The sequence below is a fragment of the Lepidochelys kempii genome, chromosome 5 (genome assembly GCF_965140265.1).
Source record: "Lepidochelys kempii isolate rLepKem1 chromosome 5, rLepKem1.hap2, whole genome shotgun sequence".
NCBI lineage: Eukaryota > Metazoa > Chordata > Testudines > Cheloniidae > Lepidochelys > Lepidochelys kempii.
In genome coordinates this window covers 93,238,551-93,382,729 of record NC_133260.1, presented here as the reverse complement: position 1 = coordinate 93,382,729, position 144,179 = coordinate 93,238,551, and the positions used below count along the sequence as shown (strand labels likewise).

At 40.1% G+C, this 144,179-nt stretch overlaps 1 long non-coding RNA gene across 2 annotated transcripts; it reads right to left on the bottom strand.

Moving 5' to 3' along the window:
* Positions 1 to 45,843: 45,843 nt before the first annotated feature.
* Positions 45,844 to 119,370, bottom strand: LOC140911636 (uncharacterized). Of its 2 annotated transcripts, XR_012159059.1 has the most exons (8): positions 119,305 to 119,370; positions 77,345 to 77,430; positions 63,775 to 63,864; positions 60,574 to 60,643; positions 59,524 to 59,590; positions 47,572 to 47,876; positions 46,822 to 46,885; positions 45,844 to 45,913 (listed from the first exon to the last, which is right to left on the bottom strand). It is a non-coding gene; the product is annotated as an uncharacterized lncRNA (long non-coding RNA). The 2 variants fall into 2 exon arrangements; XR_012159060.1 differs by lacking the exons at positions 77,345 to 77,430; positions 119,305 to 119,370 and adding an exon at positions 117,642 to 117,817.
* Positions 119,371 to 144,179: the final 24,809 nt, after the last annotated feature.

Here is a 144,179-nt window from a genome sequence, read left to right as displayed (position 1 = left end):
CCATAATATTCAAAGGAGGGTCTCTGGAGCCAAGAAAGTAAAATGTTAGTGGTATACAGAGAACAGAAATTTTGTTTGGTGAAGGAATTTGATATTTCAAAATTTGGCTTTGTTTTGAATTAGAACAAACCCTGAAATTTTCAAAATTGTGAAGGAAAATTCTGATTTATTATTTTTTCCCAGATTAATCAAAACTCACTTCAACAAAATTGAAATGCGTTTTTGATTTTTACTTTAACTTTTATATTATAATATATAATTTTTAAAAATTAGAAACGTAAAGGTTTTTCAAAAAAAAAAAAAAAAAACCCAAACACCAAAACATTTTGCTTTGACAATGTCCAAACAAGGTATTTTGATGTTTGTTTTTTCCAAAATGAAATTGATGCAATTTTGTGAATTATTTCAATTTTAATGGAACTACATTTTCTAACAGAAAATGGTTGTCAAAATTTTTCAGAGCAGCTTCATAGAACATGAATGAAGCAGTGAATGTTTCTCCACAGACACTTGTGATCAATACTGAGTCAATCCACTGGTGATAAGTAGGTGACATACAGGTAAAGTACTCCCTACCCCCAAACAATGTGCATCAGAAAATCCCTCTCTTCAAAGATAACTAGATTTTGCTGAATTGGTTTAACCCATTTCTAGTGCTCCATTAACTTAATACACAAGGGATCCATTCGAATATCACATATTTGTATAAGTGACTTCATTTTATGGTTTATTTGTTTTTTTAAAAAGAATAAAAATCTCAGATGAATTATTGAAGTCTTCTTGGATGAAAGTGCTTGGCGTTGGAATCCAGGTTCCATTTGTGACGTTTAGACTGGGAAATGTATCCTTAAAAATGTTTATAAATTTCCTATTAGTTTTGTGTATTGATAACAGGACTACTCTCACCCAATAAAAGGCATGATCTTCACATACAAATAGGGTGAGCTACAGTGTAACAAAGATTTCTGACTTTGCAATGGAATAAAAATAGTTTCTTGGATGAAACAACCACGTTATAAGCAGGCTGAGGGACACCTACTTTCAGCCATCATAATCTTTGCAGAAAGATTTATTACACAGGGTTTTATTACACACCCATTTTTCGGAGGAATAAATTACAAGCTTATATTACTGTGTTAATATTGTGGGCAACCATTGGTGCTGTTTCCCTCAGCAATGCCTTTCATACAGTGCCAACTGAGCATTAGGTGGGAATGTTGGCAAAGGGATTTTAATGTCTCAGCTAGAGGTCAATGCCACCTACTAAGACTCCAGCATTTACCTAGTAATGGATTGTATAGTCAGCACTTGGTTTGAGCCCAGCTCTTGAGGGAATTGAATATACAGTCTTCTGAATGAAAGCAGGTGCTATCAAAAAAGCCATATTGATATTCAGCATGCATCCTATAATAACTATGGAGCATATCCATGACCTCATCTTACCAACTTGGCTTGTTTACCAGTGGCTTTCAGGTGCTGTTAATGTTCCATCATTGACTTAGTATAATTTATATACTGAGAGAGACAAGGTAAGTGAGGTAATACCTTTTATTAGACCAACTTCTGTTAGTGGAAGGAACAAGCTTTCAAGCTTCACAGAGCTCTTCTTCAGGTCTAGGGAAGGTAACCAGTGTCTCTAAGTTAAGTACAAGTTGAGATACATTGTTAAGAATAAGGGGTTCACACTTAAAATGATGTAGGCAAGTAAGGGTTAGCAAGCAGTAGGGTGTGTTACAAATTGTTGTAATGAACCATAAAACCAGTGTATCTATTTAGTCCATGGATTTTAGTGTTTAGCAGAATTAATAATTCAAGTTCCCGAGTTTGCTTTCTGAAGGTTTGGTGCAGGTTTCCTTTGAGAATGAGGACTGAGGGGTCAGATATGGAGTGATTGCTTTGGGAAGTGTTTGTCCAGGGGTGATTTGGTATTTGTCTTAATTTTCTGTGAGAGTTCCTTCACCCACATAGTTGTTGTTGGGATATTTGATGCACTGGATGTGGCACACCACATTGTGTGACAGGCATGCATAGGACCATGGACACTGAAAGATGTTGTTGTAAGGGTTATTGATCATCATAGCAGTGGAGATAGCTCTACAGGTTGTGTCTCTTTTGCTATGGCAGAGGCTTGTGCCACTTTGAGTTGGTGTGTCCTGGTCTGTGGGGAGCAAGCCTGCCTGCCTGCCATCCCCCCCCCCCGCCCCACTCACATCTATATATCCTGGGACAAGCATGGCTACAACATTGCAAATAGTTTATATACTGACACTCTATTATTAATACTGTGTGGTGCGCATTGTGCTCAGTAAGTGTACAACTTTTTCTCTTCTATTTTCTACAGCTGGCAAGAATTTGTAACTGTGATCAAACAATCCAGCAGTTTGGAAATCTTAGATGTTTACAGTATCCAATCAAAGTTAATATGCATTTCAGGTCATTCTAGAAATAATGGGTAATTCCAGTTCTCTGTGGGGTTCATTGCTCTTGAATGTTTAAATTTGATATTCACTTACCTTTTCTAGAGTTTCCTGACACACACACCCAACCACTGTTCACAGATTTGGTGGTGAGCTCCTCTTTTTAAATGCCAAGAGGTGGACTGAAAAAATAGCACAAGGTTTGGATTCTGTCCAGAAACCACAAGATAATTTTAGGCTCTGAACATGATCCCAGTTGTTAGACAATTTGGCTTTTGTGAAGGAACATGCCATTAGATATTATCTTGTTTTCTTCATTTGTGACCGAGATAGTCAATGAATCCTGCTCTTGGTAAATAAAATTCAAAGTCCTGGATGTTGGAAAAATGGCCATTTATTGACAGAAAAAACAAACAAACCACAAACCAAACAAAAACAAACCACCACCAACAGTCCATTAGATGAACTTCAGCAAACACAAGGTCTCTCAAACATACCACTCAATTCAGGAGAAAAAAACCTTTCCTGCAACGTTTGAGGTGAGGCCAGCTAATTCGCTCATCTTCCTAAACATTCCCTTCAACTATAACCAAGTTCACCTACCCTCATGAGATACTGTTCCCTTCTCAGCAGCATGTGCACCCAGAGACTCCTTTGGACAATAAAATTCCCCTCACATCCAGCATTTAAAAATAAATTAAAAACAAAACAACACACAAAACACAAAGGTCCTGCCCAAATTCTTCCTTTTCTCCCTGCATATGAAGGGGGAACACCCATGTACCCAAGGGGCCTCCATTTTCCCCAATACCCTTTTTGTTTTCAAAAGAAACTGAATGGAAGTTGCTTCACCTCCATATTCTAGGAGCTGTAAAGGGACAATACAATCCCAGTCATAGATAAGGTCAGCCTGAGGACTGCTCCTAGTGGAACCCTCGTGGCTGGGGCCCCTATTGGCCTTGTAGCAGACAGAAACTAGCTAGAAACTGTACTGCCTCCTCTCACCGCACCTGCCAACTACACTACCAGGGTTCCTGTGAGGAAGCCAGCTCTGCACCTATTGGAGAAGTCTTCAATGTCAGGGATATTCCTCAAGGGAACTACAAGGCCTTCACAGCCACCTTACACTAGCACAGCTGGCATTAACTGGCTGCAAAGCACTGAAGAATTCAGCCCAGAGACAGCAGAGTTCCATGACCCTGCCTTAACCAAGCCCCTGAAGAACTTATCCAGCGTTGCCAACTCTTTTCGGTTTTAGCCCCTGCTGGAGCTGGTCTGGCAATGAGGATGCAAGAGGTCCCAGACATTGTATGATTTTCATCACTGACCAGGGGAAACCCACCTTTGAATTGCCTGACTTCCCTGCTTTGGCTGCTCTTTCCAAAGACACAGCTTTCCCCTCCCCCGAATCAGGAGTAGAGAGGATTTTTTGGTATGAGATGGGCAAGAAAGAGCAGCCAATACTATTTTCAGAAGAGAGGAGGGGAGAAGGTCTCCTCCTGGCCTTTCAGGTATGATGAGCATCTCACCCTATCACACTCACCCTGCACATGTTGCACTACATGATGCAATATGCACACAGCTGAAAAAAGAGGTATTTAAAGGAAGAGGAATCTCTTGCCAACTTCAGGCAAAGTTTTGGATTCAGATCTTATACAAGATAATGATTTTACTGTTACCTAGCTCTTACTCTTGTATTCTTCATTAATATCCTCTCACACTTGAAGCATTAGGCAATATACTCTATTATTTTTCCAGATATTCACATTGGGCAGGATTTGGTTTATTAAGCACTAGTCCATTTTGGGGCCACACAAAGGTGTGCCACACAGAAGGAGCACACTGAGGTAGGTACTGTGGCTTGCACACAGTATAATGTACACCAAAGAGGTTCCTGGTTCACAGAAGGAGCATTACTGCTGGTATGCTCCTGAAGAGCATCCTAGGAACTTTCCTCTTTGTGGCCTTTTATCTCCACTGACTGGGGTGAAGGAGGCAGTGGAGATGGCTAGTGTAGAGCCCAAGGACTGTGACTGTGCTCAGTCCCTGTGCATGATGAACAAAAAAGGGGAGGAAGCAGGGCTCACAGGTGCTCGAAGTAAAACAAGTGAACTGAAAACAAAAAAAGTTTTTCTATGAACTGCTGTGAACCAAAACAGCCAAGCTTTGGTTATTCCACGTCTAATCAGAATAAACTGTAGTAAACGATGGTCTTATTCTCACTCTGAAACTTAAACAGTGCCTTCACTGGAAAAAACAAGGTGAGTTTTACATTGTTACGATAGCTATCGTAACAAAGTCCTAATGCGCAGGTAGTTTAGATCTTCATGTTGCTATTCAAGGTCAAGGTAGGCTGATACTGACCCAAAAGCCTTAAGGAGTCCCAAAGGTAAGGGTTCTCTTACTGCACATGATGTCACAATAAGTAAACAGCACTAGGAAGATTGTTTCCATTTTAATCTTTCAGCAAGGAGCATGCTGCAACAGAAAGAGAACAGCATCTTCCTTGCTAGAAAACTAGGCTTCTGTCTCACTTTCCTAACAAGACTTCCCTCAATGCCATTGCATTTACTTTCTTTGCATAGAAAAGCTAAACAGTGAGCACATCAGTGCATAAGCCCTTCAACCATTGAGATATTGAATTCTGATCTTTAATAAACCAACACTGATTTACTTCACTGCTTCTGTTTGCTTAGTTAAGCTCCATTGGCATAAGAAAAGGCACACATAATTTAATCAGATTGCTTTTTTCATTTGATTTTTATTAATGCAGCAAGCAGGCACTGAGCACTGTGAATTCTCTTCTCACCAGTAGAATGCCCCTTCCCCCAGCCCCAGAATGGAAGTTTGAAACTACAACAAAAAACAGCAATAAAAGTACAGCAATTTATATAGAGATGATGTGTTTTGATTCTATGGGACAGGCGGTTTCCAATCTTGCATTAAAAAGATGCTTTGTAGAATTGAGAGAGCTGTGATAAACATACCATTCTATTCTTCTTAGCCAAACAATCCATCAGAGTCCAGGACATCTATCCAGCTACTCGTGATTTTTAGTGCCCAGCCAATCCTGCTGTTCTTAGTCTTCTCCTACAATCTAGATAAAAACAGTCCTGCTCAGCTGTCCCAATCGGAGATTTGCAGTCTTATTTTTTCTGATTCATGTTTCTCAACAGTACTTACCAAGACTTTCCCATTGACTTGAGGGTCTAATCTTTAAAAAAGACACACGTACTTTGTCTCTCTCTCTCTGACAATGTTTTTAAGAGGAACCAGGTTAAACGGGAGTTGAAGCTTGTGAGGATACTTTTGCTCTCTTCCCACTCCAACCTCTGAAGATATTTGTACTATATTAGAGGGAAAATTGAGACAAGGCCTGGACATTTTCTTGACTGAATCAGTTCTGCCTACCTTTCTTCCGACTGAATGAGAATAGCTTGTTTATCCTGGCAGTTACGTTATAGTACCTCTTTTCTGCCATGTCACAGTGTGTTCTGTTTTGGCATACTGGAGGCTGACTCATCACTTTGTAACATTCATAATCATACATGTGATGTATCAGGCTTGGAAGTTACTGCATGAATGTATTTAATCAGAATTGTATGTTGCCTGCCCAACTTCAGTGCTACTCAGCATCTCCAGCCACCGCATTTTCTTCAAGTCCTATATTTCCCCAAGGGACCATGCAAACTTCCAGTGTAATTGTCAAAATGATATTTCCTAAATGATGTGAGATTTTCCCTGAAGGGGAAAATCTGGATAAGAGCTGGTAAGGGGAGAAGAGAATACCATAGAATTCCCTTGGCAGTGCCCTCTTTGGAGAACAGGTTTGAGAGCAGTAGGGGGAAGGGATGGCAAAATATTTGGGAGGTTGAATCTCCTTCCAACCCTGTGGATTTTGGGGATTTCCTTTCTCACAAAGCCAGGAAACTTCCTGCAGGGAGAGTTGCTATTCCACTGCTTCCCACCCCCACCAAGCAACTCCTGAGCCTAGAGTTAGGCACAGACATGTTTCTACTGGCTTCAGAATACGTGAGCAAACTCAAGGCCCTCTCAATGGGTCCAATCCCACTATCATTTTGAAACCAAAGGGAGTTTTGGTTGTGTAGAACTGCAGGACTAGATGTTTCCTCTTCTCTTGGTATGATGCAATTTTTGATGTTGGACCTGCGCACGTTTTGCTTCTAAACATATCCAGTCATTTGGACTGCTGGCCTCTTTCCATGACAGTTCTCTATCCAAGTTTCAAATCTATGATTTGAAATAGAAGTCTCAATGTACTCCTGACATCTAGGTTGAAATTTTCAAAATGGGCTCAGCACTGGACTGAGTCCATAATTAGTTATGTGACCCCCGAGCTCTAGCACTCTTACTTTGGCCTGTCTGTAATGATCTTTTGGTCTTATGTTTAGATTGCAAACTCTGGGGCACAGGTCATCTTTTTGTTTTAGGTTTGTACAGCACCTAGCACAACAGGGATCTTGGTCCATGACTAGGGCTCCTAGGTGCTATGGTCATAATAAAATAAATATATACAATAGAGTATGCTTTTCAGTTGTGGGAGTTTTATTATGGACTTCAAGGGGGCAGAGTTAGGCCAACGTAGTGTGCTTTTGTAAATACTATCTCTGTGCACATTGCCTTGTGGTACTGAAAGACTGGATTACATTTATAGATACATATATTTCAACAAAGTATATTCAGAGCAGCAGCACAAAAACTACATCCAAAATGTTCAGCTTTGGATGCCAGAAATTATGTAATTAAAACTGGCCTGATATGCTGAGCACATAGTGATCCCAGTGATGACTTAAAGGTAGTGAGTTCACACGGCATTGTTAGGTGGCAATGACTCAACACTATGGATTAATAAGAAGTTACAGGTCTGGAGGGCTCCAAAGGACACAGATAATGCCTGGAATATAAAATGTCCCCATGTATTTATACCATACTTCATCTTAATTGCTCTCAAGGTTCTTCAACATCCTACTTCAGTAAACATAAACATGCATTTAAATATGTATTCAAAGGCAGACCTGCACAGACTCCAGAGATATTGAATACCATCATAGAAAAAAAAAATTCAACTGAGACAAATTGCTTTAAGGGGACAACTAAACGAAAAAAACAAGTTGTTTGCAGTGTTGTTGTGGCCACGTTGGTCCTTGGATAGGAGAGACACAAGGTAGGTGAGGTAATATCTTTTATTGAATCAACTTCTATAGGTAGAAGGGCAAATTTTTGAGCTTCTGAAGAGGAGTTCTGTGAAGCTCAAAAGCTTGTCCCTTCCCCCAAAAGAAGTTGGTCCAATAAAAGATATTATCTCATTTACCTCTCTCTCTTGCTCTCTCAAAACAAACAAACAAAAAAACCCAAACAAAATAAACCCCCACCCACGCACAAAACAACCAAGGACATTGACAATGAAGAGAATAACTAATGTTAATTAGTCTCCATTCCCGGATTTGAAGTATATGCATAATATACAGGGATATTCTGTCATGCACTGATGTGAGACCTATGAGATACCTATGCACAAAGGGAGAGGTGGGTGGGTTCTATTTTACATTTAAAAATGCAATTTCTTGGGTTTTAAACCTATAAAAGCAGCATTCATGATCTCATTTAAATTACAATTCTTTAGAGTTTAATTCTACATGAAACCCAGCAACAAAAGAAAGACTCACAAAAGCTATTTTGCAGAAGGCTGAAAAGTTAATAGAACTGCAGAAATACCCATTGCATACTACTATATGGACCAAAATTTAAAAATGGTATGGGATGCCCTGAGTAAGCATAGGCCTGTTAGTTTGACATAGATCTTGGGCAAGATAATGGAGCAGCTGATTCCAGACTCTGTTAAAAAAGAGCTAAAGAGGGATAATGTAATTAATGCCAATCAAAATGAATTTATGGAAAAATAGGTCAAACTAACTTGATTTTTAAAATAAAATTACAAGGTTGGTTGATAAAAGCAATAGTGTTGGATTTCTGCTTGGACTTCTTTAAGGTGTTTGACTTGGTACCTAATGAAGTTTTGATTAAAAAACACTAGTAGGATATAAAATTAACATGGCACATATTAAATTGATTAAAAGCTGGCTAACTGCTGTGTCTCAGAATGTAATTGTAAATGGGGAATCATCATTGAGCAGGTTTGCTTCCAGTAGGGTTGGTTCCAGGTTCTATGTTAGTTAATATTTTTTATCAGTGACCTAGAAGAAAACAAAATCCTCATGGATAAAGTTTACAGATGGCAGAAAAACTGGAGGAGTGATAAACAATGCTATCAGAGATCTGTCCTCTTCAATCTGGATCACTTGGTTAGCTGAGCGCAAGCAAGCAACATGCATTTTAATATGGCTGAATATAAATGTATACATCTAGGAACAAAGAATGCATGCCATACTTAATGATGGGGGAATCCATCCCTGTAAGCTGTGACTCAAAAATATTTGGGGTTGTGGTGGATTGTGATGGGGTATATAATCCCTAGAACAGAGGGGGTTAAGAAGCAACTCTGGGCTAAGGAGACTCCACCCTTCTGCCCAAGCCAAGCGTGCTCCAAGTTGGAGCAGGGTTTAAAACCCAGCCAGGCAGCTCAGTCAGGGGCTGGCAAGCCAGGAAGGAGGGTGTGCCCTGGGAGCTCCAGGCGAGGATATGGGCTGAGCCCACACCAAGCCAGAGAGCAGAGGAGCCAGAGCACCCAGCAACCGTGACCAGGGCTGAAATCCTGGAAAGAGACGTTCTCCAGAGATGGGCGGCAGCTGGATGGAGTGCAGACCAAGGTAGGAAGTGACCCAGGGAAACTGACTTCAGGCTGACAACAGATGAGCAGCTGAACCAGCCTCCCAAGGCCCTGGGTTGGAACCAAGTCAAGTGGAAGGGCCTGGGTTCTCCTCCCCTCCCCCGGCACCGTACCCGTTGCTGTCATAAGAACTGGATTCACTAGGCGGAGTTACCGTCCCCTAAACCACACCTGTTAAGAGTGACTAATATCATAGGCACTAATCATTAGGCAGGAGACCACCCACCAGATCACATGAATATTCAACTGAACATGAGTTCCCAGTGCAACCCTGTGGCCAAAAGAGCCAATGCAGTGCTGGGATTCATGAATGGGAATATCAAGTAGAGCAGAGAGGTTATTTTACCTCTATATTTGACACTGTATTCCAGCGGGGTTGCACCAGTGTCCAGTTCTGGTGTCCACAATTCAAGAAGAATACTAATAAATTGGAGATGGTTCAGAGAAGAACCACAAGAATAACAAAAGGATTAAAAAACCTTGCCTCAGATTGAGCTCCTTGAGTCTGTCACTATATTTAGCTTAACAAACAGAATGTTAAGGGGTCACTTGATTACGGTCTATAAGTACCTGCATGTGGAATAAATATTTGATAATGGGCTCTTCAGAGAAAGATATAAACACAAATGACTGGAAGGTGAAGATATGCCTTATTTCTGGTCTGAATTTGTCTAAGTGTTTAACAGTGAGTAATTAACCATCATTATACCAAGGGTCATGGTGGGTTTTGAGATGGTAGTCTCCCCATTGTGCCAAAATATATATTAGGGGTATGGAACAGCTTCCCTATGAGGAGAGATTAAAAAGACTGGGACTTTTCAGCTTGGAAAAGAGGCTACTAAGGAGGGCTATGATAGAGGTCTATAAAATCATGACTGGTGCAGAGAAAGTTAATAAGGAAGTATTATTTATTCCTTCTCATAACACAAAAACTAGGGGTCACCAAATGAAGTTAATAGGCAGCAGGTTTAAAACAAACAAGAGGAAGTATTTCTTCACACAACACATAGTCAACATGTGTTAACTCTTTGCCAGATGATGTTGTGAAGGCCAAGACTATAACAGGGTTCAAAGAGAACTAGATAAATTCATGAAGGATAGATCCATCAATGGCTATTAGCCAGGATGGGCAGGGATGGTGTCCCTAAACTTTTGTTTGCCAGAAGCTGGGAATGGGCAACAGGGGGTAGATCACTTGATGATTACCTGTTTCTGTTCTTTGCCTCTGAAGCACCTGGCTTTGGCTACTGTCAGAAGACAGGATACTGGGCTAGATGGACCTTTGGTCTGACCCAGTATGGCCGTTCTTATGTTCTCCATCACTGGCAATTTAAAAAAGTCAAACTGGAAGTTTTTCTATAAAAGATCTGCTCTAGAATTATTTTGGGGAAGTCCTATGGCCTGTGTTATACAGGAGCTAAGACTACATGATCACAAATGGTCCCTTCTGGCCTTGGAATCTATGACTATATATAATCAAACGTACGGAAATTTTTTAAAAAATACCCTATTGTTCTGTTTGCATGGACACAAAAGCTACATTCAAACCAGAAGATTGTTCTGAGAAGCATTTTTATAGAATGCTACCTTCAAAAAAGAAAAAAAAAACCTGTCACAAAAGTAGGAAATGTTATCCGTCACAGCATACATACTGTCACTGCCCTTCTGATTGTGTATCTCTGGTTTGCCTGCTTTACATGAAATATAAGGGGCATTCATATTCAAAAAGCTTGTGCCAGAGGATCTCCGTCCCATTTAATAGTCAAATCACTCACTGTTCACACTGTATGACAAATTGTATTACTAACTTTAGATATTCCAAAGAAGTGTATTCAGGATAAGTATTCTGCACAGTGTGATTCACTGAGGCAGGCTATATAAATCCTCTTAGCACTTCACATTTATTTGATGGAGACTTTGATTGGAATACATGTGACACCAACAGAAGCATTTCAACCAAGTTTGGTTGGTATTTGAATGGAAAAGAGAGATGCAGGAACTGTTATGCCTCCAGTACTATTCATCTGCATCTTAGAAGCAATTCTTCCAGCAATGACTTATCCTTGGCTCACAAAGATACTTTAAAAGACCACAATATTTATGTTTGAAGTGTTTCATGATGCACCAACTAGCGTGTACTTGCCAGAAAACTTCCCTGTGGGGAAGCATTATAATGTGTTATATATAGGAAGGTATGGAAGATGGTATTGTTTTTTCTATGAACCACTAATTTAAAATCAGTAGCTTCTGTGCTAGTCTTCTGGGGAGAGGTAGTGCTCAGAGGCTACTCCGTTCAAGATGGAGGATCTTAGAGGGAAAAATATCCACTAAATTTTTCTTGCCCACGAAGATTTCATGTTCTCCCTTTCCCCTCTTCCCACCCCAAACCTAACATAAAAGGAAAAAGCTAATAAAGCGCATGCTTTGCCCATCATGAATTGAAAACATAAGAAGATATTCTTGGGTCTCCCCTCAAGAGCTTTATCCCATCCCACCTGAACCCCCTGCACATTATCCAGTTGAAACAGGGAGCGTGTGTGGGTGTATATATTAACAACTTGTTTTTTGGTTCCCTGCCCCAAGTTACCTTTTAAATGTCTTCATTCCAGATATAACCATATTTCATTTTGTAATTCACTTAGGGCAGGTCTACATTAAAATGCTGCATCAGCGCCGCTGCACCAGTGTCACACTTTGACATGAAATGAAGACACTCCACGCCGATGGTAGAGAGTTCTCCCATCGGCGTAGTTAATCCACCTCCCCGAGAGATGGCAGCTATGTCAACAGGAGAAGCTATGTCAACAGGAGAACCAACATAGCACTATCTACACCAGGGGCTAGACCAGTATAACTAGGTTGCTCAGAGGTGTGGATTTTTCACACCTCTGAGTGACGTAGTTATACCGATGTAAGTCTAGTGTAGACCAGACTTTATTCTATAGGGACAACACTATCCCTAGTCTTCATTCCATTGAGATATGATATGTTGGATCATACCTTTTTAAAAACATGTTTGTGCAGCTCCCTAATTCCTAGGTTGGAAGGGGCTGAGCGCCTTTGACTCCCACTAAAGTCAATAAGAGTTGAAGGTATTCACAGCAGCCTACAGATGGTGCTAATCACCTGATAGGTTCAGGCCCTCCTGAGCACTATGGGTGAAATCCTAGCTGCACTAAACTCAATTGCAAAACTCCCATTGTCATTAATGCAGCCAGAGTTTCACCCTATCACTCTTTCATAGGGTATTACTAGACATCAGGAGCAGCCATTTTGTTTATTATGGAACTGTATTTTTTATTTTCAAAAACAGATTTTAATCTCACCCTTAATTTATTGTAGAAGAGTTAATGATCAAATATTATTTATATTGCAGCATCATTTCATGACCCCAGCTGACATTAGGGCAACCACTATGCTAAGCACCGCACAGACACACAGAGAGGGACTGTCCCAGTCCCAGAAAGCTTACAATATCAATAGGTAAGACAGTCAAAGGTGGGAGAGAAAATGAGGTAGAATCACTCGTCCAAGTTTGCAGAGTGGTAACACCAGGTCTCATGATTTTCAATTACCCTATCCACTACACCTAGCAGATTAAATATAGTTACTTGATTAAGAACATGAACATCGATCTTACTTTTAAGCCTTTGCTATATAATATAAATATAATAAATTATATTTCATGTTTTGTTCTTGCTCTCCTTGAATTTTCTGCAGCTTCCATTAATAGCCAACATTCAGTTTAAAAACTGAAAATATTTAATTAGTTTAGCTCCTTATGCGGATTATAAATAAGCAGCTATGACAAGATCTCTATCAAGCATTCTTAAAACTACAATACCCACCTGCTGAAGTGAAGAAACAGATTGACAGAGCCAGAAGAGTACCCAGAAGTCACCTATTACAGGACAGGCCCAACAAAGAAAATAACAGAACGCCACTAGCCATCACCTTCAGCCCCCAAATAAAACCTCTCCTTCGCATCGTCAAGGATCTACAACCTATCCTGAAGGACGACCCATCACTCTCACAGATCTTGGGAGACAGGCCAGTCCTTGCTTACAGACAGCCCCCCAGCCTGAAGCAAATGCTCACCAGCAACCACACACCACACAACAGAACCACTAACCCAGGAACCTATCCTTGCAACAAAGCCCGTTGCCAACTGTGCCCACATATCTATTCAGGGGACACCATGATAGGGCCTAATCACATCAGCCACACTATCAGAGGCTCGTTCACCTGCACATCTACCAATGTGATATAAGCCATCATGTGCCAGCAATGCCCCTCTGCCATATACATTGGTCAAACCGGACAGTCTCTACGTAAAAGAATAAATGGACACAAATCAGACGTCAAGAATTATAAGATTCAAAAACCAGTCGGAGAACACGTCAATCTCTCTGGTCACTCGATTAGACCTAAAAGTGGCAATTCTTCAACAAAAAGACTTCAAAAATAGACTCCAATGAGAGACTGCTGAATTGGAATTAATTTGCAAAGGGGATACAATTAACTTAGGCTTGAATAGAGTCTGGGAGTGGATGGGTCATAACACAATGTAAAACTATTTCCCCATGTTTATTTCCCCCTCTCCACCCGCCACTGTTCTTCGGACGTTCTTGTCAACTGTTGGAAATGGCCCACCTTGATCATCACTACAAAAGGTTCTCCCCCCCACCCCCGCTCTCCTGCTGGTAATAGCTCATCTTACCTGATCACTCTCCTTACAGTGTGTACAATAACACCCATTTTTTCATGTTCTGTGTATATATAAATCTCCTCATGTATTTTCCATTGAATGCATCCGATGAAGTGAGCTGTAGCTCATGAAAGCTTATGCTCAAATAAATTGTTAGTCTCTAAAGGTGCCACAAGTACTCCTTTTCTTTTTGTGAATATAGACTAACAAGGCTGCTACTCTGAAACCAGCTATGACCTAGAATTCACACTGGTTCCATGTTTTAAAAATGTCTAATGTCCTACTGGATTCTTTACTCTACTGTATCCTTAATGCTCTACCTGAACTAACAAGATCTCTCCCTTGTATTCTTGTGGAAACTGTAAACTGAGGTCTGCCAGTCCATCTGTGTGTTTGCCTGCTTTGGTAGAAGAGTCGTCATGACACCTATTTTACTTCATATAATTATTTAATCCATGAAGGAAGCAGGAGAGCAAGAAAGCAGAGTAGTTTAAATGTGGTCTTCCTCATCTACATCATCATCACTGAATGGGTCTCATGATGGGGAAAATATAGGTTCAATTCTTCCATCATGGAGTAGGTCCTCAAGGAATCAATTCTGAAGCACTTAGAGGAGAGGAAAGTGATCAGGAACAGTCAGCATGGATTCACCAAGGGTAAGTCATGCCTGACTAATCTAATTGCCTTCTATGTCAAGATAACTGGCTCTGTGGATGAGGGAAAAGCAGTGAATGTGTTGTTCCTTGACTTTAGCAAAGCTTTTGACACAGTCTCCCACAGTATCCTTGCCAGCAAGTTAAAGGAGGATGGGCTGGATGAATGGACTATAAAGGTGGATAGAAAGTCAGGCTCAACGGGTAGTGATCAATGGCTCAATGTCTATTTGGCAGCCGGTATCAAGCGGAGTGCCCCAAGGGTCAGTCCTGGGGCTGATATTGTTCAATATCTTCATTAATGATCTGGAGGATGGTATGGATTGCACCCTCTGCAAGTTTGCAGATGACACTAAACTGGGAGGAGAGGTAGATACACTGGAGGGTAGGGATAGGATACAGAGGGACCTAGACAAATTAGAGGATTGGGCCAAAAGAAATCTGATGAGGTTCAAGGAGGACAAGTGCAGAGTCCTGCACTTAGGACGGAAGAATCCCATGCACCGTTACACACTAGGGACTGAATGGCTAGGCAGCAGTTCTGCAAAAAAGGACCTAGGGGTTTCAGTGGATGAGAAGCTGGATATGAGTCAACAGCGTGCCATTGTTGTCAAGAAGGCCAATGGCATTTTGGGAATGTATAAGTAGGGGCATTGCCAGCAGATCGAGGGACGTGATCGTTCCCCTCTATTCGACATTGGTGAGGCCTCATCTGGAGTACTGTGTCCAGTTTTGGGCCCCACACTACAAGGAGGATGTGGAAAAATTGGAAAAACATCCAGCAGAGGGCAACAAAAATGATTAGGGGACTGGAACACATGACTTATGAGGAGAGGCTGAGGGAACTGGGATTGTTTAGTCTGCAGAAGAGAAGAATGAGGGGGGATTTGAGAGCTGCTTTCAACTACCTGAAAGGGGGTTCCAAAGAGGATGGATCTAGACTGTTCTCATTGGTAGCAGATGACAGAACGAGGAGTAATGGTCTCAAGTTGCAGTGGGGGAGGTTTAGGTTGGATATTAGGAAAAACTTTTTCACGAGGAGGGTGATGAAACACTGCAATGCGTTACCTAGGGAGGTGGTGGAATCTCCTTCCTTAGATATTTTTAAGGTCAGGCTTGATAAAGCCCTGGCTAGGATGATTTAGTTGGGGATTGGTCCTGCTTCGAGCAGGGGGTTGGACTAGATAACCTCCTGAGGTCCCTTCCAACCCTGATATTCTATGATTCAGTCCACAGTACACTTGAGCAAATAAATGCAAGTTACACCAAAAATTATGCTAATTTATGAGCAAAGGGATAGGGAACATAATAAGGCTGTACATATATCCTGATCCTTTTAAGAAAACCGTAGAAAATGTTGCCATGACCTTCCAAAAGGTGGTGTGGTTGGGGCCATTAGTCTTGTTATAATTTATTATATCTTACAGGTAGAGCAGGATTTTTAAAAATATATATATATATCAAAACTAGGAACTCAGTTTAACAATTTCCACCCCCACATCCATTTTCCGACTAGCTGTTCACCTGGGAAACAGAACAGAATTCACATTATCCACTCATCTAACAAATTCTTGCTGCCTATCTACCTGTTTCTACTGATAGCTCCAACTGCCACCAACACACATCTGTACAACGCACAATAGTGATATTTCATATTGAGAAGATTGCTGTGATAACCACCAATCTGTTGAGTCTTCAGGGGCTGTATATGTTTGTGCTTTTCCACATTTAAGAAAATATTGCTTGCACTTCCTGATGCAAGACCCCTATTCTCACTGAAACCACACCTACCAGCGACTGATTGTTGCTCACATTGCAGATTCATGTGGATTCGATGGGAGAATAGGATGAAATTTATACTTTTGTAGTACATTCTTAGAGCACCTTTTCCCATGATTTTTATTTTATTTTATTTTATTTATTTCAATGGGAAATGAAGTCAAATATACTTTAACTATAAAAGAAACTGCATTGCATGTTTGGTTTTGGATTGAGAATCTAATCTCTTCTCCTCCCTTCTCTTCACAAATGATATGCAGTTCTGGGGCCTGATCCAGCACATGATCTGAATTCCCAGTGACCTCAGCGGGAGCTATGCGTGGAGAGAGCAGACGGATGGCGCCTTCAGTTTAAGAAAGAAGATTCAATGAACATGTCACTGCACACCATTTTGCAGTGTGAATATTTACATGCAAGCCAGATATATTACATACCTTGATGGTAATTACATATGAAGTCTGCAGGTCCAAGACAGAACCGCTTCATGGAAGCTCACTTGGAAGTTTAAAATATCCCCATTATCTATGGAATAAGGACTAATCTTTTACAGAAAGCACATGGAATACTAAAATTGCCACAACTATTTATTAAGGGGGGAATCACCAAAATCTGAGAATATACTGAATCTGATTTAGGGAAGGACAAGGTGTACTTTAATAGTTGTACTGAGGATTCTGTTGAGATACTGGCTGATGTTAAAGGTATATGTTACAAAATGCAGCATATGAGACAGCTATAGAAGGTGGGTGGGGTCAAATGGAAAGATTTCAAGGAAAATGGAAACTTCTTTCAGGTAAAGTCGAACAAAGTGATCTTCACCAGCAACTGCTCTCTCCAAGGTCCCTCTCTATCAACTACTCTTCCTTTCCATCATTGCTAACTCCCTTCAGAATCTCAAGTGTATTGATCATTCTGATTTCTCAGCTTCCCTTTTCAGCTTTCCCCTCCTGTGTGAGTGTCCTTCCCCTCATAGATTCCACAGTTTCTATTTATAACTTCACTCCTACATGGAGTTTCTTTGAAGTTGTGTGCCTTCAATATGATTCTCCTCTTTGGTACTGTACTCCCAAAATCTCTACCACGCTAAAACTATTCTTCTCCTTCCTTCATGGGACACCTACTGCCTTTCACCATCGCCACCCTTTCTCTACTTTGGCTTCTCCCCTTAAACTCGCTACTCCATCGCCTTCCATTTCCTCAAGATTTCGTGGAATATTTCAAAACAAAAATCAACACTATCCAACACAAGCTCTTCTTCAGCACCTCTCTCCTCCCCTTCTCCTTTTACAGGCTTCTCCTCCTTTATTGAATGAGCCTGTCTTCCTCCAACCTCACCCCATCTAGGGTTTCATTCCATGCTCATCACCACTGTATCCGAGTGCCTATCCTCTCAACCCAATACCCCACCCTGATGTCTAGCTCCCTTTAGTATTTTCTTCTGTTTTTCTCCCCAAGTGAATGGCCATGCTATTCCACCTTTTATTTCTCATTCTTATCCTTATCTTCTCTTCCCCTGCAAGCACTTTCCTCTCTAAATTTTTATTTTCACCTTTCTAAAAATCCCTCTCTCCTCTCCACCTGGCTTGTCTAACTTCCATCATCTCCTTTCTCCTCTTCAGCCTCCTGCAACCAGGCTTTCACCCTCTCCTCACCAGTGAAAATACTTTCACTAATGACATTTTAGCAAGTCTGTAAATAATTCAGGTACCATGTTAATAATGCACAGCAAAGGAAGAAATAAATTAAGAGGTACAGGACAAAAATTTTCAGCAGAGATCTGAAATGAGATTGAAAGGTACAATAACTTTTCTGCACTAGATGATCTCCAGAGAAAAAGACTCATATGCCAATAATAGTGCAATTGTCTGATGAGGAAAGGGGGGCCTGGTGCTAAATAAACAGAGGGGAATAGAAAACAGAGGTTCATGAGGTAGTCTGAAGTCAATCCACAGAGAAAGATCTTAAAACCATTTTTAAAACTAGATAAATGAATGGGGAGTAACTGTAAATTTCAAGAATGGAGGATGGTTATGCTTCATTATACTTGTGACAAGACAGACAAGCAAGCAGTGTTCTGTGTGTGCCTTGAGGATTTCCTACTTTTAAGACAGTACTTCTCTCAAATAGAGTACACACTTGTATTAACACTAATAATTCTATGCTTGCATCCGTACAAGATGAGGCAACACTGCCTAGTCAATGCAATGGTCAGAACTTTGTATGGATCTATTGTGATTCTGCCTTTGAAAGGATGCTGATGAAATTGCAACACAGTACGTGGACTGCTTTTCATAGTGCATGGGATTTGCAGCCTCTTTGTCATAACTTCCAGAAAATTTCTTTGATCCATTCTGTTCTGAAGGCAGGATGGCCTTAAACCAGTTGATCCAGCAACTTTTCAATGTTCTCATTACAAAAGACAGCTGCATTTTCCAGTCACACAGTGGAACCTGAGAGCTGTGTTCGTGGGAGCAGAGTGCTGAAGAAAATACAGATTATATTCATCCCCAAATAAAACAGGAACTAGAGTGCTCTACATCATCAGTCAATTCCAGCTCTGGATAATAGGAAGAGAGAGACATTCCTTTCACTTTTGCAATTAGCAAGAATATTATGCATAGCAACAATGTGATTTATGATGTTTGAGCTAGAGGTCCATTATTTCCATGCACATATGAAGAATTCTTTAAATGCTACATCTTGCTCAGACAGATAGATTTGTGAGGAAATCTGTGATTTCACTTTAGGTTTTCTCCTGAGGAAATGGCAATGCTGTGTCACATGTGAACTTACCAAATGTGAGAGAAGATTATTTAATTTCTTTGAGGAGTCAGCTGGTTTGTTTGGAAAACAGACTTTGCTCCAGAAACTTTAAAAGGCTTAATCAAGCTTACTCTTTTTAAGGGGGCTGGATGGTGGGGGGGGAGTCTGCTTGAGTCCCCAGTCACAATCCCAGGATCCTTACTCCAGTACCATTGAATGCTTCTAGAGGAAGAGCATATCCCAACCTGCAAGCCATGCTTTTCTTACTGTGGTCCACTTTTGGCCCATTTAGTCCCTACGTGGATGCTGGACAACCACTCTCCTGTAACTTGAATCTATGATGGGAAAGCAACTGTTGTAACTTCTCTCTCTTGCCCTCCAAAATACATTTTGATAGTATAAGCCCTAGCCTCTGCCTATATACAGTTCTGAAGCTTCTGTTTCTCCTACCAGCAGCCGCATGTTTTTATCCTGGGGAGAGATGTTCTATAATCTCGTGTGTTGTCCTTGTGCTTTATGATCCCTTGTGCTGTCATTTAAAAAAAAACAAAAAACCCAGCGGCATCCCCAAACTATAGTTCATGGGCTTGAAGTGCAACAACCATCGTAAGATTATTGGGAGAAACCAGACAACATTACTGCAGATAAGCATAACAATAACACTAAGTGAAAATTTAACAATCCACTCTTGAAATAAAGCCCATCAGCTCTGGGGCAGTTTTTAGAAGCTGAGTATAATACCAGAAAAGTTTATTCCGCCTAAATCTCTCTCTAAGAATAATTTCTTAGGCACAGCTTCTGCCTACGGGTTATTCCCACACACAAAAAAACAAAACAAAAACAAAAACATTGCATCTTGCCAACATTGCAGCCCCTACCACTCCTCCCCAAATGAGTCCGCATAAAAAGCCCTGAAACCTATACACAAACCTGGAGTGAGTTTCTGGTTCATTAATTACAACCAAATCCAGATTAGTTTTGAATGAATTCAGACTATATTTTTCATGTTTTGTATAGCTCTTCTGCCTTCTTAGAAGGCTTTGCAGGCAAAGAGTTTTAAAAGTGTTAAAACTATCTTGTTTTAAATTTTTTTCCATGCATACACTTTTTTCTTAAGCACTGTTCATCTTATCTGGTTCTTTTTTTAAAAAGGCAAATAATTAAGAAGAATCTCAATTTTTAGACAGACAATTTTATCTTGTAAAACTGTAATTTCACATCAGCGGTAAAGCTACACTTTTACTGATACATGCATCAACTTAAGGGACATCAATAAGAGTAAAGCAGGATTTCATGGTAACAACTTTTCCACTCAACTCTTCCGGGTAGCACTTTATACTGAAAAGTTTGATTTCAGCACTAGAACATAATTAGCGTATCCTTGTTTTGTGACAAGTGTTTGCTACTGAAGCTTGAAAATAACCTCCTAACCTCTGAGAAGTGTTCCTTGGATGCCAGATCTGAATTTTGAAAAAGTTGACTTTATGTTAAATTACATTGAATGGCACACATCAGCTAAAATCTAAACTGTGAAAAACAACTAAATATCAGTTTACTGACAGATTTCAGTACTGCAATCAAGACAAATCTGACTTTTCAACATACTACTTTATAACCAAAATGACCTTCCACAGGGAGATATGTAGCAGATCTACTCAGCCTCTATGTTCAACTCTGTATTATCACCACATCATCATATCCTCTACTTGTCACCATGTCATCTGAATGGGAGCAACCCACAGTTCTAGCATCATTCATTAAATAAAATTAATGACAGGCAAAACTCAAAGGGTTTGATGCAAATCAGGCAAGCATGTGTGACAATACCTGCCTTTTATTGGTATATGCATCAGCTTGAAACAGTTCAGATTCTTATCCTGAAATCCAAGTCTTTTGAACTAACCTCACATTCCCCTGGAAGTTTCTAGGTGAGCCAATTGCCCATATCTGCACCACAGTTAGCTTCTTCCTTCTTTCCCAGGCTCTAGTCACCACCTTCCATTGAAGATCTGTGGGGCTTATCAGTTCAATTAGTCATCTTTGCTGAATGGGCTTAACACTGTTCTGTCAGCCAGGCTCTCTGATAGGGCCCAGGCTGCTAAATGACTTGACACAGTCAGGGCTGGCCTTACCATCAGACGAACTGAGGCGGCCAGCTCAGGTGCCAGACTGTGGGGGGCAGAGAGGGACACTAGGACCCAGAGAGTAAAAAAATTGTGTCTGCTGCTGGTGCATATGTATTCTCTCTGCTCTAGATGCACAGAGATGGTGGAGTGCTGTGCTGGAGGAAGGAGGGCACAAGAGACATAACAGGCAGGCAGGAGAAAAGGTGAGAGGGAATAACAGAAAGCAGCAGGAGCTGCAGGGAGAGAGGAAGAGGAGGAGCCTCTTATGTACCTCTCTAGCACCCCCAGGAGCCTGGACTGATTGACACCAACTTCTCAGGGAGCTTCCTGTTTCCTGCTGCTTCCCTGAACCCACTTGAGGAGAACAGAGAGTCAACTGAAGTAGTAGGAGCTAGTTAGGCCCTTAAGACACCGATATCTTCCCTCACTCAGGCCCTGCTACCAGCCTGCTTATTTGTCCCTTTCAACTGAGTGTCGAGAGCCACTATTGCTGGGACAGAACAGCAGTCATGAGTGAAAGAAGAAAATGCCCCTCTGGGGCAACATTCAGAAAAAGAAAAAGCAAAGGAAGCTTTTCTATCTAAGTAGGAAGGAGCTCTCCTGAGATACATAGACACAAATGTTCACAGTGAGCCTTCTGGCCCCAGTGAAGATGTGAGTGGTGAGGAGATGCCTGATCTTCCAGTTAGTCAGAGTGCAGGTGACCTGACAGCTACTGCAGCATCCACATCTCCATCCCAAATGGATGTAACATGTGCCTCCACCATGCTCTTCAGGAATGTGCAAGGAACAGCTGCTGCTGAGTTTAGTTCCTTAAGTCTAGATGATCCAGGACTGTGGACCCATTTGAGCAGTAGCCGGAGGGACTTCCTTGTACTGCATGGGCCACAGCAAGTGAAAAACTTCATGTTCCCCAAAGACAATGAAAATAGAAGTTTTCATCCAACACATTACTGGCATGAAATCCCCAGTGGTGACAAAGTGGAGAGGCCATGGCTTATGTACTCAAAAACCCAGAATGCTGCATACTGTTTTTGTTGCAAACTCTTCCAGTCTAATGTTCCAGCCACATTGGGTTCGACAGGAACAAAGGACTGGAAAAATCTGGCTAGAAATCTCGCATGCCATGAGAAGGCAGCAAATCACCAGAGAGCATTCCATAGGCGGAAAGAGCTTGAGATGAGACTAAGGTTAAAGGACACCATAGATGATCAGCATCAAGAGAAGATTGCATCAGTCTCTCTTTACTGGCAAAATGTTCTGAAAAGGCTCATTGCCATTGTGAGAATGCTTGCTACCCAAAACCTAGCACTGCGTGGCACTTCAGATCAGCTGTATGTGCCAAACAATGGAAACTTCCTTAAAATTGTGGAGCTGATGGCTGAGTTTGATGCTGTACTCCGGGAGCATCTGAGAAGAGTCACCACCCAAGAAGTGCACACACACCACTACCTTGGAAAAACAAGTCAAAATGAGATCATACAGTTACTGGCACCAAAAGTCAAACAGAAGATTGTGGCAGATCTGAAGTCAGCAAGATATTACTCTGTTATTCTAGACTGCACACCTGGCATCAGCCATAAGGAACAAATGACTTTAATGGTGTGTTTTGTAACAACAGAACGTAGTGAAAATGTCCCTGCAATGGTGACTGTCGGAGAGCATTTTCTAGAATTTATTAATATTGATGATACTACAGGAGCCGGTATGACAAATGTGCTTCTTAAAAAGCTGGAAGATACGGAATTGCGATAGCTAACATGAGAGGTCAGGGCTACGATGATGGTGCCAACATGAGAGTAAAGAACAGAGGAGTGCAGACACGGATCTGAGAGTTAAACCCTCGAGCTTTTTTTGTGCCATGCAGTTCTCATTCATTGAACTTGGTGGTCAGTGATGCAGCATCAGCTTCTAATGAGGCTGCTGAATTTTTTTTAATGTAATTCAAAGTATCTATGTCTTTTTCTCTGCATCAACTCATTGATGGCAAATTTTGAAGCAACATCTGGGAACATCCTCTCTGACACTGAAACCACTGAGTGCCACATGATGGGAAAGTTGAGTGGAGGCGATAAAGCCTATCAAACACCAAATTGGGAAAATAGATGATGCCATAGTTGCCATTATGGAGGATAATGCTATCACAGAAACTGTTCGTGGGAAAACAGTGGCAGAGGAAAATGGAATCACCAGAAACATACATAACTTCAAATTTCTGTGTGGCTTAGTGTTGTGACATGACATACTGTTTGAAATCAATGTTGTAAGCAAGAGACTCCAAGGTGATAACCTTGATATATCTGGAGCAATGGAACAACTGGACAAAGCAAAGTCATACCTACAGTCTTACCGGTAGTTTGAGGGATTTCAAAATGTTCTGAAGAGTGCACAGAAGTTGGCAGAGGAACTTCACACTGAAGCTATTTTCCCACCCATTCAAGAATACAAGAGTCACCGAAGAAGATGACATTTTGATTACAAGGCATGGGATAATCCCATAAGAGACCCCAAACAACAATTCAAAGTTGAATCCTTTAACCAGGTGCTAGATTGTGCAATAGTGTCAGTTTTGGCCCAAGCAAGGGGGCACGGAGGTGTCATTTGGGCTCCCCACCTCAGGTGCCAAAATGTTGTGGGCCGGTCCTAGACACAGTGGAGTCTCTCTTCCCCGGCCGCCCGCCCCCAACTCCAGAATGTAGAAGATTGAGGTTCACTCATTTTCAATGAGAAAAGTTTTAGATTTTAGTTCAGTTTGAGTTTTAATTGACATTTTAGACCAATTTCTCCAAACTGGTTTCCCCAATACCATAGCTCTTGATATAGCCAAACGAATGCCCACAGTTGTAGTTTCTAGTCAACTTCACCCTTGGACTGATTTCCAAAAGGGAAGCAGCTCTGGACCATGCCCATGTGCACACCATCTGTGTGCCCATTTGCACACTTGGTAATCATCATTGCACAAGCAAATTGCCAGATGATTCATGCATGTAGTCATGATAATTGCACAAATGAAGCTCACAGCTGTACACATAGTACCCCTTAGCTATGTACTTTTATACATGGCTCATGGTTTCTGCCCTTTTGAAAGTCAGGTTCACTATAAACACTTCGGCTTTCACAGAAGAAGCTGCTGTAAAATTTTGAAATCTCCCCCTCCCAGCCCCCCACGCCCTTACATACCTAAAGTGAAGGCCAGGCAGAACTGCAGTCATTTGGGAGAGCACAGGGGCTGCTCCATGCCTATCCTCTCAGGAGCATGGAAAAGATAGGATGGTGGAGAAAGCCATATTCTCCCTCTCTCCAAACACACGAGGAAATGGCGACAGTTATACACTTACTACCTTCAGTCAGCTATCAGGGAATGCATAGGTTCTGTGCATCCAGGAGCTATAGGAGGAAATCCTCTCCAGGTGTTCCCCAATGGCAAAACACAGTCTGCTAGCACCCCCAGTGCAGGACTATGTTTGAGTCCTTAACGTTCATAAAGTATTTTGAGATCATTGGATGTTTACTTGTTTCTATATCAGCATTAAGCATTGTTATTTCTTAGTCATTGGTGTGGTCATTAATTAACCCAATATGATTGGTAATGAATATTTTAATAGAGTTTAAACACACTGTATAAATAAACTGAGCCAGTGCTGTGTCACCTGAAGAACTTCTTTTACTTCAATTGTTTAATTAATTTGTGATGCAAGTTCTGTTCTGCTGCATGTCCTCCTTTCTTCCAATCCGGCAGATGGGTTTTACAGTAATCACATCTAGCCTAAATCATCACAGAAAACAAACTTCAGCACAGGCAGGAAAGGTTAGATATTTTTAAAAGGCAAACAAAATGAATTTTTAAAAGCTTCAAAATAGTCTTGGAACCATAAGGTGCTTTCCCAGGCCACTGGCAGTTCTTTTAACAAAAGATGCTCTTAAGTTATGCAGGCTTCTCATTTGTCAGTTCAGAGATTTCTCAGTCTCCTCTGCTCCATACTCTGTATAATTTAAGGTGACTCACTGTACAGGAAAGTTCACCTTCCATTAAAGTGTTTTCTTTAGTAAGCACTCTCCTCCAAGTGCTGTAGTGTAAACATGAGTGGCTACGAATACGAACATTTATTAAATAGAACTGATGAATATTTCAATACCTAAGGGAGAGCAATTCACAGCTCAATCTTTCAAGCTGTTTTAAGTGCACCACAGGACAATTCCACTACATCTTCCATTAATATTTAATTGCCCATTTTATTCTGTTTACCTTTTTGGTTAATATATAATTTAAAGCCCTTCTACTAAAAAGGATTGGAGGGAAAAAAAACAAGAAAAAAAAACGAACAACTGTTAGTCTGCTTTTAACAAATCTCTGGTGAGAGCTTTTGCTTCATTTAAAATTCATTGCAAAGAATTTTTATTTAATATCAGTAACGCAAACCTCAGGTATTAAAGTAAAACTTGGAAGCAAGTGTTGCGTAACATTCCTGATGCTGACTTGGATTTGATTTATGTTAGTTTCTGACTAGCTGCCATTGACAAAGCAGTAAAGCAACCTTTGATGGTGCCATGTGTGATAACCCAGTGAATGAACAAAAAAAAAAAAATTGGACCAAAAAAAATTGCTATGGCAGAAAGCTGGCCACACAGCAGAAAGTGATATTCTTGTAGTCCTTCTACATAGGTTTTACTGGCTAGGAAAAAGGTATTACACTAAGCAGAATGAAAATACATTCCAATAGGGAACAGTTATAGATGTGGAGACTGTGATTGCTAAATACTTCTCTAACTTTTGGTGCATATGTGTAGAAACCTATTGGATTAGTAGACATACAGCATTGCTAATGTCTGGGATTATTTTTTACCTAATCTGGTCAATATATTTTGCAGGTACTATACATAGTATTTTAAAGCAATGCTCATGGGAGTAGGAGACCCAATCTGCACTTGCCAGTCATCAGGATTTCACAACACATCACAGAGTTGTTCAATAGAAGATGGTGATAAAAATGAGCAGGACCTGTCAACTAAGGTGCCCAGAACAATGCTGGGGAATAGCAGTACTCACAGTATTCACTGTAGTTTGGTAAGTAATCAGCAAAACATATCTAAATAATGCAGTTGGACAAGACTTGAAATGGCTATTACACACACACACATTGTGTAATGGTTTATTGCATCCAGTTCTTCTAGAATTCACAGATTTGATCAGAACATCCATAGGCAGAGTAAACTGTGCACTCCTGATTTTCTTTGACACACACAATGACAAACTAATGGACTAGAAGCTGCCAGGCTCCCTTTTCATGCCTCCTGACAGGCATGAGGAAGGAGCAGGATAAGATAATGGATTGCGTGGAATTCCAGACACAGTTTAATGATGATACAATGTCCTGCCAGTGCAATGTGATGCTAGCATTAGAGTGTTGCATCAATGTGTGATGGATTATTTGGAATCATGGCATTTCACTGTCAGGATATCACATTGCAATTATTTTGTTATTCTCTGCAAGGCTGTACAGTTAAGCAAAACTCACTTAAAATAATAAGGAAGAGGGGTGTTGTCCAGGACTGATCTTTTTGTAGGTTTGCTAATTTGTCAAGCCAGCTATTTAAAAATAACAGTGGATAATCAGAAAAGGCGGCACCTACGGTCTAATTGCCACTTTGGTAGTTTTAAAGCAATGCATTGGGAGATGTAAAAGCTAAATATTCCTGTCCTTGTTCCAAATTCAGGTTAGGTTTGGTTTTTGAAAATTGTTGGCGGGGAAGTACAACAAGGGCATCATATTCATCTTATTTCTTGCATCATGGCCTTGCAGAAAAGCCTTGTTGTTGCTGGTTTTCACAAAGATCTGTCAGGTCGTCCCATGGCCACTGCCTACAACTGTCTTTTCAATCTAATTTATGATGTGTGAGAAGATTAAGAGCATGATCATGTGGTGGTTTTTGGGGATGTTTTAACCAACAATACCCACTTACACAAATCACTTTCATGTAACAGCAATTTGACAGCATTTGAAATTCTCTAATTTTTCCCCCCTCAAAAGTCAGACCCCAAAAGTTACTCTCAGCTCCATTCCCTGGTCTCTCTGGAACTTTTAGGGTCATCTTTCCCATATGCCTCCAAGTATGGAGCACTGATAGAATATTGGTACAAATGCAAGACAATCTGATTTACATATTCATATTTAGAAAATGAAAAAAAAAATAAATGTGAAGGAATTAAATTCTGTAGCTGACTTTTTTTTTTGGACTTTTCAGTTTTCTTTCACTATCATTATATGATGGCAAAATTGTGTTTAAAAACATCATTGAGCAAACTAAAGTATGATTCAGCACATAAGCACACACATAACTCAATGGAATGAGTAGTTCCATTGACTGCAATAGCATAAATGGAAACACAGATATAAGTGTTTGCAGGGATGGAATCTAATGTGTTACATTCAACGTAAAATGAGAATATATAAGCATATTTATGCATTCAGAGAGAGACAAACACACCAAATATTATGGAAAGGCAATACCAATTCTAATCAAGCTTTTTTTTTTTTTTAAGAAAAAAGAAAAAAAGTGAGTGAGAGAAACTAAACCAAAAACTAAAATATGAATTGGGCAGAACAGCAGAGCTGCAATTCTTGAAAGTGAAGATTTGCTGCCTGAACAAGTCAATCTGCCTATAGAATACAGTGAGTATATTCAGGATTGTTGCATCCCACTTTTCTGCTCTTGAATCAAATTCCTATGATAGTAAGAGAAGGCTAACAATTATACAAGTATTTAACAGTTTGATAAGAATAAGGCACGTGCAGAAACCCACGTGCAGAAAGTTTAGCCAGAGCCAGGATCAGGCTAGATCGTCAATACAGAATGAGAGGAAGTTTACATTATTTTGTTTGACTGAAACCTTGAACTGTTGGTGAATTCTCGAAAAAACAATTTCTTATACAATGCTGGTCATGGTTTAAAGGAGGACTGGGAAGGAGCAACAGCCTGCTAAAAGCTAAACAAAATCACCTCTCTCAGACCTCAGTGAGAGGTGCTCTACATCCTGCGTGCTCCCATACAGCAACACTCCAATCAGGCATGAGAGCAGGAAACAGTAGTTTCCCTGTACTCCAATACAATCCCAACCTCACAGCTTAATTTCTTTCTCCGTATGATTGATGGGCAGCGACATGCTTGCCCAGGCTTTCTCCTTCTCCAGTGCTGCCATCTTTCATGATTTGTAGGAGAACAACATGATCACCAGTGCCTTCTATCTTTGCTCCCCTATGGACTTGATGCACAGAACCTGGTTCTGCTTGGTGATTATGCATAATGTGCAAGCTCCATTTTGCCTACTGACTTATTTAAGCCATGAATTCTGACCACATCTTCCAAGGCTGTAAAGTATGCAAAGCATATGAATGTGAAATATGATCTCATGCTATTTAAAACCATGCAGATAATCCTTAAACAGTCATTGTCAAGGGTGAAATCAATGCATTTCCTAGGAGCAGAAATTACACATTTGGGGGGGGGGGGAAATAAGCCGAATCTAGTTTCTTCCCCTACCGAAGCAGAGCTATGTGTTATTGTTTTCTGACATGGTGGCAGATACTAGAATGGATTTGATTAGTTACAGTCTCAGCTTGAAGTCATTCTTTGAATATCTTATTTCCACCCATTCTCTTTCTGGGAACTGATACAATTTCATCACAACTTGTGTGTCTTCCAATTAGCGGTCAGGTACTAGAGTAGCCTTTGCTAAGTATCAGAATCCTCCATCCAATGCCTGGAGATGGTATGTGCAGGCTAAATGTTCAGCTTGAAGTAAGATCCTCATGGGCTCTAGAAAACAGCTCTACAGATGAGCTAAAAGTTATCCTATTCTGGGTTTCACTCTTCTAGGTTTCTGTCAACCTCAGATACACATTGCATGTTATGGGCTACTTTATGACTTTGTGCAATGCAGGTCTGGATCCAAATTTCAGTAAGTGGAGACAGAGATTGGGTGAAAACCATTAGTCCATAGTTTAACAGTAATAATATCTGCAGTCTAAACTAAACCCTCTCACATCCTTCTTGGTGCAACATAAGTTTATAAACATGTCTGCTAAAATTTCTTTTAATTCTCTTTAATGTTTTTCTCTTTTTCTTTTTATGGGGTGGGTGGGAGGAGTTGGCAACTTATCTGTTTAACTATATTTTATTCATGCCACTAGTTCTAGTATTATCTACCCAATTCCAAGTTCTTTTCCATTCATGCCTAGAAATCTGATGGACAAAATGTCTGCCTTTTAACCATTGGAAAGATAGCTGCAAGTAATTGTTTGTCTCTGTTCTTTCTTTTTCTCTTGTCTCTGATTTTCCTGTCATTACTGTTAGTGAAATCATCTGATTTCACTGTCTGCTAGACATACTGTACTTCTAAAACCTTTAACTTTTAGTGTTGATGCTCTACTTTATTCAATACTCGTTATCTGGGCTTGAGCCATTAACATATTATATGCTTGTAATTCTTTAGAATCCATCTGGTCCCAGCCATGCACAAAGTTACCAGTATAGTTTGTAAGCACAGCAACACTGGTTTAATATGACAGAATCGGTTGACTCAGTCCTTCCATTTAACATAACCTCAGCAGCTATTAAACTTTTTGATACTTGGTGTTTTGCTTAAGACAACTGACTTAAGCTCACAAGCCTCCTGCATCTTGTCTTTCCCACTGTTTTTTGTTCAGCAGGAGGAGTATGCTGGCTGCATGCCACCTATCATAAAATAAGTTTACTATAACATGAGTTCAGGTGTCGGCATTCTGTTGCCATTTGAGAATGTCTACCTACATGAGGAGTGGGAGAGGAATTCATTTCCCTTTAAAAACATATACAGTACAAAAAAGAGCAAGAACTATTGTATGTAAGATGTAAAACACCTTACCTGATCATCAGCCGCAACATGGGAAGAAGTTTCACTGGCATATCAAGAGACAGGAGAAAGCTTGCCTTGATTTTATCATGTCAAAGAACTACCTCCCGTTTGTCAGATCTTGTTAGTGGTCCTGATGTTGTTCACACTGGATGTCCACAGAGCTCTGCTTAGTAGCATGGCATATTCTTGGCACATTCTAAAGATAAGTAAAACATATACAAAGAACTTCAGGCTCAGAAGATGATAGAAACCAGAAATGGTTCACATCCAAATGCCAGTACTTTGAGAAAAAGCTGGATCGGCAAACCTTTTGTAGCTTACAATAGGGAGAACTCTGGTTTATGGTAAAAGAGAAAGAGGAATTCAAACATAAATGGAAAGTAGAATTTCCGGTGTACAAATACTGAAACAGTGTAGTTTTCTTGAACATAAGAGAGTTCACACACATGCTTGACGTTGCATTGTTAGGGTCTAATGCTAGTTAGAAAAATTATTCCTGCCAGTTTCCGAGTTATATCACAAAGTTACATATCATTTTAGTAAGAGCCATAGATTTTCTGACCAGATGGGACCATCATTATCACGTAGTCTGACCACCTGCATGACAAAAGCCATAGCATTCCTGAATCTAGCTCCATAACTTGTGTAGGAACCAAAGCTCATCTTTTAGAAAAAAAAAAATCACATCTTGATTTAAAGATTCTAACTGATGGAGAATTTACCACATCCCATGATCATTTGTTCCAAAAGTTAATTACAATGATGCTTTAAAATGTCTTATTTCCAGTTTGACTTTTGCTGACTTCAGTTTCCAGCTGGATCTTATCTTGTACCTTTGCCTGCTAGATTAAAGAGACCTGAGCTATCTTTTCCTTATGTAGGTAATTATACCATGGTGTAAGGTTAAAAGGCAACCATGATTAAGTCATCACACAATAACCTGCGCTCTTTTAGTTGCTCATTTGTAAGGCATGTATTCCAGATCACTTATTCTTGTAGCTCTTCTCTGTACCCTCTACAATTTTTAAACACTCTTTTTAAAATGACACCAGCACTGGACACAGTATTCCAGCAGTGGTCTCTCCAATGCCCTAGACAGAGGTAACATCACCTCCCTACTCATTATGGCTATGTTTATTCATCCAAAGATCACATTAGCCACTTTGCGACAGTATCAAACTAGGAATGCACAGTCAGATGATAATTGTTAGCAAGACCTTCTCAGCATCATTGTATTCCAGGATACAGGCCACCCCATTCGACCAAGCCACCACCCTGTAAATGTTGCTCACTTTGTTCCTAGATACGTGACCTTGAATTCTATTGCAGGTGTTCCTACATATGATTTTTGTGAGAAAGAGACTTACCCAGGTCATCTGTTTATATTATAGTTACAAAGGGGCTCAAAATCAACTTTACTTTGAGTCCCTGGTTGCAAGCTTCACTCTGGGGAGGCCACTGCCTCTGCATGACAAGCCCCACAGACTGGAAGAGCTAGTCCTACAACTCAAGGAAACAACTGCCTCTACCACATGAGCTAAAATACAACTGCTGGTAGTCCTCAGATCTAACAGGCTCATTATGTTCCTTATAAGCTACAACCAGCCAAAAGAAAGGAAAATACTCACAAACACGTACAATGCAAGACCCTATTTTTACTGACTTCAGTGGGAACAAACAAACCCTAACTGGAATCAGTAGGAGCAAGATGTAACCCAACGCAATCCACAACCACAAGAAAAAAACCATTAATCTAGTATACGCTAGTTTCTTCAATCATAAACAGCTTGTGAGCTGTAAAATAAACTGAACTATATGGAAAGTTCATAAACGGAATAGCAAGTCACAAACCACAATGGTACTAGATTGGGACACAACATTCATTATACAAAAGTCAAAATTCCAAGTCAGGGTAATTTTTAATTAACTTCAATTCAGAACTGTGCTTGCAGAAATATTTCCTGGCAATTTTCAGACCAAATTAATTTTCCAGTCCAAAGCTATAAAGGAAGAGAACTTTAGAGAAGAAGCTCTTTGTAACCTCCCTATGACTAAGAATGACTAATGCTGCTCAGTAATACTGAGGCTTGCTTGGCTTTATAAAATTGGAACATTTATCTTAGGGCTGTGCTTGTTTTTAAGGAAGCTGTTTTTGCATCCTCCAGTGGTATTAATAGCAGGTCAGGGCAGTTTATACTGCTCTAGCACATTCTCTTCTGTCTATATCCATTATTTGTAAAAAAACCCACTAGACTTTTATTAATTACCAGAGCTGATTCATACTCACTTGTGGGGTAGTTTCCACTCGAGGAAGAACCTGACTCTGCAATTTTGACACCAACACCTAAAGACATTGACTTTCTTAACAGGAAAAGGAAGACTGCCTATTTAGACTTGATAAAAGGAGGCGCTCCACCTGTGCAAAATCCAGCCTCCCTTCTTAATTGGAAAATTGTAATATCTTGGTGATTAATATCAGCTAATGTTGCAGTGAGCCTAAAAAGTTGGGGGTTCCTTATAGTGTGTTTTTAGTCCCATGAATCTAGACCTTCCCCTAGGAAATACCTACAGATAGTGTTTGTGGAAGATTAGTATTATCCATGTTTTTATGTTTTAATTTCTGCACTATCATTCTTTATCTAAAGAAAGAGTTCATTGTATTTCCCTGTACACCACATTAGTGGCACAAACATGCCACACTAATCTCGCCTATGTAGCCAAGAAAAAGCGTGAAACAAACTGCAGAGAAATGCAAAGGTTGCAGTTTACCTTTTAATTTTTTTAAGTAAAAATAATTTTTTAATTATAAAATCATTTTGTTTGCATGCTCCTGGAATAATCATTTGCAACAGAAATGGCCGCGCATCAAATACATCCTAGGCTGATTCAGGAAGTCTGTGATGCATCACCTCTCACCAATTAGGAATAAAGATGCTTTTTAGCTGTTTGTTCCAAATATTCCACTTTGGCTGAGATCTAAATTCTATTTAGATCTGAGCTGTGAATAGCAGTGCTGGCTGCTTATGATTTCTGACAGAAAATGTCTGGTGATAACAGTAATTGAGTTAGTCCCCTTTATCTTAGGCATGTGATAAAATATAATTAACACTGTGCATATTCTTCCTCTGGGTTTGTGAGTGGGCTGGGGCAACAAGAGGCACCACATGGCTCTTATTTGACCCGAATCCTGGGGAAAAGAAGGTACAATTAATGCAGATATTAACATTTCTTAATGAGTTGATTAATTAGAAGTGGATGTCTCTTATTATTAAATATACACTCTTATGAACATAAATGTGCATGTCTGGCAGGATTTGATTTTTCTTCTATAGAGCTAAGAGTCCTGATGTTTCAGTATTTATTTTTCATGCCAAACAGAAATCAAAGCATGTTCTTCTGTTTTTAAAGAAATTCACCCAAACCTAGAGAATAATGAAATTATGCTATTATTGTAGCCATCTGTCTCTTCACATCAGTCTTTTATGATGTTTATAGTGCAGTTTCAGGGCTCCATAAGAAATAGTAGTTTACCAGCATTTAATTTGATGATTTAAGTCTCAATTTTGAATTAGCTTAAACCCAGTAGAGATTCATGTGTTTCCATGTTTGGGGACGGGGGTGGGGAGAAAATGCCTGGAAAGTTATTTATTGCGTTCTCCTTGATTGGCTATTAAAGTAGGGGATGATGTGCTCCTCTGCTTTTGTTATATACTTTTTTTTGCTGTTTGCCACCCTGACAGACAGGAAAGTTACATCCAGTGCTAATTTGAGTAACATCTAAAGCCTGGTCTGACAAGGTAAATTCAAATTATGAAGTGATCCCTTCACATACAGAGACCTTGTTAGTTAGATTAGTGGGGGATTAGCTCAGTGTGACAGCTTGTTTACTAAATGTGAGCTATCTGCATTACCAATGCAGGCAGTCTATATATTCATTTAAAGAAAAAAAAATAAAGATGCCATTTTTCTTATTTGTCACAGAGTTCATGTAATATTCCTTCTCAGTTTTCTTCACTGTTGACTTCTTAAGGAAATAGCTGCAAGTGTGTACCTTGGAGCGAGACAGCTAATTTTGTTATGGATGAACATAGTGTTGTGACAAAACAGTGGCACAGCTGTCATAACAGCTGTCACACATTAATCATGACAGCGGCAAATAGCATAATTACTTTATCTGGAATTCCTAGCATGCACACTCAGTATGCACCACTACAGTGTAAGCATATCAAGTGTGGTTTAATTAAAAGACATCAATACAGGTTAGTTAGACATGGGCTAGGAGACACTGATACAAAATGAAAATAAAATTTATAGTTTCCTTTTTAGGGACACCCAAAGACCAATTACTTAGCCAACAAGGTAATTTGAATCTGTTTTCCTAACCAGCCCTTCTTGATGCATATGCTGTGAGGTAAATTGAGCCACTTGTACAGTTATGTTTCTGACCAATTCTCAGCTATGCACTATTCAATGGCTATTCCTCCTTTCCAGCTGTTTTGTATGTTCGCATTTGTCCCGCATCTTCTGGTACACGATAAGATTCTGAAGCACAAATAACGAGTTCCATTGTATATGTGGTAAAACTTTAATTTCCCACACATTTACATATTGAGAGAGTCATGCCATGAAATTTGCACTCTGATCTGGATCTGCACATGCCAAAGTTTGGGTAGTACATATCAGAGGCTCATTATAAAGACAGTCTAACTCATTCCCATGGTGTCAGATGCCACTTACGGTCCAAACAAGGTTCCCCCGCTGTTTCATTCACAAAAAGAGAAGATGAATGCAAGTTAGGTTGAACAAATGGAACTTTATTAAACCCTGTGCACTTCTCTGTCCATGTGGCTGTCCGCCCCTTCTCTCTTTCCCTGGTATCTCTTCAAGAACAGTCCTTCCAGGAAACATGGTCTCTCTGTCGGGTGACCAGACAAGAAGTGTGAAAAATCGGGATGGGGGTGGGGGGTAATAGGAGCCTATATAAGAAAAAGACCCAAAAATTGGGACTGTCCCTATAAAATCGGGACATCTGGTCACCCTATCCCTCTGACACCAGTTCCAGAGATCATGATACTCTCCCATCTTTGTCTATCCTGGGCCTTTCTTTGTATATTCTCTATGTCGTTAAGTCCCATAAGTTTTTTCTCTCTGAGTAGGGTTTGATGGAGGAGTTCTTTCATTTGACGATAGTGGCTATCAGAGGGTGCTGATTTCAAACAACCCAAAGTCCAGGAGTGTTTGGAACTGAGGTTTATTTCAGGCTCATAACTAGTTCCATATTTCTCTACTTCAGCATCATTTTACAGGTCTATGGCTGCATTTAGCTTTGTTGTGCCTGCTGTGTTTGGATTTAGTTTAAGTTTAACACCACTGTGTTGTTGCTAAGGCTCAGTGAAGGCAGCCAATTCCATTGGTATTTACCATCTCTCAGTATTTTTACTTTTTGCTCCAAATTTGTAAAGCTTTGTGATTCACTGAATTCACTTATTGAATTTCTAGAAGCAGTTCATGAATTGTACTGAAGCAGAGTTAATGAAATATTAATGAATCAATTTCCATAGACATGGACTCATTATCTCACGGGATGCCATTGGAAAACACAGTCCTACAGGCAGTGTCCTTCCGCCTGCCTGCAAGATGATTTGATTTTCTTCTATTATTAATTTTTTAAAAGCCCACACGCAGGGACTTCTTGATAACTTTGGACCAGCAGTTTCCCACCAGATAAAATGAAGGGAAACTATTGTGATACCTTTGCTGCACCTCACTAATCTGTTGAAAATGATCTCCTATAAGCAGGCAAAAAGAGTTTGTCAATGAGATGTGTGGATCACAGGAAGCAAAAGCCATGCTGAGAAGTTTCTAATCCTTTCAAAAAGAAAAATCAACAAATTTTTTTAAAAATCAAAATGAGAGTTGTGGGAAAATGACAAAATACTTTACCAATTAACTTCTGGATGGAATTATAACTGACGAATCAAGCACTTGGCATCTGATATAAATTTGCACGGGGCAGGTAAAATTTGTACTGACATGGAGCTGTCCTCTGCAAAAGATCATGTAAGAACCTGTACTCATTTGACTTGTTAGTGTTTTTAACGATAATTTTAGCAAAAGATGGGTGAACCTGCCAAGGCTTGCCTTTCAGATCAGCTGCTGACCATAACCTTTGTCCCGTACAAAGCCCCAGACTGAACTGCTTGGGCCTAATTCTCCTTTCACTGTATAGCTTCCTCACTGTAGCTCTACTGACCTTCCTGGGGTTACTCTTGGACACACACAACCAGTCCCCTTCTCTCAGCATTGTACCAGGCCTGGAGTCCAAGCATGCAGGATTCTTCAGGGCTCACAGCCCAACATGAGAAGCCTATTACATCATGACACAAATAGTAACCCTTTGTCTATCAAAATGACTTCACAACATTCAGGTTGGAGGCAGCAGTCTCAAATGCTACTAGTTTAGGTCACCGTGGATTGGTACTCAAACTATGCACCTAGCCCTGATTTTTAGGCTGTTCTATGGCATTTGAAATTGATTGCAATGTGCATTCTATACAATATTTCTTCACTGAATTTCAAAAGCCATGCTTGCTTGACTAAAATGAAAGCGTTAACATGAAAATCCTTTATTCTTTTCTCTCTGTTCATTAGATACCTCACAGTAGCACTTTCTCTCCCTAACAATGGGAAGCAGCAGGCTTTTGGTGTAAAAACTAATGGCAGCCAATTGTATTTATCTCCTTGACTAAGAGGTTTATTATTTATCTTCCCTGTTGCAGTGCCCATGTGGCAGTGCTGATATTGAGCAGCTGGACAGATTGTACCCTGGAGCCACATCTGCAGCTATATAGATCAACATCACTTGCATTGCCTCAGAGCTGAAGAAGGTTATCTTCTGTCAGCAAGATTTAGTACCTACTTCATGAATTGTTAAGGGTCTCCCCCTTCCTTATTTGGTTTTCAAACTGCATTAGTGTAATCTGGTACTGATTGTTAACAGCTGATTAGTTAAGCTTTTGTTTACTTCCCCCCCTAATTAATAGGGACTTCCACTGGGGTTTGTGAAGATGAATCTTGAACGGTAAGCTGAATACACAGAGTTCATGGAAGCTAGAAAAAGACAGTAAAAGATCATAGGCTATAAGACATTACAGTAAGATTCAGAGATTCCAAGGTCAGAAGGGACCATTGTGATCATCTAGGAAGAAACATCTGGATGCATGATTATGCCAGGGATTATATGAATTTCTCAGTATTGGACTGGACCAGCTGGTAATTATTTAAATTAGGTCTTCACTAAAGAACTGAGTGGGTCAAATCCAAAATAAGTTGGCTCCCATATTCAGCAGGAAAAAAAATTCCTTCTGAAGCTATGTCTTATCACATCCCACAGAGAAGCTGTAACAGCTGACAGGATCTTTTATTAGAGAGACAAGGTGGGTGATGTAATATCTTTTACTGGACCAACTTCTGTAGACCAATAAAGAAGAGGAGCTCTGAGTAGAAGTTGATCCAATAAAAGATATCACCTCACCCACCTTCTCTGTCTAATATCCAGGGACCAACAGAGCTACACCACCACTGCATAGAGGATCTTCTATAGCAATTTACTCAAGAAATACCAAGTTCTGTAGCAATCCCATGCCCCTTGAGACATTAATAAGCTTCTGATTGGATTTGCTGTTTTGTTGGTAGTAGGGTAGAGTCCAGGAAGTTATGTGGGCCAGTGCTTGAATAATGGCCTAGGAGATAAGATTCTAGTTTCTCACCCCCACTCAGGTGGTAAATTTGGAAGGAGTGACTCAGTCAGCCAAGATGAATGTGTTTAAAGATAGAGCTGGTCCTGAACCAAAAATATGATTCCCAATCAGCACGAGGGCAAGATCAAATCTGGATCTGAACTTTGCAGCTGAGACCCAGCTCTAGTTAATATACAGCGATAGGATGAACCAGTTTAGATAAAGCTAGAACAGACTTACAACTTTGTGGGTCACATTCTCGTGGTTGCGGTCATATCAAAGGCGGTAGAATTTGTCCTTCCACTTTTTCTTTTAAAGTTTGAAAAAGTTCAGTTTCAAATTAAAACAAATTAAAATCACCTGTGTTACTTCCACTCCAGATTTCAGGAAGGACCAAAACAACAAATACCAGAAGAATGAGGCCAGCTCAAGTCAGGAAATGCTGGCACTCTTATACTAATGTTTATTATTGCAAGACTTTCAGACCAGTTTCCAGACCCAAAAAGTTTGGTGTAATATCCAAGCTTCTGATGCAAATCTCCAAACTTTTTGTCATAAAGCAGAACCTTGCTGAAGATATATAATTTATTTAATTCAGAAGCAAACACCTTCTTTTCCCTCCTCTAACGCCCTTTCCTGGTTAAAAAACCCTTATGACCCCCAAAATTGGAAAGGTTTTTCTTTTTAAAAGTTGTCTCATGCCACAGTTCATTCTGTTCTACACATACCCCTGTTGACGGAAGCCAAAGTTGACTACTTTTCAACACATTAATTTGCGTAATGGCCCAATGTATTAGCATAACAGTCATTTTAAAGCATTTATTTTTAATCAAGCCTCTTCTGCAATATAGAGTGTATAAGCACATAGGGGACTCTGAGCAAAATTTGACCCGCTTTATATATATCTCATACAAATTTGCATTACAAGGGTGTATTTATTATATATAATAGAACTGGAAAGAATCAGAGATGTGCTTGAGCTGCACTGATTGGATCCAGAATCGAACTTTCCCAAAGTTTGCTACTTGCTTATATCCAGAGTGTTGGTTCAGACTTATTTCTAGTATGAGTAATAGTTGTCATAGTACAAATACTAAATGGAACTGTGGCATCTGAAACCTATGGTGTTCAAATAACCAAGCAGTTTACAGTTGGGAATGTTTTCTTTTTTCACTTTCTGCATTTTCTAAATAGTAAAAATCAGACCTTTGAAAATAACCTTTATTCTAAAGTACCATTTTCAGTGGCCTAAGGGCTTTAGTTTTGCTTCATGAATATTTAACCAGAACATGATTTGAATCATGTTACCAGGATCCACCACTGACTCGTTAAAGCAAAATTAAATAGTCTTTCTGACAAAGGGAGACACAAGCAGCACTCCTTTAAACGTTGTGAGGGGAATTATGGTGTACTTTTAATCATGAGTGGCTCATTTCATTCTGGCTATTTCAAGTGCACTACATCTTTCAGAAATTAGAATAAAATATTGTGAATTAAAGCAGGGCTATGCTTTGCATGGTGTAGAACCTAGTTAAGTGTAGACTTACTCATCATAATGTGGAGTGCAGTAGCCTACTGATTTTTTCTTCTTCCTCTACATAAACGCAGTACAAGGAATATTACTAATGAAGTGGATGCTGGGTCACCTAGTCACCATATGAAAAGGTTAACACTTTCCTTTAAGTATCCCATCAATCACTATGAATTAATTTGGTCTTCCATGTGAAAGTACTGATCATAATAAATTCAAGTGCTATTTCATGAAAATGTCAAATGTCCACCCAGAAAACTTTATCAATATAGAAAACCTTAACCAGGACCTATTCCCAATCTTTCTGCTGATGACCTGGGTTTTAATGCTTTGTATTATACACACACTGGTCAATATGCTCCCCTTGATGCAACGGGGACTTAGATTGTAAAGCCATTTTACCTAAAAATTTATAAAGTGCCTATAAACATGGTAGCCAATCTTTGTAGGCCAGGGATCTTGGGTAAAATTTTCAAAAGCACTTAGGAGCTAGGACAAGTGAGTAGGAGTGGGATTCACAAAGATATTTAGGTGCCCAACTCCCATTGAAATCCACTTAAATAACTTTGTGAATCCCGCTCTATAAGCCTATGTCTCATTCCCAAAAGTAACTTAAGCATTCAGAAGCCTAAGCTGTACTAAAAGTCAGTGGGACTTAAGCATCTAAATCACTTAGGGCCAGATTTTTAAAGGTACTTAGGCAGAAACGGGATTATCCAGTGACAGCTAGTGCTTAATACCCATTAAAATCAATGAGTTTTACGTGCCTAGAAGCTTTTGAAAATCCCACAAGCTGTCTAAATACCTTTAAAAGTCTGGCTGCTAGGTGCTTTGAAAATGTTACCCACTGTTTTACTCTTTGTCTGTAAAGTGACATGCATATCAGTAGTGCAATAGAATTAATAAGTAGGGATGTCAAGCTATTAAAAATATTAATCATGATTAATTGCATGATTAAAAATTAATTGTGATTAATCACACTGTTAATAATAGAATATCATTTATTTAAATATTTTTGGTTGTTTTCTACATTTTCAAATACATTGATTTCAATTACAACACAGAATACAAAATGCACAGTGTTCACTTTGTATTTTTTATTACAAATATTTGCACTGTAAAAAACAAAAGAAATAGTATATTTCAATTCACCTAATACAAGTACTGTAGTGCAGTCTCTTTATCATGAAAGTTGAACTTACAAATGTAGTATTATGTACAAAAAATAACTGCATTCAAAAATAAAACACAAAACTTTAGAGCCTGTAAGTTCACTCAGTCCTACTTCAGCCAATCGCTCAGACAAACAAGTTTGGTTACAATTTGCGGGAGATAATGATGCCTGCTTCTTGTTTACAATGTCACCTGAAAGTGAGAACAGACGTTTGCATGGCACTGTTGTAGCCAGCGTCACCAGATATTTACATGCCAGATGCCCTAACGATGCCCTTCATGCTTAAACCACCATATCAGAGGACATGTATTCATGCTGATGATGGGTTCTGCTCAATAATGATCCAAAGCAGAGACCAGCATGTTCATTTTCATCATCTGAGTCAGATGCCACCAGCAGAAGATTGATTTTCTTTTTTGGTGGTTCAGGTTCTGTAGTTTCCGCATCTGAGCGTTGCTCTTTTAAGACATCTGAAAGCATACTCCACACCTGGTCCCTCTCAGATTTTGGAAGGCACTTCAGATTCTTAAACCTTGGGTCGAGTGCTGTATCTATCCATAGAAATCTCACATCGGTACCTTCTTTGTGTTTTGTCAAATCTGCTGTGAAAGTGTTCTTAAAATGAACATGTGCTGGGTCATCATCCGAGATTGCTATAACATGAAAAACATGGCACAATGTGGGTACAACAGAACAGGAGACATACAATTCTCCCTCCAAGGAGTTCAGTCACAAATGTAATTAACACATTATTTTTTTAACGTGCATTATCAGCATGGAAACATGTCCATTGAAATAGCGGGTGAAGCATAAAGGGGCATATGAATGTTTAGCATATCTGGCACGTAAATACCTTGCAACACTGACTACAAAAGTGCCATGCAAATGCCTGTTCTCACTTTCAGGTGACATTGTAAATAAGAAGCAGTCAGCAGCATCTCCTGTAAATGTAAACAAACTTGTTTGTCTTAGCGATTGGCTGAACAAGAAGTAGGACTGAGTGGACTTGTAGGCTCTAAAGTTTTATATTGTTTTGTTTTTGAGTGCAGTTATGTAACAAAAAATCTTCATGTGTAAGTTACACTTTCATGATAAAGAGATTGTACTACAGTTCTTGTATGAGGTGAATTGAAAAATAATACTATTTCTTTTATCATTTTTACAGTGCAAATATTTGTAATAAAAAAATTAAGTGAACACTGTACACTTTGTATTCTGTGTTGTAATAGAAATCAATATATTTGAAAATGTAGAAAAACATCCAAATATATAGAATAAATTTCAATTGGTATTGTATTGTTTAACAGTGTGATTAATCACAATTAATTTTTTTAATCACAGTTAATTTTTTTGAGTTAATCACGTGAGTTAACTGCAATTAATCAACAGCCCTAATAATATGTAATAAATATTCATAATCTTTTTTTTTAATGGAACAGAAAAGTTTTAGGGTCTGGGAGAAGGCTGGACCCTGAAGTTTGGAGAGGTCCAACTGTTAAGAGGAAGCCATCCTCTTTACCCAGAATCACACTGATCAGGAGACTTCAACATGGTGGCTTCCATGGTAAAAGGAGTTAAATATCTCATTATTACATTAGCCATTCTGGTTTCTTAATTGCATTTTGAACTATTTCTTTTATAATGCATGACAAAAGCACACCTGATGTTTGATGATAACATGCATCCTTTGGCCTAATCCCCAGTAATACAATCTAGAGAGGGTGTGTGCTTTTATGACAGTAACAGACATACTAGTTTGCCTCATTGCTTAAATGTTATAAAGCATGTTCTAGTGATCATCACATAATAATAGTTTGATAATACTTTAATAATAGCATGCTTGGCATAATAATAGGTTTACAACATAGTAATAATCCTAATTACAGAGAGAAAAACATTCCAGTAAAAAATCTGATACAAAAGGATTTTCATAAAACAGTTTACTGGTCTTCTAGCTGTCTCCCACAGCAGCAAAAAAGAACAGGTTTGACTTAGAAGCATGAAGAAAAACAAAAAAAATGTTGATTGACTTTGTAGAGTAAGATTGTTCCAGGGAGTAAAGATCTGACTGACTGTTCAGAGGCTCGTTCACCTGCACATCCACCAATGTGATCTATGCCATCATGTGCCAGCAATGCCCCTCTGCCATGTACATTGGTCAAACTGGACAGTCTCTACGTAAAAGAATAAATGGACACAAATCAGATGTCAAGAATTATAACATTCATAAACCAGTCGGAGAACACTTCAATCTCTCTGGTCACGCAATCACAGACATGAAGGTCGCTATCTTAAAACAAAAAAACTTCAAATCCAGACTCCAGCGAGAAACTGCTGAATTGGAATTCATTTGCAAATTGGATACTATTAATTTAGGCTTAAATAGAGACTGGGAGTGGCTAAGTCATTATGCAAGGTAGCCTGTTTCCTCTTGTTTTTTCCTACCCCCCCCCCCAGATGTTCTGGTTTAACTTGGATTTAAACCTGGAGAATGGTCAGTTTAGATGAGCTATTACCAGCAGGAGAGTGAGTTTGTGTGTGTATGGGGGTGGGGGGGATGTGAGAAAACCTTGATCTATGCAGGAAATAGCCCAACTTGATTATGTAAAGAGTTGTCACTTTGGATGGGCTAGCACCAGCAGGAGAGTGAATTTGTGTGGGGGGGTGGAGGGTGAGAAAACCTGGATTTGTGCTGGAAATGGCCCACCTGTTAATCACTTTAGATAAGCTATTACCAGCAGGACAGTGGGGTGGGAGGAGGTATTGTTTCATGATTTCTGTGTGTATATAAAGTCTGCTGCAGTTTCCACGGTAAACATCTGATGAAGTGAGCTGTAGCTCACGAAAGCTCATGCTCAAATAAATTGGTTAGTCTCTAAGGTGCCACAAGTACTCCTTTTCTTTTTGCGAATACAGACTAACACGGCTGTTCCTCTGAAACCTGTTCTGGGAAGTTGTTTTGCTGAGCATGTTTTCTACCAGGTAATATCACATCACGTAGCAGTGCTAGTTATTTAGTAGAAAATTATTTGCTTTCCAAACTAAGAAGAAACACTAGTCAGTCATAAAGGAAAAAATGACCAAAAAAAAGACATTACATCCCCATCTACGCTCAATGTATGAGGTTTTTAAATTCATGTAGAAATCCTCAGTGCTTTTCTCTTTAAAATTGCAAGAATCAGTAGTATCCTTTAAATGATTACCGGAATAAAGAATATTTCCCTAAGCCACCCCATTTAAACCAGTGTCAATGTTTACCTGGCACTCAAACTCTGCTGAGCAGGGAATATGTGCCACAGAAATGACATATTTAATTCACAGGAAAAAAATGGAGACACTCAAGACCAAAATTTCAAAGCATTGAATGCCCCTACATTAGGCCATTATGGATGCAATTACATGGCCTGAGTTTGTGCCCACAACTGAGTATCAAAGCAAATGTGGTAAAAGGGGAAAGAGTGTCTGAAACAATGACTGTGTTGGGGCCCTACAGAGTAGCTCTCTGTATGTCACAGAAGAAATTCTTGCAAAGGTCCAGGGGTGATAGAAGCAATCATGAACCAATTTGTGGAGCTACAGAACGATCTGGAAAGCCAAACACACAGGAGCCATGCTCTATTTGCGATAGTTAATGTGGGCACAACAAGTGCCTACCAGAGAGCTATATGGAGAAATCACAGGTATTAGAATCCAGCCTGCCACTTCTCCTGCATGTAAGTGCCATGTGCCATTCACAGGAGGGTTAGTTAATATAATAACTTCCCCAGAGATGGGATGTACCAACAAGTCTTGAGAAAATTCTAATTATCAACTGCCCTTATATTACCCTTAGTGCAGTCTCCTCAGGGAATGAGATGACTTCAGATGGGAGAAGGGATTCCATTCAATCCATGTACTAGTTGCTTGTGAGACCAGTCACCTTAACACACAAGAGCATGATTTGCACTACTCCCTCTGATTATCCACACTTGCCAACACAACTTAGTTCCTCCTCCCCACTATCCCACGCCCATTAAAATGGTTTGTGCAAATAACTAGCTAGTCACAGAAAATAAGATTTGTTCTACATGGTGCTATACTGAAATCACTAACTTTTGCAATGAACAATAAAGTTTAAAAGCTTGTACAAAAATAATAAATGATAACTTTAAAAAAAAGGGTAAGGTGACAAAAGGCTAGGCATTTATTTCAGCATATTGGATCCCTGGTGGATTGCAGTCTCTAGTACAAATAGTGCAACACTAAGGGTATGTCTACACTGCAGCCAGAGGAGTCATTGCAGCATATGTAGACATACCCAAGCTAGCTTTAATGTTGCTAATTCAGAACTAATAGCAGAGAAGCCACAACAGCAAAGACTGCAGTACGAACTAGTCAGTCAAGTACAAGCCCACCAGGGAGCCTGGATAAATACGGTGGTGGCTAGCCCATACTGCCATGGCTTCATTGCTATTTGTACACAAGCTAGTTGGATTAAAGCTAGCTCAGGTATGTCTACATGTGCTACAGTCACACCTCCAATTGCAGGGCAGATGTATCTTAAGACAGAGCTGGGGACTACATAGTAACACTACATATTGGAGTGACATTAGGAAACAATGTTACCAAATATGACATGTATCCCCTTATCCTCTAAGGTCAATGCATTAATAAAAAGAACAGGATGTCTGTTTAAACTAGCTAAAACAATGCAGCAACCAACCATGCCACACAGTCCTCTGCTGTGTGCTGCACAAGATGATGAAAACAGAAAAAACAATCAGGACACTTATTATATTTAACTTTCTATGTATGAATGAAAAGTGTGTGGTGGCCAGCAATAATATCCATTAATAGTTGTATATAATTTTACAAGAGTAATATTTAGTACATTAAATGAAGAAATTGAAAAAAAGATATGAAACTATGAATTCAAAAAGATCCTGCCATCCCATTCCAAATCCTTTGAGCAAAAGAGCCTCTTACAAAAAAGAAATTAATTGGAAAAAAAAGAACTTTAAAAGAAATTGAAAAGGAAAGGAAATTACTACATGTTACTATAACTGGGGACAGATTGTATCACAGGATTATTAGAATCTGGAGGAAAACATTATTTTTTAAATTGAATTGGATTATTTATTACAGTTCTAAAAAGTATTGAACACAAGGAAGAGTCCAAGCAAATATTAGATTAGACCAGGAAATAATGTATATGAGAGAAGTGGCTCTGAGATAAATCTCTATATAAACATTACAAATATTAAATTTTTTTTACGTAGCTCAGAGCTGATAAGAATAGCGTTGCATTTTCTAAATAGCTCGCAGTGTAGTTCTAGTTGCTACCTAGGTAGAAAAAAACATAGGTCAAATTCTGACAGGAAGAAAGCCTGTATTCGACAGGGGAGAGAACAGGGTGGGTATTTTCTACTCCCATCCTGGCTCCTCCCAACACTAACACAAAGACTGTTTTACAGGCCTTCCATTAGAGAAGCCACAGAAGCAGTGAGATAGAATGGCACTCACATACCTATCTCTGCACTTCTGAGGTAAAATGCCATTCTAAGGAACCATAGACTCTCATACATGTTAATAGAATAGATTTATTTTCACAACGCCCCATGAGAGAGGGATGCATTTTATAAATGGGGAGCTGAGACACAGGTATTGAAGTGAAGTGTTGCACAACTAGAAACTGAACCAAGGTCTCCTGAGGAATCCAGACTAGTGCCATAATCATAAGGCCATCCTTCCTCTTTCGGTCAGTCTATTTCTACACTATGCCGGCACTATTTGCTAATTGGGCAGCTGCTGGACAGAACACATGTACATGCTAAAGCCTATTTTGCATAGTATTGCCCATGTTCTCCTCTTCGTTAAAGTCAAAGGTATTGCACTGATGTAATTACTTTAATTTGTGGTTTGGGACCATTCACAATTGATAAATTCTGACCCAATCTGTTTTACCAAAATTTGAAAAGTATTGCAGCCTTAGAATAGAACCTCAGCAAAAGTAACAATACCACCCAAGGTTAAGACTGTTAAAAATCAAAACTAGGGAAGACAAGAAATCCCAAAAGTTCCAAATAAAATGAGGGAACTGGTTCTTTGGCTAGATGGGTTTGGCATTTTTCAGCACTATTTTTTCTGCTCATTTTTTAAAAAATAAATTGACCCAAGGTACACATAAGGTCTCTCACATGTATGTAGACCACAGGAGCCCAAGAAAATGAAATAATATTTAATACTCTCACCCATGGCTTCTTTGCGGGAGGGGTCTTCCAATCACAGTAAGTACAATGGGAGTCTTCAGAAACCCTGTAAAACACTGCTATTCATATATCTGTTATGGAGGGTGACACATTTATTTTATATTTTACATCCTGTCTGTAGAAACCTAAAAAGTTTATGGTTGAAAGCACTGGCTGGTCAGAGAGCTGACAGAGTTACTGCTTTTCACTACTATTTTGAATGTGGCCCAGGCTACCACTGAAATCTTTTGATGGCCGTTCCCCATGAATGTAAAAGTGATATTATGGTATCAGTCTAGTTCCTAGGAAACAAAGATGACCACCACATTGGTAATTTCATTGTTCAGTGTAACAAATTTAATTGAAGGATTGCCATTCATGAAGGAATGGTATACTGCTCCGATACTAGTCCACTTCAGGTAGATTTATTAATTGCCTTCTGAGAGAACTATTGATTTCAGTTTCTCTCTTTTCATTCATAATAAGATTAAGTAAATATGGAAAAAGCTCCCAGGCTCTAGGCACCTTTGACATAAGTTACAAATACAATCACAAAGAATAAGCCTGCCATTTCCACTCAGCCCCAAACCAGAATATAACCAACCCCAGACCGTAACATCTCTCATCTAGGGACACCAGCCATTATCATGTCCTGGCCTCTCAGAAGCGTGGTTAAATAGATGGGCCTTTTATGCCCTGAAACACAACAAATTCAAGCTAATTCACACCAAGCAGGGGAGTAAATTCACTTACGAAAAATGACCAGCTGGTGCATCTCCTCCCTTTTAAACTGAGGAGACTCCACCTCAGACACCCTTGTTGATGGCAGCAGTGGCTGTGTTATACTGGGAAAAGGGCAGTCTTTCAAATAAATAGGTCCCAAACCATTTCAGACTTTATAGGTCAAAATCAAATGTACATCCACACAAAAATCAAGAAACAGCCAATGCTGCCTGCAGAGCATCTCTGATTTCTGGGTTGATTTAAGATGTAGAGTTCATTACTGTAGTAGAGTTCTGAAGTGACAAATCCATGGACGATTGCAGGAAGGTCCGCATCTGCAGAAAAATGGTTAAAAACACCCAGCAAATAAAAGATTAAAAGAAAGGACACCCCCACCATTTGATCATCTAGCAGCAGACAGGCATCCAAAAATGTCCCCTAAATATACCATTCTTCTAGATGAAGAACAGTTTCCATAGCAAGTAATTTCAACTGGGGCTGAGAGTGACCACGATTAGCATATGAATAATTTGTGTAAATATTGGTCCAGAAAATTTTGTTAGCTTAGTGTGCCCTGAGAACATACATTATGTTAGAAAACATTAACTAACACTACGTTAAACATGAGATTGCCCTTATTATAGGTAAGGACATTCACCTTAGGGGGAGGGATAGCTCAGTGGTTTGAGCTATGGCCTGCTAAACCCAGGGTTGTGAGTTCAATCCTTGAGAGGGCCATTTAGGGATCTGGGGCAAAAATCAGGGATTGGTCTTGCTTTGAGCAAGGGCTTGGACTAGATGACCTCTAGAGGTCCCTTCCCACCCTGATATTCTATGATCTACAAATGTCTTAGCTGGTTGTGGTTAAGCCCAGGAATGATCAAAACAGTTTTTAAACAGTGCTTGCCCATTTACTTGAGGTGTTAACATGATGCCTTTCCCCAATGTAGATATCACTTAAGAGGCTGGGGAACGGTCCACACCCAAATGTAATGTTTTTTCTTCCCTCACCAGCTGCCAAATGGATTTTCTTCATATCTGTTTCTCCTTTTAATTTTTAACACATCAGCTTGCAAATGTATGTTGGTCCTTAAATTCATGTCTATGCCTAAAAGGAGACTATAAAATAGGCACTTTAAAGACTGCATCTGAAAGAGTACTACTCACTGTACAGACTCCAAGTCTCATTACTAACCTTTGACTCAAAAGCAGTCCAAGCGGACCCTTTTTATGCTCATTGACATTTTTTTTTCCATAAATACAAGTAATTAGAGAAGTTGAAAGCTGAATATATTCTCTGAGTTGTGGTACTAATTACAATGTGGAAATTTGACCTTTTCAGCATCCTGAATCACATTAGCCTTCGCCTAGTAATTCACATGACTGAGATGTATTTAGAGTTTGTAATATCACTATATTGATCGGGTGAGAGGTTTTTCCTTGTTTGTTTATATATCTTTTTATAATTCTCTAAGTAAGGTGAAGAGGTGATCTAGTGATCTCCACTCATCATTTTAATATCATAAGAGTGAACTTCAATTCTGTACTGGTCTTAAACTACATGATAAGACCTGTCAATATCACAGGCAACTGCTTCCTAAGAGCGTGATACCACATGCCAGTTGGAAGCAAGCAGGTGCCAACATATTTTTCCACTTGGAAGACACGGGCAGGAAAATGGATTGAAGCAGCAAAGGGGGGTTTCTCAACAAGGAACTGGTAACAAGCATGTTCAGTATTATCCTTTGCTCACAAATTCTGCCTGTGTCTCAACCTCCCTCACCCCAATCCCTGCTTGTCAGACTGATAAGAAAGAACTGGTCACTTGGAAGCTGCAGAGGGAATTTTGTTTCAATCACAGCCAAGCTGCTTCAAGCAAGCTCTAATATTATCGTAAGCCAAGGACGTCAGAAATTTTTTTTGGTAGGAATACAATAATTCTGTAAATCCAAGGTTGGAAGTATTCCCAGGTTTTTGACAGAAAGGAAACAAAAGTGGACATATGCAGCTATTCTGAAGTGCAATCTCATTAAATTAAAATCCTGCCTCTTCCTCCCACTCCCCAACAAGTCAATTCTGAAATCTCTTCTTTCTGATTTATAACACTTAAACTAGAGGCCAAATTCACAGCTGAAGAAGCGAGGGCAACTCCCTGTGCCAGGGAGGTAGCTGTACTCTAAAGAGAAGGCAGGTAGTCTTACACTTCAGAGGACAGCTTTAGATAATCCAGTGGTTCCATAGGCACTCTGCCATCTAAAGCTGAAGTGGCAGTATGCTAAACAAACACATACCAGTTGCCTGGAACAAACCAGGGGCAGAGTTCCAAAGGAAGACTACTAAGAATATGTCTGCATTTGACTCGGAAGGTGTGATTCCCAGCTCATGTAGACATAGCTGTACTAGTGCTTCTTGAGCTAGCACCTAAAAATAATAGCATGTCCACAACTGCATACGCAGTGGCTTGGGCTAACCTCCTGAGTGCGTACCTGGGGGGGGTCCGGCGGGATTGTACTTGGGGTGGCTAACCCAAGTCATCACCCATATCGCTGTGGACATAGTGCTATTGTTAGGTGTTATCTCAAGCAGAGCTAGTGCAGGTATGTCTAATGCGACCTATGCTGCTACATAATTAAGCACTTCTGAAAATTGTACCCAGTAAGCTCTGTGTGGTAATGCCTCGCACACTTTTGGTTACTATAAAATATATGGAATGGAAATATTAATTTTGAAGTTCTACATATGGCAAAACATATACAATGTATGACTTGCATGGAGTTAGCAAGTGCTCAGCACTATCCAGGATTTTCCCATTGAAATAGCTTGTGTTTTATAATTTATTTATTGTGAGGAATAATGGGTAAGAAAGCCTTCGCTGATCACTGACTCAAGCTAGCATAGCTAATCTTTTAAATCATGCAAGAGAAGCAAGTAAAACTGGATTCTACCCCCTCAAATTACCTCTCTCCCCAGCCCTGTAAAGTAACTAAATAGTAACTGGTGTGGGCAGCCTCTGGTTACCCAGTGAAAACGTGGCAGGCATCTGGGGTTAACTTAGAAATACGTATTTTGAGAGAAAACAGATTGGGAGATATTGAAGAGTCATCTACAATCTTGAGCTAGAGGATGATCCTGAGGCCCTGTCCTGGATTGGGGGTAGTACCGAGCTGTATTGTCTCAAATGGAGCACACAAAGGAGCAGAAAATCTCTTGCAACAAATCAGTGCCTAGGGGAGCGCTGAAAATGGCAGTACCTTTTTAAGAGGTGCAGCTTATTTCCCCCTGACAGTGTGGGGAAGGCAAAACCTCCTTTTGTTTCTGCATGAGTAACTTAGGAATAGTCCCCAGGCTTCACTGTGTGTAGGGGGTGCAGTTCTATCTGAGCCCCATAGGGGGAAAGTCATCTTATTCCCTTCCCCACTCTGTCCTGTATGTGCGAAGTATGCTAGTTAGAACAAAGTCCATGAATAATTAAATCTGTAAAATAACTGTTGATTTTCAAACCATTACCTAAAACACATTTCTATTAAACCAAAGACCCTAGCTCTGTTTCAGCTATTGTGCTACTGCATGACCTGATAGTATGGGGCTATATTTTACTGTGGTTAGGAAAAAAAACACACCTCAAGCCATAAAAATAACTTTGCAGGGAATGTGATGGATCTGCACCAGGAGGGAGAGCCTTCAGAACATGAAACATGCTGGCTAGTTAGATTCCTTTGTAGCTCCCACATCACTCAGATAGACACAGCTGCCTCTGCTTTAATCTACGCTTGACAATTGCTGGGAAGGCAAACCTCAGGCTTCTCCAGAGGGCCAAAAAAAGGGCTGTTGTCAGTGTTTTACTACCAATAATTTCAGCCTTCTGGGAAACTGCACCTTTCTAGTTTACTGTATTATTTCTGTGAAACTCAAGCCAGTGTTGAGATGTTGCGAAGGAAACAAATTGATATTTAGGCCTATATCCTTAGTTGGTGTAAATCAGGAACTCCATTACCTACAATTGAGGTATTCCAATTTACACCAGCTGAGCATTTGGCCTCATGATAAAATGAACTAGAAGAAGAATTTGGTTCATGGTAAAAGGAATTACCTGTGGGGCAAGCAGCTACTCAATAAGAGTATGGAAGCAGAATCAGGCCCAAAATGTTGGGGGAAACGGATACGCAACATCACAATTGTCCATAATTTTCCATTGTCAGGATCCCAACAAGGGCAGTCAGGGCCAAAGGTCAGAGCATGTGCAAACCTGCAGCTGGGAGAAGTGGAGGAGCTAATAGTCAGATTCCAGGTCAGGCTCAACACCAAGGATCAGAGTCTGAGTCAGGTTTCAGGGTCTGACTCAGGAGGTGAAGTTCAAATCAAGCCAAGACCAAAGCCAGGAATTCAGGCGCTATCATGGCAGCTACATGCTGTTGCCTACACACTTCCTGGAGCGCCTCTTGGGTTTTATAGGGCAGGGAACCAATCAGGAGCCAGGAGGCTGCTGTCTGTCAAACCCTTGAGAAGGAGTTTCCCATGATCCGTGTCCACAGTGGGTTATGGGAAGTGGAGCACAAACTGGTTGGAATTGCCGCTGGGTAGCAGCTTGGAGATGACAGCTGCTTGGTAGCTCTGCAGCCCTGTGTTCTAGGGAGTCTTACACTCATTTGGGAAACTGCATGTTACAGCTATGACAATTTTAGGCCAATTCTGTTCCTGCTGACATCAACTGCTAAACTTCTTTTAAATCCAATGAGAGCAGGAGTGAGACATTAACCATTGTTCCCTTAAACAGACTTGAGAACTACTTGTGTTAGTAAGAATTTGTAGGACTAGGCCTTTTGTGAGGATTATCTATTGCTATACCAACTTCTTGTAGGTAATCAATTATATATTACTGATCCATGGTATCCATATATTATACATTCAGTCTCTATTGTGAAAGGCTGAGGCAACATTACTGTCTGAAAAATCAGGAAACACTAGATCAGTGGTTCTCAAAGAGGGGTACATGTACCTCTGGCGGTACGCAGATGTCTTCCTGGGGGTATATTAAATTGTCTAGATATTTGCCGAATTTTACAACAGACTACATAAAAACCATTAGCAAAGTTAGAACAAACTAAAATTTCATAAAGACAAAATGAGAATGTAAGCAATTTTTCAACAATAGTGTGCAGTCTGATTTTGTAAGCAAGTAGATTTTAAGTGAAGTGAAACTTGGGGTACACAAGACAAATCGGACTCCTGAAAGGAGTACAGTAGTCTGGAAAGGTTGAGAAACACTGCACTAGATCACTAACATTTTACCACTATTTCACTCACAGTTTATCACCAATTCTATTGTGTACTCAGCTAAGGATAAAGACAGACCCTGGGCCTGACTATTAGAGATGGCCTCCTTTTATAATGATTCAATTTTGTGCCTGAAAATAAGCAATGATGTGGGCACAAATAGTCATTAGGAAATTCACTACCCATTTATGGAGGCAAAAATGGAAGCCACAGAATAGCACAGCTCAGAAATTGAGTTTTTACATATAGTCTATTTACATACAGAGATGCTAAAAGTTATGCAGATGACAAGAGCTTTATATACTATAGTTCCATACCATTACCAATAGGGCCTAGTCCTGAGAGGTGCTAAGCAACTCTCATTGACTCCAATTTCAGGAAGGTTTCAGAGTAACAGCCGTGTTAGTCTGTATTCGCAAAAAGAAAAGGAGTACTTGTGGCACCTTAGAGACTAACAAATTTATTTGAGCATAAGCTTTCATGAGCTACAGCTGCATCCGATGAAGTGAGCTGTAGCTCACGAAAGCTTATGCTCAAATAAATTTGTTAGTCTCTAAGGTGCCACAAGTCCTCCTTTTCTTTTTGCGAATTTCAGGAAGGTTTTTGCTGGACAGGAATGCAGGACTGGGCTCTGACAGAATAAAGAAATGAGAAGAAACAATTACATCTTGTTTAACTTTGCCATTAAAATTGCTAAACCTTTTTTTTCTTGTCTTTCTCTAGAGCTATCATAACTTTATTCAGCTGACTTTTTATTTGTAAAGATATCAATCCCACCCCCTCTGCCGGATTTCACATAAGAAATATCTAACATAAGATGCAATACTTTTATATGCTGCCACTGCAGTAATTATTAACATTTCTAAATAAATTATGTCATTTAACATCTGTTATTAAACTACATCCACATTTATTGCCTCATAACATTGTTATTTCAGATGAAAGCTGAGCAGATGAGCAGCATGCATTGTAAACACTAATAAATGTACAGTATTTATATAAATATTTGCTTCTCTGACTCTTCATCCTTTTAATTGTGACTATTAACAGCCATCTTAACTGTAACATAGACAAGATGTCTAACCTCCATTCCCATATAAATTACCATACTGTTCATATGAAATAATATTTGTAATTCCAATCTCATACTTCTTGGAAGTGTCAGAGCTTGGGTCTAGGCACAGAAAGAATTGTGTGCTAATAACCTCAAGAAAAGGCTTCTTAGGCAAAATCAGACAATCTGTGGGGCCTACCATGGTCCCAAAGCCACCATGACCCCATGTCATTACCCTTCCTCTCCTTGGAGAGGTGTCAGGTTTCCGAGTTAAGATGAATGGGGCAATTGGCACTTCTTAAAGCTATTTTTCAGACTCCCTGCAGGTTCAGGTAATCCCAGGTTTCACTTGAATCACATTTTCAAGCTTTTCTTTGCAATCAAAAAGACTGGACAGTTGTTAAAAGTGAAAGCTGAAATTCTGATCTGATCAGGTAATTCCAGGAATTGGGGTCCCAGGCATAAGCACTATAGGCCTATGTCTTATTCCAGCCCTGAGGAAGGAAAAAAATCAAATACTTTGTGCTGCAGCAGCATCTCTTCCTTACCAGAATCTCAAAGTGCATTAAAAACATTATCTAATTACTCCCCACAATACACATGTGAAGTAAATGCTATTAACCTACTTATCATGATGGGGAAACTCAGGCACAGAAAGGTGAAAGCCAACATTTTGTGATCGGCTAGAAGAGTGCTGCAAAACAAGCGGCCGCTGCTTGTAAGAAAATGAGTCACAATGGCTTCTGCACACACTCCTGACCATGTGACAAACAATCCTGATCACAGAGTTAGGAATAAAACCATCTCCCTGATTCGATTAATCGTAACCAGCCCACCTTGATGATAAAAAGAAATGTGAAAATTTGAAGCCAATGTTTTGCTGTCATACTAACAGGGAAAAATAGTGTACACTGTTTCATGGAAATTTTGAAAGATTCCTCCAAATATGTAAGGCTTTTACACACATGCAAATAGGCAAATTCAGACCAAAACCACAGTCTGCATAAACACTACATTCTGCATTTTGCCAGTTGTTTCTTTATGGTTTTAAGGGAGCAGTTGTATAAAAATTAAGAATGTTTTCCCATAGCCTCTCCTGTAAATGTAGTTATCAAAACAAAAGCATAAATATAACTTTCAGAGCATAAGTAGAATAAACCATCCAGCAACTGGTGAAGATCCTGCAGGCCTACTTCAGAAAGCTTGAAAGCTCACTGCCATTTGCCCATTCGTCTTAAGATAAAAAGCAAGCCAGAAAGCTGCTGAGAAACATACGACACTGAGCCAGCCAGTGCACTGTCAGCATGGGAACTAACAGATCTAATCCCTCCATTGCTGAAATGAGATAACATAGCGTTCAGTATGAGATCATTGTGTGTTCTGTATATGATTTCCTTGGTGTGCCTAGAGAGAGGAGACAGAGTGTGCGGATTAGAAAGGTAATTTAAATGAGTTATCTCTCAATCAGAAAATTTTTTAAAAATATCATACTATATCCTACTGTGCTGCCCTTGTCCAGTTTTTACATAGAATTAATTATAAATAAGTATCTTCCAAGACGAGGAAAACATTCAACTAAACACCCCCAACAGAATAAAAACAGAAGCATTTCTTCCTATCTCTGTCTTCTCCCAAGATTTTATAAATAAAACTGCATTGTTTTTAGATCAGTCTGAGGAAGAAAGGCAGCAGCACATATGTTTTCTTTTAACTTATGCTGTTTTAGGGGGAAGGAAGGTGTTTGGTTTTATCTTAAAGTGAGACCAGTTGGCTGGAAGGAATAACTCTGATCCCAGAACAAAAGGAAAGTAGCACGTTTAAACACTTAATTTAGTTTGACCCTGAGCTACTTTTCCCTTGTATTTTGACTGTATGTCACTCCTCTCTGTAAATCTGCCTATTCCCACCTCTGGAACATGGCCAGAATTCATCCTTGCCTTGATCCTGTCTCTGCTGAATCCTTAATCCCATCTTGTTTTAACTTCGCAGTTCCCTCTTTTATGGTCTTCTGCCTAGATGCCTATTATCTGAAGGGACTTGAACAAAATCTGAATAAATGGGCTTTGTTCAAGAGAACTCTCTGGGAGAAAAGTACCTTCAACCCAAGACCACAGATCAACAGTACAGCCACTACAAATAGATATAATTTCCCCATTCTCCTCTTAAATTGTCCCATTAGCCACACTTTTTCGTGTTCCGCAAGTCCCTGGTTCACACTGCTACAGAACCAGCCACAAGGTACACAGGAAGCAGAATTTCTTAAAGTGGCTTCTCCATTGCCTGCCTTGTTGCTATGTGAAACTTCCCGGGTTCTGCTATGTTTATCTCTGCACTTGGGGTGGGGAGCGGGAGGATGAAAGCATTTGGTTAAATTTTCAGGGAACTGTAATACAGGAAATCTGTCCATATTCTCCCATAATTTGTCACCTCCAGTGAGCTTCTCTCCATTTCTGAATCCAATATACATTACCTTCCTATTTAAACAGTCTGATTTGCTGCTTGCTGCTGCGGCCACTTATTCTGCTGGTCATTTTTCCAGCCTTGACCTCTTCCCTCTATATGTTTTGGAATGAGTAAAAAAGTTCCCCAATGCTACATAAACACCTTAAGGGGAAGCTCTGCTACTCATCCTTTTACAGTATGTACATCAAATGTTGGTGTGCATTCTGCTTCTTGCTTGGTGTTAATGAAGTTAGTTGAAGAGTGTCTCTGCACATGTATAATTCACATTTCAGTTTTCCAACGAGAAAGCATAAAATTAGTACACTCTTCCCTCTCCCACTGACTATCTGCAGTTGGGTGTCACTACGTCTGTTCAGATGCCCCATCCAACGTTCTCTGACCTCATCAGTCATAGTCACCAATTGACTTCCTTCTCGAAACCTTACCATGAAACCTTCCTATTCACCTCCTATTTACTTTATCATATAACTGCCATTAATCTTCAACCACTGCACCATTCCCATCAGAAGTTTCATCTTCATTTTTACTGGTTTTTTAGCTCTCTTAGTTTATGTTCTATCCCCTCTCAGTACATTCCTCCTTTCTGTAGGCCTCTGTACCTGGTGCTATAAAGAGATATCCTTCATCTTACTGTCACTGTAAAGTGTTTGATGAGGATTAACATGAAAAAATAAATGGAATTTAAGAAAAGAAAAAGGAGGGAAAAATCAGCCAAGGAAAGTGATAGTATATGTTTTGATTGAGGGTCTGTATCTTACATAATTTTTAATTACTTCATATTAGGATGTTATTCTTTCTGAAGTGATTGTATAAGAATCTGCAATATTGATAACTTGTTTTATTTTTGGAGGAGTTGTTTATGCTACACTTCTGTTCTCTAATGCCTTGATTCTTGCCACCCTTACCCATGCTGGAACTACACAAAGAAAGGTACTACTCACCATGAGCAATAATGGCACAAGCAGGCCCTAACTGATCTGGGAAATCGACAAAGCCCTGGCCATCTTAAAACAGTGCAGGGCCTTGTGCTCTGAGGTCTGCACAGTGTAAGTCCATGCACATAGAGGGTAAAATAGTTTAGTCAAGAATCCCTATGTGAATATGATAAGCAGCATGCTGCTCTTCAACATTTAGTTATATATCAGAAAAAATCAACTTCATGGCTCAGTCCTGATTCCCTCAATCCATTCCACTGTGTGCAAAAGAAAAGTAAGATTGGGCTCTAAATTATTATCTGTATTAAATGGACATATTCTTAAGTGTTGAGTAAAATACTTTATGATGTTTGACTGTTAGAAGCTGGAACTGGGCAACAGGAGATGGATTATTGAATAAATTGCTGTATTCTGTTCACTCCTGAATCATATGGCACCAGCCACTGTCTGAAGACAGGATACAGAACTAGATGGACCACTGGTCTGACCCAATATGGCCATTCTTATGTTCTAATGTATATTTTTAAAATGTTAATATGAATTAATTATATAAAACATTTTATAGCATTTGTAGGACCAAAGTAGAGCTTATACATTTGAGATGGATCAAAACTGAATTACATGCCTCCAGCTGCTTCCTAGTAGCACTGGTGGGTTGGTTACCCAACCTTGCAATTAACTGTAGAAATCCACATCAAAATGTTTGGAGCTTGAATTAATTACCCGAACATGACTCAGTGAGATTAGAACAAGTATTGTCTCTTCAACATTTAGCACGGCTGCCAGAAAATAAAGGAGTGAATTAAGAAAACATTAGAAGGAAAAGAATTAAAAGAAGAGCTGCCAGAAGATGGAAAGAGGTACTTAATGATGCTGTGTATTTTCTCCTCTGTAATTTCCCTTTCTCTTGCTTTCACACCTCCCTAAACTACTGGTATCTAGTGAGTTTTGCAAACGAGCAAGAAATAGCACACCCATGCAGTTTAAAATATCTGGTTCTTATACATTTCACTGTACTTTGTATTATTCAGCTAGTAAGCAGATGCCCCATTTTCAGATCACCACAGTTTGTTGTGGAGATAAAGTAAAAGCAGTGTAAGATTCTCTCTCACTTCCTTCTTGTTCATACCTCTGAGGTGTAAATTAGAAAGCCAGAGGTATACTGGATGCACTAAGTACATTCCACTTATTTTAGCATCTACAACCTATTTAAAAAGTAGGTCTTCTTACATTCGGACATCAGAAATAGAACCAAACCTGCCTCCACTGAAGTCAATACAGTTTTGTCATTGACTTCAGTTAGGTCCAGAATTTCACCCAATGAGTTTCAGGATGGGGATTCAAGTTTCACAGTGGGTCCTTATCTCGATAGTGAACCTTGTATCAAGCACTTAGAAACTGAAGTTCTGATGGAGACAGGTCCACTGTTTGGACTAATACATAGTAAACACATGCATACATATGCTAAACATGTCTGTTTCCTTTTTCCATTTTGGGGGTTTACACACCCCTTTCAATTAAAAAACAATATTTGCAAAACTTGCAAAAATAAGGTTTTTTAAATGTTTAAGAAGCTTCATTTAAAATTAAATGAAAATGCAGAGCCCCCCGGACTGGTGGCCAGGACCCGGGCTGTGTGAGTGCCACTGAAAATCAGCTCGCGTGCCATAGGTTGCCTACCCCTAGTGTAGACATACTCATGCTAACTCTCATTAAGCTAGCATGCTAAGAATAGTACTGTAGCTGCGGTTGCATGGGTAGCAGCATGGGCTGGGCAACCCAAATAGAAACTTGCCTGATCGCCGTGGATATGTATTTGGGGAGGCTAGCATGTACAGCCACTGCTCATGCCAGGGCAGCTACTCTACTATTTTTAGCATGCTAGTTCAGATGAGAGTTAGGAGGAGTATGTCTACGCAAGCTGGGGAATCACACCCCTAGTTCAGAGCATTGATGTAGCCACAGATGCTCTACTTTGGTTCTCTTTAACCTTTTCCGCTAACTTACCACTCTTTTCCTGAATGATTGGTCTTCATCCCACCTCATTTCTTCTTCCCTTTCTACTGCTCATTTGACGCTATTTATATATGTACATTGTTACTGAAAGCTAACCCCCAAACTTTTAATTTCTCTCAGAGGGTGGCCACTTGAAATACAAAGCAACATAATACATATAAGGGCATATTAATCCAGTGGTTCCATGGTGATAGTAAACAAGGGAAAGAGCTGTAAAGGTGGCCACCATTAAACACTTACAGGGATAATGGCTGTTTCTCTTGATGAAAAGAAAAGATTTCACAAGTAGCAGCAGCAGAAGTGATGCCTTAAAAAAAAAGAGAGAGAGAGAGAATTGGCTTTGTCTTTGTTTAGTAAAGAAACAATTTTAGAACCTCAGTTGACAATATGGGTCCATCCAATAACCAATGCCATCATAATTCACTAAGCCTGAGATGATGAATTTTATAAAGACAGCCCTATCAGTTCCAGATTTATAGCCTCACATCCACTTTATTCTTACAATAGTTTTTTAAATGATTTTTTCCTTGTGGCTCCTTAGATGATAAACTCTATTTACTGGACAGCATCTCATAAGTTATTTCAGATAATTTCAATACAAACCCAGGCTGAATGCCAGTTTATGCTGCTTTAAAAGGCCATCCACTTTTATTCAAGTTCCATTTCCTATTCCAGCAGCACATCCTATCGCCCTTCCATAAGCAGATGCCTTAAAGGCATCCCAAATGCAACATGGTGAATGAGTTGAGCTGGAATTACATTCAGCAAACTGAATGATTCTCTTACCCACATACTCATAAAAATCCATCAACAGAGAGATATTACATTTTCATCATCTATTCAAAGAAGTTTCTACATCCAAAAACAATTGTCGGCAACCCAGTCCAAGAATGCACAATGCTGCATACTGCACACTGTCATGTCTCCAAATGGCTGTAACGAGTTAGGTATGTTCTGAGTTTCCAACACAAAACTGAACCCAGGGACAGCCAAATAAATATTTTTAATTTTTTAAATTTAAAAATAAGACACATACTTGTTTTCTTCACCTTCCCTGTCCACCCTCCTTAAAGAAGTGAGTATTAAGGGGGCACAACTAGAGACAATTGATTGTAGCTGAGGCAAAAAATTCTTGACTAGGATTTACTTTTGACTGTCATAGTTTAAATGTATTTAGCTAACAGGCTCTGACCTAGTGTCAGAGAGGGAGAGGACTATCAACCAGTTCACTCCTCTAGAAGGATTTATGAATTAGCATTATTCACCAAAGACAGACAGACAGTCACCTACCTGCAATTACTCCTTCTGGTAGGGACTTTATCATCAGATTTTCTAAATGCTGAATACCCGATATTCATTTCTATACATCAAAATTGTTCAAATTAATTATTTGTCTTTGATATTCTTTTCCCCCCAGCCAACTATAAATTATAATTTCATTGTATGTATATATGAAATATATGCAGAGAGACAGAAATTATGTTAGTAATATAACAAACTGAGAAGATCCCAAAGTGCTCAGAGAATTGGCTCTAGGAGTACGGAAAGCCTACTGAATTGCCAACGTTGACACAGACCAAATGAATAGATGAGTCTATAACATAATACTTCCTGGGAGGTTTAAAGTATACACTTTACTCTCTCTCCTTTTAGCAATGTCTTAAAAAGCCATGGGTGGCTGGAACATGTATTGTTCCTGTTCTATATACAACGGTAAACAAACAGGGCCAGATAATGGCTTTTTAGCCAGGGCCTCCATAAAGGATAAGGATGAACGACTTTGCCAGTGGGAGCCCCTGGAGCAGTGATTCTCAACCTATTTACCATTGTGGGCCACATATGCAGCTCTCTATGGGGCCGCATCCAGACAATATATATACACTACCTGTAAGGCCCTGAGGATGTCACATGGGCCACAGCTGTGTGCTGATTGCTGCAAGTGGCCTGTAGGCCACAGGTTGAGAACTGCTGCCCTGGAGGAATTCTGGCTGGCTTTGCCAAAACTGCTCTTCTGGCCCTATCAGCTCTGCCACTGTTTGACATTGTATGGAATGTGCTCCCTTTTGCACCCAGCTAGCTGCTTTGAGCAATGTAGAGTTAGGAAGCAGCGCTTTGGACTGTATCTCATTAAATTCTTCTCAAGTCCTTTCTGAGCCTTTCAGAACACTGTTGTCAGCTGTGCTAGCCTGGAGCACTGTCCACACTCGCCAGTTAGACTGTGCCTCTCTCCTCCACAGGAGCACAAAGACAGACTCTCTTCCACCTTATGCACCTACACAAAGCCAGGAACTTCTAGCCCATATTCCTGGGCCCTATCCGACTACACTTGAATACAATGGGAGTCATCAAATATGTTTGGTTGAGATTTGCATCCAGATTTAGATAGATACGTATGTTTTAAATATCTCAAGTAAGTTTGAAATAAGATTTAAATTTTAAATAAGAAAGCAAAATATTTCACCAATATGAAAAAAAATCTATTTCGGAGATCTTTGTCAAGGATATACTTCCTATTTAGGCATAGTAATCTTCAGATCTATTTACAAAAAATGAAGCAAATTTCTGCACTAGGACTAAATTCTGTAAACTTTGATTTTGAACAAAACAGTCTTAATCAAACCATGAGAATCCATAACATGACTGTGAATTGGGTGACCTCATTGCTGTTATCAGCATTGCTTAAATCCCTACACTGAACTATGCTGTCTTTTAGGGGCATGATAGAAGGGTATCTTTCACCTCCCAAATAATACATCTTGTAGATTTCAACACAGCTTTTACTTCAATGATGTTTGCAATTAAAGGAAGATCACCAACTGAAAAATTCCAAAATTAAAATGAAGGCAGCAGTCAAACTATGAGACCTGTCAAATGGTCAGGCTGAGAATGGTACCTACTGTGTTTAAAATTACCATATACAGTCAGATGGGTCAGAATCTCCGCAAATAAGATTTGACTTCTACGGAGCTATGCTGATTTATACCACTGAAGTTCTGGCCCAGCTGATCCCACACTGTTGGCTTTGATCTCACCTGTCACACTTTTCAGTCTCCTTTTATATATATATATAATTTGACAGGTTTCTGACAATGAATTGACTCAATTGCCTTCTAAAATTGCAGTCCTCTGGGTCATCATTTTTGAAAAATGTATCAAGAGAGCTGAAAACTTGTATGAAATGTCTCATAAAGGGGCCAAAGCATATTTCTTTGGTACTTTATAGCTTTATAGTTTTTCATTCAGTCATAGAATCACTTGTTTAGAATATTGCTGATTAATTTTTTTAAATAAAATTGAATATAATCTGATGTTTTACTGAAGCTATAACTCCACTCTGAAGTAAAGCAGGGAGTCTAGATGGGCTTTGATAACAATAATAAGATTTAACCAGTCTTCCTGCCAAAAAAGCATTTCCTAATCTTTTTCATTTATTGAATTTATATAGTTCACTTTCTATAGTTGCTGTAAGAGAAGACCATCCAACCTTTGTAAAGTAATTCTAATTCTGGCTGGCCAATTAGAAAGTTAGTGCTCTTCATTTTACACCAGTTGTTGAGCAAATTGAGTTAATGAAGCTGTCCCTTCTGAATTTTCTGAATTAAGAAAAAATGAATAGAATCTATCATTTTGACCCCTTTATGCCCGATTGGCTGTGAAGTGCACAATAAGCAATAGCTGGGCAGTGTTACTTTCTACCCAGCTCAGTGCAAAAAGCTCTGATAAATAGCAACAATAAAGGCTTCAAGCATTACAATCAATACTTAATGGAATAACGTAAATCCAGCCCATGTATGTCTTGGGATTGTGTTCTCTTGCAAAGAGCAAAAGATTGATGCACAGTAGCAGAAGTGCATCTTTTTTTCTGAAGTCAGAGCCATAAGGAAGACACAATAATGTGCTAAAGTTGCTTTGCTTGTATTGTGGTGTTGTTATTCCTATTTTTTTCATCTCGGTTTAAAAGGAGCTAGAGAGACATTGTGGTTCCCAGGGCTCTGTAAGAAACAAGTTAATGGTATTCTCAGTCTTTAGACACATTTACACATTCTCCATCTGCTTGGGAGGAAAAAAACCCAGATTTCAATAACAAAAATTGTACAGATCTGCCTTGAGGCAACAGAAAATGCATGTGATAAGGGAATTGCCATGAAGCGCAAAGGAGTATTTAGGTCTTAGTGCTTATTGACTGGAGACAGTAAAGGAGATGTGAAGGATGTGTGAAAAATCCTAAATAAAAGAGCTAGAATAACATATAATATGGATAAGAAAATGTACTTGAAAGGGCCACAACTGTCACACAAAAGAACATAGTGAGTGGAGGAGGGGAAAGAGAGCTATGCATGACAAGAATGAAGATAAGCAATATTCTACATCCAGAGTCTGATTCAAGAGAGACATACTGTACTCTGCGCTTCAATCATTTGAGTACATTACATCAATTCAAACAAAGTTTAAAATGCACAAATCTTACTTTTCTCTTCTCCTTTTCCTTACCTCTATTGAGATAGATTCTATTCTGTGATGAGGTCAGGCTCACAGTAGTTTGAAATGATAAAGACCTGGAATATGCAGACTTGGAGGACACTGAAAACCAAAATACGGCAAATATGTCATGTTGTTAATATTCCAGGATCATAACTGAATTGTAACTCTGTTTAATATTTGGTAATTGTTCACAAATATTGCATTAGAAGAGTATAGGGTATTTATTCACAAAATAAACCAATATTATAGCAGACATGAAGAACGCACATTTTAATTAAGGTTAACCACATTTTTCAATTCCATGTAATTTTCTCAGGCAAATTCTTTGTGGCCAGAAATGTTCCATGACTGGTCTCAGCCCAAAGCTTTCTGGAAAGTTTGAGGAAAATTAGTTCTTCCATTTTTGAACTATTAAATCCTGGGGGTTGGGGGGGCATTGTTTTTGACAAATAATCTGATTTATATATATATATTGCATTTGGATAGTGTGTGTGTGTGTGTGTATATATATATATATATACACATACAAAGTTTTAAAGTTATGAATATTTAAAGTTACCTGTTTTGCAGATTTTTTTCTAGTGTCCCTATGACACTTGTGTCAGAGTTGTCCCAGTTCAGGAAGCACTGGCTGAACTTAACCACCCATAAATTTTAAAACTACTGGACCAGTTTTCTTTGATTTTTAGGTCTTAACACCTATAAAAAAGCCAAGTTTGAAGAAAAATGATCCTTTACCTGAGGCTTAAGGTTAAGAATGGCTGAAATCATCAAATGCATCCTGATCAGAGACAACCTTAACAAGTGATTGCTGGATTTCTGGATAGCAATCCTGGAACATTCTGGATCACAGATGCCATCTTACCAACATTTTAAAAACGTTTATCAGTCCTACTAACCACCTCCCCATGAACTTCCCTTATTTTTGTGTTTCTCCCTGATCTTTCTCTGTAGACACAGTTTTAGGACATAACCTCATTCCCTGACCTTTCCTCCATTGAAAAAACATGGGGTCTGAGATGAAAATTTTTTGAGGGAGCCCCTTGTTAAAACTTTGGCCGCACATCACTGCATGGCACGTTGTGGCATCCTCAGATGGAAGATGTTACAAAATGATGGAAAAAACGCACAGGCTAAAGCTAAGCACATTGCAGGCAGCTGTTTTGCTGCTTCCTACTGCCTCACAGTTCTACAAATACATTTCAGTCATGACATCACCCCTCATACCACCTCTGTTGTTCCAGGCCTTCAGTAGAACCTGGCTATGTCTATACCACAGAGCCTATGCAGGCATAGCTATGTTGGCATAGCTCTGCCTGCATAGTCCCCTAGTGAGAATGCAGCTTACTCCAACAGAAGGAGCACCACCTCCCCAAACAACATTAGCTGCATCGACAGAAGCATTCTTCTGTCCATGTAGCTGTGTCTACTCTCAGGTTTTACTGGCAAAGTTACACCATTCAGGGGTATGGAATTTTTTCATCCATGACTGACTATTAAAATTAAATTAAGATATTAAATTAAGCTATTAAAATTGTAGGCCAAGCAGTTGTCCATGAGGCCAAATGATGCTGTGATTTTGCAGACAAACTGAAGTTAAAATGAAATGACCAGTTTCTCTGGTGACTTAATTTTAGATTTGAATATAGGTCTCCAATGCTTTCTAAGCCTCCTGCTTGTGACATTTTGTTTTAAAAGTAGTTATTCATTTAACAAAATTACCAATATTGAAATTCAGGACGTATCTTCAATATGGCACAAGTAACTAATGCTGCATGCAAAAATATTAATAATTTTTGAATCTGTACTGTAAAATAGCACTAGAAGGTGCTTAATATGGAAAGCATTGGGTGAAATTCACTTCACATGGAGGGTTACTGCAAGACCTTTGGCTCAATTTAAGCCCCACAGAGGGGTTGCTCAGGAGTTTTACCTTCTGATCAATTGTATAGGGGTACCTGAACATCCCCCTGGCACACTGCAGGAAGGGGCTTCACACTCTCCCCACACAGACTGGTGCAGAAGGCTATATTGGGGGCAGAATAGGGCAGGGAAGGCCAGAGGAGGGTCTGCAGAACCAGGCTTATGCAAAACCAGTGAAATCCACCCCTCCTCCATGAGTTGAGTACTATGTCCAACTGGCCCATAAGCTGAAATGTTAAGCCTGTATCCTGGCCCTTGTTTGGGGGTTGGATTTCAGCTCCCCACCCCCTCCACCACACTCCCTGAATACTTGGGCCTTATACAGGTAGAATGAATTTCACCCCAAAGTAGTAAAAAGCATCTTCAACCTACAGAATTCTGATCTCTGCTTTGAGTCAGTTGTGAGACAAATATGCTTAAACCAAAGCTGTGCGGGAAACAAAATTATTGAAGGTAAATTCAAGCCAGAGTCAGTCTATGGCTCAAAAATATCTGAAGAGTGGTATATAAAGTCAGTGTGACCACCACAAAGTAAAACCAGAATAGCCTCACCAGCTTGACTCTTCCCTCTTTAAGAAAAATAATGAAAAAGGTCTCTTTCAAGCTGTTTTAACCCTGCCATATTATTCAGCAATGGAATTGACACATGGCATCCTCCAGCCTCTGACCTAATTTAACAAAGGGTCATCCCATGAGACAACCTTTCAGTGACTCTGAGGATGAGGCATAAGAGAGCGATGAGAACTGAAATTCTACCATATGCTATAACATATGTACAGTCAGCTTACATTGCACTGAATTTATGTCAACATGGGGCCCTCCAATTCAAATATATCACAAGAAATCCTGCCTTTGGTTACACTCCCGCTAACTTCATTGACTTCAAATATACATAGTTGCAGGATGAATTTGGCCCATATGATCATCGCACATATAATCTGCAGCATGTGTACCAATAAAAATAATATATTTTGAATATACAATCAGATCATTTCCTATTATAAATGGCATATACTGTATATTATAGTATAACATCATGTATTATAAATGTACCAGATTAAGTACCTTGCATCTTTCTTTGGATAATTATGTTAAACATGCAAATTATTATGATTTATTCATTGTATTATGGTAGTGCTCAGATTCCCCATTCGGGATTGAAGCCACATTGTGCTTAACACTGTGCAAATGGTAGGAAGGCACTGTCCCTGCCCTCAAGAGTTTACAACTGAAGGTCCTGATCCTGAAAAGGCTTTTGCATGTGCTTAACTATAAGCACAAGTGGGCCCACTGATTTCACTGCAGCTACTTATGTGCTTAAAATTAAGCATGCAAGTCCCCAGTCTTGAAATAGGTTGTGTGTTTGTTATATCATTAATTACCTTTCACATCATGTCTAAGCACTGATCAAATGAAATAGGCATCTTTTCATACATACTTAGAAATCAAAAGTAATTACATATTTTATAGGAATCCTGTTTAAAGGAACAGTTTGGAAAAACCTCTATTTGCCTTCAAATGAGTCATACTCAGAATCATGTGCGAAGCACACGCATCAGGAATGACACCAATAGAAAATGGATTCTGGAAATTTATTTTTGATCTATACAGCCAAGCAGTGATCACTAACACTAAATTCCATTCTGTGGGCCAGTCTCTGGTGTCGTGTAGATTATGATCCAGTAAGGAGGTATAGCTCAGTGTGGGTTTAAATGGGTATATTTTCCATACTTAGGGGGAACATCTGTAGCAGAAAAACAACCAATACAAAGGTGTAAGATGGAGATTATGTGGGATGGGGGAAAAGAGATGGCTGCTTTGATACATCTTCTGAAAATCCCCTGTTGGTTGCTTTTCTTGCCAGCATCACACATTCCAGTCCCCAAACACAGATTCTATTTTCAGTTATATCAATGTAAATGTGGAATCATGTCACTGAAGTAAATCCTAGTGCTACTCCACATATACACCCTCCCTCAGAATTAAGAGCAAAATCTGGTCCTCACTGTGTTACACCAACTCACACTGATTTATCAAGGTATAACTTACACCTCTTTTTATGTTACCACTGAATTTGTCCCAGCATTTGTAGGTCTGAAACCTTAAATATATATGTTCCTCATATTTGTGGAACTGTTGACAGCTACATGTCTCTGTCACTGAAAATGCACGATAAAGATCATTGCAGATGCAGTTCACAAAAAGGTACAGAATTCAAAGGCCTCTAAATGTAAAAGCTAACAGTTGAGTAGGAGCATTGTTTGCATTACTGAATTGAAGGTTGGGAGTCCTGTGTGTTAATCCTGATTTCATGTGGAGCTTTGGGGTTTTTCAATGTCTCTGTCTCAGCTTCTCCATTTTTAAAATAGGAATAATATTTACTTGCCTACCCACAGAGGTTTTGTGAGGATTAGTTAATGTTTGTGTGGTGCCATTTAAGTGCTAAGTATTATTACTAAGGACTTAAGGTAAGATAATATGATATATTTGAATGGGAGGGTCATTACCTTCACATAAATTCAATGTAGTGTAAACTGACTGTCCATATGTTATAGCATATGGCAGAATTCCAGTACCTCTATCTTATTCGTTGTCCTCCGAGTCACCAAATGGCAGTTTCGCAGGGGGATGCTGTGTGAAATTAGGTCAGAGACTGGGTGACTCTGTCTCTCTTCCAGTGCTGATTAACATGAGGTACAAATGACAAATCAAGATGGACTGAAATTTCCATTTCAACCTTCGGAGGTGGGAGGTGGGAGGAACTGCACCTACAGTATTTATAATATAGTCAAACAGCACAATATATTTTCAAGTAGGGCCAATTTTGTTGCATTTGTTTTAAATTGACCCAGACGGCAGAAGAAGATTTTATTTTCTGGCTTTCTTGAAGGTAGTAGAAATAAAGGAGTTTTCTCCAAAACTAACAACTAACCAGTGAAAACAATTAAGCCATTGACATGCAAGCCTCTCTTATTTTAGTGTTTTTGTTAAAATCCCTTCAGGAACTGGGGTGTCTATAGCATATATTTAAAGAGCTAGAACTCAAAATTAACTTCTTGGATGCACATTATATTTTGGTGAAAGAACTTTTGTGTCTGGGTTGACAATTCCTACAACATATCAAATCCCATCTTGTCCTATTTTAAAGGAGATCCAGAAGTAAGCTATGCTTGATATCCTGTGCTTCTGTATACCACTGTACACTACAACTACATAAGTATAGAAAAAATTACTACTATTTCATAAAGACAAATATTTGGAACTGGAAATACTATTAGAGCACAGGCGAGTAAATTTTGATTTTCTAGTCGTGAATTAGTTGGGTGTTGTCATATTGGTATTGAATACTTTCATACTTGTCATAAACTGTTGTCGACAAAATCAGGATTGTATTTTTTATACAAAGTGAGAGTGGCACTCAGGTCACTGGAAGCCCTGAAGTGAACAGCTGTGAGCCTTGATTTACACATAATACGTAGCTTCAAACACACAAAAAAATACATTTCCAGGGAGGCTGCAAATTCAATAGGCCAATCTCCTACCCAGATGTCTGATCTATAATTGATTATGCTTATTTCATGGAGATTTGGTCAAAGTAATGACAGATGCATATTCTCCAGTACAGGCAAACTACACAGTGCACAATTGACAAGGGGTTTGGGATGTGGAGAAAAGGTGGTTTAAAGCTCACCTTTGTACTCTTCTCATCATAGTGCTGCTCTGTGCAAGCTAGTCCTTTCCATTGAGTTACAGCAGTCAAGGGGCAGCTGAAACATTTACACCAGACAGCAAAAGGCACAGGGAGCCAAAAACACAGCCAAGGATTGGCAGAGCACAAAGCATTTTGGCCAGAACCCCCTTCCCTCCACCCATACCCATTTTCCCCTCTTACACCTACATGAGCTTGATGGCACAGGAGGAATGAACTGGTTAAGCCAGATTTTCAGACAGAATACATTTGCAGGGTATTACAAAGCATCCACACTGAACCAGAAGAATTGGCCCATGAAGCACAAATAATGGAACTAACATTTTGTGGGAAAAAGTGCCCAAACAGCATCTCGTGCTTCAAAGAACTGTCCTTAAACAGATCAGTTAAAGAGAATTCAGCTAGAAGCTCAAGAGACTATAATTAATAGATGCATAGATTTCAAAGCCAGAAGGGATCATTATGATCTCGTCTGACCTCCTGCAAAACAGAAGCCACAAAATGTCACCCAGTAATTCCTCCATCAAGCCCAATAACTTGTGGCTGAACAACAACATACCTTCTAGAAAGATATCCAGTCTTAACTTCAAGTGATGGATCAGAAAATGTCTGATTTTCCAGCATACTAAATGTTTGGACTGACTCACAAGAAGCATAGTACCAACTAATTAGCCATCACAATGTATCTTTGCAACATTACATTCTAGCAGAAGGTAGGGTTGAGATTGCTAGACATCTTTATCTGCATTTTGCTCTGTACATTATTTTATTTTACTGTGTTGTGGGCATATTGTATTTTTTAAATGTTATGGGCCAATGGTATACGGCTATAACTTTATTGAAACAAATGGAGTTACACCAAAAATTTATTTGTCCCATTATGACCTGCGTGGTATGTTGTGACTAAATTCCAGTACTTGTTAAAGTATGAAACAACCAAACTTCACTGACATTGAAGCCAAGGTAAACATTTTTTGAAGTTCAAAATGTTTCATTAACCCTTTTCTTCATTTGTGTTTACATCACCACTTTCTAGCCAAAACCTGGACTGAAATATTGTGAAGATGGTCATCATCACGCTATTTCCAACTCTGAATCACTAGTTCAGTCTAGTGATGGGTTACCATTTAATGTTTGAGGTTTGGTAAGCACCCATAAGTTTGGAGCCCAACTGTGTGAATCTCTTGTGTTTGCATAATTAAGCTGGAAAACTTGAGAGAACAACCCCACTGATGGATTCCCACTTGCAGCTGGAACCAGGAAGAGAAGAAGCAGGCAAAACTGAAAGATAGTAATGATGGAGTCAACTGTGCCTTTTTGTAAGGAAATGCATCACTTTGGGGAGTCACAATGGGTATGTCTACACTGTATTGAGAACCCATGGCACTGAATCTCAGAGCTCGGTTCAATTGACTTGGGCTCTCAGGGATTGGGATGCAGGGCTAAAAATTGCAATATAGACATTTGAGCTCAGGCTGGCTCTGAGACACACCCTCCGCACAAGGTTTCAAAGCCTGGGCTCCAGCCCGAGCCTGAACATCTACACTGCAATCGTTAGCCCCACAGGCCAAATCCCACAAGCCCGAGTCAACTGACCCAGGCCAGCTGTGGGTCTTTTATTGCCATGTAGACATACTCATTGACCTCTGAAAATTCTGTGCATGCATGGAGAGCATCCCCATACAGCACATACTACTTTCTGCAACCACACATTTTCCACTGGCTTCACACCTTCTCCCCTTCACACATTCCTTCCCTTTAAAGCTTGCACTTATGGGAGCTTGCAACAACTGCAAGGGAAACACAAAAAACACAGTTGTTGTCAGAAACACTGAACAGGAAGAATAAGGATGACAGGAGAGGCTGTTGCTTATACACAATAGCTCCACCCTATACACATATGAAAAGGGACTGGCTGCCATCTGTCCCTAAATAAAAAGCGGCTTTATAATTTTTCAAACTTGCTAAAAGGTCTGGTATTAGATTTGGGATGAAAGTCAGAGTCCTTTACTTATTTATCCAAACTGGTTAGCTTACCCCTAGTTCAGAGACATATCAAGACTTTGAGCTGCTTATCTTAACTGAGTCTCTGATTCTTAGGGAAGTGAAGACTACATACTTGCTATTGCTCAGTCATTACTCGAGCTATTTGAATAATTGATTTTTTGGTTCATGAGCAGTTCCACATTTTTTTAAAAAAATTGTTTAAATTTTTTTTGTTGGTGAATCAAAAAGTCAAAAATTAATTTGGGGTCAACTGAAACATTTCCTTTGACCTGAAATGTTTTGTTTCAGTTTTGAGCCATTTAACATTTACTTTTTAAATAAAATTGAAGGAAATTTGAAACAAAACAGTTAATTCAAAATGAAATAGTTATTTCAAAAAACATTTACATTAAAAAAATATCTAGGCTTTTTTCCCATGGAGGAAAACAATTAAGCAAAATCAACACAAATTCATGAAACATTTCAGCTGGCCCAAATCTGCCTTTTTCTCTGAAAAAAAGTTTCAGCCAAAAATTACACACACACACAAGGTAGGAGGACCACTCTCTTTGGTGGTGTCAATCAAAGTTCATCTCTTAACTACATCTAATCTGATTTTTAGAAGGGACTGAAATGAAATTTATTGGGCCCAGTTAATCCCTGATGTAACTCCACTGACATCAGTGTGGCCCATTATATTTAAAGCCTTCACCTTAATGTAAACAGGTGACTAATAGAGGGAAAGGTGATCAGCGCTCTATCTAGAACAACCAAGTCCTAAGTGTTACAGAACCTACTGAAATAAAAATGTTTTCTGACTGGCATCAGTCAGAAAGTGACACATGCAGACTGGTAGTTAGCTACCCATGATTCCTTGTGTTCCATTTCACTGAGAGCTTATTGAAAGCAGAACCACTGATTTTGACTTTATGTGGTAAATGTGCCAAAATGAGCTTAAAAAGGGGGGTTGGGGGAAGATAGCAAGAATGTGATTGTATAGCACAGTATTTAAGCATCACAAATAGTTGCCTCAACTGAGACAGAAATGATGGGGAAACGTCATATCTGAAAGTCACCATGGGGAGTCTCTCTGAGTCTTTCTGATGTGATGGAACCAGCAGGAAATATCCTCTCTGATTTAGTGTTTGACAGTCTGGTGTCTCTGTCAATGGGTCCAAGGCACTAAATGCTTGACTGGAAAGTTTATAATTACTTAAGGGTTCTATTTACCAATGAACTGAAAAATATTTCTGAAAAACCTAAGGTTTATTTAAAAAACAGACAATATAAGCTAGGTCCAATTCTGCAATCGATTCAGAAAATAACAGGGTAATAACTCTGAGGCTGAATTTGATAACTACTCCTTTTTTGGTGCCATGAATGTGGAGTGGTAATTTAAATTTCTTTTGGATACCCCACAGAGTAGGCGAACATCCAACTCAAAAGCAAACAATATAGGTGCTTCATTTGCTAGGATGAATGGGCCCTACTACTTATAAGGCATCCTTTAACACTGACAGCTACAATAAAAAAAAATCTTTATTAGAACTGACAGAAAGTAAAGGCCTAGAATTCAAAGGTACTTGGGCTCCTAAGACCCAGTTTTAGGCGTCACTGCAACCCACGGAACTCCCACTCGAGTGCTGCCTGACTCTGTAGGCACCTACGTTTTTGCAGTAAAAATTCTCTCAGCGTTTAACTTTCAGCCACTGGACAGGTACGCTGCTGCCCCACTCTGGGCACCTCTCTCCTACCTAAATCCCAGAGCAATCCACAAACCAGGGGAAGACAAATGTTTGTCCACCTAACTTGCGTGTGGAGCTCCAATCCTGTAGGTGTGCTCAGAGGCCACCTACCCTCCCAGGTCCAATTCAAAATCTCTCTGGAGAAGGAGTAGAAGATGCTAGTGGAAAAGAGTAATTGGAACAGGGAGTCTGGACCCTGGATCTCTCACCTCCCAGGTGGCCTAACCACCAGGCTACAGAGTCATTCCCTCGCTCATTCTCTCTCTGGCCCAAAGACCCTTAATATTTGTACACAATGGAAATATTTCAACAGGAGAGGTTGGGGGAACCACAAATCAGAATATCCCATAGCTCAGTGGTCAGAGATTTTCCTCAGTGGTGTGGGACATGACTGTTCAAATCATCTTTCCCCCTCATGCAGAGAGCAGATTTGAACCTGGGTCTCCCACGTCCCAGGTGAGTGTTCTAACCACTGGGTTAAAATATATAAGGGAGGTGGCACCACCTCCTCCTCCAGCTGTTTTGTATGAAATGAGGCAAGCACCTAACTCATTCTCACAAGACATGACTTAGGCACCTAAGCCACCTGACTCGAGGAGAGGGGTTCCCAGCTGCGGATGACAAGCAAAGCTAGGTGCCTCCCTGCAGCCTGGTTTTAGGCATTTCTCTCTGTGAGAGGGGCAGGGCTTAAGAAATCCCCATCCTCAGCATCTCCCATTAGTTAGGCACTGTAATGTCCATCATCACAATATCTAAGTCTCTTTGTGGATCAGGGACTAAGTCAATATGGTGGTTATAAGAAAAAAAACTATATACACACAATCACACAATATACACACACAATCTGGGGCCCAGATAATCTTCATCCAAGAATATTAATGGAATTGGCACATGAAAATGCAAGCCCATTAGCAAGAATTTTTAATGAATCTGTAAACTCAGGGGTTGTACCAGATGACTGGAGAATTGCTAACATAGTTCCTATTTTTAAGAAAGGGAAAAAAAAGTGATCCAGGTAACTACAGGCCTGTTAGTTTGACATCTGTAGTATGCAAGGTCTTGGAAAAAATTTTGAAGGAGAAAGTAGTTAAGGACATTGAGGTCAATGGTAAATGGGACAAAATACAACATGGTTTTACAAAAGGTAGATCGTGCCAAACCAACCTGATCTCCTTCTTTGAGAAAGTAACAGATGTTTTACACAAAGGAAATGCAGTGGATCTAATTTAGATTTCAGTAAGGCATTTGATACATTGCCACATGGGGAATTATTAGTTAAATATGAAAACTGAAAGGTGGATAAGGAATTGGTTAAAAGCGGGTCATACTAAAAGGTGAATTGTCAGGCTGGAGGGAGGTTACCAGTGGAGTTCCTCAGCGACCGGTTTTGGAACCAATCTTATTTAATTTTTTTATTACTGACCTCAGCACAAAAAGTGGGAGTGTGCTAATAAAGTTTGCGGATGATACAAAGCTGGGAGGTATTGCCAATTTAGAGAAGGACCGGGATATCATACAGGAGGATCTGGATGACCTTGTAAACTGGACTAATAGTAAATAGGATGAAATTTAATAGTGAAAAGTGCAAGGTCATGCTTTTAGGGATTAATAACATCAATTTTAGTTTTAAGCTGGGGATGCATCAATTAGAAGTAACAGAGGAGGAGAAGGACCTGGGAAAATTGGTTGACCACAGGAGGACTATGAGCCGCCAATGTGATATGGCCATGAAAAAAGCTAATGCAGTCTTGGGATGCATCAGGCGAGGTACTTCTAGTAGAGATAAGGAGGTGTTAGTACCATTATACAAGGCACTGGTGAGACCTCATCTGGAATACTGTGTGCAGTTCTGGTCTTCCATGTTTAAGAAAGATTAATTCAAACTGGAACAGGTACAGAGAAGGTCTATTAGGATGATCCGAGGAATGGAAAACCTGTCTTATGAAAAGGAGACTCAAGGAGCTTGGCTTGTTTAGCCTAACCAAAAGAAGGTTGAGGGGAGATATGATTGCTCTCTATAAATATATCAGAGGGATAAATACCAGAGAGGGAGAGGAATTATTTAAGCTCAGTACCAATGTGGACACAAGAACAAATGGAGATAAACTGGCCATTGGGAAGTTTAGACTTGAAATTAGACAAAGGTTTCTAACCATCAGAGGAGTGAAGTTCCGGAATAGCATTCCAAAGGAAGCAGTGGGGGCAAAAGACTTATCTGGCTTCAAGATTAAACTCGATAAGTTTATGGAGGAGATGGTATAATGGGATAACATGATTTTGGCAATTTATTGATCTTTAACTATTCATGGTAAATAGGCCCAATGGCCTGTGATGGAATGTTAGATGGGGTGGGATCTGAGTTACTACAGAGAATTCTTTCCTGGGTATCTGGCTGGTAAATCTTGCCCACATGCTCAGGGTTCAGCTGATCACCATATTTGTGGTCGGGAAGGAATTTTCCTCCAGGGCAGATTGGAAGAGGCCCTGGGGGGTTTTCGCCTTCTTCTGTAGCATGGGGCACGGGTCACTTGCTGGAGGATTCTCTGCACCTTGAAGTCTTTAAACCATGATTTGAGGACTTCAATAGCTCAGACATAGGTGAGAGGTTTATTGCAGGGGTGGATGGGTGAGATTCTGTGACCTGCGTTGTGCAGGAGGTCAGATTGGATGATCATAATGGTCTCTTCTGACTTTATAGACTATGACACACCGTTACACGCCCCTACCTTTAAGTTCTTTCTAAATGACCACTAGATGGGCAGTACAAAGAAGAGACCACGCATAACCTTGCCTTGGAACTTCTGATCCTTCAAGTCTATTTCTTTTCTGATGGCAAGCCTTTTGTGTCACACTTTGCAGAACCACCACCCCTCCCCCCAAGTGATTGGCAAAATTAATGCTGCTATAAGCAATTTTATTTTATATTCCACCACTGCACTACCCATATGAAAAGGGTTTTGCGCTAGCCTGGTAACCAATAAGAGAATGGCTCCTGTCAGAGGTGTGAGCCAGAGGGCCCAGAAGAGTATTATGAATAAGCCCATCCTTTGGTCTGATGCTCTGGCATACTCATGACTGGACTTCCTCAGAATTGGGAGACCACATGCTCTACCTCTTCCAATGCAAACTTCTCCCATCTGAAGGATAGACTCATTGGAAACTCAGCAAGATCCACCTCACAGAGTGTGTTAGGCCTCTATCCCCTCATACGGGTATCAGTGGGACTGTTGCCCTTAATTTGGTTAATAGATTTGCTCTTGCATGACATGAACCTAAGCTGTTATTTTAGTAAACAAAATAATTTGTTAAATCATTTGTTTAGTTATTGGATATATTATCCCTTAACAGATGTTACGTGATAAACATCAGATAACCACACATTCCAACTACATAAAAAGAAAAGGAGTACTTGTGGCACCTTAGAGACTAACCAATTTATTTGAGCATGAGCTTTCGTGAGCTACAGCTCACTTCATCAGATGTTTACCGTGGAAACTGCAGCAGACTTTATATACACACAGAAATCATGAAACAATACCTCCTCCCACCCCACTGTCCTGCTGGTAATAGCTTATCTAAAGTGATCAACAGGTGGGCCATTTCCAGCACAAATCCAGGTTTTCTCACCCTCCACCCCCCCACCCATGAGTGAAACATACTATGGCCCTGCCGGAAGGAGGATCCTTGTTCGTGCCTCTTTACATATCAATAGCCAGAATGCTCCTGCAGCTCAGAGAGTTACTTCACAGCAATTTTGGTGTCTGGAAAAAATGAAAGGTCTGGGTATGTTGTTTATTGATTGAGCTATTTACCACAAAATGAATGGCAATATATACTGAAGGAGGTATTTAAGCACATGGATGGGGGTAGCTTATGATTCACTAGTCACACATCTCAGTTTCAAGTTTCTGAGTTGTTTGTCACCCACAACATATTTTTATGACTGACGCTTGGAAAATATGCTCTGTATTTTATCATCAACCAGAATGTCTTCCTGTCTTAATGAACTCTTGGGGCCTGATCCTGCTTCCATTGACTCCCATGGTGCAGAACCAGACCTTTCATCTTTTAACTGATTTTCTGTCTTGTGCTATGTTCTGTTAATTTTGTCTTTTATACAATTTGAAGGTTCTTTGCTGTTGACATATCTACCCAGTGGAGGTTACTGCAGATCATATTCTGTAATTTAATAGCTTAAATACTTTTCCTTAAATACCTTTCAGGTTTCTTCAACTGTTGGAACCGCTCCTCACTGGCTGCCATGTTGAGAACAGGAAACTCATTAGTCATTCTTCAAACTGACTGCAAAAATCAAACTGTAGTGAATAACATTCGGGCGGTTATTGGTGACTAGTTTTTATTTCCTCCCTTGATACCAGTCTACAAACACTGGACCGTCTTCCTCTTTAAACTGAGTGTATCTTATTCTCTCTGATTCACACTGCCAAGATCTCTGTTTTTACCATTTGTCATTTTATATTTCCAATGGGCCTTTGCTGACCAGGTTAAGGCAAAACTATGGATGTTTTATCCAGTTCTACAGGACATCAAACCATTTACTCTGGATTTTATTTTTCAATTCAGAAAGAGAAGAATATACTTCTTTTATAATTAAAAGTTTTTAATATTCTAGTTTTAAACTAGCTAGCAGTTTCCAAAGCTAGAGCTACTTTATTCCTTTGACGTTGGCTAGTGAGGTTCCTTGGAACATAAATATATGCAATAAGCCAATAATTTCTGCTGCTTTTGAGGGTATCCCAGGGCTGGCAAACAGAAGGATAATGGGAATTAGAAGGAGGGAAAAAACAGCAATAAAAATATAAATCACAAAAGGAAGGAAATTCATTTGGTCCTTGGCTGCAAAGACACCGCTCAACTAATCCATGCTGAGTGCAATCCAATACTCCTGTATATAATCCTGTACTTGTGGAAGAAAATTAAAGTTTAATGCAATAATGGCTGACACAAATCACTTTTGTTGCCCAGAAGCAGAGTAAAGAAAGTTAAAATCATACAAATCTAATTTCTCTCTCTCTTTTTTACTTTATTCTTTAACATCTTGATTCTTTAATCCATAGGATCAGTTTCTGATTATTAAACATATATTACCAATTTAAGCAAGATTTTTTTTTTGAAGGATGGCGGGAGAGGACAATGAGAGACAAGAAATTATTTGTGCTCAATGGTACATGTTAAAGCTCTTTCAAAATCCATACATTTTTCATAGACTGATATAGGTCCTTGCCTATAATCAATCTGTGTCCCAGGGACTTTGAAAATAAACATAACGGCAATGGAATACCATCAGTCATAATTGCATCCCACCCACTATTATGTATGTTTGTTCAGCGTAATATATTTGAGTTCTGCCAGCTATGGGACCAAGTGGGGGTCTCTGTTAAAGACAAATGATAAAAGGAAACGTGGTTATGGTTATCCTCCATCCCTATTACCCTAGCCATAAACTACAACCATTACCACTTCCCTTCTAGAGCAAACTTGACTAAAGAAACAGCTGAGAGCATATGCCAGGCATATTCTATTCTACACCATATGTTTCTCTGTGCCAGAGAGGGAAATCAGTTATCTGGAAGTTTGATCAGACTAAAACTATCTTCTTATCCTTCCACTTAAATAGTGTCAGATTTTTCATTCTCCTCCCCATCTCGAAACAAAAAGAAAATAAAAACTGGTTTTCATTGGTCCAGACTCCAATAAAATGAACATGGGAAACCTTCCCTAATACCCATATGGTAGTGGTGGGACAACATGACAGCAGACTCAGCAGGAGCTCATGCAGAAGCAATAATGGAAGTTGTGTAGTTATCATTGTTTCCTGTGGAGTCATAAGGTGGGCTGGGAAGTTTGTGGAACAGCTCCTTGGGATAAGTGGGGTGCATAAATTCAGTCTCATTTTACCCTTCCTCCAGATTTTGCAGTAGCCCCTCTGCAGGGCTGGTATTCATGCATAGAGAAGGAGAGGGCTTGTCAAGGTTCCTCCCCCACTCTGAACTCTAGGGTACAGATGTGGGGACCTGCATGAAAAACCTCCTAAGCTTATCTTTACCAGCTTAGGTCAAAACTTCCCCAAGGTACAAAATATTCCACCCTTTGTCCTTGGATTGGCCGCTACCACCACCAAACTAATACTGGTTACTGGGGAAGAGCTGTTTGGACGCGTCTTTCCCCCCAAAATACTTCCCAAAACCTTGCACCCCACTTCCTGGACAAGGTTTGGTAAAAAGCCTCACCAATTTGCCTAGGTGACTACAGACCCAGACCCTTGGATCTTAAGAACAATGAACAATCCTCCCAACACTTGCACCCCCCATTTCCTGGGAAATGTTGGATAAAAAGCCTCACCAATTTGCATAGGTGACCACAGACCCAAACCCTTGGATCTGAGAACAATGAAAAAGCATTCAGTTTTCTTACAAGAAGACTTTTAATAAAAATAGAAGTAAATACAAATAAAGAAATCCCCCCTGTAAAATCAGGATGGTAGATATCTTACAGGGTAATTAGATTCAAAAACATAGAGAACCCCTTTAGGCAAAACCTTAAGTTACAAAAAAGATACACAGACAGAAATAGTTATTCTATTCAGCACAATTCTTTTCTCAGCCATTTAAAGAAATCATAATCTAACACATACCTAGCTAGATTACTTACTAAAAGTTCTAAGACTCCATTCCTGGTCTATCCCTGGCAGAAACCAGCATACAGACAGACACACAGACCCTTTGTTTCTCTCCCTCCTCCCAGCTTTTGAAAGTATCTTGTCTCCTCATTGGTCATTTTGGTCAGGTGCCAGCGAGGTTACCTTTAGCTTCTTAACCCTTTACAGGTGAGAGGAGCTTTCCCCTGGCCAGGAGGGATTTCAAAGGGGTTTACCCTTCCCTTTATATTTATGACAGGGCTATTGTTGGGAAGAGTTGGAGATGAGGATACATTATATACCACTAAACATGCAAGTATTCCCCATCTCAATCATCACAGATTCAGTATATTAACATAGGCACTGTCCTCCCAGGATGAGGATTCCAGGGGAGCGGGGCGCCATGGAGGAGTGGGGAAGTCAAGATGCGTTGTGTGGGGACTCTCTGTATGAATGTCCTTGTCTTTGGTAGGTATCAGGGGATCCTCAGGTTTGGGTGTCTGAGCAACCTCTTTTGTTCCACAGAGGCAACTCCACAGGAATAATACAGAGGGAACTACATCAGAGCAACTTCAGAGCTGCTGATCTACAGGTACATGCTGGGGTAAAAGCAGGGGATGTAGTGAGGGCTTTCCTGCGCCTCAGTGATACCAAGCTGCCACATTGGGTCTCTGGGACAGTTGGCAGCTGGTGCATGTCAGAACAGCTTGAAGGCTGCTCTGACATGTGCTAGAGAATTGGCCCCGTACTCAGATGGACCAGCATCAGTGAAGCAATAAGGTGACTTATAGTCACCTTCATACCAACCCATTTTCCGTCCTAAATTTCATAGTGCACTCCTTAGCCACATTTGAAGCTCCGGGCCTCTCTCTCTTCTTTGGTTTCTCACTGACTGTTGCCTCTACCCTTTTTTCAGTTGGGCACTGCTCTGTATTTCAGCATGTGACACATTGGTTCAGATTTGTTACAACTTGTTACAGCATGTTCACAGAGCTTAAATGAAGTCACCCCATGCACTGTTATGAGGGAAGGTCCTTACTAATCATTTTATAGTTTGTTGAAACATATTTAAGAGACTTGTACATTTCTAAAAAATATGAGGATTTCAGAGGCTTATTTCCCTTCTTTCTGTCTCCTTGACCCTGCCTAATCGACCAGAAGAGCATTGCACCTGTATCTTTTGTTATCTTTTTAAAAAAACTGTCATCTGTTCTGATTATTTGGACTCAGCAGTGGCAAGACCTAGTCAATCGAGTGCCACGAAATATGTAAGTTAGTTTATAGCTGGTTGTGCTGGCTTCCTGTGCAAACTGGAAAAAGTATTAAATGTAGTTATAGAAGGTGGGGATTTTTTTTAATCCCTTTGCAGCCTGACAAATTTAAACTGCAAATGTCATCAAAATGAATGCAGTAGCTGAATCCAACAGGTGGGGTAATAAACCCTGACATTTCCAGCTAATTAATTGTACTGGGTGTGATGGGATACCTTTCAGTACAAACATGGTTTTACTTGATGTCAGTGACAAGGCCACGGACCTACTTTTCTACTATGTATCCACATGATCCACAGTGTAAAGTTCCCACCTACAATATACTTTATGACCTTTCAGGTGATGAAACCTCTGACCTATATCATTCTTATCTTTGCTGGTTCAGCTGCTGGGTGGTGACAACCTGCTAGACTCCATGTCGGGTCTAACTGTGATTTACTGTGTATTAGAATTAAAAAGTTAACATGATATTCCTGTCCACCGAACCCTAAAGGGCTTAGGTAGTGGTACTGCAGCTCTCTGGAGGAAATTGCAACATCCAGGGATTTGTTATGAGCCTAGTGCCAAGGCAGTTCATAAATCTAAGTACAACATGACATCAACATGACTGGCTCTGAGTCTTTTTCCTTTTGGCCCTTCCATATGACAATTTCATCAGCTGTCTTTCTGACTGCCCTGTATGATGCACAAAAACTTCTGACAACAGGAAACATCTCCAGTTCTAGTTCATCATTTTAAAAAAAATACAAATATTATAGGTTGAAAAAATTGATAATTAATCAAAAGAGCAGAAATACTAAAAACAGGCACAAGTTATCTGCTCAAATACACCACTGAAAATTCAGAGAAAATCTATTGATTTTAATAGACCTTTTCTGCATCTACACTAGTGTAACTGTGAGCAAAATTTCACTCAAATCTTGAATTTTTTTCATTTTTTCTTTTAATGTGATTTTAAAAATAGATGATTCATTGTAAAATAAGAGTAGACCTGAGTGAGGGTAAGCGTAATAGAACTGTTAAATAACTAATGGGTTGTACTTGTACAAAATTATTAACACCAGATTCAATTATTATTAAAAGGAAAATTCATTCTGAAATAATTTATAGATTCTTAGATTCCAAAGCCATCAGGGAGCATTGTGATCATCCAGTCTAACCTCCTGTATAACACAGGTCATAGAGCTTCCCCAAAATAATTCTTAGGCAAGATCTTTTTAAACAACATCCAAACTAGATTCAGAAATGGTCAGTGATAGAGAATCCACCAGGATCCTTGGTAAATTGTTCTAATGGTTAATTACACTCACCACTATAAATATATGCCTTGTTTCCAGTCTGAAGTCTAGCTTTAACTTCCAGCTATTGGATCATGTTATACCTTTCTCTGCCAGATTGAAGAGTCCATTATCAAATATTTGTTCCCCATGTAGGTACTAATGGACTGTGATTAAGTCACCACTTAAAAAAAGATCAGGTTAAGAGAAGATTATTTTTTTCCCAAAGAGAAGAGCTCCTTAGGTCTACCACTATAGTGCATGTTTTCTAATCCTTTAATCATTCTTGTAGCTCTTCTCTAAACCCTCTCTAATTTATTAACAACCTTCTTGAATTGTGACCCCAGAACTGGACACAGTATTTCAGCAGCAGTTGCAGCAGTACCAAATACAGAGGTAGCATAACCTTTCTACTCCTGCTTCAGAGTTCCCTGTTTATGCATCCTAGAATTTCATTAGCCTTCTTCACACAGCATTACACTGGGAGCTCATGTTCAGCTGATTATCTCCCATGACCCCCAAAATTCTTTTCAGAGTCACTGCTTCCCAGGAACAGTCCCAATCCTGTAAGTATCACCTTGTGATACTTGTGATCACCTGCAAGTATCACCGAATCCTGTAAGTATCATTATTGGTTCCTAGTTGCAGACATTTTACATTTGGCTGTACTGTAATGCATATTGTTGGCTTGCACACAGCTTACCAAGTGATCTAGATCACTCTGTATCCATTACTTGACCTCTTCATTATTTACCGTGCCCCCAATTTTTCTGTCATCTCTAAACTTTATCAGTAATCGTTTTAGGCTAAGTCCTGGATGTTAACTAATACAGCCAAGAACCAATCCCTGTGAGACTCCACTAGAAACACACCTGTTCAATGATGATTCCCCGTTTACAATTGCATTTTGAGGCCCACCAATTATCAACTTTTTAATCTTTTTAACGTGTGCCATATTCATTTTATATCATTCTAGTTTTTAATCTAAATGTTGTGCAGTACTGAGTCAAATGCCTTACAGAAGTCTAAGTATATTACATCAACAATATTACCTTTATCAACTGTAAATGAGTTCTTGACTCTTTTAGGGAAAACACCAGTAAGGAATTATTTGTGGATGCACTAGAGACTAGATGAACTCAGGACACCCCACTATTTCCCAAATATACCTGCCTTTCCCCAGGAAACTCCAAGCAGCATGAGAGCAGGATGAGGGGGTACTGTGGGGTGGGATAGCAGGGGGTTAATTACATGCTCAGAAATAGGTGTCAGACTTACCAGCAAGCCTCCAAAAAGTGCTGTTTTCAACAGTAACTTCTCTGGGACAAAGCCTCTTAAGGGGAGAAAATAAAGACTTTTGAGGCAGATTCTCAGCGGATGTAAATCCATGTAACTCTATTGATTTCAGTGGCATTATATTGATTCATATCAGCTGAGAATCTGGCCACTTTGAATTTGACAGTTGTAGGCAACATGAATTTCATTGTATGTTCAGATTTGGGATACTGGCATAAGAAAGCTGTGTTTTTTGTTTGTTTGTTTTTTAAACACAACCTTGGTTGTCTCTGGAAACATTATTTGAATTTACCTTTTTATATGTGCTTTATTTCAAGATAAAGTTACAGGCATGTGTGTGTCTGATGAGAAGTTTGCAGCCAGTTTGAAACTAATGAACTAGTTAAATTCCCTCAGGCTTATTATTTTTTTGCAACTTGGCTGATCAGGTGAAAGTCTCCTACTAAGTGACTCACCTTTGTACAATTAATGCTTTTTTCCTTCTAGCTTTAAAATTTCCTGCCAAGATATAAGTGCAACTCCTACTGAAGCAATGTGACACTGAGTACCTTTCCCAGACCTAGAGCTTTGTGTAACTCAGAACGCTTGTCTCTCTCACCGGCAGAAGTTGGTCCAGTAAAAGATATTACCTCACCAAACTTTTCTCTGTAATATCCTGGGACTGACAGGGCTACAGCAACACTGCATAAATCTGTTCAGGACATTCTATTTAATGGATGTGCTACTAGACCATTAATTAATTTGAAATTAGTCATTCTTATAAAAACTAAGGGTGAAATGATGACCCCACTGATATGAATCCCATTGACTTCCGTGGGGCCACCATTTCACCTTCAGTTTCTTGCCCCTATAGTTGTGAAGAAAAACCTTTAAAATGTGAACCAAGGTTAAACTGGTGCAGCTGTTTTCCTGAGGCTATGTATACACTACAGGGACTGTAGTGGCATAGCTACAGTGCCATAGCTACGTTAGCATAAACCCACAGTGTATACGTGGCCTACAGAGACAACAGGGTTTTTTCTGTCACTGGAGAAACACCATCTCTTCCCCCCACTCCTGAGCAATGGTAGCTAGATTGATGGAAGCATTTTCCCTACACAGGGAGTTAGGTAAGCATAGCTACGGTGCTCAGTGGTGCGGATTTTTCCTGAGCACCATAGCTATGTCAACTAAATTTTAAGTGTAGGTCAGGCCTGAGTCTGGAGGCAGCCTAAAACAATAGTCCTAAGAGGTATGAACAGCTCCATTCATGTCAACGGGTAGTAACTGTGAAAGGTATCAGTTTGATTGTCAACTAATTCAACTAACGTGCTTATCCTACAATCCCAAAGTGCCTCCCACAACTCCCCAGCTTCCAAAAACCTCTGCTGTCTCCTACCAAGCTGTCAAAACTGCCAGTTTCCCCCGACAACTTCTGTGATGTAATTTCGTGCTGACAGCTTAAAAATCTACAGAGTATCAAAAACTGAAAAGGGGGGGGGTGGGGACATTGTAAAATAAATTGAATGTTCTAGCAAAATAAACAGGAACTGCTGTAATTATCAAAGGGTTTATTTTAATACTTAATTCATTAAAATTAATAAGGCCGCATGGTCTAATGGATAGGGCACCAGATTGGGAGTCATGTTACCTACGTTCTGTTCCCAGCTCCATCGCTGACCTGTTGTGTGACCTCAAACAAGTCACTTCACCTCTCTGCTTCTGTTTTCTCTCCGACCATTGGTCTGTTTTGTCTAAGTTGTACACTTTATGGGGGCAGGGACAGTCTCATGCTATGTATTTGTATAGTGCCTAGCACAGTGGGTCCACAATTTCTGCGTGGACCACTAGGCAATAGTGTAATCCAAATAAATAATAAAATATTCAATTCTGTCATTTAAATGAAGCTGGCACACCAAAATGCCCTGGAGCCCAGGATCCTCGCCATAGAATTTACATCAGTGCATGGGGCTTAGACTGTAGTAGATACAACCAGAGCTTGCTGGAATACTGTGTGGAAAATAAAAATCAACACGTTTCAAGTTTCCTGGCAGTACAAAATGTATATTTATGGTTCACATTTTGCAACTGTACTGCAATAGGCAGAATACAAGAGTGTTCTATTCTCTTCTATTCCATATAGGTTTTTACACATCACTCATCACCATAGTATCTGAGCTGCTGAGTGTTGGAGGTAGTGTGGGTGGCTGATTTCACACCAGGTTTGTACAGTCCTGAAGGCAGTGCACCATATTTGTAGTGGACACACAGAGCCACCCATCTGCCACTTTGATGACCCCCAAACTTCCCTTTATGGCAAATGCCACAAACAGGATTGGCTTTAGAGTATCGTTGCAAGGACTTAGGGGCGCATAGAACTGTGACAGGACACACAATCAATGCTATTAGAAATCCCATGTGGTAAAACTAAAGCATAAAATTTAACACAAAATGACAGATTAAACTGCCACCCCTGTTCTCACAAGATGTTGCAGCACTGAAAAATAAAAGCTTCAACCAGCCCTTCCAATATGAGGCACATAATGGAACAAACTGTTTGACACTGGAGACTACAGGAGCGTGGCAGCACCTGCTGTTCAGAACTACTCAAGTACAATTAAATTGCCTGTTTCTCACAAGTATTTTTTGCCCACTAATCCCATGCCAGAAACTCATTTAACTATCTAGCAGGTAAAATATTAGCTGGCAAGGGACACGGAAAATAAATAAGGACATTGCTTTACATGCAGTGTAGTTGTAGCCATGTCAGTCCCAGGATATGAGAGAGAGAAGGTGGGTGAAGTAATATCTTTTATTGGATCAACTTCTGTTGGCGAGAGAGACATGGTTTTACATGTCTTGTGTGCTATATTCCATCTATTCTAATTGCATTGTGTCCTCCTCTCTAATTTATAGTTATAATACAAACATTCCCAACTCACTCTGCAAATTCTACTGGGTTATTTCTTGGCTCTAACCTTGAATCTGTATTTTCTGTAGGACTGGAATGGATCCCATAAATATTTGCAAAAAGAAAAGGAGTACTTGTGGCACCTTAGAGACTAACCAATTTAATAAATAAATATTTGGTACATGTCTAAAATGTATAATTGTTACACCTTATTTCAAGAGTATTTTTAATGAGGATAACAAAATATATGTTTCTGGTGTCTATTTTAACTAGGTCACTAGGTTTAGGTCAGACATACTGCTACAGTCAAGCAAAAAAAAAATTACCTACCCTTTTAGTCCATTGGTAATGTTATGGAAAATATTCTTTGAATGCTCTCTTTCTAAATAATGTTTTTAAATTACATTGGCATCATCTCCCTCATAGTTAAAGCACATAATCAGTTCCACTATTGGTGCACAAGAGATATACTCTTTGGCATAAATCCTCTATTTGGTTGGAATATTCAAAGGATTCTAAGGGTGCCCAATTCCCATTGGATTTCCTATTGAATGGCTTCCTTGAAAATCCCCATCCTTATCTACAGGTACATAGCAAAGGCAATTGCAGAATGAATTTCCCTACACACTTGTCTTAATAATGTACCTTAGCCTTAAACTAGAGAAACAACTTTTAAGAGTTAGAGGATTATTTTAGGTCTACACTAAGAGTGCTTTGCTGGTATAGCTATACCTGTTTTTTATACCAGCAAAATGTTCCTAGTGTACACACAATTTATACCAGCAAAAATGTACTTTTTGCCAGCATAGCTTATTCCACTCCCCCTCGCCCCATCCCCCAATAAAATAATTAGTTTCCAGGCTGATTCAGCCCTTGTTTTCTCTGTTGAGATTGTCAACAGGCATGCCAGTTGAGATGAGGTTGATAATGATCTACTACAAACTGAACTAAGGCCACTACAAGCCACCCAGGAGCCATCAGATGATGACAACATTTGGTCTACCACCAAACTGGCACACACAGAGTGGGTGACCTAAAAATGAAAGAGCCTGTATCTCATTATCAGCCCCTAGGCCACCCAGTCTTCCAAATTCCTGTTTTCATAGTTTATACATCAACCACAACATCCTGATCTAGACTGAAATATGGCAAAAGGTCAAATGCTTAAAGGAAACCTAAGCTCTGAATGCAAGATGTGTGCACAGTTACTGCAGTAGAGAGACACAAATAACTGAACTCACTCCAACCCTCCCTTCCGCCTCCTCTTCCATTTACTTTTGATTTTTTTCTTTTTTGGCATTTACACACACGTGCACTCTAACCACCCAACAGTAAAAACCTAGGGCCAATGGGGACAGTGATTTCCTCTCCGAGGGCAGAATTTAGCCCAAGGTACCTGTAAATTATATTATTTTTTTTAAAGCCCTTCTCTGCTGGGGGCAGCGGAACCCTGAAAATCAGAGAAAGAAGATTCAAATCAAATGTAATCAACCCAGCTTAACCCAAATTTTGCATATAAACCCTTACTCATGAGTTGTGAATACTTATACGAAATCTCATGTTGGTATTAACAATTGATTTGTAGACCCTATGAAATAAGGCCTCCCAGCTATAGGATTGTCATAAGACATTTTAAATTAAGGGCCTGATCCTACTCCCATGGAAATCAAGGGGAGTTTTGTTGTTGGGACCAATGGGAACAGGATAGGACCCAAACCTGTTACAATAATAGACATGTCTGTACATTGGTTTCTTTGTGTGCAATATGCATTGTTATGAATGGCTCTTTTAAAGCTTGATTGATAGGTCAGAACATGCCTCGCTTGTTACTACATAAATGAGCCACAAGGCTGACGGAATTCCAAAAATAACAATCTCTTATTGAAAGTCTGCTTAACAGGCCACTATTTAGAACAGCTCAGTTTAACAGGCCTCTGTTAACAGAATCAAGGATAGGGAGACAAAGAAATTACAAGTCCATAGATCTCAGGCAAAAGCCATCATTAGCCTATTTCAGAGATGGGCTCTGACCAGTAATCAACAAGATGATAGAGTAAATATGTTAATGGGTGCAGTATATGTTCTGGGCATGAGCATAGAAGCTGAGTGCTATCACATCACTTAAAAATGTATTATTAATCAAGGACATGTACCCTGCTTCACCTGGCAGCAGCATACTTCTAGGAAATGAAAAAAACCCTTACGTTCTATGAATCAACGAATAGTAGATTCATATAGATTCCAAGGCCAGAAGAGACCATTGTGATCATCTAGTCCAACTTTCTTTAGAACACAGCCCATATAATTTCCCCACCATAATTCCTAGAGCACATATTTTAGAAAAACATCCAATCCTGATTTAAAAATTGTCAGTGATGGAGAATCCATTAGGACCCTTGGTAAATTGTTCCCATGATTAATTACTCTCACCATTAAAAATGTATACCTTATTTCCATTCTGAAATTGTCTAGCTTCAGCTTCCAGCCATTGAATCATGTTATATCTTTCTCTGCTAGATTGAAGAGCCCATTGTTAACTATTCGGTCCCCATCTATACAGTTCTTATATAGCACTTTCCATTACTAGATCTCAAAGTGTTTTACAAGAGAGATTATCCTTATCTTCAATTTACAGATGGGGAGGAAAAAAGAGGTGGCATTTCTTGCCAAAGATCACCAAGCAGGCCAACAGTGAAGCAAGGAATAAAACCCAGGTCTCCTATTTCCCAGGACAGTACTTTATCCCCCTAGACCACCCTGCCTCCCAACAAATACAAGCTTATTAACTCGTGGGCAAAATCCTGTAGTCCTTATTCAGGCAAAACACCATTGAAATTAATGTGAGCTGAGCCTGAGTAAAGACTACAGGATTTGACCATTTCTGCCATATCCTCTCTTCCCTGAGCAGAGTCAGAGCAAATAGGCTTGATGTTATTTTCTCCATGCCAGGTTGTGTGCTTGTGCGGAAGAGCAGAATTATCCTCCTTTTCACCAAGAACAGAATGCCAGCATAGCCAACCCACTAAGCAAAACCCAGCCAAGTACTGCAGCTCCTGAGATGGGTTTGTAAGACTTCTGGATTCATTGGCCCATTCCTACCCTCATGGTAGTGAGAATGGAGCCCCAAAGTCCACTGCTCAACAGTGCAGGCAGTTACAAATCCTCCCAGCAAAGACTCTTTGCCCTTTCCCAGTGCACAGCAGAAGCCTATCTGTTAAGCTCCCATTGTGACCACACAGCAGGGACAGGACCTTAGGGCTACATAGTTAATTCTAAACAGGGTACCAGACCTGCTATCAGTCCAGCATTGCATCCACTGATCTCTGTATTTTAACATTAAATTGAGATGTTTTATTAGAAAGATGGATATTATTGTAAATTGTCTGATATAAAACTATCTAATCAAGTGGGAAATGCATTCAGCAGTTTAGAAAAAGGTAGCTTACCGTATAAGACACGTAAGAGTTGAGATTTATTAAGTAGTATTATTCGTATGATTGTAGTGCTCTATTATTCTTACATTGTCAGACAATCTGCAGAAATTTGTTCTGCTTCAGGCAATTCTTACCCTTGCTATACAACTGTTGTTATGTACATTTTTCTCATTATGGTAAGTACTTTGATCTCTCAGCAAACGTTCAGCATTTTATAAACTGTAACATAAAACTCACATAGAGAAAAGATATGACTAAAAAGATCTTAACAATCATAACTGCACTTCTCAGATAACCCTAAAATACACAATGGAAAAATAAGAGGGGGTGAGGGGGAAGATAGAAATGCTTTGATTGTCAGTTGTGTTCTACAATCTTAAGCTTCAGATTATTTTCTCCTTCAGTAAAGTCCCTTTAAGATCAAATTTTTTACAGTCATCAGAAACCTGGGTCAACTAAAATACTTCCCTTCATAATGAAAAGCACCTTGTATAATTTAGAACTGCTCTTTCAAGGGGCACTAACCGTGATCCACTTTAATGAGAGTATATCTAGCCAATTATAGGACATGAATGTATAAACCCTTTATTTTATATGCCTTTGACAAAATGAAACTTACACTCTGAAGAGGGTTATCAATTTAAAATACACAATTTATTAAGATTTATTGTTAGCTATAGGTTGGGTCTTTCTATTAATACAGTAGATGTGTCTTTTCACAGAGCAGTCCCACATTGTGGCCAAGACATGGATTGTGAGGTCTTTTAAATAATTAGAAAGCAGCCCAGTAGTGCAGTCATTCATTCTTTCATTCATTTTCTTTCCCTTTCTGAGAAAGGGTAAAAGCATTATTTCCCATGGCAACCTATGAAAATTAGATTTGCCCAGTTTAGGCAGGAATCCCAGAATTAAAGCAGTTTTCTAAAATATAAAATTTATGGCAAGGTGGTATATAAACTGGACAATCATGCAAAAGACCCAGTGCTGGGAAAAAGATGTGACCTCTTGGGATTTACAGGCTGGTAGGGGCTGGGCTTATTAGAGACAAGTTGTCACACTTCTCCTTTGAAGAAAAAGGTCCCAGCTCCTCCCTCCTTCTCCTTTCTCTCCCCGCTCAGCACCCCTCTGTCTAGTGTTAGCACCCTCTGTAGGTAAAATTACTAGACAGAATTGCTTTTCTGTTCAGAGACCCAGGGAAGGACAATAAATGAGTTGGAAGAGAAACATAACGTAGAATGTGTGGGGGAAATGGAGGGGAAAATAAAATAAAGAGTAGGCAGGAAAGAAATCTATATCTTCAAGGAGAGGATAAAATCACCTCTCAAATGAAAGGAATATGAGGGTTGTATCATTTTGCTCTGCAGATGGAGACAGACTGGCTGCTGCCACAGATTGGGGCAGGGAGAAGAATAATCTAAATACCAAACATCACAGAACAAAACAGGAAAGAAATCACCTACTTCTGAAGTTATAATGGTTACAAGAGAGACCTTCTGGCTTTATAAATTACTGTTTGCACAGGCACCATAGTGATTCACTTTGTTACTAGGGGCAGTTGCCCTGTTGCAGCCTCTCAAAGGCATTGAGGTAATCAGATTCCAAGTGCAGCACTTACCACAAGAGATAGGCCTAAGCCACACAGTTCAGACCAGAACTATCACAAGGTTGAGAGGTGTTTGGATCTGAAGTTTTGGTTGTGCCCCATATCTGCTGACTATGTTCATAAGGTCTGTTACTTTAATCATTTCTTGGTGGTTATTGTCTCCCTAACTACAGAAGGTAAGGAACAAGATAAAAAAAGAGAGAGAGAGAAATGCCCATAGAGTGACCAGATAGCAAGTGTAAAAAATTGAGATGGGCAAGGATAGGGGGTGGAATAGATTTCCCATATAAGACAAAGCCCCTAATATCAGGGCATCTGCTCACGCTGAGTGCCCATGAAACCAAGACTTCTGGGCTAAATGCCACAGACTGAAAAACATTGTTTGTGATAACATATGAAATTGGCTGGTAAGGCATAAATTCTGTCCTCAGACCTATGCTGATTTCAGTGGGTATCTGAGAGCAAAATCTCACCATTAATATTTAAATCTGGACAGAAAAGGGAGAAACTGTGACTTGACAACATTCTGCCAAACCATTTAGAGACTTATTTAGGATAACTTTCCTTGTACTGTGGTCAATTCAAAAACATGCTGATATAAATGAATACAGTTACCTCTGTATTTATGGTATTCCTTTGATTTCTAAGAAACAGATATAGGGATTGTATAGGGAATACTGCATATGTTGAGAATCTTATTAATTTAACTAAGGACAAACTGACAGGTTTTTAAGGGCAAGCATCGTAGAATACAAGTCATTAAAAAGTCAACATTTGTGCAGTGTTATGACTCAGCACAGATCTCCTATCTCCTACAAGGACATACTCTGGTAATCTCAGATGCCACTGTATGCTGTTTGCAAATGCTGATTTTTTAATGGCAATCACTGTAAAACATTCTCTTAATAAATGCTGATGTGATATTTCAAACAAACAGATTGGATTCAACATAATTCCATTTTATAAATACAGGGATAGGATGCATAAGAGATAGGTAAATAATATTTAGTGTGATGGATGTGATTCTGTGTATTGTGCTAAACCCTAAAGTCTTTCCCCAGCTCCAGAATCTCTATTTATTATCATAATCTTCTTACTGTACATGTCATTGGTGTTATCTTCATTCTCCGTATCTCTCTGAAGACCTGTTGTGACCTCTGTTAGTTATGTTTTTGGTTTGTTTGCTTTAGTAAGACTACTAAAATGCTCACCACTAAAAAAAGACAACTTTTGCCAGCAGATACTGCACATCTTTCCTTTCTAAGAACAGAGAAAAAACATGAAATCTCAGATACCACTCTCTAATAGTCGCTGACAAATACTGACTTCCTACTGGCAACCACTCTGAACTATCTGATAGAGGGATTGAGTTTTAATTAATGTTTATAAAGTACCTTGAGCATCTTGGATTGTAGGTACTATACATACAGTAAGAACACAGCATTTTTGTCTACTATACTAAACAGCTCTGTGGAGTGTTTCTATAATTGCCTAGATGCTTCAATTCTAGATGCCTCCTCTCTAAAAAAATGGGATTAAACTAAAAGTGGACTTCGTTAATTCAGGAAGCTTCAGGGTTTTTGGAAAATGTAATTATAGCCTACCTGTGAGTAAACAGTGTATGTGCAAGTAAACATTTTAAAACTAATTTAATTTTTTTAAAAATACTAAATTGAAACGAGTGGAAACACACTTTCTGTTTATTCACAGGACACAAACAACATACAATAAGCACTGAGCACAAGTTTCTTCTCACTGCCCTGTCCATATATTTCACGGAGACCTGGAAAGACCATCTCTAAGGCTGGGAGAGCAGTTCATGACCCACTCATATAAAGAGTGCCCATGGGTGTCATCAGCTGCCATGGTGGTTTTTGACAATACGGTCATTTGTCCACTAGGCTCTGACCAGCTCATTTAACAAAATAGGCAGCAAGATAACAACATTTGGTCATGGCTATCCTGGGCTGGACTCAGACTGGTGCCTTAGAAGTGGAAGACTTACCAAAGTTAGAGTTATTGAGTAACCAATCGACACGCCACAAACCAGTTTGGCACCATTTCCCAAATTATCAGTCCTGAAGGTAGTACTATCAATAGCGATACAACCTTCATTTTCTGCTAACATCACTCTGGGGAGCGTCCAGCTTCCAGGAGGGATACCAGAGAAAGCGAATATGGGCAAAGTCCTTGCTAGCATATAAGGAAATTAGGGAGATTGCTGCAGATTTCTGGCTTGTAGTGTAAAAAGGAAACAAGAAACATATTTCATTAGATACATAACACAAGAAAACTATTATACACTATTGTGGGGCCTCAGAACCTGCAGTAATACCACATATGGATGTTGTCACCTACCCGTGTTTATGTTTCTGACTTATACTTGATAACCTTTACATTAATAGAGCCAGATCCTAGTCTCCCTATCTGGCTCTTTGGCACTACTCAGGCAGGGCAAAGCAGTGAGAATACTGCCATAAGAGGGCAGCTGGGGATTCCACTGGGATAGGAAAACCGTAGGTGGCGGAAAGCCAAGGTAGTTAATGCTGCACCACCCACTGCTAATGTCCCCCCTCCAGCATAGAGACATGTTGGGAGCAGGCCAAAAACAGAAGTCATTGCCAATTCCCTGAACTGTCAACGTAACTTAAAAGCAGGATTCAGTACTGAGGGAGGAGAAAGGTGGTCTAGAGCCACATTCCTTCCTCACTAAGATCCTATAATAATGTTTGTTAGCTTGACCAGACCAGTTGATCTGGTCCATAATTTGTAAATGCAACTGTGACACATGTAGGACCACCTCTGGATGTAGGCAGACCCTATCTGGCCCAATGAGGGTTAAACTATAAAGCTGCACTTAAATAATAATGTTGATGTTAATTTCCTATGCTCCACTACAGTAGAATTTGATCTTCCATATACAAATTTTGACTGAAGACGGATGCATACATTGATATAAATCACACTTCAGCACCTAAACTGCTAAGAACAATAACAGAACATAATATCCAACAGATTTATACACTCAGACCCAGTCTATATCAGAAGCAGCCACAAACATAGCAAACAAATTCTTGGGATTGAGTGGACATCAACCATTTTAATTCATACAGGAGAAAGGTATAATTTTGTTTAACAATCTCTCGTCTCTGAGAAGGTGGTATATTCTTTCCTCCCCCCACAGTAAAGTAAAAACTTGAAATTTTAAGGCTATAAATTACCCCGATATAGCCACTAAAAACCCCAAAACAAACAACAACAAATAGCTGTCAGCATTGGCTTGCATTTGAAACTAGGTGGGGCTCCTCTCTGAACCCTGAATGGAAACATTATTTTTTCCTCCTCTAGAAGCCATCATCACTCTTTCAACAAATGGAAGGTCACACCATCTTTCACAAAAGATTTGCTTGCTTGTAATTACTGCCTGCAGTGTACAGACAAATGCAATCTTTTAAAATGCTAACTGTGTTATACTTATACCCGAGGGATCCAATGGTACAAATGTAATGTGGCCTAACCAGTTTGTCTTAGCAAGACCTTACAGTGCTGATTTGAAACAGCTGAACTAAATCAACAGTTACCTTGAGCCAGAGGCCTTTGGAGAGCAATTAGAGTCAAAGCTTGGGTTTTGAACCCAATATGCTCTGTCAGTCTCAATGATTTGTGTTTGTTGTACTCAGCCTCATTTCCTGCATGAAATACAAGGCTGTATAAAGAGGAAAAATTCCCAAGATTAAAAAATATTTGACCTCAGTGCATTTGAGAGCATGAAAGTACACATGTCTAAATGACCATTTTGGTTTGTAGTACAAAGTTCTATTGATGTTGGCAGGCTGAGCTTCCCTGTCTCAAAGCCACATGAATGGTTTCAAGTTTCAGCCAAAAAAATGTTTTCCACATGCTTTAGTCTGGGCCAATTTACACAGCAGATTTTGCAGAGACTGTGGCCAAGTGCTTCATAAAGAGCTGCCTTCTTTGGGATCAGGGAAACCACAACAGACACATTGCTAATACAATCTAATTATCTGCTTGAATATTTTTCCAGATGTATTTAATGTCTAAAAATACTGCAGTAAAAAGGTATTATTTGGCTCCTTGGACTAAAACAGTGGCATAAAGAACCTGTTTGTCTAGAGGGAAAGTTACAACAATGCAAGTTGACAACTGTGTTTAAATCAAACAAAACAGAACGCCCTGAGGGTAGGCTATTTGATGCTTTATGTTTGAATTATCCTCTGAAATGAAATCATGACCGAAAGGGGTTACTCCTTTCCATGAAGAGATGCAGCCCATAATTGGGAGTTAACTTCCCTCATTTGTGGTTGATAATTTGGTTTTTGGGTTGGTCAATTTAATGCACAGTGAAGATTTATTTATTTATTTATTTACTGGATCCAGTTGAAACACAATGTATCAGACGTTGTGGTATGTAAAGCTGTGGCATGGGTAAACTTCCTCCCCATCACTGACTCTTGTGACAGGTAGATCGTTCATTGCCACAAATCCCAGGCCTATGTGCAAATAGGAAGTGGTTGGTTTTCATGAAGTCTTTCTGGGTTGCCTATTGCTTTATTTCAGTTGAAATAGTTTTTTTCCCCCTGTTTTGCATAAAAATTACCAAATTGGGGTATTTTATTAATTTGGGATCTGATCACCCTGTGGGATTTTGGTCTTATTTTTGGTTTGGGTCAAGATATTTAAATGGAAAGATTGAACTGAAATCCACTGAAACTGGGTTTGTTAATGCTAGTGTTTTCCCATTATGCACTATATAATTTACATTTCCATATAAAGTCCAGATCTTGCAGCTAATTCTTTTTAGAATCCCAAGAAGATGTATATTTAATGAGGAATGTACATAACTGGACTTTGATGAAAGAGAAAATCTGTCAATATAAAAATAATGAGAGGATTTTTTAATTACTAAAAGGAGATTTTAAAGATATAATGAAAACCAATGTTTTAAACTATTAAACTTTCCCACAATCAATAAGAATAAATATCTACAACATACTGGAAAAGCAGTAAATTAGAGCAGTGACATACCATTGCTATTTTGGCTATTCTCAGTCACAACCACAAAACCACTGTGAACAATATTCCTAATTTCCATCATGCACCGCTAGGGTGGGCAGTGGTGCCAAGGTAATAGGGTTTTAAACAGGCTGGATCTGAAGCTGTGTCTGCTGCCTGAAGAGAATATGGGAAGAATGCTGAAAACAGCATGAGAGATAACCAAGCAGGATCTCCTTGGATATTTTTGGGATTTTAGTGTCCCCACTGAATTATTTGAGCTATTTCCATACAGTGACATTTGGTCAAAACAGGATTTATTTGAGCTTGTGGTTATGTGTGAACTCTCAAAAACGTGTATTATAGACAACATGTGCCAGTCTTATGACTTGGCTTATTGGACAAGGAGTGGTAATTGTGGGATAGGGAGATGAGTCCAGAAACATAGCTGCATAGAAGATGTTCCCAGTGGCTTAGATTTGGCTTTGGTTTTCTGTTTAAAAAGAAAAACAAACACCATCACACTGCCTACCCTCTCTCACCACACCAACTCACCGCAGCTCAGCGTGCTTACCCTTAATTTTACAGAGCAAATTTATGGCTTTGCATAATGATTCCAGGAAGCTTTGAAAATAGTATACTATTATATCTACATTAGACTCAGAGATTTAAGGCCAAAACAGACCATCATGATAATCTAGTCTGACCTCCTGCACATTGCAGGCCACAGAACTTCACCCACCCACTCCTGTGATAGACCCATAATCTCTGGTTTAGTTACCAAAGTCCTCAAATCATTATTTAAAGACTTAAAGTTACAGAGAATCCACCATTTACTCTAGTTTAAACCAGCAACTGACCTGAGCCCCAGGTTGCCGAGGAAGACAAAAAAAAAAAAAAAAAACACCTAGGGTCTCTGCCTCTCGCTTAAAATTCACAATTAAATAAAGCTCTTTTTGTAATGTTAACACATTAATCCCAGGAGAAATAATTTTACAAGCCACATAGCAGGCATTAGGCCCCACCATAGCAACTCTAAAGAAAACCCAGTTGCTCCAATATGTTGTATATCTTGGTTAGCAGGTCTCCAGTCATCAGCATTATAGGATAAATACAACCTTAGTTACTAGTGTGGATGAAAATTAGTTAATTGAGTAACACATATCAATAAGTAAAATATTCTTCTGAATGTTCTGGCGTAGGTGCACACCCACTTGATAATGCCTTTGCCTCTTAATTGTGACAGGTGATTTACTCCATAAAGCTTCATAGTTCCTTTCTGCCTTTCGATTCCTGCATTAGGACCAATTTGTATAGTGATGTGAATGGTAATTTCAGTGGCAATTGACAGGAAAAAATGCATTCCGAGACAAGGCACCTAGACTGTTCTGCAGTAATATTTTTATCATGGACTTGAATAACTGTAACTGTAGTAACAGCTGAAAAACAGGTGTGGTTTGGAGTTTGTTGTTTAACCCTTATTGATGAGGCATTTATGTTCCACTGTGTTTTGGAGAGGCAAGGTCCTGTGATTTACTTTCTCTCACATACAATTACAGTTCAGGGGAATAACCTACTTATGGTTAAAAACATGTTGTCCAATAAATGCATGCAGCTCAGAACCACCCAGCCACCTACATCTCCATATTTGGCTGACCCCCTCACTTAGACGGTTAATGAAGATACATATATTCCCCGTCTCTCTCTTGTGCAAAAATAGGGTGCTAGTTTTACAGTGTTTTCAGCTAAATAAGTGATTTCAGAAAGAATAGAGGCCATCCAGACAATAGCAGAAATTTCAAGAAACAGTAAGTGTTGCTAGCACCTAATGGCAAAAAAATAGCAATTAAATGATCTTGTGAAAAGACATAAGTCATGATGGAAAATGGGATGTACATGTGTGCCTGATGGAACCCCAGTGAATTCAATGGGCTTTGGAACAGGCTGAATAGGAGGTGATCCTGCAGACAGTTAGTATTACCAATGACTGCAGTTACCAGACCATCCATCCAGATGGTACATTTGGTCCACAAGCCACTCTGTCTCTCTGTCCAGCTAAATTCCACTGAAGACTCACACTTTTCACAATATCCACAAGTAACTAGTCAACAATAAGAGCAATGCTAACACCACGCACCTATTTGAAATCCTAGTCTTTTCCTTCTGTATGCCTGCAAGTACACTTGGTCTACTCTTTGCCCTGGTCTACACTATGAGTTTAGGTCGAATTTAGCAGTTAGATCGATTTAACCCTGCACCCGTCCACACAATGAAGCCATTTTTGTCAACTTAATGGGCTCTTAAAATCGATTTCTGTACTCCTCCACAACGACGGGATTAGCACTTGGTAGTGTGGACGTAATTTGACAGTATTGGCATCTGGGGGCTATCCCAGAGTGCTCCATTGTGTCTGCTCTGGATAGCACTTTCAACTCGGATGCACTGGCCAGGTAGACAGGAAAAGCCCCGCAAATTTTTGAATTTCATTTCCTGTTTGGCCACTGCGGCAAGCTGATCAGCACAGATGACTGTGCAGATCTCATCAGCAGAGGTGACCATGGAGTCCCAGAATCGCAAAAGAGCTCCAGCATGGATGGAACGGGAGGTACTGGATCTGATCGCTGTATAGGGAGGCGAATCCGTGCTATGCCAAAAGACAAAATGCCAAAATATTTGAAAAAATCTTAAGGGCATGAAGGACAGAGGCTATAACAGGGACCTGCAGCAGTGCCGTGTGAAATTTAAGGAGCTCAGGCAAGCCTTACCAAAAAACCACAGAGGCAAACGCCCGCTCGGGGTCAGAGCCCCAGACATACCGCTTCTATGATGATCTGCATGCAATTCTCGGGGATGCCCCTACAACTATCTCACACCTGTATGTGCACTTCTGCAAGGGAGTCTCACTCAAGAGGGATGAGGATTTTGGGACAAGGAAGATGAGGAGGAGGGGGAGGTTGAAGATAGCGCATACCAGGCAAGCGGAAAAACTGTTCTCCCTGACAGCCAGGAACTGTTTATCATCCTGGAGCCAATATCCTCCCAATCCGGACTCCTGCACCTTGAAGGTGGAGAAGGCACCTCTGGTGAGTGTACCTTTGTAAATATAATACAGGGTTTAAAAGCAAGTGTGTTTAATGACTAATTTGCCCTGAAGACTTGGGATGCATTCTTGGCCAGTACAGCTACTGGAAAAGTCTGTTAACTTGTCTAGGGATGGAATGGAAATCCTCCAGGGACATCTCAATGAACCTCTGCTGGAGGTACTCCCAAAGCCTTTGCAAAAGGTTTCTGGGGAGGGCAGCCTTATTGCGTCCTCCACGGTAGGACGCTTTACCATGCCAGGCCAGTAGCACATACTCGGGAACCATTGCATAAGAAAGCATGGCAGCATGTGGTTCCAATGTTTGCTGGCATTCAAGCAACATCCGTTCTTTATCTCTCTGTGTTATCCTCAGGAGAGAGATATCATTCATGGTCACCTGGTTGAAATAGGGGAATTTTATTAAGGGGACATTCAGAGGTGACCATTCCTGCTGGGCTGTTTGCCTGTGGCTGAAAAGAAATCATCCCCGCTGTTAGCCATGCAGAGGGGTGAAGCAATCATCCCAGAGAATTGGGTGTGTGTGTGGGGGGGGGGTTAGTTGGCTTTGTGCTGCATGTTAACCCGAAAACATGAGCCCCTCCTTTTAAATGGCCAATGTGTCTTTTTCAATTTTACTCTCCCTTTTCTTCCTCCTGCAGCTGCAAATGTTTCAATGCTGCCACTAGCATCTCCATCCCAGAGGCTAGCGCAGATAAGGCTAAAAAAATGCACTCGCGATGAAATGTTCTCGGAGCGCATGCAGTCCTCCCGCACTGAAAGAGCCCAGCAGAATGCATGGAGGCAGACAATGTCAGAGTCCAGGAAAGCACAAAATGAACATGAGGACAGGAGGGACACGCAAGAGGATAGATGGCTGGAGCAACAGGAGAGGTGGCGGGATCAAGAGGAAAGGTGGTGGCAGCATGATGAAAGGAGGCGGGATGCAATGCTGAGGCTACTGGAGGATCAAACTGATATGATCTGGCGTATGGTTGAGGTGCAGGAAAGCCACAGACCACCACTGCAGCCCCTGTGTAACCAACCATCCTCTTCCCCAAGTTCCATAGCCTCCTCATCCAGATGCCCAAGAACGCAGGGCGGGGGGGAGCTCTGGGCACACAACCACTCCACCCCAGAGGCCTGCCCAAGCAACAGGAGGCTGGCATTCAATAAGTTTTGAAGTGCAGTGTGGCCTTGTCCTTCCGTCCTCCCGCACCCCACCTGGTGTGTCCCTCCTCCCCCGCCCCTCCCGGGCTACCTTGGCAGTTATCCCCCTGTTTGTGTGACAAATTAATAAAGAATGCATGAATTTGAAACAACAATTACTTTATTGCCTCTGCAAGCAGTGATTGAAGGGGGGAGGGTGGTTGGCTTACAGGGAAGTAGAGTGAACCAAGGGGCAGGTTTTCATCAAGGAGAAACAAACAGAACTATCACTCTGTAGCCTGGTTAGCCATGAAACTGGTTTTCAAAGTTTCTCTGATGTGTAGCACACCCTGCTGTGCTCTTCTAATCACGCTGGTGTCTGGGTGCGCGTAATCAGCAGCCAGGTGATTTGCCTCAACTTCTCACCCCACCATAAATGTCTCCCCCTTACTCTTACAGATATTGTGGAGCACACAGGAAGCAGTAATAACAATGGGAATATTGGTTTTGCTGAAGCCTAACCGAGTCAGTAAATTGCACCAGCGCGCCTTTAAACATCCAAATGCACATTCTACCACCATTCTGCACTTGTTCAGCCTATAGTTGAACAGCTCCTGACTACTGTCCAGCATGCCTGTGTATGGCTTCATGAGCCATGGTATTAAGGGACAGGCTGGGTCCCCAAGGATAACTATAGGCATTTCAACATCCCCAATGGTTATTTTCTGGTCTGGAAAGTAAGTCCCTTGCTATAGCTGTTTATACAGACCAGAATTCCTGAAGATGTGAGTGTCATGTACCTTTCCCTGCCATCCCATGTTGATGTTGGTGAAACGTCCCTTGTGATCCACCAGTGCTTGCAGAACCATTGAAAAGTACCCCTTGCAGTTTATGTACTCGCCGGCTTGGTGCTCCGGTGCCAAGATAGGGATATGGATTCCGTCTACGGCCCCACCACAGTTAGGAAAACTCATTGCAGCAAAGCCATCCACTATAACCTGCACATTTCCCAGAGTCACTACCCTTGATAGCAGCAGCTCAGGGATTGCATTGGCTACTTGGATCACAGCAGCCCCCACAGTAGATTTGCCCACTCCAAATTGATTCCTGACTGACCGGTAGCTGTCTGGCATTGCAAGCTTCCACAGGGCTATCGCCACTCACTTGTGAACTGTGAGAGCTGCTCTCATCTTGGTATTCTTGTGCTTCAGGACAGGAGAAAGCAAGTCACAAAGTTCCATGAAACTGCCCTTACACATGCGAAAGTTTTGCAGCCACTGGAAATCATCCCAGACCTGCAACAAACACTATGCGGTCCCACAAATCTGTGCTTGTTTCCCGGCCCCAGAATCGGCGTTCCACGGCATGAACCTGCCCCATTGCCACCAGGATGGCCAAATTGCCGGTGCCTGTGCTTTGACTGAAATCTGTGTCCATGTCCTCATCACTCTCGTCACTGTGCTGCTGTCACCTCCTCCCTTGTTTTTGCAGGTTTTGATTCTGCATATACTGCAGAATAATGCGTGAGGTGTTTACAATGCTCATAACTGCCGCAGTGATCTGAGCAGACTCCATGCTTGCCATGGTATGGCGTCTGCAGGAGAGTAGAGTTGCAGGGGAAGTGGTGGCTGGATGACCAGTTTTGCAGACCTACTGCACCGTCTGCTGCCAGGACACAACAGCTGAGTGGGCTGCACACTTGCTGTGGTATGGTGAGACAAGAGTAGCTGAACAGAGTTGTAGCGGAAGCGGTGGATGATGATGGTCATATAGAGGACCTGCGAGACCACCAGGAGAGCAGGAGGGCAGAGTGGCAGCGGAAGTGGTGGATGATGACGGTCATATAGAGGACTCTGCAAGGTGGATTCATAGCACCAGGAGAGCAGAGTGGCAGCGGAAGCAGTCGTTCGATGACAATGGTTTGCAGACCTACTGCACCGTCTGCTGAAAGCAATATGGCGCCCGCACGGAAAAAAGGCGCGAAACAATTGTCTGCCATTGTTTTCACAGAGGGAAAGGCAACTGATGACATGTACCCAAAACCACCCACGACAAAGTTTTTGCAGGCATTGGGAGCTCAACCCAGAATTCCAATGGGCAGCGGAGACTGCGGGAACTGTGGGATAGCTACCCACAGTGCAATGCTCCGAAAGTCATCGTTTGCCTTGGTACTGTGGACGCACTCCGCCAACTTAATGCGCTTAGAGCGGACACGCACAATCGACTGTATAATATCACTTTCTAAAAAATCGACTTCTATAAATTCGACCTAATTTCATAGTGTAGACATACCTCTCTTTTTCTACTGTAAGCTCTACAGGGAAGGGACCATCTGCGTTGGGTGTCTTGTAAAGCACCTACCACATTGTTGGGAGTTTTAATAATAGTGTAACAAACAGCAAACACCATGGACAGTGTATGAAACAGAGATCTTTCAAAGGGGAAGATGTTCAGACAGGCAGCTGTGGTTGTTTTTAAAATACATACAGTATAAGGGAGAAGGGGAATAACGACAGACTTTAAGGTGGGGAAGATCAAAACTGATACTGAGGTGTGAAGCCAAACTAGACAACTTTGGTTGTCCCCTTGAAGAATTTAAGAAATGAGTTTCCATGATCTGAACGGACAATGGGCTTACCGCTTCAAATCACAAGAAAAGAACTGTGTTTTGAACAGTGGGGAAGAGAAGGAGAGACTATGTCAGGGATAATAAAACAAACAAAGGGAGAGAGGAACTAGAAAGAAAGTGAGAGAAAATGGATAGGGAAAGAGGCAACCCCTTTGCTATCAGCTTCTTCATTTCTATTGCATCCCTTCTTTCTTTCATTCTTTCTTTCTTTCCAAATAGCACACCTGCTCATTTCAAGGACAACATAGATTTGCTCTTGGGGCTGGTGGTGAAGTGAAGAATTCACCCTTCTGTCAAAGTTCTGTGAAGGTGACATCTTTCAGAAAAGAAGAACATACAGAGAGAGAGAGAGAGAGAGAGAGGAAGACAGACAATGGGAGAAGACCAGCCTGGAGAGGCAAGGGACCACTTCAGTTTCTCTTCTAGATATAGTGCCCAGAACAATTTGGAGCCCAGTCCTGACTGCAGACACAGTCTTTAGGTATTATCACAATATAAATATTTACTACTAATAATAAGAGACAGTTGGTCCCTCTTGGTATCTTGTTCTCTCTGTCCTGCTCACTACTCAACTTTTTCTTCCTTCCATTTTTACTCTCTCCCCATTATCTCTTTTCTCCTCTGATCTTTCCCCTGATCTCTTCTATTTTCTTATTCTCTGCCTTTTCTGTGTCTCCCTTCTGTTTCCCATTTTCAAAGTTGAAGCTGCTGACATAGGCCAATAACTTCCCACTCTATGGCATGGAGCCATGAGGTGAACAAGCTAATGCACAGCAGCAGAGGCCATTGCCAAAAGGGAGTTTGATACTAAATATGTACCACAATTGCACTTGTACTAATTACCAGAAGAGGAAATACAATACAGCACACAGAAAATTGACTGCAATTGGCAGTCTTCTGAAAAACACATTTCTAACAAACAGAGTATGGGTCAAAGTAACTTTTCCTCTATCTACACCAAGAATATTTTGCCTACGTTCAGTTGTAATGATTTTTTGTTGTGTAATAATCTCAGATTTCTACTGAAACTGTAAAGTTCCCATGCAACACAATTCCAGGATGCAGCGGCATGGTTATGACAGCACTTCTGGGTATTATGTACAGCTGTGGGAATTTATTAAATTAGTGCTTTCCACAAAAAAGGCACACACACACACACACACACACACACACACACAACGTGTTGTTAAAATAGGTTTTTGTTTTTTGTCCTGCAAAAACTGCTTTTTGTGTTCATAGAAAACAGAGATGAATTCAAGGCAACAATGCAAAATGTTCCCCTCTCCATAAAGCCTGCATCTCTCTTAACTTTTCACACCAATTTTGCTTCACAGTGCAAATGTTTCACTTTACATTGACATCATTATGGGTGTTGCTGCACACAATACCAAAGTCCACAATGGTACTTGAAGATAAATGGAAAAAAACATGAACAAGAACACCATTTAAAGAGATCCCCATGCTGGTATCTCTTAGAATTTCCTTTCAGACACCAGGCTGTCAGCCTCTTATTAAAATAAGGTTTGACACGAATTCACACAATTATGGCAAATTGTCAAAGAGGGGGATGAGTACTTTAAATCACAACAGAGAAAGGAAGAAAAAAGTCTTCAGACTCTTCAAGATTTTTCTGAGGCAGCACTTGCTGACATGGGCACACAATTTCACACTCGTACTTGCCATAAGCACTCAAGAGATGTTTGACCTTCATCAGGCTTTTTTCCTCCCACTTCAACAAAAGCTAGTCAGAGAAAGTATTGCATTATGTTTTGTGATGCAGATAATTCCTAGTAATAGTACATAATGCTACCTGGAACTCACAGCCCAAGAAGTTCACCAAGTTCAGTGTCTTCTTGAATCTTAGCAGAGAAGAGCTCCTTATAAGCTTGTCTCTTTCACCAACCGAAGTTGGGCCAATACAAAATATCACCTCACGCACCTTCTCTCTCAGAGTACATCTGTCATTTCACTCAAGAGCCGGCCTATGGGTAATCATTTAATCAAAACCACTGCTGTGATTGCTACTTGTATAGAAAATTATAAAGCTGCAGCAGCTTCAAAGCCAGGATTACAAAGATTAAATGGGCACTGTTTTTTGCTAAGTGTTGGGTAAGAATGAATTACAGTATTCTTAAACTAGAAGAAAATTAGAGAGGGAAAATTATTCATTTGGTCAGACCAGAATTTCCTAATTTTCATGTCCTCTCATACTTACAGTAAATTATGCAATTGAGAATTCATGGAAGACACACACACCAGAGACCATCTAATTGTAATCCTAGTGCTAGAAGATGCTTCAGCCTAGCTTTGTGGCCTTTGCCTTTCTGTTTAAGGCTAATAATGTTTCTTTACAAAAATTAAAAGACTTCCCCTTCCCCCCCCCCGAAAAAATCATCATCATCATCATCATGATCTCCCACAAGTTAATCAACTAAAAATCAAGAGATGGTGATTCCAGAGACATTTTAAACCAAACATGAGAGTAAAGAGGCAACTGAATAAAATTGCAATTACCATACGAAACTGCAAGTGACCTTTTCTTTGCAGATACAGATTCACTACATTCTGCTGTCATTTCTTTCACCCTTCCCAAAAGACTAAAGTTTTGAAAACAGCACATCTAAAATTAGAGTTTGTTAAAAGAGATGGGGCAGCTTTGTGCACAGATACACACATGCAGCTCTGAGTGAATTTAATGAGAGCTGCATGCAAAAAAAGAGGGCAGAAGTCAGCTCATGGCTCTCAGCATATTGGGGAACAAAGTAACAGAGTTCCAGAAAGTGCTGCAGGAAACTGACTTTATTTCAGTATCCTGGAGACTGTCTCTAATTTTAAATTCAATTGGAAATCCTAAACATAAAGAGAGTTTAGTATGATTAATACGATACTTATTTACCATAGTGATAAGAATCTTAGACATATCAGACTGATGGTAAACACTTTTTTTTTTGTATTATCTGTGTCAACATTCTGTGTATTACTTAGTACTATCAATCATTAACATTCAATCATTAACTATCAATCATATCATGCCAGCAAGCTCCCATAGGCCCTCATAACGCTGAGCCTACACCTCCCATATATGCTTAAACCATAAGTCCCAACATGATATTAAAGTGGCACACATCATGAATAGTTCAAAGATCAAAGGGCTCCAGCAGCACTCCCACTGGACTGCAAATCTGTCTTTACTCACTTAGCTCTTAGGGTTGGCAATTTTCTAGTCGCACAAAACCAAAGACCCTAGCCCTGCCCCCTCACAAGGCCCTGCCCCCCACTCACTACATTCCCCCTTTCTCGGTGACTCACTCTCCCCCACCCTCACTCACGTTCACTGGGCTGGGGCAGGGAGTTGGAGTGCGGGAGGAGGTGAAGGCTCCGGCTGGGGGTGTGGGCTCTGGGTTGGGGCTAGGGATGAGGGGTTTGGGGTGCAGGAGGAGGCTCCAGGCTGGGGGGAGGGTCCAAGGGATTCAGAGTGTGGGAAGGGACTGCAGGTTGAGGTGCAGGAGTGGGTGAAGGCTCTGGGGTGGGGCTGGGGATGAGGGGTTCAGGGTGTGGGAGGGGACTCTGGCCTGGGGCAAGGGGTTGGGGTGCAGGGAGGTGAGGGCTCGGGGTACAGACTCTGGGGTGGGGCTGGGGGGTTTGGGGTGCAGGAGGTTGCTCTGGGGGGGCTCAGGGCTGGGGCATGGGCTTACCTCGGGCAGCTTCTGCTCTGCAGTGCAGTGGGGCTAAGGCAGGCTGCCTGCCTGTCCTGGCACCAAGCTGTGCGCGCCCCTGTAACAGCCAGCAGGTCCAGGTCCTAGGCTGGGGGTGCAGCAGGCTGCACATGCTGTTCTCGCCCTCAGGCAGCCCCCCCCAGCTCCCATTGGCCAGTTCCCAGCGAATGTGAGTGCAGAGCCAGTGCTCGGGGCAGAGCCCCCCCAGCTTAGGAGCCGGACCTGCTGGCTGCTTCCAAGGTGCGGTGCGGTGTGAGCCAGGACACGTAGAGACTAGCCTGCCTTAGCACCACAGCACCACCAACTGTACCTTTAATGACCCAGTTGGCGGTGCTCGCTGGAGCTGCCAGGGTCTCTTTTCAACCAGGTGTTCCAGTAGAAAAATGGACTCTTGGTCACCCTATTGGCTCTGCAGTTCCTCCTCCCATACTACGTCACCTTCCCCCAGAATCTTGCTCTGTGCCCTTAGCATGCTAATCTTGCATTATGCATGCTTAACTGTAGCTCTTTCCCTAGACTGGCTGGTGTAGCTACTAAATGCATGCCTCGACACCCTTCCTCTTTCAAGGAAATTCCCAGCAACCTCCTCTCTCCCTCCCTGGATTTTTAAAATAAATCATGGAAGAAACAGCTTACCTTTCTCTTATTTTTATGCTGAAACTATGCTATCACCTTCCCCAAACTGTGGTACCCTAATCCTTAGTGTCCATCGGTTAATATGGCTCTTTTAATCACTCCCTTTTGCTACTCCTAATTATTGTCTAGTATTTTGTCTAGTACTTCGAGGGACTGATATTGTTAGATGATGGAAAAACACTAAAAGAAAATGCAGTATGATTGCAAGTGGTATTGTGTACGGAGCAGTGCTGAGAATTAAACTCTGTTGTGCTACTACATAGCAGAGACAGTTAAAGGAAGTTGATTAATACCCAGTTTACACTAGGAAAGGTTTGCTGATACAGCTACACCTATATAATCATAGCTCGCTCTTCTATAGTGCTTTTCTTCAGTAGTTCTCAAAGCACTTTACAATCTCTAATGTATTTATCTTCAATGCCCCTGTGAGGTAGGCATTGTCCACGTTTTACAGATGGGCAACTGAGGCACAAAAAAAGCTAAATGACTTGCCGATGGTGACACAGGAAGTCTGTGACAGAATAGAATTGAATCAGAGTCTCCCAAATCCTATGCTAGCCCTTAACCCCTGGACCACTCTTCCTCTATAGCAGATATAGTAGCAAATCCTCTTAGCGTAAAGGCAGGTTATACTGGCAAAAGTATGTTTTTGTTGGTATACCTTATACCAGCTAGGTGAACAAAATAAGCTCTGCTAGCAACAATACTTTTATGCCAGTGTAACTGCGTCTGCACTATGGGGTTTGTCACAACCCTCATTATCATTGTTGTACCAGCACAGGTTTCTAGTGTAGAACTGGGCTAACTTTAATATGAAGACTGCACTGTTTGCCCCACACATTTCAATAAATCCCGTCTTCCTTCATGCCCATCCTATACATCAAGGGCTGAAGTTCTACTGAAACACAATGATGGAATATTATGTCAATATACTTTTAAGCAAAGTATCCATGAATTTCAGAATAAGGCTCTCGCTTTAAATTCTTTATTACATTTTCTTGTAACACAAAAGTTTAGTATGACTAGCTCAGGATTACACCGAAGTAGGAAACCAGTGAATTTGCATTTATCCTAAAAGCCTATAAGGAGGCTTCAACATCAAAAGAACTGCCTCAGTTGATCTGATGCTTGTCATCAACATTTCTCCAAAGGATCAAACTAATTTAAAGTGGGTTAAACAACACTGACCTCTAATACTTCTTAATCTCTTTGATTTTCCTCATACACATTAAGGAGTTTACATATAAAACAATATAAAATATGCCTGTATTTAAACCCACTTCTATTCTTCCTTTTTAATAGCCTGGGGGAAAATGAAATAACATAAAATAAGCCACTGGCTAAAGAAAAAAAGTTTAAAAAAAATTCTTTACTTGTAGCGGTTTCTACAGGGAAAACATCTGCATCCAGAAATGTTTCTGTGAAAATACACATTAAACCGCACCCACAAAATTTGCTCACACATGAAAGTGTGCAAAGGGCCTGAATGATCCCCGCATTCCTCTAGTTTTGCCCCAGTGTAATGTTATTGATTTTAATGGTATTACACTAACACAGAACTGCAGCCCATGCAGCAGTGAGCCAGCACAATATATCCCGTTGGATTAATCATCCAGCTAATATACATGCACAAATAGCTGTTTGTACGTGCAGGTACCGGCATTGTGCACCCAATTGAACATTTTGCATGTGCACTTACTTGGGTACACACGTATATGTTTGAAGGAGCTACATAGGGACCAACTTTTTTATTGCTCTAAATAGCCAGTATATTCAATGTGCCACATATTTATACAATACTACGGGCTTCCTGGACAATTACCAAATGAAAAAGAGTTTTAGGGTCTTCTCTCTGATAATTGGGAGTGGATAAATTATTGTCATTTTAAAAGTGGGAAGTGATTGAACACAAACCAGAAAGACAGTTTATTCTCTAGAACGTCTAGCTTTAAAAGAGACCAATGTTAACTGAAAAGGGGACATTTTTAGTGCAAAGTCCAGCAATTTACAAAAACTGGTCTTCCTTATTCCAGCTTCTGGAACTGGAGTAGGTAATTCCCCAGCAATACTAAAGTGAGATGCATGAACATACCCCATATATGATTGGCAAAAGAGACAACTTTTCCTAACAAACAACTTAAATAACAAGACCCTAGGGTGCTAGGTGTATCTTACTGCAGCTTTGTAACATGATTTTATTTAGTTAACCACTCTGCCATTCAGTTTTAACTACCATCAGAGTTGGATCAATCAACTGATTGGCCCCAAACCCCTGTTCAGATTAAGACACCAATTCTCCACTACCTTCAAGTAATTCTCAGACATAGCAGAGAGTGGCAGCTGCAGAGGGCCAACTGCTGCTCCCCCATCCTAAATCATCAGTCCCCAGTGGAAGTTAAAGCAGCAGAAGCTGACTCCAGCCTGTACCTTTGGTGTAATATCCATCATGGACTATATGTCAATGGAGAGTCAGGCTTATTTCACCACATTCACTTCTACCCAAACCCTGCCCACAGAATGCCCCTTTCCACCGGCCATCTCCAGCTATTTTAAAGCCCCTTTGCACTGCGTATGTGGCACAAAGTGCCCTTAGCAAACCAGAAAATCCAGCCCTAACACTATATATTCAAAACCAATGCATAGATTCAGTTTCTAGTACATTGTACGTGGGCCAGATGGAGCAAATCCCACCACACTGCATCACTTAAGAAAACCCTCTCACCTTGCCCAGCTCTGTAGCTCCTCCTCTTCCTCCCACCCCTGCCTTTCTGGTACCAAAGGGTCAAGTCCAGTAGCATCTAATCAGCCCTTTATCTTCTGACAGATGATAGGAAGTTCTCTCTGTGTTGTCCTTGGAAGAGAGCTTAAACACTCAGGTCTCATTTGCTCTGCAGGGCATTAAATTTCTCACAGTGCTTTTCCAAGAAGAAACGGTCATTAAATTACTTGTAAATGAATTACATTCTCTTTAGCTACAACTTAACTTGGAAAAGAGATTATTAACATCCTGTTCTAAAATACTGTGTGGTGGTGTTGTATGTTATTACAGATTTACCACATTTCCCTCCATTTTCCAAGTCATTGCCTTTCAGTGGTGGATGGAATTATCTCTGTGCACACTCTGTGTATCAGTTTATAAAGTTTGTAAAATGTTTTGGTATCCTTATCCTGATGAAAAGCTCATGTAAATGTAAGATTATCAAGGCCAAATCCATGGAGTTGATGCCGTAACAATATCAACAGGCAAACTCTTCCACTCCCTGTTATCCTAACCATCACATAATGTTTTCTAATTTCAAGTTGAATTTGCCATTAATTATGTTACTCGCCAAGTGTAAACACTCCTTTGCCATCCCCTGTGATAACTTATACACTTATAGTGAAGGGTAATATAGAATTATATTCCTAAATCGTTTTGGTTATTAAAACCATCCAACTCCTTTCAGAGCGTGTTTCATAAATGACCAGTGAGTGAGGTAATTCACTAGCCTGACTATAGAACAAAATAAGGACAGTCTGGAGGTAATTCTTCTGTTTTTCCTGCAAGTAGCAAGGACATTTGTAAAAGAAAGTGGTATTATTATTAAGCAATAATCTGTCCCCACCATGGGGAAGGAAATTGTTTCTTTTGTTTTTCAGACACTCTACAAGCAAGCTGGCGCCAGCGGGAAAAATAACCCAGAATACCATGGATCTATGTTTTGTGTTGTTTGTCTGTGGTGTTTGTCTTGTTGCTAGCATTGTTGTGTTTTAATGAACAGAAAACCTCATGATGTGGGTGGGGGATGGCTTCCAAAGGCTGGCCTTGGGGGGGAAGATGTGTATGGGAATGCAAATTCTCAACTAGGAGGCCAGCATCTGTATAATAGCTTCCGTGGTACCTGGAAATGGAATGGCAACTAAGGTGGCCCCCACAAGCCCTATGGAAATAATGAAAAGGGGAGGAGCTCACTGGGAAATCAATGGGGGTGTGTGTAAAATAGTGTAAATCAATAGAAGATGTTTGGATGTGCCCCTCTCTTATGACTATAGAGGAGCGGGATCAATGGCCTATGCAAGGGGTGGACAATTGGGTGTACTGTGTATAAGGTGTTTTGCTGGGAATGTACATATTACTGGGGGCACAATTACACCAGCCCATAACCAAACTATACCCATCTACATGCTGCTATATGGACTTTGGTGCTCAAATGGATCTGTGAATCTTATTGCTGTGAATAAGCCAGGGCTTACTGCCTGATTCCATACCAAGTGGTCAAGCTAGTTTGGACAATATCCCATTTCTCTGTGAACATTCAATGGACTTGTGATATGGACAAAAGCATACAAAACTTGAAGGAGCAGCTTGTTGCAACTGCCAGCAACTGGACACAAGATCGTGACCCCATCGAAGGAGGAGAGGCAGTATTTTGGGGGTGTCTCGGATGTTGGACGATACTGCAGTGGTCAGGACTCGGTGTTGCTGTGGATTTTGTATTGTTAACTGTACTTGTGTTACGTTGCATAGGGAGATAACCTATTAGGAATGTAATAAGCCCTCCAAACCCTGCAGTGTACTAGACAACCCGGACCCAACCTTCTCAGGCCCACTCTAATGGGAAGTCCGGAACACTAATTGGAATAGGTGTGGTATGCCCGTATGAGAGAAGGTGCAGGGCACAATACTACACAAGGGGCAGTGGGACAAATGGAATATCGACACCTTCCACCTTGATGCCTGGCCCTATCAGGAAATGTGTCGCCATATGTCCTATGCTTTTCCAGGGATACCTGGGCAGGAGGATCCCAAAAGAAAAAGAAAAAAAAGGGGTGGAGTGTTAGGATATAGATATTCAGGCCTGTCTGCAAAGGCCTGTACTCTAAGAATTTAGGTGTATTCTTATCACTTGGCTAGTGATAGAGGTATAAAAGAAAGAATCAAAATCACTGTCTGCTGGTGTAAGGGCCTTCTCTTACTGTGACAGTCTGAGGCCCTGTTCTTAGGCTAAGGCCTTTGGCTAAGCAGCAGAGGCAGCCATAAGCTGGGAAGCGAACGGTCACATCCTCACATTCCAAACTAGTCACATTGAAATAAGGTGCTATTGGGCTGTCAGGCACTATCAGGACAGGATTGTATTCCTATCACCTCCAGAGAAAGGGAAGTGCCTAGAAAATGTAAAAGGAAACTTAGTTTGATAGCATCCTGTCTGGCAAGAACTCACTTATCAATAGCTGGGATGTGAAATCCTCACTTCTGTATTGTTTTGTCATTATAGTTCCTACTTTGCTGTTGTTTGTCTGTATAATCTCTGTCTGGTTCTGTGATTGTTCCTGTCTGCTGTATAATTAATTTTGCTGGGTGTAAACTAATTGAGGTGGTGGGATATAATTGGTTACATAATCATGTTACAATATGTTAGGATTGGTTAGTTAAATTTCAGGAAAATGATTGGTTAAGGTATAGCTAAGCAGAACTCAAGTTTTACTATATAATCTGTAGTCAATGAGGAAGTGACGGGGTGGGGGTGGGCATGTGGGTGTGTGAGATGGGAACAGGGAATGGGGGTAAGAAAATTGGAATCATGTTTTGCTAAAGGGGGAAATGGGAACAGGGAATGGGAGTAAGGAAGTTGGAATCATGTTTGGCTAAGGGCAGGAATGGGAACAGGGACACAGGTGTAAGGCTTTGTGGTGTCAGAGCTGGGAAGGAGGATACTAAGGAAGGAAACTGGAATCATGCTTGCTGGAAGTTCACCCCAATAAACATCGAATTGTTTGCACCTTTGGACTTCGGGTATTGTTGCTCTCTGTTCATGCGAGAAGGACCAGGGAAGTAAGTGGGTGAAGGAATAAGCCCCCTAACACTAACCATCACATAATGTTTTCTAATTTCAAGTTGAATTTGCCATTAATTATGTTACTCGCCAAGCGTAAACACTCCTTTGCCATCCCCTGTGATAACTTATACACTTATAGTGAAGGGTAATATAGAATTATATTCCTAAATCGTTTTGGTTATTAAAACCATCCAACTCCTTTCAGAGCGTGTTCTGCACTCCTTACTCAGGCTTACCAAAGCCCCAAAACTTCCTCCAGAATTGGCACTGCTTGGTATTGTCACTAGCAACCCTAAGAAAAAGGCCATAAACTCCAGGCATAGAGTAAGACCTATTCTCTGACCCCTAGACATCATCCATGGTCATATACTCCTTGTACACAGTAGGTTGCAGGGCTGCTACTAGCAGGTCAGGCTTCTGTATTAGATATGGACTGGCTGCGGAGCTTCCTTCTCAGAATGATACACCAGGGATGTGTCTTCCATAAGATTATTAATGCTTTGCCAAGTATGAGTAAGGTTAGCTTAAATAAGGTATGTTACACACAGCGCCACATACTGGCTGAATGGTATAACACAATTTAGCATTCTATTACACCCATTTAGGTCATGTTTCAGGTCCATTGATGGGGCCTTGTGATGAAGTCTGCACTGCTCTACTGGTTGTGTAGATAAAGGAATTCAGGGCTAGATTGCTGGGTCTGGATGAGCCACAATTGCTAGAATACAACAGAAAGATGACTCCAGCACACTCCAGCTCTACCCCTTATTTCCTGGACAGCTCAAGAATGTCCCCTGTGCCTGATGGGAAGAATGGAGGGGTTATAGAGCCAGCTCTTGGCTGTATAGTATTTCTCCCCTACTGTCTATCTGAAGATATCGACAGAGAGGCACAAAAGGATGGACCCAGGGCCCAGAATCTGGCCCTCAGTCTTCAGGGTTGTCACTTCTGTACGTCTCATTAAAATAAATTTAGAAAAAGTTATAAAACCCATCAGTGAAAGCCCCATCATCCTTGCTTTTGCACATACAGGGGAAAATATACACTGAACATCTAGGATGACCAATAATACAAATATTTAGCCCTGCATTTCCCAAGTCTCAACCTCTCCCCTACTTAGCCCAGTTGAAAACCATCAGCACAAACTGATTCTTCAGATAAAGTGAACGTGCAGGTGTCCAGACAAAGAGTTGATTTATTTATTACTCTTTCAAGGGAAAGGTTACACTTAATGGATAGATATTTTCAAAATCATTTGAATAAGGAAAGATCCTTTGATAACATTATTCATGTTAGGAGAGACTGTTATCAATGGAAATATGCATTAGGTAACAAACATTAACTTTTGTTGACTGTAAAAGAGCACCAGCTTTATTCAATTACTTAGGTTTAATAACTTCCTTAGGAGCATATTGTACACTCATTTAGCACTCAGAAGAAATGTAAAATATATACCCCTTATTGCCCAAAAGACAGATCTTTATTATTGTAGTTTAATGGGTAAATTATTTACATAATGAGCACCAAATCAGTATCTTGCATGTAATCACATGAAAACAAACCTCATTCTTTTACATTACAGAGAAAGAAACACAAAAGGCTTAACACTGGCACAGGGTGCAGCAGGAATCCCAAGTCTTATCACCACTGCGGCTGCAACAGCAGGCTGACTTACTTTCACTTGTCTGTATTGATCATGTTTGTATCTACTTTCTGGCTCTGAAGTTTTGTTCGCACTTGCAGATAGTAGAGTGGTTTCACATATACAGGACCAATTTGGGCTGCTCCTGCATGGGTGTACTGGACTGGGTTTTGAGAAGGAATGGGTAGAGGGAGCCTGCCCCATCCCAAGCCACAGGCACCCCCATACACGAGTCAAACACAAGACCAGCATAGAGCTCCCTTAATTGTTAGACTGTGGGGTTATCTAGGGTGTCACACAGCACCCACACTAAATGCAATGTCTGGAACCCCTTCCATACTCCAGCATCCCTATTCACATGTCAGCAGATGCTAGGGGAAGCACACACTACTCCTTCCAAAAGGCAGGTGAAATTTTCAATGCACTTTTGCTCAATCATTAAAGCTCTGTGCATACCCAAATCCACCAGCAAGGTGGCAATTTTGCCTGTAAATTAAAAACAAGTAAGTTCATTAGAAAACTGGAAATTCTCCAAGTTGTATGGTATTAATATTACAATTCCTTTTCACTTTAGTGGCAAATGTGTCTTAATCCCATTCAATTTTGTGAAACCATAGAGGTTAAGGAAGCAAATAAGAGAAGAAGCGGGAGTATCAGTCCTCTCTGTGGCAAGAAACACATGTGGTTCATTAGAAAGACAGATCTGCCACTCATGTGCAAGGAATTTCCCATTGATTAATCTGCCAGTCTTTATAGGATATTGATGCCAGTCATTACTGAACATATGCCTCTCTGGGCCACTGGTGCATGGGTCAACAAAATGAGACCATGAACCATTTTTTGAAAGGGGTAAAAGAGAGGTTCCACGTTTTCATAGGCTCAAAATTCCTTCCCCTCTCCTCCAGTGGACACACACACAAGCATCCAGATTCAGATGTACAAACTCCAGGGGAGGAAAAAGGGGCATGAAAGTCACAAAATGCCAACCTGAGTTAAAAAACATCTATTACTATGGGGGGGGGGGGGGTTGGAGTAAAAAAAAAAAAAAGCAGAAGAAGCAGCAGCAGCCAACATTAAGTTCTCTCTCTCACAAATTTCTAGTAGTCATTTTTATAGGCTACAACTATGGTCATTATTGTTCTCCATCCATCTTATAATTTCAACTAAATCGAGCAATGAAAATTTTATAGTGCATCCCTAATTGTGCACCAGACTGGAACTGTTCATACAAATTCCAAGCAATTATCATGCTTTCTGGGAAACATTGGCAGCAAACACAGGATTAAATGCTTGTAACAGCAAGCCAGATGGGAAACACTGATAAAGAAAATCTCATGGAACTCAATTCCTTTTCCAAAACTATGGTATTATTTAATTTAACCTGGGGTTGGAATACATTCATACCATATTCAAAGCAAGGTCATTTAGGTACAATAACTAGATCATAAGTATGCCAAATATTCCCTGCACACACACAGTTATATACTGTGTATAGAACGAACATAGACATAAATAGAAACACCCCTACACACACACAAATTTATAAACAAAAATGTGTCAGTTAATTAAGACCCCCTGAAACTGACTGGATGAGGAAAAGCACTAGAGAAGAGGATTAATTCTTTTAACTGCTTCATAAAAGAAAAGTCTTCTCATGGACTTTCCTTGGCTCCTATCTCCCACTCTTTCTTGATTCTCAAATATTACATTCTGCAGACCATCAGGAAGGGTTCTCTGCACAAGCGGTTGTCCCTGATCTACAATCCAAAAACCACTCTTTTAAGGTCATGATCCAGCAAAGCACTTAAGCCCATCACTATTCAGCATGGTTTGATGTTTACTGATGCAGCCATGGAAGCAAGGAAACACACACATCAGAGTAAATGGTTAAATACAGAGGCTGAAACTTTCAACTATTAACCAAATGAAACCATTCCCCAAACTACACAGCAGGGCCATTCCAGTGTGGCGTCAATGGCTGGAGATTCGGATGATGGGTATAAGGGCAATGTCCTTTATGCCTCCAGGCCTGCCCTGACCCTCGCAGGAAGACAGAGTCCCAAACCATTACCCTTATCCTCACTGTAAATAGGAGAGAGGAGATGAAGGTAGCCCTACACTGCGCAAGATATGGAGGCATATCCCAACACCATGCAATGTTGTGCTCAGGGCCCAGTACCCAAGCAGCCCCTTTCTTAACCCACCCATTGCACTGGTAGCTACCTGGGGTATGACAGCAGTCAACCTGAACTTCTACACCTTGTCATAGGTCCTTCAAGAAAATGTCTGACCCCCAGGTCGGATAAATATGCTCCATCTTCTCTGAACAGACAATCCATCTATGGAGATGTACTTAGATCTTGAATGGGAAGTCACTGCACCCCTTTTGTGATAATATACTTACTAATCTCCCAGTTCAGTTCCTTCCACACCTGGTCAATTTCATCTTGATAGCACCTCTGCTTATTAGAATAAACAGGAAAATCAGCATGCTTTCAGCAGTCTTACTGACCAAACTTCTTAGGTTATCACTCCACCCTCTCACCCTCCGCAATCCAATGGCTGCTTGCTTTGTCCCTTCAGTTGCATTGAATCAATGGGTAGAAAGAGGCGGGAGGTGCCTTGAAGTGTTTGTTCCTCTTTTTCACAGTTTCAGTCCCCCTCTTGAAAAACATTTCTAGCTGGATAACAGGAAACAAAAAATCTACGGGAAAGGATATTCCCTGCAGCTTCCCCCCCCCCCCCCCCCCCCGTCACTTGTCTGAGCTTCCTTTGTTTCCCTCCCTGCTTCATTACAGTGTTTACTGATGAAATGCAAATTAAGCAGAGCACACATTCCCTTTTTTGGAGACAGACCTGTTTGCCAACCTCAGTTTGGAATATGTGTTAATAGCACCATACAGTGGAATTTTATAGCTTCACATACAATATTGCCACACAATTTGCTGGTCATTATTGTCCTGATAAAATGTGAGTTTTCAGATGATACCTTGCAAGGCATACTTTGTACAAAGATTATTACGATAGTGTGTAAAGTGTGAATACAGGGGTACATTCTGTCACAACTGGTTTCCTGGAATCTACCCTGGGGCCCTTTAAACATGACCAACAACTATCTGGCACAAGGATTGGGAAATCTTACTGCCTGTGCACTGCAGGAATTGCCTGCTAATTAACCTGCAATTGTCAATGACACCAGCCCCAAGGTGCACTAACTATACCACAAACTGAAGTATGTGTGATTTGGGAATAGGCCATATGTGGGGTAGGCCCTGACACATATTAAAATCCAGGAATTCTGAACACCTGTGGTGCAAACACCTGCTGTGTTAGTTCAGAACACCTGTGGTGCAAAAGAAATTTCCATCAGTCCAAGTAGGAAACCTTGGATGTTGCTCACATGGCTTGAAGCATCAACGTTGGATCCTTTTTTGGTTTGTGATACTGGTTCCTGATATTGATCCGCCCGCAGGCTCTGCAATACAAATAACTTACAATCTGCTAATGAGGCAATCTGTACCACTATTGTGCTGTCGCTCCAGAAGCAAACCTGCTTAATAGTGACAGCCATTAGAATATAGCAATATTGCAGAAACGTGAGGTCTTTGGTAATGCCTTTCATGTTCCATTCCTCCATTCCTGAGCACACACCACTCTCCTTGAAAGTACACTCCAAATCCCAAGCCACCTGCCATGTCTGAGTGGACCTGCAAATAGGCATCTAGCAACCAAAAGCACTCTTCATGCCACAAGATAGCTCATTATATTCTGACAATAACATGTCCCAAACCTTTAGATCCTCTCTCATCTTCTTGCTCACCCTAACAGTAGCGCTTGTCCTGACTTCTGCCAACCATGCAATAAAGGCACAACCAGAAGCCTCCATCCTGCAAGCAAAATGCAGATGGCCAGTGATGTCCTGTCGCTGTCTGAAACAAACTTTCTTGACCTCTATTACAGTGGAAAACACACTAATGTTTCAAACGAGGGACGAGAAACACCTACCAGAGTATCTAGTTCAATCCCCAGACATACCAATCAGTCACGAAGGCCTTCTGTTCCCTTACCTGATGGGACTCCCAGGCTCCTGGTCATAGTCTGAAGTGTGGACATTTGTCTGTCCCGGCTCGCTCTACAAAAAGAAAGTCAACAAGAAAGCAGGTAACCCTGAGAAGTCCAGATTCCCCGGCCACTGCCCATTCTAACATTGAACAAAATTTTTCAAAAGCTGCAGAGGAGCTAAAACATCTTAATGGCACAGTTTTCTCAAAATAAAATTGACCTTTGAATCGAAACCCAGCAGGCTGAAGTGTGCTGCCTGAGCATCCCTCTCTCTGAAGGCTGACTTCAAATTGCTTTTGGCCGTCAGAGCTCCTTTCCCACACGTCCTCAGGAGGAGGATTGGTCCCACTGCCTCTTACTTTTTAAATATTGGATGCTCCTCTCGAGCCTCCATTCTGCTAGGTATTTAAGCATGTGCTTCTTTCCATCCCCAGTGCTTAATTTGTGCCAGGGCTTGCCAGGGCTGAGCCCCAGCACTTCTAGGTTTAGCAGTTCATAGCCCTGGCACCTGCCGCGCCAGTTATGAATGTAAAAAAAAATGGCTGGAGCCCTGGCACCCAATTGCTTGAGCCCCAGCACCTCTTTCATTACAAATTAAGCACTGTCCATCCCTATTCAGTAAAGCATGTTGTAGGAGTAGGATTTTATATTTGTATTAGAGGTTATAATGATTGATGGTTATAATAATGTAGTATGTATTAATGTATGATTTGATTTCATCCTGCCAGCCTCCCTTTTTGAATAGTCAATGGAAGGACCCTCTGGGACATTGGTAGAAATGCATCAGACAGGCTGTCTGTGTCTGAACTAATGTTAAGGCAGGAACAGACCAGAACAGTCCTTATGGATGATTATGGTCACTTTTTATTTTAGGATAGGCTTTCATCACAGTATTTGCTATAAGGTCTTGTTTCTTATCTGCATTGCAAATGAAGTTTTGTGAGGTTCCTTTGTAATCCCTTTATTAACCGTATAACCCTGTCTAAAATGTAATCCTGACTGAAATTCTTGTAAAATTGTTTGGTGTGAGTAAAGGATGTGTGCATGGTTAAGGATGAGTGTGAAAGCTATCACAAATGTCCAGATGGTCAAGAAGACGTAAGAGACTTAGAGAGACAGCAAGAAATAATCAGAAAATATCCATTGTGTTTGATGCTAAAATGAGTTAGCAGCATTGACAACCTCACAGGTGAGGCAAACACCCCCAAAGGCGAGACAACAAATAAGAGATAACCGCGGAAAACCCCAAGATTAACACCACTTAAGGACTAACGATTAGAGAATAACATTGCAAAATCCATAGACTAAAGTGGAAATTTACAAGTATAAAGCTGGGGTGTTTTGCCATAGAACTCTGGGTTCAGTCCTGCAAAGCCTTGGAGCACCGGATCGTGACTGACAGAGCCCAGCTCCTCACTCGTGCCCAATCTATCTGGCCATTAGATTGACTCAAGCTATGACAGACTGGTAACTACAAGTCCATCTGCAGGACTTGTGTGTGTGTTGTGTAATTGAATGCATATGCTAAATGTTGTATTTTCAATAAACGCCGCATATTGCCTTTTTCCCTGAAAAAGATCCTGTGTGCTTCTTATAAGCAGAACAGTGTGCTTACATGTAAAAAGTCAATGGGACTGAAGTATTTTGCTGAATAAGGGTGGACATAAGCTCCTGCTTAAAGTCAAACATATCCTAAGTGCTTTGCTGAACCACACCTCCAGAAGTCTGGGAAATCAGGAATTTGATGCAGTTGTAAGAGCTACTGTACATCTTTAAGGGGTCAAAAAGTTAAAGATAAGACTACACCTAGCTCTGTACAGAAAGCTACATTACCAGTGACAGGTAGAAGTCAAAGTCCAAACTGCTGTTCTCCACAAACTCATAAAAGAAACACATAACTGCTACCTGCATCCTTAGTAGATTGTCTTTCATGATGACGAAAGAGAGAAAATTAGATTTTCATGCATCTTTGAACTATAGCTAATGGTTGCAGATACTAACAATGACTTGGGGGATTTCAAATAGCAGGCAACAAATGTCTTTCTACCTCTGACTTTTCTTTTTAGGACTACAGAGTATTACTAGAATGGAGGCTCAAAAGGCAGCTCATGTTCCCTATACCCAGCTAAAAGGGTGGAAATGAATTTGTCAACTGCAGAGCAGGATAGATAATAAATATCAGAATCACCGGGACATATTCATGTACATTCAAAAACATGGAGTCAAATTCTGCCCTGATTAGCACTAAATCTAATTGAATTGGTTCATGTCAGGCTGGTTCATGTCAGGCCAGAATCTGGCTGCCAGTTAATAGCAATGTGTGAATTTCACATTAAAATGTCACCATTTCATTATATGCAATTTCAATGCTAATTTTTACCAAATTCAACTAAATGGCTATTTTTGAACTGAAAACTTTCCAGTTTAGAATTCTGAATTTTGCAGCCACCTTTTTCTTAAGAACAGGCCCAGTTAATACACTAGAGTGGGCTCATTTACAATGATCACATAAAAAAACCTTTATAAGCCTGAATTACATGAAGAAACTCTGATTTTGTGCTTCCAAGTGCCCCTTTCTTCTTTTGCACAGCATGATGCTTACCATCCCCTCTTTCTTCCATCCCCAGCAAACATGCATTTCTTCCTTCAGAGAATCTGATTTTTTCAGTGCTGAATAAAGTGTCAAGGGAAAAAATAAAACACAAGTCCAATTGTGTGATCCAACATACATGGCATATGTGAATCCCTCATGATCCAGGCTAACAAATGAGAGTTCTCTTACCAATTTTTTCGGAGAAACATAAGCTAGTGCATCTATCAAGCAGTGGAGTCAGTCCCTCTGCCACTGTGGAAATAAGTTATTTTCATAATGCTAGTGTTGAACATTCAGAAGATTTGGCTCAAGTGCAGAGAAAAAAAGGTCAGTTACTTTACTGCTCAGCTGAGTGCACTGCACAACCTGTTTTACGTGTATGTAAGCTGAAAATCCAAAGGAAATTTTTTCAGTGTGAACAATTTATTTTAAAATTTCAAACGGCTGACTAAATATTCAAAGCCTGGCTTTATAGCATTTTTCTGTGTTTGCAGAGGCAGTCATCTCATCAGGAAAACATATGCTATGGGGTCACCTTTACCAATCTCCGTGCCAAATACCATTAATGCCATGAGTTGCTGTAATATTTTAGCTACATCACCACTATTACCTCAATGCCTATACCCAATGAAAATCCTCCATATTAATGTATGAGATACTGATTTTTTTCCCCTAATGTGCTGTTACGTTCTCTACTTTAGTGCAATAAACTGGGCAATTTTACAAGTGCACTTATATCATCCACTTTTTTCACTGATCTAGGAATACAAGACCCAGCCGGTGTAACGTTCCTGATGGGAGAGGGACACAGGCTTGAATGTTCTCTCACACACATACACACACACACACACAGACAGATTTTACACAGCCCTGGTTGTTACTTGGTTTACAGATATCTGTGGTGAGGTACAGCCAGAAGAGCTTGACATATTTTAGTCTTCTCATATTATATATTGTACTACTTTTGTTTCAGGTACAGTGACAATAAAGAACTGTTTCCTCTTTGACTAACCTACACACAGTGATCTCAGCAAGATAAGAGAACAAGCTGTTCTCTGGCACTAGCCACCGTAATCTCTATCCAACTCCCTCAATCCAGATTGATCTGACATTGAAACTGCCACAGAAGATATCCAAGCAGAGTTTGCCTTTCAGCATCTGGCCCAGTCTCACTAAATTAGACTGGCTCTCTGGGTCAGTCCAACCCACATACCTGATTTGGGCATGGCATTCCCTCCATCCCTGCAGTGCAATGCTCCTCAGAAGGTTAATCTTCAGCTCCCACAGTTCTTTCATGGAGATCCCGGAGGCATTCTTCAGCTGCTGCAATTCTTTCCTGTTGGAAAACGAGTCTTCAACTTCCTTTTCAGCCAATGCTTCTTTTTTGCCAGCCTTGAAAAGTAAAGTAATTCTGTATAAGAGAAGCTACAGAGACCACTTCTCCCTCTTGGACCCGCTCATCTGCAACACTTAGCTAACTGCCCCAAAAGTGATGTTTCCCAGAGCTAGAGTGAGGGTATTCTGAGCCTTGCCTTTGGTAGTCAAGCTATGGCCTGGCCACATTCAGGAAGTGATATAAAATGCACCTCTTTGCCAAAGTTTTCACTCATTGCCAACTGCAGTAATCCTAAAGTTTAAACAACTGGCAAGGATTTCCACATCATCATCTTGTAACTTGATGGTGTTACAGATGCCTGGGCCTAACTTTGGAAAATGTTATTGTTCGCAAGCTAAGCAATGTAAAGTGAAGCAAATATCAGACGTAGGTTCTGTATAAATGTTCTTAGTCAATTAACAATATAACTCTAGCACAGTACATTTATACGGGGTTGGAAAAATGCTATATATAGCTCCTAGACTAGAACAAAACACTTATACGGTATTTAAAGTTCTGCTCTTTTCACTGTGTCATGAGCATGTTGTTGATACACTACTTTTCCAAAGAACACAGGGCAAAGGGCCATATCATTTTAAGTTGCAGAATGAGACTTTCAAACAAAGTACAGATAAAGTTGCTGATTTACGAAAGCTTTTATCAGTCTCATGATGGATTTTACAGAAGTGGAACGCTATATGACCCATGTGATTTGTTTTCATTTACAAAGGTGGAAAGGCTTTGAATGTAAAAATGGAACTTTTTCTTCTCATGCCAAATGTAAATAATTTAACATCCATTTCCCATCCAGAGATTTTACCAGTTCAAAAGACTTTATATGAATCTTATCTGTATTATATTTCCTGCTGATTGGCAGTGCCTCACGCTTCAGTTTAAAAGCCAAAAATATGTTGGCTCTGAGTAGCAACAGGAAACGAACAACAAAGAAAACTGGGAAATAAACATAATGAGTAGTTATGAAGTGCTGAAAACTATACTTAGTGTTCCTCATTTCTTTAGGGCTTAGGTGCTGCCATATTGATTTATGTCTGGAAAGTATTTTATAGAAAAAGCATAACAAAAGCATTAGATTATTTGGTCAACAAGAAAACAGTTTACATTATCTTCAAAGCCTTCATCTATTCCTGACGTGACTGGTTCCATACTCCTTAATGCTGAGAACTATCTATGCTCTGGGTGAGGTTTACACTCTGTGTAGTAATTCACCATAAAAGATGATAAGCCCATGGAAGATCATGTATCTGCTATTCATGGCTGGCCAAGTAATTCAGCAGGAACCATGCCAAGCACTCTAACAAGCAGTGTGTGGTGGCTGTTAGGGTTGGATGCAGAGCCGATGTGCTTATCCACAACAGACAGTGTGGGTGGGGAAAAAGCAAGGTAACTTGCCCATTGCATGGAGCCATAATGAGATTACTTTGAAGAACTGTCTGAAAGCCACAAGTGATCCCAGACATTTAATAGGTCAGACTATTTTGAAGAGAAAAAGGAACAAGAAAAGAAATCTGCATCGACATTATGAAAAGAGGGGGAAGCTGGTGAGTGTTTAATCCCCAGTGCTTCACTTTGCATTGCAACATTTGTGGGAGGCAGGAGTTGCTCTGAAGTTCCCCCTTCAGGGTCACACGTCATATTGCAGCCACTCCCTGCTTTAGTCTGCCAGGACTGGCTGCCTGCTTGGGGCAGGTAGCCTATGCCTTAAGTTTGGCATCTGTCTCTGATCAAGCAATAAAATAGTAAATCAGGATTTAGCTGTGTGTGCCTTTACCCTTCAGATGCAAGCACATAGGGCAAGGCTCTGACGTGGGCGAGCCCTGAGGCACTCCTCTATTCCAGTCTCTCCCAGTCCCACCCCAATCAAAAGCAGGCAAGCTTGCTTAACTGGCCCACTGGTTCCTGATTGGTCAGTATATTTCCTCCTGGCCCTTCTAAACTTCTGGAGGACTGTCTTATTGGTCACCTGATCTGTGTAGATTTTCCTTGGTTTGGAAGTGTCAGGCTGCTGATGCCTCCAGCAGGGGGCAGAGAAGGCCCAATTGTCCTTGCTGTGACAGTACCCTAACTATATAAATTACTGAGACAAGGCAGGTGAGGTAATATCTTCTATTGGTCCAACTTCTATTGGTGGCAGAGACAAGTTGTCGAGCTACACAGAACTCTTCTTCAGATCACAAAATCAATGAAAGTCATAACCCAGACATAAAAAGTTAAGAGACTAGAACATATTGCAAAACTGTTTGAAGGCTTATGTATGTTGTGCCACGACTGTACAGTGTGCTTTACAAAACAAAGAATAATAAACACAAAAGAACAAACCCTGCCCCCAAAAAACCTACAATGTAAAGGCCAGAATTGGTCAAATACAAGAGAACAAACAAAGTGTTGTATAGTCTTTAAAGCTGGCATACTCCATGGATCAGTGCACAGCTAAATTAGTCATGTCTTTTGAACCCACAACTGATGACATGCACTTTTTTGTGTCTCATAATCCCATCAGGCACCATGATTTTCCAGATATAGAATCTAGGATTCTTACACTGTGCTCTCAGAAGATCCTGGCATAGATATTTCCTATTCTCCTAATGATATCTTAGTCTTATTATAGGAGTCAGAAAGCATGCCAACTCACAAAATAAAATTGAACACTATTTCTTCACAAACACACCAGTGCACATTGTTCCACACAACTCTGTCTGGCTTATGCAATTCCCTTAGGTTCGAGAGACATGATGACAGTGGGTCACTGTGAATTGCGGGCACCCCTACAGTTTGAGGATTCACAATTTGAGGGTCCCCAGCTGCCATTTGTAGCATATCTATGGACAGAGACCACAGACCCACCAATAAGTCATTTTATATCCCTGCATGCCCTGTTGATCCCACCTGATTTCTCTTTGTCCCTTGAGATGGAAGATTTTCTTGTCTCCCAGGGTATTCTCTCAGTCCCAGCATCAGCAATCAAGACTAAATTAGCAGTGAATTTAAACTAAATTAATGTAATTGCAACAATCTTTCTGTAAAGGTGTCAAAAACAGATTGTCCCAGCTACACCAGAAGATTAACAGTTTTCAGCTCCAGTTCAGGGTGGCTCATTAATGACAGAACGTTTTTGACAACTACTCCAAGGTTGAAACAACAGACTGGACTTCTACATAGAGTGCTTCCGCCGACATGCACGGGCTGAAATTGTGGAAAAGCAGCATCACTTACCCCATAACCTCAGCCGTGCAGAACACAATGCCATCCACAGCCTCAGAAACAACTCTGACATCATAATCAAAAAGGCTGACAAAGGAGGTGCTGTCATCATCATGAATAGGTTGGAATATGAACAAGAGGGTGCTAGGCAGCTCTCCAACACCACTTTCTACAAGCCATTACCCTCTGATCCCACTGAGGGTTACCAAAAGAAACTACACCATCTGCTCAAGAAACTCCCTGAAAAAGCACAAGAACAAATCCGCACAGACACACCCCTAGAACTGCAACCCCAGGGGTATTCTATCTGCTACCCAAGATCCATAAACATGGAAATCCTGGACGCGCCATCATCTCAGGCATTGGCACCCTGACAGCAGGATTGTCTGGCTATGTAGACTCCCTCCTCATGCCCTATGCTACCAGCACTCCCAGCTATCTTTGAGACACCACCAACTTCCTGAGGAAACTACAATCCATCTGTGATCTTCCTGTAAACACCATCCTGGCCACTATATACTTGTAGAAGCCCTCTACACCAACATTCCACACAAAGACAGACTACAAGCCATCAGGAACAGTATCCCCGATAATGTCGCAGCAAACCTGGTGGCTGAACTTTGTGACTTTGTCCTCACTCATAACGATTTCACATTTGGGGACAATGTATACCTTCAAATCAACGGCACTGCTATGGGTATCCACATGGCCCCACAGTATGCCAACATTTTTATGGCTGACTTAGAAGAATGCTTCCTCAGCTCTCGTCTCCTAATGCTCCTACTCTACTTGCGCTACATTGATGACATCTTCATCATCTGGACCCATGGAAAAGAAGCCCTTGAGGAATTCCACCGTGATTTCAACAATTTCCATCCCACCATCAACCTCAGCCTGGACCAGTCCACACAAGAGATCCACTTCCTGGACGCTACGGTGCTAATAAGCGATGGTCACATAAACATCACCCTATACTGGAAACCTACTGACCGCTATGCCTACCTACATGCCTCCAGCTTTCATCCAGACCACACCACACAACCCGTTGTCTACAGCCAAGCTCTATGATACAACCGCATTTGCTCCAACCCCTCAGACAGAGACAAACACCTGCAAGATCTCTATCAAGCATTCTTACAAACTACAATATCCACCTGCTGAAGTGAAGATCGACAGAGCCAGAAGAGTACCCAGAAGTTACCTACTACAGGACAGGCCCAACAAAGAAAATAATAGAACACCACTAGCCATCACCTTCAGCCCCCAACTAAAACCTCTCCAATGCATCATCAAGGATCTACAACCTATCCTGAAGGACGACCCATCACTCTCAAAGATCTTGAGAGACAGGCCCGTCCTTGCTTACAGACAGCCCCCCAATCTGAAGCAAATACTCACCAGCAACCACACACCACACAACAAAACCACTAACCCAGGAACCTATCCTTGCAACAAAGCCCATTGCCAACTCTGTCCGCATATCTATTCAGGGGACTCCATCATAGGGCCTAATCACATCAGCTACGCTATCAGAGGCTCGTTCACCTGCACATCTACCAATGTGATATGTGCCAGCAATGCCCCTCTGCCATGTACATTGGCCAAACTGGACAGTCTCTACGTAAAAAAATAAATGGACACAAATCAGACGTCAAGAATTATAACATACAAAAACCAGTCAGAGAACACTTCAATCTCACTCGATTACAGACCTAAAAGTGGCAATTCTTCAACAAAAAAACTTCAAAACAGACTCCAACAAGAAACTGCTGAATTGGAATTAATTTGCAAACTGGATACAATTAACTTAGGCTTGAATAAAGACTGGGAGTGGATGTGTCATACACAAAATAAAACTATTTCCCCATGTTTATTTCCCCCCTGCCCCCACCCACTGTTCCTCACATATTCTTGTCAACTGCTGGAAATGGCCCACCTTGATTATCACTACAAAAGGTTTTCTCCTCCCCTCTCCCCCCCACCCCCCACTCTCCTGCTGGTAATAGCTCACCTTACCTGATCACTCTCCTTACAGTGTGTATGGTAACACCCACTGTTTCATGTTCTCTGTGTATATAAATCTCCCCACTGTATTTTCCATTGAAGTATCTGTAATTATTCAAAGCTTATCATGAAAACTCTTCTCCTCAGGGAATGTTTCTTACTATATGTTTGTTCAGCACTTAGCACAATTAGGCACCAGTGTGAGTGGAACTTCTGAATGCCACTGTAATTTTACTAATTAATAAATCAAATATCATAGTATCTTCCCACTGAAGATTTCAAAGTGCTTTATAAACATTAGCTCGCTGCACCTCACAACAATCCTGGTAGCTAGGTAATGGGCATATATGGATAATTTCCTCCACCCCAAAATTGCAGCCACCTCTGGAATGGAACGCAGTAGCTGTTAACCATGCCTAGTAAAACTAAGCAGTTTAAGACTTGAGGAAAATAAGAATATTAGTTAAAAATAAAGGGAATTAGAAATACAAGTACACAAAAATTAATTACCCAAACGGAACATGGCCAGAGTACTACCCTATCCTGCTGAAACCCCCACAATAAACCAAAATTATATTCGGGGATCTTTTTTATCTGAAGGATGAATCTCTAGCAGGACAAGACTGCTATGCCTGGTGCATTATTTCCTGATTCCAGGAGAAGAGTGATATCTACTAATCACTAACACCACTTCTTGTAAATTAGCGGTTCACTGGAGGTCCTTCACTCGCCCAAAAATACTAAACTAGTCAAGTCCTGTTTCAGTTGTGAAGGCTGACAGGATCACTGCACAAACTGATATGCATGCTTTAAGATGTTACACAGGTCATATTAACTAGTTTTCCTATACACTTCTCACCCTGATACAGAAATAAACAAAATGGAGGTTTTAATACCTGCAATTTTTGGTTTTTGGTCCAGTTAATCTAATCCAGTAAGTTTCTTCACAGCCACATATTACTAGCCATCTTGGCTCTGCACCCTACTAGGAAAAGTCCAGTTACCCTTTTCTTAATGAAATCTTACCTGATTTCATGCAGTGAAAAGAAGGGAGGGATGTTACTTGAGATGAATGAGGGTTCCATACCATTAATCAGCGTTTCACTCCTTTCTAGCATTTTTGTCTCCTGGATTAAACCCTGTGTCAGGTACCAAATTGAAGAAGCCTGTGGAGCTTTAATAGGCTAGGCTGCTAAAAAAGCCTATTTTGTTGTGAAAAGCAGTAATTCTCACACACACCCCTAAAATACCACATGTAAAATGGTATAGAAAAGGCCCTTTTAAAGAATCAGAATGAATACAGGCTAAGGGCTAAATTGTGCCTTTGAGGTTGCACTAAGGCATTGCAGAGCTGAAGTGGTGAAGCTGAAGTGGCCTGAGGTATTCTGCCTCCATAGGGCAGAGGTAGGCAGAATGCCTTGTGGCAGAACAACATGGGGAAACTCACTCAGCAACAGAGTTTAGCACATTTTTTTAAAAGGTGCAACATGTATTCCCAACTAACAATAGTCTTCAAGCCCATAAAGGTGCCCTGATGGGGGATGGGGTAGAAGTGATTGTCCCAAATAATGAATTAGCCTCCCTCCCCACCTTCCAATTCATGAAATTTAAAAAAAATAAACTAGTTGAATTCTTTTTATTTGCCTTTTGGTTTTTGAGATGTTAGGGGTCACATTTCAAACTTTTCTTTGTAACTGTAAGAACCAGAAACTTCCTTAAAAAAAAAAACGCTGAGTCTCGTGTCATTAATTACATGATTTCTGGAGTTGGAGTTCTATGAAACTAAATACCATGAGAGTTGGCAACATTTGGACCATTGCCTCTTCTCCATTTGTTTTTATTTAATCTACATTAAATAAATAAAATTAATAGTATTTTATTTAAATTGTTCTTCGAAACAGGAAAAGGAGGGATAAATACATTTAAAATGTTAGTCCTGGGGCAATTATAAACAGGTTTAGAAACATGGATTAAAACAGACATTTAGGATTTCAGCCAAATAACCAGCAATATTTGCATGAAAATAGAGAACTGGAGTAAGTAAGGAATTGTCTAACTCAATAAAAAGTTTCTATATTACAGGAGTGGCACTGGACTTGTGCATTGAGAATAGCTTCCACATAGGTCAATAACCTTTCTATCCAATATTAAATTAGTAGATTGTAATATATTTTTCTAGAAAAATCATATTACACCATCCTTGGAATTTCAGTGCAGTTTCAAAACTTACTACATTTTACTAAATTAAAGCTGCAGTTCATAATTGCCACTTATCTCTTCTGAGTCATGCTTTTCCATTCCTTCTGTGTAATCAATAGAAAGAGCTCATAACTGACTTATTTCAAGACACAGTGCAAACTTTAACCTTCTCATAGACAAAAATCTAGTGTGGTGTTGGAATGCATTGCTTTACCTCCTTCTGATCTCATGGCTAGGTAGACTTTTTCTGAACACACACACAGACTGTAACGTAACTGCCTGCATTTAAGAGACGCTGAGCTTAATTTAAAGAAGTTAACAGCAAATAAGACATCCTATGTAGTCTTCTCTCATGATTCTCTGTGTCTTATCTATAAGTACATAGCACATATATTATTGTTTTAGATAAAAACAAAGGAGTTTCTTCTCTTTGTATAGCTCTTTTTTGGTACAAATTCATCTTTAATATGTACACATTTTATTTTCAGCTGTCCTACTCTAGAAAACCTTCTGATTTTCTGCCATGTGCACGAGCAACTCTTCACTACAGCCCATAAAAGGGGCCAAGTCACCTCAATTTCTGAAAGAAGTGGGCAGGAAGCCCCAAAAGAGACAATTGCTCTGGAAAAATCAAGGGCTGTTTTTAATGGCCAGCGTGTTCCACTGGAGGAAGCGCCAATCGGGTGACCTGACCCCTGTTACTGAACTTCAGGCAATTTTGTACTCTAGTGATCATTCTAGTAAACAGAGATTTAGCTTGATAAGCCCCTGTAGTCGCAGGACAAACAGGCGTATGCCATGCTCCTGAAGAGTTACATAGAATCCAGTAAATAACCTCTAACTGTGCTCCTACAGTTTCACAATTGAAAGCAATATAGATGTGAATTTAAAAATTTTGCTGTATGGTTACTTGATTGCTATCAGAACCAGGGAGGATAATTACAAAACATTGCACTGCCACTTAAGAAAACCAAAAACATTTACTTTATATGAAAGGTGTAGGTCATCTTTAACTCTCTGACACTGTCCCAGCAGTAAAAGGGTGTTCTTAAATTGGTCTTAATTGAAAAATTGGAAGCTAGGAAAATTCCAAACAAAAGCTACACACTCACTACAGAGTTACCCTCCTGGGTCTGGCTTCATTAGATTAACAGATTTGAAGGGCACAAGGGACCACTATGATCATTTAGTCTGACCTCCTGTTTATACAGACCATAGAATTCCATCAATCAGTCCTTGCATTAAACCCATAACTTCTGGTTCAGCTAAATTTTCCCCTTTTAGACATGCATGAATAAAAGGTAGTTGCAAACTAACTATATTGGAACTTCAACCAAAGTGTTATCCTCAGGTTTAGTTGCTCCTGGATTCTTTCCCCCAGAACGTATCTGTCCCAACCTATACCTCCATTGCCCAGAGGGCTACTCACATCTTCTTTATATCCGGCAAGGGTTTAACCAGCCACATCTGCCCCAGTGATTCAGCAGTAATTAACCATCTCCCTGCAGTGTCCCAACACCTGTTAGCAGGTTGGGAAATTAAGAGAATCTTGCCACCATTAAGCATTCAGTGAAAACATACCAATAGACATAAATACTACTCCCAAGACTCCATGTTCCTATTAGGCACTAGGTACAACACTAAATGCTTCTACTTGCATCCTTTACTTGGATGTATAAAAACCCTACCACATTGGCTAGGGAAGAACAAGCTTCAGTTCCTAGACTCAGGTTCTCCGTAAACCAACTCCCAATTTGTTCAATTTTCCTTTGTATTAGTGTATATTCCAGACTGATCTGTATCATGAGATTAGGAGGGCCCTTACAAGAAGAGAAGAGGATTTCTTCATGATCCATTTTCTCCATGAACATAGCATAGTTCTGGAGAGATCTTGCTAGAGGCAAGATTTTAGGACATCCAAAGTATCTCTTCTTACTTTTCATAGGCTGTGTAGAGGCGTTTTCTCTGCAGGCTGCTTTTTTGTATGTACGTGAGAAACTCCTTCTCAAGAACCCTGGAATGTCCATGAATACTTGTGCCTCCTCACTACAGTCCTGCTCTGCATGATATGGATGCAATATCCAAGACTAGACACCCTTAAATGACCAAATTTGTGACACTATGCAATGATGGGAAAAATAAAAAAAGGTAAAAACAATAATGTAACCTCTAATATATATATTTAGTTTATTTTAGCCTGAAGGTTACTTACAGAAAAATCACACTTGATACAATAACTTGTCCTGAGGACACTTAACATACAACCAGAAGAGCATTGGCATAAGAGAATCATTTCTTTCCAAATAAATACAATTGGCCATATTTAAAAAACTCACAAAGAGAGATGATCCTGACAACATGAAGGTACTTGTTTTTACAATTACACACCAGGCCACTGGGGCAGGGTCCTTCCTGTCAACCATGCTATAACCACTCCAGGAGTATTCATCCTAGTGAGATTTATGGTTGACCCTACAGAAAAAAGATTTTTTTTAAAGAAAGTACACACAAACAGCTGCCTATCAGACTACTTGTTTATTTACAAAGAATGAATGGAGAATTCAAATAATGACATGACTTAAATTAAACATCCTAAACTTCTAAATTCTAAACTCCATTTCTAATTTTGCCTTTCCCTTATTATTTTTCCAAGCCCCACCATTTTAGTTATATTCCTTCTGTTAGAGTACTGAACAATGGGTGGCCCTTCCCATTGGTTTTGAGGCATGATCTAAGCTTGGAGTGTGGTCACAAAGCACTAAGGACCCTGTCTATAATGCACTTTCTCAATAGTCCTAGAATCAGAAATCCACAAGAAAGGGAGTATTCAATATAGACATACAATATAGATACTTTATGATTCTGAAGTTGTACCAAAACACTAGAGAGTGGTATGGAAAGAGTGACAGTAAAAAGCTCAGAAACTTCAGCAGGCCATTAAATAAATATTTATCATCCCCCCCTCCGGCCCCCACCCCAAGAGATATGAGTAAGCCAGACATTTCAGAGAAGCAATTATTTCCAGCCACTATTTAATTTTCTTCCGTATCTCAGGATTGTTTAGATATATGTTGAATGGATACGAAGAGCTATTTCTCATATTGAATACAAAAACTGTCTATTACATCCCATCCCATTACACATTCCATTCTTTGCAGGATTTTATTTAATGAAAGTACATTGCAGAGAAGAGAGCCTTTAGGGTACAGTATATTTCAAAACACAATTAAAATAAACTCTTCAAGTGGAAATGTAAAATGTATTTGTATTCTATTAAAGCCTTTGGCCTTATCAACTGCAGCACACTATATAACAAGGTCATTAGTAACAAGTCACATACAATGGAGAACATACATCAGCAGCAGAAAAACAAACATCAGTCCAAAACATCACAATAACTTCCTGTACCTGCTCTTGTTTGCTTGCTGAGCTCTCAAACATTGTGAGTCGCTGAAATACATAAAAGTGTAACAGCTTGAGTCAATATTTGCCAACCAAAGTGAGCGATTCTATTTAGCACGGTGACTGGACATCTTGAACAAATACATCTTCATGTACACAGCATAACAACTGCAGTCCAGCCTGCAAAACAACAAGAGAGGGCTAGCCATTCGGAGAATGGAATTTGTCTGGGAAAAGCTCAGTAGAAATTGACTGATGTCAAGCTTCCACACACAAATAAAACATGTTCATTCTGCAACAAAATCAGGATGATGCTATAGCAAATTTGTGGTGTGGCCATTGCTATTGTTTTTGTGGAGTTTCCTTTTGGTTTTGGATTTCAGGGAATGTAATGCCCTGCAAATATAAAACCTCCTTATGAGGTCAGGTTTCCTTTTGACTATGTTCTCCCCTTCTCCCCACCCCCAAAGAGTTGCTTATTATATGGATTGTCTGATTGATTCATAAAGAAAATGATTACTTTTACGTATTACCACTCTGCCTCTTCGGGCAGGAGAGAGGAGAGGAAACACCTGCTGCCACCTCTGCTACTCCCAAGAGAAAGAAAGGCCTTACTGCTGCTACTGCTGGACAAAGAAGTGGTGTCCAGGTGGCCTTTCCTCCCTCAATGGGATGGGAGAGTTTCCTTCATTTAGCACCACTCTAGGTCAAGAGTGGGTCAGTGGTACAGGGTTAGGGCTGCCGGGGTGGAGCCATAGCAGACCCCACCCACTGGGCTGAATCTTATTTTACTCAGTCACAACTCCCATTAACGTCTGTGGAAGTTTTGCCTGAGCCAACAGTGGACTGAACAAAAAATGTAAGTTCTTCAGGCTTTGGGCCATGTGCAATACCAAAAAATGGCGCCACCTATGTGTCTGAAAGGATAGTAGTGGCCTCCACACAAGATGGCTGCTCTGCCAGCATACTGCTCTCCTTCAAAGGCTGACTTAGAACAAACATATGTATAATGCACCTGTTCTAGAAGAGGCATGGAGTGAGTAAAATGGAAGGGTTTTTTTTAGCATTATGCACCAGTTAAGCAAATATGCCTTTTATAATCTAGAATATCAGAAACACATTTCATGACCACAGTACATTCCATGTATTTGCCAGAATAAACACAACATCATGATCCTCAGATGCTCCAGCAACAGAGATCAATTTGCTTAAAGTATATGGAATTTCATGCAACTTTTTACTGTATCAAAGATCCAAATGCAAAATCCAGCACTCAGGCACAACACACACATTTGTGCTACTCAGAGTCCATAAAGTACAAGACGCTCATCGCAGCTTTTTAATCGCTGATGGACATTAGGAATAATATTTTTCATTTAATAAGTCAACCCAAGTTTGGTTACATAGAAGCTACCAATAGAAATGGAGGCTATTTTTATTTGAGAATTCCCTGTGAGAGAAAACACAACTGAGTGGAAGCAGATTATACGAAATGTGAGGGGGCTTTAGCATTTGGTGACACATGGAATGCCTCTCTGAAGACATAGGCATGTGACACTCAGTTTTTCAGCTCAGGCATATCATCTAGGCTGTGCGTTATCATGGCTGAAAAGCCAGCCTGTGAATGATATATATTTCATTTCACTAAGCAGCATGCAACATAATACAAAATTATGCTGCTTGAACTGTAAAATGTTGCAATATATATTGGACTTGTATAATGTAGTATAGTAAGAATGAGGACATATTCATTTAGTCCCATCCCCAACCACCACATCTATAGTGCAAAGAACATACTAACCCATGTGTTTGAAGGAGTGAGATATACAAGCACGGAGTAGGAATATTGGTCTTTTTCAGAAGCATGTGATTAGTTAAACCATGTCTCTATATATTATATATGAGAGATTTTAGCCCTGTGCATCAGTTATTTGCATACTCCTGTGTGACACAAACATATTGAAGATATGACTGCAACAGATTTGAAAGGAATGATGTTCTTATGACTGAAGCGTAAGATTGAGTCAGAGATCTTGGGGATTTTCCTGCCTTTGTCACATATTTAGTGTGTAACAGGGGACAAATAATTTAATGTCTCTATGCCTCACTTTCTTCATCTCTATAATGGAGATACTATTATTTCAGATGGAAGTTTTCAAATTAATTAATATTTGCAAAAATGCTTTAAGAACATCCGATGGAATCCTTTAGAGCAACAAAAGGAATTATTTTTGGATTATTGTGCTGTATGCAATTAGTTAAATTAAAAGACAATGATTAGAGACAAATAATACAGAAAATACTTGCAAGTAGGGTACCTGATTGCTCCAGCAAAAACGTATATGCATATCATACAACTACATGTACAAGCACTTGCTAATACAGCTATATGTCAATTTCCCAATTTGTGCATGTGACTGAATTCTGCAGGTGCACTTTCGTGTGCATAGTTTGTGTGTCTGCAATTGAAAATGTGGCACTCTATATAGATGCAGTTGGCTAAACTGTGTAGAACCAAACTTCTGCCCTAGATTGTTTATTCCTCATGATGTACAAGCTAATCTGAGTCACATTTCTTATCTCTACCATATAGCTAGTGAAGCAATAGCTAAGGATTATGCCTACAGTAGACAAGACATGTACAGTATGGGTTATACCCTAACCATATTCACCCCAGGGCTTGAATTAAGATACAAATATTCTAATGCAAACAGAGCAGTATACAGGATCAGTTATGGTGCTCTTGGAGCCCATGGCGATACATCAATAGTTTCCCTTCTGGATGGAGCCCTTAACCCTTAGAACACTGGACTTTTCCACACTGACAGCCAAATGATTGCTTAGAGGAACACACAATAAATATATATCTATATATAACCAATCTCTGAAGGACAAAAATGAAATTTGTACTCATTAAAATTATAACGTATCCATTCGATCACACGGCACACTGCAATCTGAAAGGTTGATTACATCTTGGAAGTTCTGTACATGTCATAGGAACAGCAGGATTTGTAGATGTATTCAACTTTGTGAGCAGGAATAGAACTTACTACTGCCTTCAGGATGCAGTGATTTATGGGCACTCTCTCTCTCTTTTTATACAAAATGCTTCCATTTTTTAAGATCAACCAAATACATTCTATATGAAGAAGTCACAGTGGTGAAGCGTCTCTGTTAGACAGATTTCTTGTTTGTGAGATGCCTGGCCTCTTTCTGTGAAGGAGAGGGCACCTTGTGCTGGCCCACACACAAAGCAACAGTCACAATTTCAGTAGGAACAAGAGTCAAGAACTCACCTCTGGCTAAATTACTATTAGTGCAAGATCCTCTGTTTGTATAAATCAGTGTATTTATTATTTATATTACCATAGCACATTGGTAGTCCATTGGCTGCAGTGAAGAATCACTGATTTACATAAGCAAATAATCTGGCTTTTAAAGTTTTCATTCTATTTAACTTTGTTCTCTGCTATCCTCTTCCACATTTAAAAATGCTAGGTGTCCACTTGTTATCAGAATGGACACGCACTCGCATGCTTAAATCAAGCATACATCTTCAGACTTAAGATCAGAAGGGACCATCATAATTATCTAGTCTGATCTCCTCAACATTGCAGACAGAGAACTTCACCCACCCACTCCTGTAATAGGCTCCTAACCTCTAGCTGAGTTACTGAAGTCCTCAAATCATGATTTAAAGACTTCAAGTTACAGAGAATCCACCAGTTACACTAGTTTAAACAGGCTAGTGACCCATGCCCCATGCTGCAGAAAATTCCTTCTCGACCCCAAATACGATGATCAATTAGATCCTGAGCATGTGGGCAAGACACACCAGCCAGACACATGGAAAAGAATTCTCTATAGTAACCCATCTAGTGTCCTATCATCAGCCATTGGAGCTATTTGCTGCTAGCAGTAGCAGATTGGTTACATGCATTGTAGGCAGTCTCATCATACTTATCCATAAACTTATCAAGCTCAGTCTTGAAGCCAGTTAGGTTTTTTTTAGCCCCACTGTTCCCCTTGGAAAGCTGTTTCGGAACTTCACTCTTCTGGTGGTTAGAAACCTTTGTCTAATTTCAAGCCTAAACTTGTTGATGGGCACTTTATAGCCATTTATTCTTGTGTCCACATTGGCGCTTAATTTAAATAACTCCTCTCCCTCCCTGGTATTTATCCTTCTGATGGGTTTATAGAGAGCTATCAGATATCTCCTCAGCCTTCTGTTGGTTAGGCTAAACAAGCCAAGCTCTTTGAGTCTCCTCTCATAAGGTAGAATTTCTATTCCTCAGATCATCCTAGTAGCCCTTTTCTCTGCACCTGTTCCAGTTTGAATTCATCTTCCTTAAACATGGGAGACCAGAATTGCCCACAGTTTTCCAGATGAGGTCTCATCAGTACTTTGCATAATGGTACTAACACGTCCCTGTCTCTACTGGAAATACTTCTCCTGATGTATCCTTGGACTGCATTAGCCTTGTTCACAGCCTCATCTGTTGGTGGCTCATAGCCATCCTGTGATCAAACAATACACTCAGATCTTTCTCCTCCTGTCATTTCCAACTGATACGTTCCCAGCTTATAGCAAAAATTCTCGTTGGTAGTCCCTAAATACACAACCTTGCACTTTACACTATTAAATTTCATCCCATTTCTTGTAAACTGGAGTCATCCAGATCATCTTGTCTAATATTCTGGTCCTCCTCCATATTGCCAATACCTCCCAACTTTGTGTCATCTGCAAATTTTATTAGCACACTCCCACTTTTTGTGCAAAGTTAAATAAGAAAATGTTAAATAAGACCAAGACCAAACGCTTTGTAGGATTGGGGTCTAGATTTGAAAAACTCACTACCTTGCTCAAAATGTACGACTTCATTACCTTGCTCAAGCAACTACAGCCAGTGCATGATCATATTGAACAATTCTCTATCTGCTGCTGCTGGCCCATTCCTAGTTTAAACAATTTCACACAAATGTCTTCACATACAATCAGGATTTGTCATACCCTGCACCAAATTCTTCCCTGTTGTGATTCCACTGAAGTGAATTATTTTGGTCCAATGTGTGTGAAGAGATATTTCCATGTGATATTTTCCTCTTGTTTAAAATGCATTTATTATTTCACTGATAACTTCAAGTCATCAAAAGTTTCACTCTATTCAGAATCCTTCATTCCCCCACTTTCCAAGTGTTTTAATTTTCCATGCCTGTCATCTCAAGCCATTTCAAGTCCTGCAAAGCAGCATGGGGAAAGGAAAATATATATATTGTATATTATATATGATGGCTGATTTCTATTATAACATTTGTCTTCATAAGCAAAGAGAGATGGGATAACTCAGGAGGGGCGCAAAAGCCACTGCTGTTCATGAGTTATCCCTGTTCTCTGCACTCGTGAAGACAAAGGGCATAATAGAGGTCAAGCATGAGGTACTGTATTGTTTGTATAAAATATTAAGTTTTTGTTTTCAGTGCTGCGAAGGATCTCAAGGCTGTGGATAAATATAATTCTATAGAATCATGATCTGGCAAACAAGTACTTTTTGTATTAGGCTACATAGACAGATTCCTAGTTAAAACTGGAATGTGGAAATGTTCAACATTTGAATCCATGTATAAACCTACACAAATAAAACAACCACTTTGCAAATGACACGGTAAAGATTATTTCCACAAGCACTTCCTTTCCAGTTTTAAACAGAGTATGCTTTTTTACATTTTACCATACCTTTTTAAAGGAAAGTAGGGAAAACTCGCTCTGCGACAATTGACCTAAAGTATATATGAGGATGGCTGAAGCAGTTCAAATAAAGTAATTAGAGCTGGTTGGATAGTAAAGAAACTATTTTTCACATTTATTTAACTGTCTAAGTCCCAAGGTCAATTTGCTATTTTTGGCATTTATTATTTTTCATAATTCATGAGAATTCAGATAACTGACAGGTATTTGTAACAATACTGGTCAATTCTGAAGTTTTCACAAATTTTAATATAAATGATGAATAGTAAAAATTGGGTCACATTTTATATTTAAATAGATTTATAAATAGATCATAAAAGTTCATTAAATGATAATGTTTTAACAAATGGTTAATCAGTTGTTACGTATTGTTAGATTCTGACATGTCAATTGGTTGTTTATAACTATGGCTTGTAACCATCTATAACACTTTCTACAGACATGCAGGTATAACAGTCTATTAGGTCTGTAACGTGATCATAAGATCTGTTAATAATGAATCCATTATAAGCTTTTTATAAATATACCTTTAATAAAAAGCGTGACCAAAATTTTGTTTTATGCCGCTTGTTATTTTCTCATTTATAGTTACTGTTACCCATTCAGATAGCAGAAACAATCCCATGTGACCTAGGTGACCAACCGCACAACAGGAACAAATATAAAATAGGCAAAGTGGACAGTTCATAATTCATAGATTCCAAGGTACCACTGTGATCATCTAATCTAACCTTCCATATAACATTGGCCATAGAACATCCCTAAAATAATTCCTAGATTATGTTTCAGAAAAACATGCAATTTTGATTTAAAAATTGGCTATCATGGAGACTCCACCATGACACTTGGTCAGTTGTTCCAATGGTTACTCTCCATTAAAAAATTATGCCTTATTTCCAGTCTGAAATTGTCTAGCTTCAACTTCCAGCCATTGGATTATGTTATCTATTTCTCTTCAGGATTGAGGAGCCCATTATTAAATACTTGTTCCACATGTAGATAGACTCAAGGAGCCAAATCTATTAAGCTTAACAAAATGTTTGATGGATGATTTGATTACAGTCTATCACTATACGGCATGTTTTCTAATCTAACAATCATTCTAGTGGTTCTTCTTTGAATCGTATCCAAGTTATCAATATCCTTCTTGAATTGTGGACATCAGAAGTGGATGCAATATGTCAGCAGCAGACACAAGAGTGCCAAATACAGAAATAAAATAACCTCTCTACTCCTATTTGAGAGTCTCCTGTTTATGCATTAGACCTTTTGGCCACAGTGTACCCTGGGAGCTCATGTTCAGCTGATAATCTACCATGACCCCTAAATCTTTCTCAGAGTCACTGCTTCCCAGGATAGAGTCCTCCATCCTTTAAATATGGCCTACATTCTTTATTCTGAGACGTACACATTTAAATTTAGCACATGTTGTTGCTTGAACCCGTCTTACCAAGCGATGCAGATTACTCTGTATCAGTGACCTGTCCTGTTCATTATTTATAACTTCTCTAATCTGTGTCATACGTAAGCTTTATCAGTGATTTTTTTATGTTTTCTTCCAGGTCATTAATAAAAATGTTAATAGCCAATCCTTGAGGGACCCAAATAGGATTGTTCAATGAGGATTCCCCATTTAAAATTACGTTTTAAGAGCTATCAGTAAACCAGCTTTCAATCCATTTAGTGTGTGCCAGGTTAAGTTTATATCTTTCAAGTTTTTTAATCAAAATGTCATGTGGTACCAAGTCAAATGTATTAAACTTGTAAGCTCATCAAAAAAGATATCATGATAGTTTGACAGGATCTATTTTCTATAAACCCTTGTTGATTGGCATTAATTAAATTACCCTCCTTTAAATCTTTATTAATTGAGTCCCATATCAGCTGCTCCTTTGATAGGGATCAATATCAGACTGACAGGCCTATAATTATCTATGCCATCCTTTTTACCCTTTTTATATATTGGCACAGCATTAACTTTCTTTCAGTTTTCTGGAACTTCCCCAGTCAGTGTTCCAAGACTTTTTGAAAATCAAGTTAAAGTTTCAGTGAGCACATAAACCCATACTTTTAAAATTCTTGGATGCAAGTTGGCTGGACCTGCTGATTTTAAAATGTCTAACGTCAGTAGCTGCTATGTAACATCTTCCTGAGGTACTAGTGGAATGGAAAGAGAGTGTTATATATGACTACATCTGCACATTTGTTTTTTCCCAGATATAGGACAGAAATATGTATGAAACACTTCAGTCTTTTCTGCATTATTATCGATAATTCTCCCACTTCCGTCTGGCAATGCATGAATAACATTGTTAGGATGCCTTTTGTTCCCACTATACTTTAAAAATACCTTCTTATTGTCCTTATCTCTGCTGGCCATAGATTTCTCCTTGTGTCCCTTTACTTCCCTTATCAATTTCATACAATTCCTAGCTTCTGATTGAGATTCATTACTGTCAACTTACCCTTGCTTCCATTTGTTATATATTATTTTGCCTTAACTTCCCCTATAAACCAGGCTGTTTTTCAACTAGTATGGTCTTCTTCCTCAACTGGGGATTGTGGCTTTTGGGGCATCTAGTAAAGCGCTCTTAAACAATTCCCAATTATTATTCAAGTTCATCTGATTAAAGTTCTTCCCAGATGACCTGGCTCATAATTGTTTTCAGCTTTGTGAAACTGGTCCTTTTAAAGCACCAAGTGAATATATCACTGATCTAGACTTTATTCTGTAAACAACCAATAGTCTGATAATTGTTGTACCAAATTATTCAGCAAATACCTACATATTTCAAAATACACTAAGAAAATTAGCATCAATCTGCAAGCAGAAAGTCTGTCTTAATTCATACAAATATTATTTGAAACAAATAAGTCAACCGACCAATAAGATCAAAAGTAATAATAGCAAACGAGGCTCAAAACAAACCTTTTAGAGACATAAAAGGTTTGTGTCTCTTCCCATTGGTTTTCATTTTTGCATCTTTCTGCACCTCCAGCTTTCATCAAGCACCAGAAACAGAAATGCCAACATATGATGAAAAAAAGGAAGTTCCTGTGAAATGTCCAGCCAAATTTTGTAGACTCATGAGGTTTGGATAAGGTACAGCTAATAATCTGAACGTCTATATGCATTTCATCCTTTAAAAACTTTGAGACTCACCCATTGCTACTCTTTTTTTTCCTCCATGCTGCTTGCCTGCCTGCCTATTAACCAATAAGCCCAAAAGGCCTGAATTGCATTTGCATCGATTCTGGGGAACAGTTTTGGAAAGGAAGGCAGGTGAATGTGAAAGCATCAGCAGCAAATGGAAGCAGGTGGGAAGGAAAACCCAGAATAGTGGCTTACCAGCTGTCATGCATTTAGAAGCTGTGCCAGCCAGCTTAGGGGAGGAGCCGCAACAGAGTGCCAGCTTTGCATGCTGGAGGAGAGGCATGCCAGCTGGCAAGGAAAAGAGGAGGGAAACGTTGGGCCTCTCGGGCAGGACGATGGCAGGCAGGAGGAGGAGGAACTGCAGAGTCAGCCAAGGAGAGCTGTTTCTGAGGCTCCACTTTAGTGGTACATCAAGACTAAAGGGTGACGAATAATGGATGGGAGGCATGCAAAATTTTCGGGCCCGCTGTTTGGCAGCATTATGTAGAGAGACAGCTTTATCTCTCTGCCTCACACACACACTATTGCAACAAACGAGCATATCCATGTCATATCCTCAGTGCTTGTACATATTATCTTACCTATCCTACACCTCAAACCCTTCACCCACCTTTTTTTCAGGGGGGGGGGAGGAGGAGGGTGCTGCCAGAGAGAATAGCTGAGTGATTGAAGCTTCAAATTTTGACTCCCTTAACCCAGAGGTTCAAATCCCAGTAAGGTTGGCACAGCCTTTTGTCCTTCCAAGGTAGATTAGGTGTAGATTAGTTTGTGTAAAGGTCTTTCAGATAAGACCTTCAAAATCATAACTATGCATAGTCATTAAAGACCCTCTCTCAACTTTGTGGCATTCCACAGATTCATTTATCCATCCATCCAAGTACCTATATAGCCCTCCCCACCAAAGAAACCAGGCCCTTCAGAGTTCTTGAGCCAAAATATTCCATCTTGAATCAAAATACCTTCCAAAGGTCAGTTTGGTCACCCTTCTAGAGCTCACAGATACACACTTTGAGTTTGGTAGGGGAACTAAGTTACCTGATGTTGCCATGAAGCTTCTCCCTTCAACCATGTGGCACTCTTTAAAGGATGAAGGCCTCAACCCTGAAAACATCTTGTTTAAATTGACCATTTATGTGACAAAATGTTTTCTACATGGCTGTTTTTGTAGCTGTTGGGGGCAGGATT